Source organism: Puccinia triticina, chromosome 17A (assembly GCF_026914185.1).
Source record: "Puccinia triticina chromosome 17A, complete sequence".
Taxonomy (NCBI): domain Eukaryota; kingdom Fungi; phylum Basidiomycota; class Pucciniomycetes; order Pucciniales; family Pucciniaceae; genus Puccinia; species Puccinia triticina.
In genome coordinates this window covers 146,269-274,681 of record NC_070574.1, presented here as the reverse complement: position 1 = coordinate 274,681, position 128,413 = coordinate 146,269, and the positions used below count along the sequence as shown (strand labels likewise).

At 45.8% G+C, this 128,413-nt stretch overlaps 8 protein-coding genes across 8 annotated transcripts; 4 read left to right on the top strand and 4 right to left on the bottom strand.

Moving 5' to 3' along the window:
* Window positions 1-3,675: 3,675 nt before the first annotated feature.
* PtA15_17A23 (uncharacterized protein) lies at window positions 3,676-4,470 on the top strand (the record flags this gene model as incomplete). The annotated part of the gene is made up of 1 exon (XM_053164335.1): window positions 3,676-4,470. The coding sequence occupies one exon, from the start codon at window positions 3,676-3,678 to the stop codon at window positions 4,468-4,470; it is 795 nt and encodes a 264-aa protein (XP_053028097.1).
* A 10,035-nt stretch (window positions 4,471-14,505) lies between these two features.
* Window positions 14,506-14,768, top strand: PtA15_17A22 (uncharacterized protein; the record flags this gene model as incomplete). Its single annotated transcript, XM_053164324.1, has 2 exons — window positions 14,506-14,648; window positions 14,732-14,768. 2 exons carry the CDS (start codon window positions 14,506-14,508, stop codon window positions 14,766-14,768), a joined length of 180 nt encoding a protein of 59 aa, XP_053028096.1.
* Window positions 14,769-23,759: 8,991 nt separating this feature from the next.
* PtA15_17A21 (uncharacterized protein) lies at window positions 23,760-24,161 on the bottom strand (the record flags this gene model as incomplete). Its single annotated transcript, XM_053164313.1, has 1 exon — window positions 23,760-24,161. One exon carries the CDS (start codon window positions 24,159-24,161, stop codon window positions 23,760-23,762), a length of 402 nt encoding a protein of 133 aa, XP_053028095.1.
* A 183-nt stretch (window positions 24,162-24,344) lies between these two features.
* On the bottom strand, window positions 24,345-24,843 carry PtA15_17A20 (uncharacterized protein; the record flags this gene model as incomplete). Its single annotated transcript, XM_053164302.1, has 2 exons — window positions 24,345-24,399; window positions 24,482-24,843. 2 exons carry the CDS (start codon window positions 24,841-24,843, stop codon window positions 24,345-24,347), a joined length of 417 nt encoding a protein of 138 aa, XP_053028094.1.
* Window positions 24,844-27,356: 2,513 nt separating this feature from the next.
* On the top strand, window positions 27,357-29,978 carry PtA15_17A19 (uncharacterized protein; the record flags this gene model as incomplete). Its single annotated transcript, XM_053164290.1, has 6 exons — window positions 27,357-28,522; window positions 28,590-28,672; window positions 28,728-29,044; window positions 29,107-29,335; window positions 29,405-29,458; window positions 29,530-29,978. The coding sequence occupies 6 exons, from the start codon at window positions 27,357-27,359 to the stop codon at window positions 29,976-29,978; spliced, it is 2,298 nt and encodes a 765-aa protein (XP_053028093.1).
* A 3,772-nt stretch (window positions 29,979-33,750) lies between these two features.
* On the bottom strand, window positions 33,751-34,386 carry PtA15_17A18 (uncharacterized protein; the record flags this gene model as incomplete). Its single annotated transcript, XM_053164279.1, has 1 exon — window positions 33,751-34,386. One exon carries the CDS (start codon window positions 34,384-34,386, stop codon window positions 33,751-33,753), a length of 636 nt encoding a protein of 211 aa, XP_053028092.1.
* Window positions 34,387-36,208: 1,822 nt separating this feature from the next.
* PtA15_17A17 (uncharacterized protein) lies at window positions 36,209-37,182 on the bottom strand (the record flags this gene model as incomplete). The annotated part of the gene is made up of 2 exons (XM_053164268.1): window positions 36,209-36,624; window positions 36,708-37,182. The coding sequence occupies 2 exons, from the start codon at window positions 37,180-37,182 to the stop codon at window positions 36,209-36,211; spliced, it is 891 nt and encodes a 296-aa protein (XP_053028091.1).
* A 1,103-nt stretch (window positions 37,183-38,285) lies between these two features.
* On the top strand, window positions 38,286-109,135 carry PtA15_17A16 (uncharacterized protein; the record flags this gene model as incomplete). Its single annotated transcript, XM_053164257.1, has 3 exons — window positions 38,286-38,373; window positions 107,648-107,848; window positions 107,925-109,135. 3 exons carry the CDS (start codon window positions 38,286-38,288, stop codon window positions 109,133-109,135), a joined length of 1,500 nt encoding a protein of 499 aa, XP_053028090.1.
* Window positions 109,136-128,413: the final 19,278 nt, after the last annotated feature.

Genomic DNA, 128,413 nt, shown 5'->3' with positions numbered 1-128,413 from the left:
AATAGCTGAGTCGATTAAAGTTAAGGTATGTTTGAGCTAATTGTGCAACTCATCTGGAGGAGGTGGATCAACCTCAGGCTTGTCCTAAACTTTGTCCAATGAGAGTTTCATTTCTTGAATGAGTTTGTGGCCTCAAAGAGAAATTATAAGCAGATTGAACAGGACCCTCGAATGATTGAATAGACTTTTCAGGTACCCTCACCACTTGAGTTGGTGATCTGATCCGTTTACTCCCGCGTTTCTTGCGCTTCCCCATTTTGTGCAGACCAGGTCAGGTTATGTTGAGGTTGACCAGTGAGGCTCACAGCCTAGGCAGTTGAAGCCTTATCAGACGCCTCCTAGCTCGGGGGACAGGAGCCCTCCCCCAAACTGCCAAAAAAAATTAATTCCCAGCACCGTCGCAAGATGTCTCAAAACGGTTGTTGGCACCACTGGGGAGCTGTTTCTCCAAAAGCTGGCCGGAATCATTTACATACATACCATTACAAACTTGCTGATTAAGTTTTTAGCAGTATCACATCTGAGACATTGAAGTTGAGACATTCAAAGTGAACCTACACTGCCTCATTCCTTGACCAGGCTGATTCAAAAATACATAATTTGAGTTACTGTGACCATACACCTGGTTGAAAACTTGTTTCTAAAGACTACTTAGCTGTGCATCCTTATAAGCTATTCTTCCCTCAAAAAATTAATCCATCTCAATCAATCATATACTTCACAGAATCCCCTAGCCTTCTTGACTGAAGAAAAAATATCAAAACCCATTCCACACAAAAGAACAAAATAAATACCCCATAACCTATGATGTATCTCATCCTGGCCTTTTTAGCTATGCTTGTCTCTTGCCATGCAATGCGGGACATCTGTGAACCTTTTGATACTTCCCTTCATGAGGAAACTCAGGTCCAAGATCATTACTCTCAACTGGCATCATCCTTGGGTCTCAAACCCCAGGAAAACATAATTCAAAGACCATCAATGGCCCCAATGGATCATGAAAACACTGCCTGCACTCTGGCAGATATCAGAAATACTGGCCAGCTAGACCCTGGAGCTCAAGATCAAACACACCATCATGGATCTAGCATTGTTAAGGGTTCTTCATCATTGTCAGCAGTAATGTTTAATAGGCTTCCAGAAAATAATCACAATCATCAATTTGGAAGGGCATGGCCAATTACCAAAACAGACTCTGATCCGCTTCATGACCCAGAAGCCCAACCAATATCTGAAAAAAAACTCACAGATTCAATCACTAGACCTCAAACCAAGAATAGAGACACAAAGATGGATCTGTTGGGTGATTTCTTTGACTCAGCCTATATGAGAACTGCACTTCATGAAGGATTTCAAAGACACAGAGAACCATTCTCATTAAGAGAGAAACATACACACAAGGATCTGGAATACCATTCAATGGAGAATATTGAGAGCTCAACAGTCAGTACTAAAAACAGGAAGGATCCTGATGATGGTAGTCATCTAGGCAAATTTGGAAAAGCAGGGAAGAATCCTAGAACACCACGTCCTTTGGCCATAATTGGGGCACAGAAAATGAATCATAATCTGATGTATTTGGAGCAAAAAATGATCAAAGGCAGGCCCATTGAGAACTCCAAAAATCTCAAACAAATCAAAGAAACCAAGCATGCTTCCTCAGGTGCATCACTTGATGTTAGTGAACATCTGGAATTGGGCTCTAATTCCATCCAAAAACCCACATCAAATCAAGCAAGCCACGTGACTCCCAGATTTGCCACCTCTAGTAGCCCTGCAGAAAACAATATGATAAGACAAGTTCCTCAAAAGGTGAATGAAAAAATGAGATCTTCAGGACCCAATAAACCACTGGATAATATTACATCCTCTATTCCACCCAAAAGAGCAGTTGGAAATGTTGGCCCTTACATAGGTAGAATCAGGGAGATGGGGGACAGAATATGTTCTGAACCACTCAAAGACAAATTAGATGAATCAGTCCCTCTGAAGAAAATGAAAGCCAAGCATTCAGATTTCAACACTGGGTCTAATGCTTCCTCAGGTGCATCAATTGATTTTAGTAAAAAGGAAATGGGTTCTATTTCCATCCAGAAACCTAAACCAAATCACCCAAGCCAAGTGACTCCCAGCTGTTGTACCTCTAGTAGCCCTGCAGAAAAAAATGAAAGAAAAAATTGTGATGATTGTTTGGAGGAAAGAGTGCTTAAGAGACCCAAAACCAATGTGGACCTTTCACAAGTTTCTCAAAAGATGATTGAAAAAATGCAATCTTTGGGATCAAATAAACCACTGAATAATATAGCATCCTCAGTTCCACCCAGAGGAGCAGTTGGAAACAATGGCCCCTACATAGGTAGAATCAGGAAGATGGGGGATGCAATAGGCTCTGACCCACTCAAAGAAAAATTAGCTCAACCAGTCCCTCTGAAGAAAATGAAACTCAAGCATTCTGATTTCAACACTGGGTCTATCTCTCAGCTGAATATGAGACCTATTGATAAGGGGATTGTATCCAATTCAATGAAAATAAAAATAAAAATCCATGAGTCCGCAAAAGCTGGCTCACATTCTACAGTACAAACCAATTCAGCTAGAATTGGTTATGTGACAAAATGTATGAAGCAATCAGGAACCAAGGTGTTATCTGGAGAAGATGAAAGCTCAGTAAGAAGGCCAAGGTATGTGGAACAACCTCATTTGTCCCAGGCAATCAAACTGGTAAATAAAATAGGGCACTCCAATCAAGACACTCCAAGTGACCCAACCTCTTCTCAAAACAGCAGAAAAAAGTCCGAAGATCTGCTTGTTCAGAGCCTGGACAAGGCTCACAAGAAACCCCAAGAGCGGGCAAAAGCCATTGCATGTTCAGTTCTCCGCAATAAAACAGACAGATTTCACCTTACAAGCACAATTGCCAATTCAAAGATGGAAATCTTGTATTTCAACAAGAATAGCCTTGTTGCTGAAGATCCTCATAAGCATGTTCAGGATACATTTCAGAAGCTTCTTTCTTCAATAAAATTGGGAAAAACAGGAAGCATCATGTTACATGCGAAGAATTTTGAAATGATTTATAAAGATTTACACTCAGCTACCCATAAATTCATGGTTTTGGAGGACCTTGCAAAGAGTGGACTGAGGAGCAGGAAGAATTTTATTCATGCAATGTGTGTAAACAAATTTGATGGTTTCTTGAAGAACAAACAAATGTGGTTCAAATTCTGGGAGAGACAGACTGATGGCAAAATCCAATTTGGAAGAGAAATGAAAAATGAAATATTCTCATCTGGTGGAAGTGCAGAGGAGATATTTCCTTTGTTCTTATTACATGTGCAGATGATTGATCAAATAATGAATCCTTGTGAATCCATCAGAGAAAAGATTGAGGATGCTCCCCATATGATAAAGCAGGCAATAGAAATCTTTAAAGCGTCTGCACCAGTCATATTGAAAACAGGAGATTGCAAAAATACTTGGAGAGATGTATTTCCCTGTAGGATTTGGAGCCTATTGAAGGACTGGATGAAGAGCTCGTGCACAGAGGAAGTGCAGAGAATTGCTTTCAATGAACAACAAGAGTTAAAAGGAATTTTCAAGACGTTTTTTAACATTGTTTTTATCTCATCATTTGACCAGTTGAACAATCACCTGTGGTTTACTTGCAAATTTCAGATGGAAAGAATGTATTTCAATCAAGACACTCTTTTCATCAAAGACCCAAATGAGAAAATCCAAAAAGCAGTCAATGATTTACTGAGAGGAATCAAAATCAATCAAAGCACAGGAAGCATCACTTTGAATGCTGAGACTGCCCCCAAAAGGTTTTCTGAGTTGAAAGAAGCTTTCCTGTCTGAATCTGAATACCATCAAGCTGCATTGGATGGTAATGACATGAAAACTAACAAAAAAGTAAGGATGGACACCAATTTTGCTCAGAAGTTTCATGCCAAATCTGTGAATGAGTTTTTAGAAGTCAAGAATCTGTGGTTAAACTTCTGGGAAAAGCAGCACAACATCAAACTGGTTGATCTGAACTTTGCAATTGAACTGCTGGCAAACAATGAGTTCCCGTTGGATCTTCTTGAAATGACCTATCCATTGTTTCTCTTTTACATTCACATGTTTTTCATTGTCATTGGACCACCAATCAGATCATTGGCTAATGATCAGCGCAACAATGACAGAAATATTGCAGAACTGTTGAAAAAGGCAAAGAGAATCTTTGAGGAATTTGCGACTTCTGGCTCTTTAAGAAAATATGCACAGAGGAATGCAACCCGGCAGGTCCCCTCTGTGGCATGGTACTGCTTAGAAAATTGGATGAAGGAGTCTGGCAATGAACAATTGATGAAGATTGCTTTTGGAGGAAAGAAAAATCTGAGAACCCCTTTCAAAATCTTTTTCAATACAATCTTTAGAGCCTCAATCTCGCAGTTGAACACCCACCTGACTATGTTTGAAGTTTAAATCTTAATCACTGTTTTTAATTTTCACCAAAGCTTCAATACAATCACATCATTAGCTTTCACCAGTTCTTTCATCTCAATGTCACAGCCTGTCTGATCTAGCAGAAGAGGATAAGGATTCAATTGTAATACTGATCCTAATCCCTTTTTTGTAATTTTGACTATAGATATGATCACATAATCAGCTTTAATCATTTCCGTCATCTAAATAGCATAACCTTTCTGATCTGAAGTATAAGCATCCAATTTTAATACCTATGCTAAAATTTACCTTCAAGATTCAGATAAAAATCCCCAGAGCCTCCATCTCCTCCTATCAGCTAGTACTTTTGCATAGAGAGTAATCTGGGCAAATTTTATGGCAATCATTAGTACTAGTCTATTTGAGACTGATCAGCTGTTAAAACTTGGCCTCTTCTACAAAAATGTGTAAGAAGGAACAATCCAGATAGGTGTGCATTGTGGTAGTTTGTTGTTGGTGGGGTTGCATAACAGTTTATGTCTTTAAGTTTCATAAAACCCGTGATTTATGGAAACTTAGATCATGGGTTTGGCCTGTGCCATTCTCCCAGAAAGACTTGGGGTCACCCCACAGAGTGGAGGACTTTCCAAATCTAAAGCAATCCCTCCGAGGAGGTCGCGCGCAGCGCAACCTCCGCAGGAGGGATTTGCCCGCAAGCGGTGAATGTTGGCACAGGAGGAACTTGATTTTTTGCCAAATTCCCAAAATGTTCAGTAATCTGCCAGTCCCTCCCTCAACTTAGCAAATTCCTCCCTTTTTTTTGACCAAATGAAAGATCTCCATGTTGCGGAGAGAACCACATTTTTAAACAATTTATTATCCAATTTCTTCAACCTGTAATTGGAGCAGTAAATCATCCAACTCCCTTCTTAGTTGGAGGGTTGAGTAAATCTATAAAGTGCCCTTGGATAAGCTTGAATCCTTTTTTTACCTTCAAGGTTAGATAGATTGGTGACACATCATGTTCAGTTTTCTTAGCTAATCTTGCTTTGTACATTGACCTCATTCAACTGTCAGTGAGCGTGTGAGTTTATGATCTCTCAGGTTTCCAGTGCATTCCTTGATCATTTTTGCCTTTGAAGCACCCGGACAAGTAAGAATGTAGGGCTGAAGGAATGTGGAAAGGATAGGAATGAAGCCATGCTTCTTAGGTATCATTTGATCCAACACACCATGCAGGAAACCTCTGAGGGGGGGGGTTTAAAACTGATTCAAAAATAAAGACCTGGCATTGAGGCAGATTTTCTGTTCCTGCCACCCCAGCTTTCACCGCTTAGGTGTAAGTCCCTCCTGTGGAGGGCCCTTTGGGCCCCCCTCTGAGGGACTTTGATAAGTTTGAGGACTTCCCGTCAATCTGGGAACTCTGATTTTTCCAGATTTCACAGGGAAATCTGGGCTTGATTGTCCCAACTCCTAGATCTGCCTAGATTTCCCTGCAAAACCTGGGAAAATCTGAGTTTCCAGATCCGCAGGAAGTCCTCCAGTCATAGCCCACTTTGCCCTTATTGTGGTATGTACATAAAACCACGCACAAGTCCCGCTGACCAACCTCAACCCCCTTTGCCCTTCAAGCCCCCATTGCCATAGGCGGCTCAGATGGCGCATAATGTTGGAGTTGCGGGGGAAAATTAAACCATGTCTCCAGCCTCCTTATTTCGGACTGGAAAAATATTCCTTGCAAGTGATGGCCTCTTCTTTCAGCCCCACAATGCGCCAAAACCTAGCTCTATGTACAGGATAGCGGAGTCAATTAAATTTAAGGTATGTTTGAGCTAATTGTGCAACTCATCTGGAGGAGGTGGATCAACCTCAGGCTTGTCCTAAGCTTTGTCCAATGAGAGTTTCATTTCTTAAATGAGTTTGTAGCCTCAAAGAGAAATTATACGCAGATTGAACAGGACCCTTGAATGATTGAATAGAATTTTCAGGTACCCTCACCACTTGAGTCGGCAATCTGATCCGTTTACTCCCGCGTTTCTTGCGCTTCCCCATTTCGTGCAGACCAGGTCAGGATATGTCGAGGTTGACCAGTGAGGCTCACAGCCTAGGCAGTTGAAGCCTTATCAGACGCCTCCTAGCTTGGGGGACAGGAGCACTCCCCCAAACTGCCAAAAAAAGTTAATTCCCAGTACCGTCACACAATGTCTCAAGACAGTCTTTGGCACCACTGGGGAGCTGTTTCTCCAAAAGCTGGCCGGCATCATTTACATACATACCGTTACAAACTGGCTGATTAAGTTTTTAGCAGTATCACATCTGAGACATTGAAGTTGAGAAATTCAAAGTGAACCTGCACTGCCTCATTCCTTGACCACTGATTCAAAAACACATAATTTGAGTTACTGTGACCATACACCTGGTTGAAAACTTGTTTCTAAAGACTACTTAGCTGTGCATCCTTATAAGCTATTCTTCCCTCAAAAAATTAATCCATCTCAATCAATCATATACTTCACAGAATCCCCTAGCCTTCTTGACTGAAGAAAAAATATCAAAACCCATTCCACACAAAAGAACAAAATAAATACCCCATAACCTATGATGTATCTCATCCTGGCCTTTTTAGCTATGCTTGTCTCTTGCCATGCAATGCGGGACATCTGTGAACCTTTTGATACTTCCCTTCATGAGGAAACTCAGGTCCAAGATCATTACTCTCAACTGGCATCATCCTTGGGTCTCAAACCCCAGGAAAACATAATTCAAAGACCATCAATGGCCCCAATGGATCATGAAAACACTGCCTGCACTCTGGCAGATATCAGAAATACTGGCCAGCTAGACCCTGGAGCTCAAGATCAAACACACCATCATGGATCTAGCATTGTTAAGGGTTCTTCATCATTGTCAGCAGTAATGTTTAATAGGCTTCCAGAAAATAATCACAATCATCAATTTGGAAGGGCATGGCCAATTACCAAAACAGACTCTGATCCGCTTCATGACCCAGAAGCCCAACCAATATCTGAAAAAAAACTCACAGATTCAATCACTAGACCTCAAACCAAGAATAGAGACACAAAGATGGATCTGTTGGGTGATTTCTTTGACTCAGCCTATATGAGAACTGCACTTCATGAAGGATTTCAAAGACACAGAGAACCATTCTCATTAAGAGAGAAACATACACACAAGGATCTGGAATACCATTCAATGGAGAATATTGGGAGCTCAACAGTCAGTACTAAAAACAGGAAGGATCCTGATGATGGTAGTCATCTAGGCAAATTTGGAAAAGCAGGGAAGAATCCTAGAACACCACGTCCTTTGGCCATAATTGGGGCACAGAAAATGAATCATAATCTGATTTTGCTGGAGCAAAAAATTACCAAAGGCAGGCCCATTGAGAACTCCAACACTCTCAAACAAATCAAAGAAACCAAGCATACTTCCTCAGGCGTATCAATTAATTTTACTCAAAATCTGGAAATGGGTTCTATTCCCATCCAGAAATGTACATCAAATCACCCAAACGTGACTCCCAGATGTGGTGCCTCTAGTATCCCTACAGAAAACAGTAAGATAAGAAACAAGTCTGATGGTCATTCTAAGGAAAGAGTGCTTAAGAGACCCAAAACCAATGTGGACCTATCACAATTCTCTCAAAAGATGAATGAAAAAATGAGATCTCTAGGATCAAACAAACCACTGAACAAAATAGAATAATCAGCTCCTCCCAACCGGAGAGGTAAATCAAATGAACCAAGACAATTTAATCCAAGCTGTGATACCTCCGGTAGCCCTGTGGAAAGAAATGATATAAGAAATAAATGTGATAATTATTTTGAGGAACAGTTGATTAAGAGGCCCAAAACCAATGTAGACCCAACACAAGTTTCTCAAAAGATTGTTGAAAATGTGAGATTTTTAGGATCAAACAAACCACTGAATCATATAGGATTCCCAGCTCCTGCCATCCAAAAAAGTAGATCAAATCACCTGGGACAAGTTAATTCCAGCTGTGGTACCTCTAGTAGGCCTTCAGAAAGAAATAATAGAAGAAAAAATTGTGATGATCATTTTGAGAAAAGAGTGAGTAAGAGACCCAAAACCAATGTGGACCTTTCACAAGTTTCTCAAAAGATGATTCAACAAATGCAATATCTGGGATCAAATAAGCTACTGAATAATATAGCATCCTCAGCTCCACCCAGAGGATCAGTTGGAAAGGATGGTACTTGCATAGGTAGAACCAGGAAGATGGGGGATGGAATAGGCTCTGACCCACTCAAAGAAAAGTTAGATCAATCAGTCCCTCTGAAGAAAATGAAACTCAAGCATTCTTATGACAGCACTGGGTCTAGTTCTCAACACAACATGAGACCTATTGATAAGGTGATTATATCCACTCCAATAAACAGAAAAGAGACAAGCCATGAGTCCACAAAAGCTAGCTCACATTCTACATTGCAAACCAATCCAGATAGAATTGGTTATGTAAAAAAATTTATGAAGCAATTAGGAACTAATGTTTTATCTGGAGAAGGTGAGAGCTCAGTGGGTAGGCCAAGGTATGTGGAACAACAAATGAAACCTCATTCATCCCAGGAAATCAAACTGAAGGTAAATAAGGTTGAGGAATCCAATCAAGACACTCCAAGTGACTCAATCTCTTCTAAAAACAGCATTAAAAAGTCGGAAGAGCAGCTTGTTGAGAGCCTGGAAAAGGCTCCCATGACAGCCCAAGAGCGGGCAAAAGCAATTTCATGTTCAGTTATCCGCAATAAAACACACATATTTCATCTTAAAAGCACAATTGCCAATTCTAAGATGGAAATATTGTATTTCAACAAGGATAGCCTTGTTGCTGAAGATCCATATAAGCGTGTTCAGGATAAATTTCAGAAGCTTCTTTCTTCAATACAATTGGGAAAAATGGGAAGCATCATGTTAAATGCCAAAAATTTTGAAATGATTTTTAAAAATTTACACTCAGCTACTCATACATTCATGGTTTTGGAGGACCTTACAACAAGTGGATTGAGCAGCAGACCAAAGTTCTTCCATAGAATGTGTTTAAATAAATTTGAGACACTCTTAAAGAACAAAAAAATGTGGTTCAAATTCTGGGAAAACAAATTACAAAATCCAATTTGAAAGAGAAATGAAAAATGAAATATTCTCATCTGGTGGAAGTGCAGATGAGGTATTTCCTTTGTTCTTATTCCATGTGCAAATGATTGATCACATATCAAATCCTTTTCAATCCATCAGAGAAAAGATTGAGGATGCTCCACGTCTAATGAAGCAGGCAATAGAAAGCTTTAAAGTGTCTGCACCAGTCATACTGAAACAGGGATATTGCAAAACTACCCGTAGAGATTCATTTCCCTCTAGGCTTTGGAGCCTATTGAAGAATTGGATGAAGAGCTCATGCACAAAGGAAGTGCAGAGGATTGCTTTTAATGAGGTACAAGATTTCAAAGGAATTTTCAAGGCATTTTTCAACCTTGTTTTGATCTCATCATTTGACCAGTTGAACAATCACCTATGGTTTACTTGCAAATTTCAGATGGAAAGAATGTATTTCAATCAGGACACTTTGTTCATCAAAGACCCAAATCAGAAAACACAAAAAGCAGTCAATGCTATACTTAGAGATATCAAAATCAATCCTAGTACAGGAAGTATTGCTTTGACTGCTGAAACTGCCCCCAAAAAGTTTGCTGAATTGAAAAAAAGCATTCCTTGGTGAATCTGAATATCATGAAGCTGCATTGGATGGTAATGTTATAAAAGATAACAAAAAAAGAAGGATTGACTCCAATTTTTCTCAGAAGTTTCATGCCAAATCTGTTGATGAGTTTTTAGAAGTCAAGAATCTGTGGTTGAACTTCTGGGAAAAGCAGCACAACATCAAACTGGTTGATCTCAACTTTGCAATTGAACTGCTGGCAAACAAAGAGTTCCCATTGGATCTTCTGGAAATGACCTATCCATTGTTTCTCTTTTACATTCAAATTTTTTTCATTGTCATTGGACCACCAATCAGATCATTGGCTAATGATCAGCGCAACAATGACAAAAATATTGCAGAAATGTTGAAAAAGGCGAAGAGAATTTTTGAGGAATTTGCGACTTCTGGCTCTTTAAGAAAATATGCACAGAGGAATGCAACCCGGCAGGTCCCCTCTGTGGCATGGTACTGCTTAGAACATTGGATGAAGGAGTCTTGAAATGAGCAATTGATGGAGATTGCTTTGGTAGCAAATGACAAGCTGACAACCTCTTTCAAAATCTTTTTCAATACAATCTTTAGAGCCTCAATCTCACAGCTGAACACCCACTTGAATATGTTTGAAGTTTAAATCTCAATCCCTGTTTCTTAATTTCCACTACGGCTTGAAAATGATCATATCATTAGCTTTCATCTGAATGTTACAGACTGTCTGATTAACAGAGTAGGATAAGGATACAATTGTAATACTGATCCTACTCCCTGTTTTGTAATTTCCACTACAGCTGTAATATGCTCAAATCATCAGCTCTCATCAGTTCTTTCATCACAATATCATAGTCTGACTGATCTCAAGGATAAGGATACAATTATAATACTTATCCTGATCCCCAGTTTTAATTTCCACTATAGATATAATCACATCATGAGATTTCATCAGTTCTGTGATCTAAATAGTTCTAAAGCAGAAGTGTCCAATTTTGTAATGCTTATCCTAAAATTTACCTTCAAGATTCAGGAAACCTCAAGTACCAGAGCTATCCTCTGCACTGATCAGACCCAGTAGCTGGTACCTTGATGGGGGAAAATTCACCTGTAAAAAGCTCACCAAGAATCTTGAACTTACATACTTTTCCCCCGCTCTAAAAATTTCCTTGTTATTCATGCAATCATTTACCACTGGACCAGTTATGTACAAATGCAGGGCTTTTTATATTTATCAACTCTGGGTTAAGTGAGGGTAATATCAATGGTGGGCTGCTACCCTATGCTAAACAGCCATCTAGCAGAAGCACAGCGGCTCTTGCCACAGCCCTCATTTCCTGTAGTGCTAGCAGGCTTTCTGGCGCCACTATTATACGCTACAGTTACAACCTGAAAAGCGCTGTAACACAGCATAGCATCTGATTAGGGGTATCAAAATTAGGAACTGATCAATAAGAAGAAAAAAAATTTTATCACCAGTGGATCTCAAAATGAGGTAGGTGAAGGACCAACACATTTTCAAAATGGTGTTTTTTTTTTTCAAACCTGCCAATTACACAATGGTGGATTTGGTCATATTTGATACCCCCTATGATTTCTGGGCAAACAGTTGGTGTTAGTTCAATACCACTAAGAGCTGACACAAAATTCACCAGGAAAAATGCACTGTCACCAGACTACAGGTGACATCAGCCTAATTCCAATGAGCTACCCACCAGCTGCACAGATGGCCGCATGGACATCCCCCTGTAGGAAACAAAGGGGTCATTGTAGCCTGGTTGTGGTAGCACCAGAGCAGGAACAAAGTGACAGTCATTGTTTCTTGATGTCACCTGATGTCTGGTGAAAATTTATTTTTCCTGGTGATTGGTGTAATGTCAATGACCTGACAGTCCACTACCACTACAGTTAGCGTAGTTGTCCCATTATTAAAATTGAAATGGACATGTAGTTCTTATGATTTTATGTAGAAAGTAGTTTGAAAATCAATTTTGAACACCACAAATAAAATTTAATCAAACAAAACCAAGTGGAACTGGGAGTTTTGACAGAAACCACCCCAAAGTCATCCAGTCCAAAAAAAAAGCTTATCAAGTTGTTTTTCTTCTTTTCATGTTTGAGGCCCTGTTTGGCGCCAGTATAATCAGCAATATATCCCACTTTCTTAAATCCACAGAATTCTAGACCTGCAGATCTAAGTTTTGGGGTGTTTTTTTCTCACAAAATGGGGCAAAAATGCCCCATTCTTCTCACTAGGCACATTGAATATCCCCAAAGGCCCAAAGGCCCTATGGATGACCCTCCAGCTGTGCCGGAGCAACAAGCAAAAGAGGGCCGGTTGGTAAACTAGCCAGGGAGGGCCTAACCAAGCAGTTAGGGGGCTCCCAGGGAGGGGGCGGACAAAACCAAATCCCCTGCGGATCAATGAATCCCAAATCCCCTTCCTTATATATTTACCCACAGGCACCATCTAACTGCACCGCCCGCTTACCCAGACCACGGCCACGCCACCCTCCTCCTATCGTAACTGCCCCGGTGGCGCCCCTATCCTTGATGCACCAGCAGTCGTCGCCACGGGGCACAATGACTGGCCTGAGTCAGGCCAGTCATTGCAGCACTACACATGCAAATGACCGGTCTGAGGGGCCTTGGTATCCATCCCTAAGACCGGTCATCGCAGCTCATCGAGTGGACTGAGACCCGATGACTGGCACAAGCCAGTCAGTGAGTGGGTACACAACCCTACCTGCCGGCACACACCGGCCATTGAGAGGGTAAACAACCCACTCAATGACCGGCACACGCCAGTCATCGAGTGGACTGAGACCCAATGACTGGCACAAGCCAGTCATTGAGTGGGTCTCAATCCACTTGATGACCAGCACACGCCGGTTATAGAGTGGGTACACAACCCTCTCAATGCCGGCACACACCAGTCATCGAGTGGGTACACAACCCACTCGATGACCGGCACACGCCAGTCATCGAGTGGACTGAGACCCAATGACTGGCACAAGCCAGTCATCAAGTATGTACAAAACCCTCTCAATGCCGGCACACACCGGCCATCAAGAGGGTAAACAACCCACTCAATGACCGGCACACGCCAGTCATTGAGTGGACTGAGACCCAATGACTGGCACAATGTGTACCCAGCAATGACCGGCATTGGTCTTCCAGCCATCCCTCAGGCCATTCATCGCAGCACTACACATGCGAATGACCGGTCTGAGGGGCCTCGGTCTTCCATCCATCCCTAAGACCGGTCATCGCAGCGCTATACATGCGGATGACCGGCCTTCCTCAGGCCGGTTATTGCAAGACTACACGTGCAGATGATCCGCCTTGGTCGTCCCTCAATCCCTCAGGCTGGTCATCCGCACGTGTAGTGCTGTGATGACCGGCCTGCGGAAGGCCGGTCATCCGCATGTATAGCGCTGCAATGACCGGTCTTAGGGATGGATGGAAGACCAAGGCCCCTCAGACCGGTCATTTGCATGTGTAGTCGCACCCTGAGCTGGCTGAGCTGTGCACAGATGAGCGCTGAGTTCATAATTTGTTTCCAAATTCTGTGGTATTGATACATCTGATCATAAATACATGAATTTCTTCTTGGCTTTTTATAATTTTGCACTGTTTATTGTGTAGAAAGATCTACTATTTTAAACTTGGATAACTTCCAAATATTATACCATTAGAAATTAAGCAGCATTTTTATTGACAACATTCCAGTAACGAGTATGGAATAAAATTCTGGGTGAGGTAAGTTTTTAAAATCTAAATACCATATGAGGAGTGTTTTGCTGTGGCTGCTATTCCATGAGATGTGATTAAGACGGCTTGGATAGCAAAGGGGGTCAAACACTCCAAATTGGGGAGGTGAAATGCTTGCTTGTTTCCTCTGTTGCTGTAAGGCCAAGTTTGAAAATCTCAAGAACCATGATTTAAATGAGTGCATTCAAGTCTCCTGAATTGTGACACACCCAGTCCCTGCTTGCCCTGCTTCAGGAAGAATTTCTGTTGATTTCTGCTGAGATAGGCCAGTGGGGGGGGGGGGGGGGGGGGGGGGGGGAGGAATATCAGTGGATGGAGACCCAAATATTGAAGGGCTAATGAGGTGACTTGGGGAGCGTTTTGGCAGGAAAGGAGGATGGATTGGTGCCCTGCAGCGGCGGAGCCGCCTTGGCCTCTAGTTTCACAAATATTTCACAATTATATCAATGGAATACCGGCGGTGTTTGGCAAACCAATACAAAGAATCACCTGTAATTACAATTATCACACCTCAATTATATTGGCAGCTCACAAGTTCAGACCCAGTAGCTCACAAGGTCAACCAACAATGGACGGCCATGATCCACCCAACCCAACACCTGAAAACCACCACCTACAACCCACCCAGCCAAATGATGTCTGTCTGCCCTACCACATCCGCACCTGGCCATCTGGCCAAGTACATGGACCTCCCACAGCCCGAGAACCTTATCCAGGCTGAGTCAGTCTGGATTGACCAAAACCGCGGCTTGCAAGACACCTGTTCATCATCTTCTTTTGATCTGTTGATGGCCGTCACTCCAGACAATCAATCGACTGTCGCAGAAGATGGTGGTGCTGAGGGAGAGAGATTAAGGCTGTGACCCAAACACATGCCCCGACCCTGAACCCCGGGGTTCAGGGCTCCGGATGGCCTTCTGGAATGCCCCAAACCCTGGGGCATGGTGGTGTTTTTTGAGAGAGGGGGCAAGGGCGCAAAAACAGCCCTTGAGTGAGTTTTTTTTTTTGGTTTCTTGGTTGCTTGTGTTTGTGTACCATTCCAAATGGCCATCAGCTAATTACAGGTGTTGTTTTGGGCAATAAAATTGAGAGAAAATATGAAAATAAATTGAGAAATTAATAGAAAAACTACTACAAGGGCCCATTGAAAGCCATATATCAGTCTTTAATGCACAAGAGCTGCTCAATGCTTCTTGGTGCTAAGGCAGATTGCTGCCAAGAAACAATTTGTTGGCCTTTGGAAAACACATGCTTGGAGTAAGTGCTTGTTGCTGGAATAGCAAGGAATTTTTGTGCCATTGATGACAACTTGGGGTAAGACTTTTGTTGTGTGGAACAATATTCAAGCGGTTATGTGAATTTTACAACCCATATGGGTTGTAAAGCCGGAGAGTTGTAAAAACCCACAGTAGTGGGGGGGATATGTAATTTTACAAACCATCATGCATTTTTGGAGGGATGTAAAAAAAGGGGCAGGCTAAATCCACACCAAAAAATTACTTCATCCACTCCAAAAATGGAGTGAACATTCCAACTTTCATTGGAGTGAACCATAGTCTACTCCAAATTTTGTTGGAGTGAACAAAATTACACTCCAAAAAAGCCTGTTTTTTGGAGTGTCACCATGATGCACTCCAAAAATTTTGGGGTAAACCAAATTCCACTCCAAAAATATTTTTTCCAAGCATTTTTTTTTTTTTTTTTTTTTTTTTGGGAGTGCACAGATGTTCATTCCAAATTTATTGGAGTGGATTAAGGTTTCTCAAATTTATAAAAATGCAATTTTAAATCTGTACAATTGAAACTTGCATGTAACTTTGACAAATGTATATTCCAAGTTCTTGGGGTGGAGTACCAGGAAAACTTTAGGGCAGTAGTAGGCAGGGGACATGACCAACCAAATTTAATCCCCTTTAATTTATTTCTGGTTCAGTTTTTAGTCATTGTAGAAACTGAAAACATTTTACATACATAATTTTTGATGTATTTTAAATACACATATGATGCTGACATAAGTTTTCATCCAAGTTTATTAAAGCCTCTGAATCACAAAACAAAAATTCAAGGGTTTCCCCTACAAATATCCAAAAATTAAAAAAAAAAAAAAATCAAGGGTTTCCCCTCTACAACTTCCAGAAAAAAAACATAAAGGGTTTTCCCTCTACAAATGCCAAAACAACAAAAAAACATAATTTTACAACAAAAAAAAATACAACTATAACCTGCAACCAGTCACCTAACATCAGCAAGCTGATGCACCGTGGCCCACTGTCCATCCCTGTCTAGCAGGGTTAAAAAACAGTGAGAGGATGACCCCCAGCGCGCCGCATTGAAGGCATTATGCAAAGGGGGGCCAACGAGTTTAGCCCCTCAAACTGCGCAAGTGCAACAGCGGAGGGGGTGAGGACAAACCGCACGCTGAAAGTACAGCGGCAGAGGATACCCTGGGGATTATCCAAACTCAAGGGCACCTCTTTTATACACGTTCCAGTTCCCCCAGCAAACTCACATTGGCTTTCTTGACTTTGCCCTGCATGCCAAGTGCATATCCTTGGCGACGATGCCACCGCCACGCCGCTGATGCATCTTTGACCCGCGCAGCAGTGACTTCATATATGTAAACTACACACCCGGACGAATTGGGGAAAGCCGCGGCGCCATGAGGGCGCCAGCTTGGCGTCACGGTGATAGGGGGCGGGGCGCCCAAGGCCAGGTGGCGTCAGGACCCACATCAGGTTGTTGTAAGCCACACTGGGCGCCTTTGGGTCGCCCGTCCCGCAGGCCAACCCGTTGTGATGGTCGGGCAGGCGTCATTCCCTTGAGCTGCGGTGGCGCTGCCGACATGGGAGGTCCACATCAGGCACCTGCACACACCGGTCACCGAGTGGATACATAACTCACTCGATGACCGGCACACACCGGTCATCAAGTGGATACATAACCCACTTGATGACCGGCACACGCCAGTCATTGAGTGGCTCTCAGCCCGCTCAATGACCGGCACACACCGGTCATTGAGTGGATATATCCCACTCTTACTGAGTCCCTATGCATTATCAACCTATAGAGGATCATAATTTGAAAATGATTCTGTCAGCCTTAGAGTCATCACAGCTGACCTAAAAGCTGCCTGTTCTACCTTTGTTACATATAAATTACTTTATATCTTTTTCATCTTAAAAGATAACCTTTTTTTGACTTCATATTCTTTTTCCTCTTGCAATTTTAACCCTAGTTACAACTTATCACTTCCTTGTAACTATACTCCTTCCCTGAGTTATTGAGTTGTGGCGCACTTGCGCAGTTGTGACGTGTCAGCGCTACCAGGCGCGCCAAACCACATGTACATATGTAAATTACATAAGCAAACTGTGAAAATTTTCGTAGTCAGGATCCCCCTTGCCTGAGGCGGATCTACTGACTTCAGCACACCAGAACCACACCCCAGAGAACCCCAGGATCACCACCAAAGAGATTACTACACTCCCAGTATACCTACCGTCACAGGCGCCTAGGATATTGACAGTAAGTAACCTCTTTCACTGAACCTTGTTTATCTCAGAGGTACAACTCTGTGTCTTGCTTGATCTTCTCTTTTCTGCTGGTTTTGTCTTCTTCTTGATCACAGGGCTGTCCCTCCAAATCTACTGGCCTTTGCCTCTATCTTGATCACAGGGCTGTCCCTTCTTATTATTTGGCCTTTGCCTCTAAATCTAGGTTCAGGGCTGTCCCTCAGGTTTCCCTTTAAGAACCTTGACTATCCAGAAGGAAGCTAAAAAATTGTGGCTGGATTAAACTTATCTAATCCAGATACCCTCCTGAGAGGAAGCTGTAGCACTTCTTAGCACAGATTAGCAGCACTCTTCTGAAGAGTAGCATTGCCAGTGGACGTGCATTCCTACTAGAATAACCTAGTAATTCTCTTCTTCTTGATCCTGCTCTGTTTTCTCTTTTCTCTTTCTCTCTCTCTCTTATAGTTGTAGTTTCTTTATCCCAAGAAATCCAACTATTGCCCCCCATTTCTTGTGTCCTGCTGTCACTATAGAGACTCAGGCTCACAGATTCTATATCTCAAAAATTATCTTATGAATCTAAAGCATTATCCACTTTTAGAAATCAATTTTGATAAAGATCACAGCTAAATAATTGATATCTTTTTGAATAAAATGTTGATTGTTCCCCTTTGGGTATATTGTCTTGTCCTTTTTTGATTTTCTGTGATCTTTAGTGTTGACTAGAGGCCAAGGCGGCTGCGCCGCTGCAGGGTCTCAAGAGAAATGGTTGTCTTGCTGCACTGGTATACAATTGGAAAAAACACTGGAAAACCAAGAATTACTTCTGGAATCTCCCAAATTGATCAAAAAAATTTCCCCATCTTGTTTGGTTTCTTATGCAAAAAGTGATACAGTTTGCGGCCATTTTCCTACTAAGCCCTTTGCACACCCCTTATATTTCATTCTCTGGTGAAACACCATTGCAAATAGTTTATCAGCTCAAATAATATGCAACATTGAAGAATTCCTGAAAGTTTTGGACTATGAGTCTGTGTGGGTGTGTAACAACAAATTTATATGTGTTAGCAGTCATTTTACTACTAATCCTGCAGCTTACCCCTTATATCTCATTTTAATTTCCCTACTAGAGGCCAAGGCGGCTGCGCCGCTGCAGGGTTTAGAACCCTGAAGACCAAGAACTATCACATCCTATTATTCCTTTTGAGTAAAAGTTGAGTTAGGGGCCCGATGGAGGTGATAGGAAGGGTAATCTTCAGTTAAATCAAGGCAAGCATTGATGATCTGGTGTTGTGCAGTTTGATTAAGACTTGGGAAATTTGCCTTGTGATTCATAAAAAGTGAAACATGCATTGTGGATTTTCATCTGAAGAAATTCAATCTAGATAGCAAGCAGATAAACCATAACACACCCATTGGTGGATCAGTCAGACTTACATTTGGTGTGGGAAGGGGCAAAGTATAGACACCTATTAATGACCATTCACTGCAAAAAAAACTTGGTCAACTGCTTGCAGTTGACATGCAGGATACTCAAGCCAAGCTACCATTGTAACTCCACCTGAATGCACAAGTGCCTTTGTTGGCACAGTCACTGTGCAAGGTGCACAGTGACTGTGCATTGACGCTTTGGTTGAGTCAAACCTTGGGTAAGGCTGGTGTAACACCACAAGCTTCCTCAGAGTTACCGCATGTCAACTGCTCACAGTTGACACAGTTTTTTTTTGCAGTGATTGCCTCTCATTTCAGTTCCTATGTGGAGAGGTTAATTAATGGGTTTTCACAGTATGCAAAAGTGATGTATGGAGGTTTTCCATACAAGAATGATCAGTCAAATGGAATTGCTGTAAATATTAAACCCCAGGCTCTAGAGGCCAAGAATAATTTGTCCCTGGTTTGAGCATCTGTGTGTCAAGTCCCCCAATCAGCGCCATCATGCAAGCCCATGTATGATATTCATAAGCAACGTCTTCTTCATGTAATTGCTGGTTTTCCTGTTCCGGAGTTGGATCAGCCTCCTGAGGGGGTACCCTCAAGCTCCTCAATTCATTGCGCTGTTGGATGTTGTTCTTGTGTGCGGCAGTTTTGACATGCTGGCGCCAGTCCTTTGTCCCTCTTGCTTGGGGACATACAATAGTATGTAACACCGTCTTTGTGGGTTCAGTCTGTTGACAAAGAGGAATATGTGAGCCTGTGTGTCAAGAACAACTGAAGTAGTGGAGAAAAGGCATACCTGGCTCATCAGTGGAGTCCATCTCAACCGCGGACTGATGATTGTGTGGTCCTGGGCGAGTGAATTTGTGAAGTGGGGTCTGAATGGGTCGTTTTGGATGAGAATCAGATCTTGGTTGGGGCAGGAAGCTTTTACGGATTCACCTCACCAAGTGCTGGGGAAGGAAGCGTTAAAGTTTCACCTTGCCTCACCTATGAAGTGAAAACAGGGGTCTCTTCAAGGTGTGTCTGGGGGTCGTTGAATGCAAGCGCCCTCCACCCGCATCCCACACCCCTCGGGGCTGCCCTCATGGCTCTTCCGACCCGGCTCAAAGGCTCAGATGGGGCCTCTCTTCGCCTACACCTCACCAGGGCGGCGGTACGGCCATGGAGGCATGTGGCCAACTCACGGGCGACCCCGGGGCCATACTCACCCCAAAGCGCCCCCCTGACCTCTGGTCCTGCCGGCGACCAGCCTCGGCGACGCCACGATGAAACCGCGGGTCGCCCCCCCTGCCGAGGCGGCGTAGGGGTGCCAGATGATGGCGTCTCTGGGGTGATGGCAACCCCATGTTGCAAATGAGGGCGCCACCAAAACTGGTGGCGCCCCAGTTCATGACAGGGGGCCGTCACGATGACTGTGGGTCTTCATGAGCCCCAGTGGCGCCTGCACTGCTGTTGCGCCGGCTAGGCGCCCCGACATTGGGCCTGCAGAAACATAAGCTGGCCAGCCGGCCGGCCAACCAAAACAGACCAAAACCCAAAAGCTTGGCTCCATCTGGGCAAATGTTGTTGGTTTAGGGCTTTCTAGGTTGGGGTGTCCGCCCTGGGGCCACCAGGCAGAATGTATTTTGCCCATTTTTTTGCGGCTCTTGAATTTTCACCTCACTTTGGTGTTTCCTCTGATTCATTGTACATACATAGTTTTTTATTATTATCCACAATAGTCTTGTCATAGATGAGCCGAGTTCTGGAATCTGATTCACAACTACTGAAGCTGACAGCTCTGGTCCAAAGCACCATGTACGAATAGAATACCCGCCGTCAAACTTGATTATTTACATTTGCTTTGAGAACATTTGTGATTGTCAATGAAAGCCGCTGTGGGGGGGTAACCATCTCGGAGCCAAATGTGGTCGCGGATGCTTGCAACCGCCACCTGTGCTCCAGGGATGCAAGATATCAGCGAGTGTCCGGCGTCATTAGGCCCGGTCTGACAGTCAGTCTGACCCGCTGAAAATTTCAACCTCACAGGGCGGGCTGATCACTATCTGATTCAGGGGTGGTCCAACGTCTTGTACACGCTACAAAATTCAAATGCAGCCGTGGACTTGGTTGTGCTGATGCGTCTGTGCAGTTCATATTGAATGTTACAGCGGCTGCGCATGGTAGCTTGACACGTTCACAGCGTGAGGAACTGTGAAATTGCTTAGTCTCAGGTAATCCAGCGTAGTTGGCCGGCCAATTGACGGAGGACACAAATTTTTCCACTTCCTGTGGGCCGCCGACAAACAAAAACAACACAGTGCAACTCTCAATTGACTTGGTCAATGTTCAGTCGGTCCCAATAGAAAAAGAAGCTGGTGCCGTTGCGATCCGCAACACCCACCTATAATGACAGCAGAAGTTGACTATGAAGGACTCCAAAATGCTATTCTGGGAGTCAACATGATGGAATCTCCAAGCATGTGGTCATGTATCCTGTTGAGAGTATCAAGGTTGGCATTTGTTGAAGCTTGCATGACGGTATCTGCCCCACTATGTAGCAAATGACATGCGCGAGGCGAGCGGAGTGAGTTAAAGGGGGCAATGGCGCGGCATGTAGCAACCATACTGTGTGGCAAACATTTGTAGTAGGGGCAACCCGCTGCCTTGGTGCATACATAGTGACTGGTACAGCCAGGGCCCAGCACTCAACCCTCCATGCTACAACATACAGCATGGAGGGCGACGCAACCGCCACGCCGCTGCCTCGCGACTGACCACACAGTCCTTCTATACATAGATACCCAAAAGCTCAAGGTGCATGAGTTGTTTGGGGTATATAAACCTGGGGTTTTGAATTTTTTAACCCCAGGACGTTCTCTGCCGCTGCACTTCCAGCTGGCAGCTTGTCCTCAACCCCTCTGCTGTTGCGCTTGCGCAGTTTGAGGGTTAATTCTTGATGACCCCCCTTTGCAATTGCCTTAAATGCGGCGCGCTGGGGGTTATCTGCCCAATACTTGCAACCTCTCTAGAAGAGGATAGGTATTGGGTCTGGTGTTGTTTTTTGGCTGTATTTTTTTCTTCTTGTTATTATTTTGTAGGGGAAACCCTTGATCTTTTTTTTGGTGATTGTCTGTCTTTAATAAACTTAGATTAAGTCCTTAGACTTCTGGAAAATTTATCAAAAAAAATATTCAATTAGCCAGATTGTTCCTATTGAGGCTGCCCGGCCCCCCTATATCTCATGTTTGGTGTTTACCCCATTGCTATAAATTTAATGGCGCACATAAAATACACCATAGAAACAGTTCTGAAATATTTAGACTCTTTAAATGTGTAACAAAAAAGTTGTACAGGTAGCAGTCATTTTTCTACTAAGCACACCACGTACCTGCCACGTACCTATTTTTTTCTCTCAAAAATTTCAAAGGAAGCTTCAAATGCAGATTCAAATGTTCCATCAATTTTTTGGAACCCTGGTACATGTAACAAAAAAGATATTCCCTTAGTACACACTTGGGAAAAGGGGGTATGCAAAAAATTAATTAAATCATTTGAAGTTGCTTTTTTGGAATTTTGAATGCATCATAATTCTCTTCAGGATTTTAGAACAATTTTAAGCCTATTTGCGCCGCGTAGAAATGAGTAGACAAAAAACGGGTACACACGCGGAAAAGGGGGTACGCAAAAACCGGGTACGTTTATTAACCCCCTAAAGATATAAGAACAGCTCTTTTGGAAATTTTGAGCCAATTTTTGGAAGGATAAGGGTCTGAAAAATGAGGATATTTTAGATGCAATGTGCTATCATGTAGTGAAATTTCCTCATTTTGCATACCCTTATTTTTGCACAAAGTGGCTCAAAATTATCAAAGTAGCTGTTCTTCTATATTTCATTCCTCAATAAATGATTTGGAATTTTTGGGCTATGGGAACCTTGTTTTATAGGCCCCCACATCCTACCTTTGGTCTGGTTTTTTATGATTTTTTTTATCATGGAAGAATGCTTCAAAAAACTCCCAAAAAATTCAGAGAGGCCAATTAAAAGGCGTTCTATTGATTGGTCAAAAAAAAACTTGAAAACGTTGTGTATTTCATCCGCAGTGCGCGAAGTGTTTGGGACTGCGCGCACTGTGCAGTGCGTGAAGAGTTTTTTGCAGTGTGCGAAGTGAGTCCGTATGCACAAACATAGATTGCTTTGGAAACTAAATCTAACTTCATCACAAGAGAGAGAGAGAGAGAACAAAGGAATACAAAGTAAAGAAAAAGGAATAAATCTGACCCAACAGTCCTTTCGCAGGGAATGGACAATTAGTCTGAGCGCCAAGGTCCTGTTTGACGCCCATCGCTATATCAGAGATATCCAGTGCTGAGTTGCGCTGAGGGAGATGTGTTGACATGTGATTATCGCACGATTTAGCGGTGAATTTGGGGGATATGTATATCGTATAACAATGGCCCTCTAAACAGGGCCTGACGAGCTAAACCAGGCGAGTGTCAAGAGCGGGACTGGTTTCCGGCTGCAGGAGGACCAAATTTGGAGGCAGCCATGGCTTTGAACATGGACATTGTCTGATCCTCTTTTGACTTCATTGCCTATCACCCACTTCCCGTTAGTCAATCCTGGATAATTTCTTCAAGAGAAGAGAAAAGTAGTTTAAAGCACAAGGAGGAAAAGAGTGATGAGCTTACTGCTACTTTCTCCGCCATCACTAGCTGTTTCTCTATCTTCATGTTCCCGTTCTTTCCCGTTCTTCTCTCCTTGGCTCGGTCTCTAGCCCTGATGCTGATTAATTTTTAAAAAAACCATTCAGATTCAAATCAGACCAGAAATAGACTAAGGTGGATTGGGATGAGAGGGAAGGGCTCACGCCTCCTGGAAAGAATTGCTGGAGCCGAACAAGTTACGATCGTCGAGTTCGGGGCCGCCTTTGGCGCTGATACTCGCTCTGAGCGTCTCTTTTCTCCTTCCGTTTCTCGAGTAATCTGTCTTTGCCCGAGGCCCGATTAGCGACCTCTTCTTCCTTCTCCTCGGCCCGCTTTCTCTTCGCCTCGTTCTTGCGAGCGATAGTTTCCTGGGTCTTGGAGTCATGCTCTTGGTCTGGCTTGTAGTGGTATTCGGCAAGGGTCGAGGAGGAAGAGGATGGGAGAAGGTTTGGAGGAGGTAGACTGGGTCCGATGATCGTCTTGGGTGGTCCAGTACCCGCGGGTAAGGAAGGCCCAATATTGGCTTCCTGTAGTGCCATTTGAGCCTTTTCTCGGTCAAGTGTTGTCGCACCCTTGAACGTCCACGAATGGGAAGACATCGCAGCCGATGACGTGGTCCTCCAATGTGCAGGCGCTTTTGGTCAACGGTGCTCGTGTCGAATCATCATCATCATTTCATCACATCATTGTCCAATCGTTCTCGGTAATTGTCATCGTGCAGAGCGCCAATCAGGTATTTTTGTTTTGTTTTGTTTTGTTTGGGCGGGTGTGGGGGTATATGGTCATTGAGCGCTTTGATCAGTCAGACTGCTATCTTGGCCACAGCTTGACCAGTAACTGCGAACGCGCTCGAGGTCAGCTAGTATAACGCCGGATGGAAAATAGAGACGTGCAAAAGAAGAAGCAAGGAGACACTGACTTGAGATCAAGACACATATCGCCGCGGTTGACCGCCCGCGAGAAGGCGGACGAGAAGCGAAGGTGGCTGTCCGCGCTCAGCATGGTCTCAGTCTTGTCCCTCGGTCGAACACGATGAATGGTGCGAGTCAGGTCTTCGGATCGGGTTCGCTTGGCGGTAAGTGTGTCCAAGCTCCTCGGGGGAGAAAAGAAGATCCCGCCTCGACGAGGTGGGGTGGAAAACGGAGCGGCAAAGGGGTCCGGTTGCGTCGTCTCCGTCCGAAACCGACCGTTGTTTTCTTCTGGATCACCTTCTTCTTCTTGGGTATCTCTGATCATGGTATCGTCCACCTTGACCGCAAGGCTGTTCGAAGTTGACGGCATTAATGGTGTTGAAGAGGAGGTTATTGAGGGCGAAGCAAGGAGCAGGCTCTCGGGATTGCTGAGCATTCGTTTGTGCACTCCTCTGTCCCTTTCGCCGGCGAGAGAGGGCGAGTAGTCGTCGGTACGAGAGCCCTCGCGCCACAGATGTAGCTAATGCCTTGCGGGTCAAAATGATGTACAGCGGTGGCGTGGCGGAGGCTTTGTTGTCAAGGATACATGCGGGGGGATCCAAGGAGAAGGCTTGAGGCGAGCTTGGCACTGCTGGTTGATGTTGTGTTACCGGGAGCGCAGCGGGAGGTGGGTGGAGTCCATAGAGACCGCCTAGCCAACCCCTGTACACGCCAAGCCGCCGAACACTTAAGATGAGGCAATTTATCTTGACACATGCTTCAGCCCGAAGGCAGGCGCTTACAGGGCGGTATAGGAGGTCGAGCTCCAAGCATGCTCCTTGGGAACTTCCCTCAAGGAGCTCTCTTCCTCAGACTCGTCCATTCCTCCCCAGCCAAGCCGCCTCGGAAGCTCATCCTCTCCTTCCTTGCCAGTGTCTCTCCTAACCTGGCCTCTTTCTCCATCCCCGACAAGAATCTTTCTTTCTTTGCCAGCGCTCCTACTGACATGGCCCCTTTCAGCAGCCCCAGCAGAGACCGTTCCTTTTCTCCAAACATTTGGCACCTTCCTTCACCGGCTCTTGATCCTATCCCTAATTCATCTCCAAATTCCCGCTGGATTCTACGATCTTTCTGCCAATCCCAAGTAGTGTATAGTTACCCATCCAGTCATAAGCAACCACACACCATCCTACATAATACTTGAATGCTACGCTCTCCCTCCATGTCTCGACAAGGAACGGTCGCCTCGGCGCCGCGACCAGAACAGAGTACAAGTTAAATTATCCCATGGCTAAGATCCAACCAAGATCCAACGAACCCAAAACCTCCAAGTCCCAACAAGGAACGGTCGCCTCGGCGCCGTGACCAAACAGGGCATAAGTTAGAATCATCTCACAGCTGAGATCGAACCAAGATCCAACAGCCCAATGTTCTCCCTCCACGTCTCAACAAGGAACGGTCGCCTTGGCACCGCGACCAAAACAGAGTACGAGTTAAATTATCCCCTGAGCATAAGTTAACTCATCTTATAGCTGAGTCCAATGGCACCAAAGACCTCTAACTCCCAACAAGGAACGGTTGCTTTGGCTCCGCGACCAAAACAGAGCTTAAGTCAAATCACCTCAGAGTTGAGAATAGATCCAACCAAGATCCATCAGCCCAAGCCTCTATATGAGTATAGACAAGGAATGGTCGCCTCGGCGCCAAGACCAAGGTTGAGCACAAGTTAGAATCCACACATTGCTGAGAACCAACCAGGATCTAACAGCCCAAATCTATCAGTCTCGACAAGAGATTATTGCTTTGGTAACACAACCAAACACAGTACATGTTTAAATCATCCCATTGCCAGGATCCAACCAAGATCCAATGGCCTAAACCTTTAAGTCCCAACAAGGAACGTTCGCTTTGGCCCCGTGACCAAACAGAGCGCAAACCAAATGTTCCAAGTCTTGCCACAGAACCTCAGTGTCCCCAAATTCAAATCAACATAGCCTTGAGGTTGTTAGCCAAAGGCCCAATGGACGGCAACCCAGACTCCATAGCCTAAACGGTGGCAAAGGCACCATGAAATTTGAAATTCTCCTGGTTTCATTCCAACTTCTATGTAGACAGAATTGTCTTTTGAAGGCACCTCCATATCTCTCTCTTCAGTTCATATCCCTTGCACCCCCCTCATTTTTTTTTTTTTTTTTTTTCCCTCGCTCTCTTAAGGTAACTGGAATTCTCATAATTTATCCTCTTCTCATATCCCCACTCCGTCCTCACCCTGAAGACCCTTCTTGCCCTCTTCCTGATCTCCACCCGAGACAACACGATTTCAACTACTCAGTAGCCAGGCTCAGAAAAATTCAGAGGCTACTGAGTAGCTGAAATGCGGCTTCACGCAACCTCACTCAGACGCGCGCTACCTCACCCCCTCACTTGTGCACTTGTAAGACTTTAATATAATAACACTTCCGAGACCCTTACAAGCTCGGCAGAACCTCAAGTCCGGTAAACCTTTCTTTTTGGACTTTGACATATATGAGCATGTAACTACATACACATATGAGTAACAACCTACCGGTGCCAGCTGCAAAATATCAGAGATCAACCCCCGAGCCCCGTACCCGGAGCGGGAGCCCTGAGAGCTCTTGCCCACCCGTGATAAATCTTTCTCAGAGCAACACTGCTCCAACTCTAGCAATCGAACTTCAACTGACCAAATACACGCACTGATTCAACAGCATCAAAACTTTTGATTCTCAACCTCTCTCAAATCATCACTTGGCAAGCAGCTGTTGGGTTTGGATCACAATTTTCCTTATTTAGAACCCGTTCCTATTAAAGAAGAGTCAGCTAACTACTTCTTCTATTTCTTGATATTTTCTGTTTGTCAAGGCTTATTTATCATCAGAAACCATGAACAACATGTACGGCTACCCTACTTCGAATGGGCTGGAGCGGACCTCTCCGCATGATGGATATTTGAACCCCCGCAACAACTTCACTCCTCCAACCACGCGGTTCTCTGATATTCAACCAATTGATGATGGTTTGCAGCTCAACAGAAGCCTGTTATTCGATGGTAGCCAGCGGCTCAATACCGGATTGAATTTGAATGACGGCTTACAGCTTGGTGGCAGTCAGCAATACGCTGGTGTTCAACAGTTTGGCAGTGGTCAACAATTTAGCGGTCGAGGTCAACACTTCAGCGGCGGCGGTCAACAATTTGGTGGTGGCAGCGGCGGTCAACAGTTCAGTGGTGGTGGACAACAGTTTGATGATGGACAACAATTTTTCAGTGGTGGCGGACAACAATTCAGCGGCGGCGGACAACAATTCAGCGGCGGCGGACAACAATTCAGCGGCGGCGGACAACAATTCAGCGGCGGCGGACAACAATTCAGCGGCGGCGGACAACAATTCAGCGGCGGCGGACAACAATTCAGCGGCGGCGGACAACAATTCAGCGGCCAACAATTCAGCAGCGGCGGACAACAATTCAGCGGCGGCGGTCAACACTTCAGCGGCGCCGGTCAACAATCCAGTGTTGGTGGCCAAGAATTTGGCCATGGTGGTCAGCAATCTCATTCCAGCCATGGAGGCCAGCAGAACGACTCCGATGTGATGAATCCTGCCCCACAAACCTCGGCTCTTCTGCCCCCTCACTTTCCCGCCTCCACCATTGCAACCGGTCCCCGAAAGCGCAAGAGAACTAACCGCTCCACTGTCTCAGCTGCTGTCCCTGAAAGTACTCCCCCTGTGCCCACACCATCAGCACCAATTGTTAACACAAACGCAGCCAACTCAACCACGCCAGCTACCACTGTAACCCAGTCTCAATCAATCAATCGATTCCTTGCAGACGTTAATCAACAAGTCGAAGACCGAGAGCCAGAGGAGGAAGTCGACTATAGTCAAAAGACAGCAGATGAACTTCAAGGGATTTCAAAGGATAAGTCCAAGAAACACATGACAAATTCAGATGTTGAAGTGTTTCTGGAGTTTTACCTTACCCAACAGAAAGACTTAGCTCTCCTAGCTATTGAACGGCGAGTCTCTGTTGAGATGGTCGAGAAGCTCTTGTTAGTCTATCTTTTTTCCATTGACAATTCATAAGTAAATTGACTTGTTATTATCTGATTCTTCCAGGGGAAGAAAACAATCCCTTCGAGCTGCAACCATCTGGAATAACTTCATGAAGACACCCATTGCACGAGCAATATTCAAAGAAAGTGAGAGGAGGCCCTATTAATCTTCAATTGAAACAGGCTAACTTGTATGATTCAGGCGGCAAGGGTGTTAAGGACAAAGAAGCGATGGGGAAGCTTTCTGCGATGTGGGACGCAATGACACTTGATGAGAAGAGGGCCTTTGCAACCGATCCAACAGTCGGACCAGATCAAGATGCGGCATCGGAATCCAATCCAACTGGGGCGGCCGTTGTTGATACTACAACAACTGGCAACAATCCTCAAGAAACCACTACGACAGATTTGGTTCCTACACCTCGAGTTCCGACTGTTGGCGGCTTACGGGTCTGCTCAAAGTCCTTGAAGGCAGCTCACTCACGTGTTGATAAGTGGATGACCGAGTGGCAGGCCAAAGTAAGTGCCGCCTCATTTAATCAGATGTTCTTCTACCCTCCACTGACATTATATGAACATAGGCGGTCCATGTGGCCAAGAGCTCTCACTGTGAATTTGTCCTGATAGGCATATCCAACCACCTCTCGGCACACAACTTCCAATTTACTCGCAGTACACCTGGAGCTGCGCCATTTTCCAAACAGATCGAGCATGCAGATGGACTGCAAAGCTACCAGAATCGACTTCAAGCATTTCTTTCTGGGTTCCGAATCAACAACATTCCAGCCCTTGTAAACAAGGCAAAGATTCGTAAGCTTATCAGCTGGTCACCCCCATCGATTTCTATTCTAACTGATGTGGTCAATTTTCACACTTTAGCACTTGCTCGTGAAGCTGCTACCAACCTGCGAACTCGTCTTGGATCTTTTGTTGGTAAGCCAATTCAGATAAATTCAAGCGACAAACCCTTGGTTATCTCATGTAACTGATATTCCCATACCTAGCTGAAGAAACCAATGGCTTGAAACAGTCTTGGAGCTGGGGTGACTGTGACAGTCAACTTGGTGCAATCGGTTTCAAGCTTGTCTTTCTTCCTGGTGCCAAGTCCAACCCAATATGGCTCAAGACTCTGAGCCGCGAACTCAAAGGTCCTATGATCACACTGATTAATCACGACCTCGATCAGAACCTCATTCGTGTAGTGGCCGATCAAGATGCATTGCTTGGCGTGGTTCCTCGTTGCAAGAAGAATCTTCCAAAGAAGCAACCACCTCGCACCACTGATGATACCAACAGCGAACTGGGAGCCCCGACCACCTCCGCCAACTCCACAACCAACCAATCCAAACGTAAGCGATTAACAACTTCAGGGTCACGCCATCGCGCTCGAACCCCGCTCACTGCGGCTGAGAAGGCCTTGGATGATTCAGACGATGAAGGCGAAGACAAATGAATGAATTCTACAAGCTCTGTGCTCTGAGTTTTTTTGCTGTTCACTTGCGGCTTGACCGAGATTGCCTCCCTGCTCTCATTGTGTCATTTGCTTGTTGCCTTGTTGATCGCAGAACCATTACCAATTGATATACAATACATAAGTCCCTAAGTATGACATGCCACTCGATTTGATACATGTACTTCCCTTATGAGCTTCGGGGGATCCGGGGCCCCGAGATGTGAAAGCCAACACCGAGTTCCATTAGCCCTAACTTCCTACATTGCCCTAACCACCGGCAAAAAGACCTACATGGCATTCGCTGCAAGACCTAGCGCGGTCCGCAGCAGGCCGCACATGGTCCGTACCCGGTGAAACCATGGGGGACCACTCTCATCGAGTCAGCCACATCCCAACGCATCCTACCACCACCCCCTGCCATACGGATACCGCCCCAGCTCTTCCTCTGACCATCAACATCCACCCGATCGGTGGCTTGGTCGCTCCATCTCCATCTCATTGCACTGGCTTCTTTGGACAGGCAAGTCCCTGTTCACTCCCTTCTCCTCCCCTCCCCAGCTAGGTGTACGACTCTGCAACCCTCCTCCCCTCCCCAGCTAGGTGTACGACCCTGCAACCACAATTCACACTCGGCTCTCCCAAAGCCCATTTATTGCATGTACTCCTCTGACCTTCTTCTTGACCATCAGTATGTACTCGATTGATTCCTCGTTCGCTCCATCTCCATCTCCATCTCGTCGCGCTGGATTCCTTTGGATATGGTCAGAAACCCAGGCAGGTCCCTTTTACGGCTGTCTAATCCTCGGAGTGTACTTGCTTCAGTATTAGCTTCATCGCGGTGTGACTTTCACCCAACTGATATTCCTTTTTTACATCATGTTTTACGCATTAATTCTAGTGATCACCAGAGTTTCTAGATCTGCAGGTCACCGCTCTCGCTTGCTTCCTCTCATTTACATTATCAGTGCTAATGAGGCACCAATTCTGCGTCAGCCCCGAACAAAATGACTGCCTCCTGGTTGACTGAATTTTGGTGTATGTTAGTCTATGTGTTGCGTCGATATCTTGTGTAGAGATACTACTGTTAAATGTAATATATAGTCATCTGTACTGCGCTGTGTTTGGCTTCTGCAACCAGTTTTTTGTGTTTTAAATCGTCTCAGAGGCCTTGAATTGGCAAAATGCATGAAAGTGTTGTTATGCTTTTGATTTGAAGGGAATCCAAATGATTGAAACATACCTACCTACGAATGATTGAAATCATCACTATTTACCTAACTTAACACAAGTCCCCCCTGGTGGGAGCGCTGTGGCTGGCGGCGAAGCCGCCCCTCCCGCAGGGAGGGACTTGTGCATTATCCCAAATTTTACGCGGGAGCAGAAAGTTCATTTGGCTGAGAGGTTTTTAAAAATTTTATAGCTCCTCCCCCAGCCTCTCCACCAATATGCCCTATCTGTACCCTATGCTACTTTTCTTTCTCTACATTTTGGTCTACTCAGATTTTTTCTATCTCAATCTGTTGACCTTTTCAAAAGATCAAAAATGCACAAGTCTTCCAAATGAGGCTCCACTTGTTTGGGACTCCAGGAGTTGTTTTTCTGGCTACAAGATAGATAAGTGGCTCAAATTCCTTGCAAGAACAGAACCTACAGCTCTGTGTATTCAGTTTTTCTATATTGGTTGGGATGTTTAGTGTAGCAGATCCTTTCTGCTCCTGCTTAAATCAAGACATAACTCATAAGCCTCTCCTGCGGAGAGCCCTCCGGGCGGGGTTCCCCGGACCCTCCGTTCAAGAGGCTTAGTTAAGCTAGACTATTTACAAAAGATCAAAACATCCTAATCTAATGGTGACTGACAGAGCTGTTTGACGCAGCATCAAGCTGTGTCCTGACCTGTGGAAAATAGAGCATGAGAGCTTTAACAGTGAAGTACTTTCTATCTATGAGATAAACAGATCAATGGAACACTACAGGAATGTTTTTAAAAGAAATGAGGAATGTCTTTAAAAGAAATGATTACCACAAGTCTTGGTTGGGAAACATTTAGGATTAGGACATACTTCATGAATCTGGCCCATGTTTTGTTTGAAGCCATTGTTATTTTTCTAAATAAGTATCCAAACCACAGGGCCAATGTAAATAGTTATTTTAATTTAAATGTATTCCAACTACTCTCACCCTCTAGTTGATGGTGTCAGTTTCAAATTGGAAGTATTAGCATTGAATTTTCCTGCATGGGGTTGATTGATCTTGTAACAGCTATTGGTGCAAGAGCATTATAATATTCACAACATTTTTGGTAAATATTCCTGTGTACTATTTTAGAAATGTTGCTCTAATTTGAGTGTTTGGGTGTACATATTTTCTTCACCTTGGAGTTTTATGATTTTATGATTTTGTGAAACTCAAATTTGAACACCCTAATGGCTCAAGAGCATTAAGCTATGTAGTTGAATGATTTCAATTTTCAAAGCATGGAATATTTTTGAGAATTTGATTACACAATATTATATGCTTTGGAATCCTTCAAATATATTAATGCTCTTGTGCCCTAATATAGATTTTACCCATTGCTGAAGATTATGGCACTCTATCTAATGTTACACTGTTATACATATGGTGGATTGATATTGACATAGCTATTGAGGTTCATGCAATGTTCCAAGAGAACCTAGGTAGGTAAGTGATACCACAACATTAAAATCATCATTTGAAAGTTTTATGATTTTATGATTTTATGTAAAGAAAAACTTATGATTTCCACTTTTAACACCTTAATTGATAGCTGTCACCAGAACCAAAATTCAGGCAAAGTGCACACCATTACAAGAAAAACTCCGGAAACTTCCAGCAGTTGAAATGCAGAAGCTCAAAGGAAGCTTGAGATACTCAAGCCTTTCTCAAAGATTATTTCAACCAAGCTTCAATGCACAGTCACTGTGCACATTGCACAGTCACTGTGCACATTGCACAGTGACTGTGCATGAAAGGGTATGATGTGATCATCAGAAGTTACAATCCTGGTGCGGGTTGTGACAATATCAACTAACCTTATGGATACTGCTAATTCAAACTAACCAGCCTTATGGATACTGCTAATTTAAACTGGCTGATGATATGTGCCTACCAAAGGCTATACTTGATAGGAGCAGCACTTACCCAACAGCAATAAATCATGAGAACTTTCAACATTAGGCAAAAAGACATCATGAAACTTGGGAAGCCATATCATGTTTGGCACCCTTCAACTGGAATTTTATTTGACAGATGTAGAATCTTAGTGTTTCTTGGAGTGCAGGCAGTTTTAACTGCAAGCATTGACACATTTTGCGCATATCAGATTATGTGAAACATTAGAAAAATAAAAGACAAAATTGCCCTAAAACAGGTGCTTTTTGTAGGGCAGCTGCGTAGCCATTCCCCGTAGCCTTTCACCGTTGCCTACAGCAATCTGTGCAAAGTTTGCACATCATGGATTGGTCTCTTTCTTAGTGCCAGTCATTATATGCATCTCTGTTTTGAGTTTAACTTGGATTACAATGGAGTTGAGGAAAAAAGATAAATGGAGTTGAGGAAAAAAGATAAATGGAGTTGAGGAAAAAAGATAAATCCAAAATCTGAAGGAGTTTTCTGTTACTCCGTATACTATAAGTTTACTGAAACTACCGTAAATTTTACAGCGTAGTTCAATAACACAAGATAGTCTGCCAGGAAGAGTGAAAGGTGTCTTTCTGATCGGCCCTGAGCTTAAGGAAGCGGCGGTAAGACATGATCATCTTAAATGAATACTGTCGGCAAAAGCTGCATTTAGGTCTTCCTCCTCAAGAGCTCGCTCAAATTCTTCCTCGTCACCAATTACATTCTCCGTACCATCATCTTCATCTGCTTGTTCTTCCTGGTTATTCGTGGTTGCTGCGTTTGCACTGGCATCAAGAAAGTAACGCATGGTCACTTGATCCATTTGGCGCCAAGATTCACCCAACGTGTTATCAAAATCACCCTCGATCATCGACAGACAGCCACTTTGTTCGAGGAAAGCTATTCGGGTGACTTGGTTGCTCCAGTCGTCCATGAGCTGATCATCGTTCTCGTATGGACCTGTCTGTTGTATAATCTTGGTCATATCTTTCTCCCAAACCAACTGAAGGGATGTGATTTCGAGAAATGCAGTGTATAGTATTCCTTTGATAAAAGATAGCTGGTCTTCGTTGACAAGAGAATTCAGTATTGGATCGGCAAGTATAGGCTCGATCCTCTCGGTCGCCCAATCTGTATCGTGCTGGAGCCCGACAATGAGAGGAAGGATTCTGTTGTGCTCGTTTATAGCCCATCGGACCGATCTTCGTACCTCTCTACCGATTCGGCGGACTTCTTCCTCCGCTCTAGTGAGCCTAGCTATGTCTCTCATTCCAGCTTGAGTGCTGGAATCAATTGCCCATGGCTCGTTGTGATTTGTTAGAATCCCATCGTTCCAAAAAGGATCATCAGGCAGCATTTGTAAAAGGGAATCGTAATCGGGTGCACTGGGTGTGGGTCGATGGGGGAATGCCCTGGTGTAAGAGATGCGGGCCCGGTTATACTTGTCTAGAACGGCTTTTAGGGCAACCGCTCGTTTCCGTAGTGATTTGACCAGGCGCTCTTTGCCTCGGGTACCTTTGATTTGGTCACTTTATCAGCTCATGGAAGAAAGGCAGGACCAGAGAGACCGTGATCACCTCACCTAACTTTGAAGCACGCCCCATGCGCACCCGATCAAGCGGCCTTTTTTCTTTGAGAAGGGCCAAGTGCTTCCGTCGGAGTTCGGTCTTAGCGTACAACATCTTTAAAAATGCTTTTTGGTGCTCTTCAGAAATCCCTTCCAAGATTTCCGATGAGCCAAGCTTTTCCCGCTGCTCCTGGATCTGATCCATCATGTTGCGGATTGAACAAAGTCGCGAGATAGCATCTTCGGGCGATCGGGGAATATCTGACCTATTTGAGTGCATCAGTACAAGATAGATGGGTATGAACATGGTCTTATCTTTACCAGGCTGTCCTGAGCTCATCCTCTAAGGAGAGCAGTTTTCCAAGCTCTATAGCTTGGTCCGCCTCGTCATCTTTGTGATTTCAATAGTGGTCCCGCTCCTTGGTCCACTGCTCCTCAAGAAATATTTGTGTGTAGTTTTCTCCAGTGTACTGATTGTGAGACTGGTACAGGTGATTGAGACGAGATTCACAGTCTAGAATACATTCAAGCGCCTGCTCAAGATGACGGAAAGACCAGCTCACTGGTTTGAAGAAAATTTCAACAAAACATGAAAAACACATGTAGGTAGTGTAACAATTGGCTGTCTCACTGGAATTTATCTTGAGCTTGCCTCCATAGTATTTGCAAAGGAGGGAGATTGATTGCAGTCTGTGAATTCGGGTGGCACTGCGAAGGGGCCCTACCAGATTGGACAACTGCGACCAGAGACGTTCCATGCCCTCGCCATCTGAGAGCCCCCAGCCAAGGTTGTAGCGAGGGTTGTATTCGAGTTGGCACGACCACTGGTGGACATAAGCATGAAAAACTGATGTTCCAAACTTCACCCGCCGAATGTTGCTGCCTAAGAGGTTGCGCTGAGAAATAAAAAGTAAGCAAAAAGGAAGAATGCAGTAATGTTGGTTGGAGGCACGACTAACCTTGCGAACATGGGCATCCAAATGACATCCAATGTCATAAAGGACCCCAAAGCTCTTTTGCGGAAATGCTTTGACCAGGTTGTCGATAATGCTCACCGGATAGTAAAGCCTATCATATTTACATGGTAGATAGTTAGTACTAGCTAAAAATATACAACATAAGAATGATACTACTCACTTTTCACCACTTTGCTCAATGTTGTTGAGCTTTAGGGGAATATCGTGCCGACAGCAGCTGCCAAATAGCCCAGTATCGTCACACTTATCCCAAGAGCACGCATTGCGAACATCATTGGCTGCTTTGTGAGCATCTGAACAAGATGTCTAGATGATTGGGAATTTGCATTCAGTAGCTTCTGAAAATCCAGGAGGTGACAAGAACATACCTCCAATCCTTGTGCATTGTTGGCAGTTGTTTCTTCATTCTGTTGGTGACCATCAATCTGAGAGGGGGGGATGAAATTGGAAGGATAATCAGCCTCCATGGGCACATCCTTACTCGCATACCTATGATGCCGGTGCTGGAAGTTCCCGTCCATCGCTATGATGGCGTAGACCTCATCATTCTAGCCTTTCTCGTCAGCAGCCTCTGGTCCAAAGCATGATGGACACGTTGCTGCCCATCTGTCCTGGGTTGTAAGACCTAACGTCTTGCCGAGTATTTCGGTTCGAAGGATCTGAATTCGGTTATAAATGTCAAGGGCTTGTGAAAAAGGGAGTCGTAGTTGGCGAGAGGTCCCCCGGCGGCCACGAGCTTTCAATTTCTGCTGAGAGCGCTTGTCTTGATGGAACGATAATCCAACAATGAACGAAGTGTACGGCAGACTAGATTCATACCAGAGGCTTTGGTAGAGCTGGAGCGTTGGGATCGCAAAAGCTGTACGGGGTGTTGTAGGCGAGGCTGCAATGTAACCGTAGTGGAGCAGGCGTATCGGGTCTGGGATGCATTTGCAAAAGGTAAAGCTTTGACCCGACAATCGGTCTAAGTACGAGTTAAATTTTGTCAACAAACTGTCATATCTCTAGCTACCAGGGATTGAATATTATTTCCTTATAATAACTGACCATGCGTGTGAATCAAATCAAGCTCTCGGGTAGTTACCAGCTGTGGGGCGCATGTACATTCGGTTAGGGGGAGGAGGTACATTTGAGAGGTGGTCCAGTTTCGGGTGTGATGTTGACATGTGAAATACGCCGCGGTCATGGAGTTCTCGAGCTGCTTCCATGCTGTCACTAACTGATCGCGACGCCGAGCATAATCAGAAACATAACTAGAAGGTTGAGCGGGGCGCATGGTTTGGTCGGCATGATTTTCTTGTTCCCCAGCTTCGTAGATATTGAGATTTTCATCAGCCCATTCGTCTTGGGGAGCAGGAGCTGCTATGCTTGTTGGCGGGGGTGGCGGGGCTTGGTTTCTTCTATTAGAGATGCGCTCTACCATACGAATCGAGCTCGCAAGAGTACCTGGAGAGGCTGACCGTCGCTGTCGGGTACCAGGTCCTCGAGCAATAACGAAGCCAGCACGCCGCCTACTGACCATGATTCCAAGGCAATCGTGTTCTGGATTCTAATTCAAATGATGACGCAAACCAAAAAGAACTCAGTTTCTTAATATTCAACTGGAGACTGGAAATTTGCAGAGAACTCAACATATGTGTTCAGTCGTTACCAGGGATGGTCATGAATGATGGAGGAAAGTCCGTTTGATTGATTTGAGCGAGGTCGGTTTTGTATAACGTTGAGTGTATAGGCCGGCCGGCAAGCATGAGATCCCCGGCGCGAGACGGGGGTTTGCACCGAGAAGGCTCACAACGGGAGAGGCACCTTTGCCGACGGCCGGCTGCAAGCATGCATGGACTTGAGATTTTACTGAAATATATGATTACATATTTCTGTAAGTAGCCTTGTGTAAATATTTACATACACACAGTCTTGCGGTCGACTCCTATGGAAGGTAGTGCGACTTGGCCATCGCACAGGGGTGAGGTAGCGCGCGTCTGAGTGAGGTTGCGTGAAGCCGCATTTCAGCTACTCAGTAGCCTCTGTATTTTTCTGAGCCTGGCTACTGAGTAGTTGAAATCGTGTTGTCTCGGGTGCTGATCTCCACCACATCCCTTCTCTAATCCAACACACAGTGTTTGGTCATGTGCGCACTGCAGGACATTTGTATCTCCGTACATAGTTGCAGCATCGGAAAATGCCCAAATACTTACTTCCCAATTACACAACACACCAAAGGAAAGATGTGCCAACAGTGTACCCTCCAAGTGTGCGAACCAGGTCAATTTATCATCAGAGTATCCCTTATACCGGTGGTCACCCAGATCGCTAGTTACCATAACCCTCAATTGCAAATACCATAGATAACACTCAGTTTACCCAAGATTTATGAATAGTACTCTTGTAAAACCAAAAGTGAATCCAGTGCAATGACATGAACAAATTCAGAGCCAAACACAAAAAGAGACACTTTACTTCTCTGAAGGAACCTGGCCCTGGTAAGGTAAAACCTGAGGTACCCAGAGGAAAGATTGTCCCAAAAGAGCAGTCAATAACAAGCAATAACACCATTTGAGGCTCAAGTAGATGGGCCAATATCTCTCGCAATCAAATGCCACACACATATACAAGACAAAGCACCAAATGGAATCACATCCATCCAAAAGCAACACATACCAAAATTGGGGGATGGGTGTTATCGCCGATAGGCCCAATTTTGGCCCCGTGCAAGGTAAGATGCACGTGTTGCAAATTCATTCCCATCAATTTTGACGGGCATCCCTAGGAAACAAAGAACAAACACCTGGTTGCGAGACCACTCCTGCACTAGACATGTCTTCCAAAGAGAAATGACATATGTACTAGACCATCTTGGAAGCCCTCAGTCCAACGCCAATATGTACCGAATACGTGCTCTCCCACCGTGGAGGGCTCACTGGTCTCTAGCCAAATCTACTCGACTCGTCCATCCTCCGACGGTGACCTCCAGACTTCCATCCACCTACAGAGTCGTCGCAATCAGTTTCTAACCCCCCTACTTGGCTTGACCGCACCAGTCCTTGGGCCGTTCAACTTCCTATCCGTCTCTGACCCTTTTTGACCTCGCACACTCGCTTCAAAGGCCTGGATTGAATGATCATAATCTCGGGCTAAGAAAGGTACCCCCAATACTTGCAGTCGTAGACTTCAAAGGGCAACCCCCCCTCACGAACAAACAGACTTAAGTAGGCACTGCTATTAAGCTGCTACATCAGCCCTACATCTCCCAAATCGCACAGTGGAGAACAAAGGGGAAAGGCTTTGAGATCTCATCCTGGAGCCTCATGGATTTCACCAGCGCGCTGTTTGACGAGGTCTCCTTTGGAGCAGCACATTGACAACATGAAATCATCTGCTTCCCATTCTTGATGCAGCAATGAGAGATTGGCGCTGTTAGGCATGAAGCTTGAACAAGACTTGTACCCTCGACAAGATCTGTTTAAACTATTATGGTGATGAGGGCTGCTTAAGTACGACGACAGTAGGTGGGGAGAAGTGTTATCGCATAACAGCCTTCCTCCAAGTCCGACCAAGAGCCCATCCAGACTCCGCTCAAGTGTGTCAAGTGATCCGGTGTGGGTCGCCAACATTTGGTTCCGAGACTCACCCGAACTTCTGCCCTCCTGGTAACCGCCAAGGCCATGTAGAATAAAATAACCGTTAAAATCTGGTTCATACAGAAACTCAAATGCTGCAGCTAGCCTACTGGCGGGTAGAACATCATTCTGAGGAAAGCCAACCACCCGAGGCCCTTGACCCTATGACCAACGAGTTGAGCCTGAGGACTTCCTAATATCCAAAGCTGCAGAAATGCAAGGCAGCTCAGAATTGCTGTTTGCATATGTGAGACACAATGTAGCATAGAAGGCACACCCAGGCGTCTACAAAAGATCGTCGATCACTTTGGGATCGACACTCTTGATGCGAAAGAATTGGACCTAAGGAGTCTTTCGAAACACTGCTTCTCAGCCCCGAGACGCGGGCGGGAACTAACAGATTACCAATCCCCAGTGATCGGAAGCGAAGGCCTGGCAACTGCCAATAGAAGAGACAGCAGGGTCCTTCTACCTCTGACCTGTCTCAAAGATCATCTGCTGATCCGTTGCCCTACTCATCTCATATTTCAATCAGAACAGACCGTGCCGAGAAATCATCACGCCAGCTATGTCCCAAGAAGACTAATAACTCAGCTCTAGGTGATGAATATGTAGTACACCAGCTAGATGCTAGCGTAGGCGTTAGACGCTTCGAACCAAACCACCTGGAGACACCCCCAGTTGTGTTTCACAACCACTCAGATCCTAGGCCCGCGTCGGCGGGGAACGATCTGTGAAACAATCTCAAGACCAAGAGATATCACTTCTTGACTCAGCCATGGTAAACCAACCAACAAGCGTCTACCAAACATGTATGCTGGCTCAGACGTTGGACCAAAGTGATACCGAGGAGAATACTCTAGAGAGACAAGGGGGCCCTCTCCCTCCCCCAAGGACTCCCATAAATCCCATTCCCTTAGGCTCGGGAGAGCGGCAGGATGGGCTCTGGCGCCCGGCTCCGACCTGCCCTGGTCGGAGTTATGGGTCTAGCGCCTTTGCCCTCACACCCTTGGGTGTCTGTCTGCTCCGGGAGGATCCGCTCCGCTGTCCTCTCCTCCCTCGGGAGCTTCTCGCAGACATGTCTTCCCTCCCGGAAGACTCTGTGCTAGGGAAGCTTAAAGAGAGACAAGTACAGTGGATCGGAGTTCTCAACCGCCCACCCGCCCTACTTAATAGTTTTAAAAGAGGACTAGAAACTCACGTTCACACGTGGGGTCTAGCGCCTTTGCCCTCACACCCTCGGGTGTCTGTCTGCTCCGGGAGGATCCGCTCCGCTGTCCTCTCCTCCCTCGGGAGCTTCTCGCAGACATGTCTTCCCTCCCGGAAGACTCTGTGCTAGGGAAGCTTAAAGAGAGACAAGTACAGTGGATCGGAGATTAAACCTCCCCCCGACCCGCACACGAGAGTCTTGGGAAACCACTCTCTGGTTTTCGGGGCTCTCAAAATGTGAGCAGCCAGTTGAGTGAGCCAATAAGCTAAACAGGCTAATGTGCATAGCGACATGCTAGCCACAACTGTGCCCTGCGTTCCACGCCTTCCTATGAGCTAGGCGACATCAAGCACGGTAAAACAGTACCCTGCGCTCCGCAGCTCTTGAGGGCGACAGCGGTTGTCCGTACCCCTCAGAGTCTTCAGCGAGACCTCCCCGCGGCGTCTAGGTTAGAATGGATGGTGTATAAAAGGGGGGGTGCTCTTGTGTTCGGATAATCCCCCAAGCGTCCTCTGCCACTGTACCTCCAGTGTGCGGCTCGTCCTCACCCCCTCCGCTGTTGCACTTGCGCAGTTTGAGGGGCTAAACTCGTTGGCCCCCCTTTGCATAATGCCTTAAATGTGGCGCGCTGGGGGTCATCCTCTCACTGTTTTTTAACCCTGCTAGACAGGGATGGACAGTGGGCCACGGTGCATCAGCTTGCTGATGTTAGGTGGCTGGTTGCAGGTTGTTGTAAAATTGTGTTTTTTTGTTGATTTTGGCATTTGTAGAGGGAAAACCCTTCATGTCTTTTGCTGGAAGTTGTAGAGGGGAATCCTTGCATTTTTTTTGTGATTTTTGGAGATTTGTAGGGGAAACCCTTGAAGTTTTGTTTTGTGATTCAGAGGCTTTAATAAACTTGGATTATAAAATAAACAAAAAATCATAAATTTTTCAATAAGTTACAATACTTTAACAATGTGTTTCAAGCTGCATTTGCAAAAGCCAGCCTGTAACTGCTGTTTTCAGGGGTACTAGCGTCCAAGGCGGCTTCGCCGCCGCACTTTCAAGGGGCCAGCAGCACCCTTGTACCCCCCCTCCCCGACCCCACCGACAAATCACCCTGCCAGACTGCGCCCCACACCGGCTACCAAGAACCCGTCCATTGCATGCCAATGGCCCAGCGGGCAAATCCGCCCGACGCACGCATCATGATAACGACACAACACCGCATGAACTGCCCGAGGCCGAGCCAAATATCCCCCGCCCCCACTGCATCACCAGGACACACCGGGCACCACCCCCGTTCAAGCCTTGTGCATCCATTCAGCTCATTTGAACACCCCTCGTCATGCAGCCGCCCCGGTACAACCCCTCACAATTGCTGACACCCGCCCCCACACCCAGACCGCCCCGCAGAATAGCTCGACAAAGTGAGCATCCCACTAACATTACCTGAACAACCGCGCGGGTGATCTTCTCACCGTCCACCTCCCCCAGGCCATGAAATCCACTGCCCAACACACCCCGCAAGCCGACAAATGCCCGACGCTCTGGTTGCCGCCAATCCATCAAATGGTAATTTGCCACGCTTATGGCGACTTACCAGGCACAATGCGAAACCCCATCCAATGGCGCCTCCGCGATTACTTTGCTCGCTGCGGCGTATTCTGTTGCAATCAAGCCGATCTCAGGGTTTTGAATTCTGCCATCGGATCCATGCACGTTGGCCCCACGTCGATGGCCAGCGCGGCACCACTCGCTCCAATTGCCGGTTACGAATTCCAAGACAGGCTTCCCCGATACCGGGTACACGCGCAAGAGCTCCCCGACCTTATCATCCAACTCACTCAGGACAGCCCTCTCAGGTTAACAAAAGACGTCACCGTTTTAGGCACCGGGGGGAAGCTGGTAGTTTACGTAAAGGGCACGCGTCTGTTATTTTCCGGTCTCGACGACAATTGACTTCAAGGCTACGTTATTGTCAATGCCGAAGTTGGGGGAGAAATTAAAATCCCAAAAACCATGCTATACTGTGCAGATGCCCGTCACCTGTCTCACGCCTATCTTCAATACCAATATCCAGTAGTCGTTGCCTACGCAAGTATGATGACATGGGAGGGAAAGGAAGACTTGCATGTATCTGCGACCATGCCCATCAACGCCGACAGGTCAGCACCTGCCCCACAAACATTGATTGGAACCCAATGTTGACAATACTCCTGCGTATATCCAAAACCCAACCACAGCGACGGCTTCGCCGGCCGCCGGCCATAATTACTGATTCCAAGCCAATGGAGAACCGGCGGCAAGTCGTCACCAATTAACACCCCGAAACAGTAACCCATTGTCCTTCCTCCCTCGCCTTTGCCAAGTAATTCTTTGTTTGTACCCATAGCATTTAGAAATGTAGCGCCACAGTAACTATAGGCCAACAGGACTGTTTCCTACACAGTATGATGAATACCCACTGCCAATAAATGCAACTTGGTGGCAACGAATCCCCCTGGTGTTAATTGGGTCTTCACATTCCGTGGATCAGCTGTCATAAGTCCGCGTAGAGCTACTTAAACCAAGTCCATACTTCGGATTCCCACCCCCTAATTACCAACTTGACGCGAGAAACACATGCTATCGCTTGGAACCAGTATTGTAGAAGTTTGTTAACTCCTGCAGAAGACTTCCCACAGTATCTTAGCCCCAACGAGTAATTACATGATAAAAACAAATCAATCACCCATCAGAAGGTTCAAATCATACAGTTGTAGTAACGACATTGTCATGTGACATAGTAACACCAATAATAACGGTCCATTAGGACCTAAAGAAGATCCCATCACCACGCTTCCACTATACACAAGACTCAATGTTGAGAGCGAAATGATGCCCAACCCGTCATGCAGTCACCTACAAAAAAACCAAAGTCGGCACAAACTCTCTCCAAAGCTAATTGTCATTCTATCTCACCTCAACTCTAATCTCGTCCTTATCAATTCCGCCGCCAACGACAAAGCCATAAAACTCAACGCGCGAACCAGGAATATAACTGCCGTTCAACAACACCGGCATCTTGCTTGCTTTGACAATGAGCCTTACAACGACGCCGAAAGGATTCTCCTATTGGACAAAAATGTCAGTCATCCCCTTATTGCAAACATTTTGACTACTCACGCCAACAATGTGTTGAAGTACTACTTCAAAATGAACAATTTCCCGGGTCCTCGGATCCCAAACTTCTTCAATGCGACTAATTGACCCGCAACCACGAAGGGTTAAAGGCCTCAGTCGGAAAGCCAGTTTTATCTGGCTTGACCTCGTTGCCATTAAAGGATTGAACAGCCACTCCGTGGTACCGTCAAAGTTTGACTCGATCCTCCCGCCTATGGTATACCATTCATCCAGTGCCAAGGTATTGCCAAAGTCACACAAGCACGGGGCGGTTAACACAAACATGTCAATATCAATTTGATCTTGACCTTCCGGAGGTCCTTTATCTGCCCGACGACGTAATTTGGGCCTTATGAGAAATGAATGAAAAGGTTCTCCTGACGGCCCTCTCCAGGTGGACTTCACAAGACAATTTTAGTTACGTAGCAAAACCAATACCACTGGGGACGTACCTTTTTGCCTAACTTTACGCCTATTTTGAACTTCAAAATATCCGCGCACAGCTCCTCAATCACCCGGACTCGCCGTTCGTCGTTGACGTTATCGCAAACCATGTTCATAGAGTTGAAAATTGATGGAAGATTGTATACTATTAGAACAACCCAATAGTCGGTCAGCTTATCGTCTATTTATACATGCGCTTGTGGCAATTTTATAGTCTGCCGCACAGTCAAGGACAACCGCAGATCCAGTCAAACAAACTGATGGTCACTCTTGCCTCACCAGCATGGCATTAACAACTCAGCAAGGCAGGATGGTTTGTGACTAATCCAAGCAAAACCATCGCCCGTACAGGGCGAAATCCAGAGGTGTTCACAGTCCCGATTGGCGTACATTTCATATACTCGACGACAGCTTCGCCACGGCGTTGTCAACGGATACCAGTGGTTATTATTTGACGCGGTTGCTGCATTTTTAACGCCCAACCCGGCATGAGCAGCAACCCGACGACAATTGAGCAGCAGGACTATGGGTTCAGGTTGACGAAAGAGGTTTACCAATATTCAGATGTCAAAACCGTTTACACGGTAATCATCAGGTATACATATAATGAAGTCCACAAAGCTCATTTGTCACGTAAAACGTTACCTAGAACCAAGCAATTTACTGTAAAACAGAGAAATTAAGATCCTGGAAATTTCCCTCGTGACTGTGGCAACAAATCACTTTTCATCAAAAAGTCGTACATCATCATTAGACACAGCCATCTTCTTCCTTGTGGCTGGGAACCAAGAAGGCTTAAGCATCCTGGCAGTATTAAGGTTAATTTCTTGAGTGAAGCCGCTCCCACCCAATCTAACAAAGTAGCGTTATTATCGGGCCTCAATTGTTGCCAAGAAAAAGCAATTAACATAAAAATTTAAAGACGCTCGTCGCCAGATGGTTACCGCTTCATTACAGTTATAAAGACGACTAAAGTATTGACATATCCGTGATCTGATTGTCCACCAGTCGAGAGATTTTCAACTGTGACCAACGTCACACCTGATGTTCGGCTCCGTTCGAGTTGCCGCCGTGAATGCGGCCCGAGGTGACCTATGTTGCAGTGTTAACAATGCACAATACCCGTGAAGAATATGGATTCACCTTGATCAACATCTCACCAGTTACTGGGCTCAATGCGTCCAATTCCCCTACAAACAACGCGCGGCACGGCGATTGGAAAATAGAGACACTGCTCTCGTCAACCAAGTAGCGGGCCAGGAAAGAGTCGAAGGGAGCAACCTGCAAATCAATGACAAGTCAATTCAACGGCAGATGTCCCGCTTAAGGTATGTAAGATTTGCCTTGTGTTGCACCGTTATTTTGCTGATCACGCCCTCATCAACATAGATTGATCAGTACACTCTCACCCCGCAAATAGTGCCATTGCCGTCGATAACAACAGGTGAGTGCAAGCTGTATTGGTCTTCCATTTGATTGCGCGAACGTGCCGCGACCTCGTAGTAAAATTTAGGAAGCCCGGGTCCACCAACTGCCCTTCCCCCAGCTTGATAAGTCGTGCTGACGACCAATTGAACTCCAGCAGATTGGTAAGGAAGCAAATTCAACGTATACGTTGACGTCAACATGGAAGATCTACCGCTGGTCCAACGGGTACATATGGTGGCGCTATTGTCGACGTCAGTTCCTGGGTGACTGACAGGCTGGAGCAGTAGTCAGTAAAAGGTGCATCGTGAGAAAGAGCCTGCTTACGTTGATGATCGGGAAGAAGTCTCCGACAAAATTCACGCAGTCCGTTTTTGGGAAGTCGTCATAAACCACCACAACCTGATTGCTTGAATACGCAAGTTCCATTGAAATTCTTTAGTGAAGAGTTGCGTGTATCAGTTTAAATAGTAGTCTCCAAGTCGATATGGTTGGTGAGATGAACAACTCAAACACCGGTCAACCGGAGGATGAACAATTCTATCTACCGACTTAGCCAATTCCTGAATTCATCGCCTGCCCGCCAATGTAAAAATTGGGCCCACACACTGCAACGCAATCAGTTAACGCACAGGGCATCCATTGCTAAGGTCCGAGCGTGCGCAACTGCAATTGATGAAACCAACCCAGTAGAAGTAGTTACAAGCTTACTGTTCAACACGCCGATTTAGCGGATCGTGTACCATTTCACAGAAGACGACTGGGGTGAAGGAGCCTCCAGAAGGCTATAATACACAATTAGTCACGCAGAAACCGGTCACAAAGCATTCAGTGGAGCCCAACACATTGAGTGCGCAAGGTAGCCTCCCTCGGGGCCGACATCGTGGTTGAACACCCAGGGATTGTGAGAGAGGCATGATCCGTGTAGCGGTATCATCACAACCCGCGCGCCGCAGTTTATTATTTGCTCACGAGAGAACGAATAGGAAAATTTCGGTGCCCTGCTTCTATTGACATGGCCAAGGCGCCGAAGGATTCTAGGCCTACAGCAATTAATTTTCAATCGGGTCAAGCTGCGGTTTTCAAAGTTCAACGTAACCGCAGGCCTTTCCTATAGTTCCCCAGCAAATGTTTTCAGAAACATGTCGGCAGGCAGTGTTGCCTAGCTAATTTCCAGCCATTGGATAACTTGCAAGTTATTCTAATACGCCAAGAAGCAATGGTGGCTCCAGCACAAGTGTTACAGGAAGCAAACTGGATATTATAAAGCTGAGTTGAACATGCCGAAATAGTTACACACTGAGCTGCGCCCTTAAGTCATGCCGCAGGGCAATGATATTCAAGGAAACGACAAAGAAAATCGCAGCTCAACAAATGAAGATGATTACTACGTCATTTTTCCCAATCATCAAACTCTGTTGTTGAAACATCGATGTAATTTATTGGTTTGATCGGTGGTAAATAAGCGGAATTATCAACACACAACATTAATGGTTCACTTCCTGTCAAGGTCATTGCACTTGCGCGTTGAAGATCTCGAATCATAGTATGTCCAACAGTTCTCCAAAAGTAGGACTCTACAACCAAACAAACCCTAATTTCAATGTTATGCCACTGAATGGGAGCGACTGGAAAGTCTTACAGTTGGAACAAGGATCACATTTTTACACCAAGGTTAGACGCTGGGGAATCAGGATTGTTTGTGCCTTTGGTGGGTACCAAACAAAAAATTAGCGAACATGGTGCGGGCCAGGTTTAGTCAAGGTAAACTAACAGATTACGTACTTTTTAGGCCTTCTGGTGTTAAGCTTGAAGATAGATTTGTGCACAACGTTGATAATCCCTTCTCGGCCCAATGGCCGAGCAACCAGGAGGTCATCCACGTTCAACACCCTTGACAGCGCAACGTAGAGCTGACCATGGGCAAAAACGTCTGTTTGCAAGAAGACGCCCACACGGCGCAAAGTTTGACCTTGGCTTTTGTTTACCGACATAGCAAACGCCGGCCTGATGGGGAATTGATAGCGGAAAAAAGATTGACCGGACCGTGGGGTTGCTTTGTTGTGCAACTTGATGCGAGGAAGCGTGACACCGTCACCTTGGTGTGAACCAGACATGAGAACTCCAGCAATGAAGTTATTGCTTACTTCCGTGACAAGAACTCTTGAACCGTTACACAAACCGCTGTTGATGCGGAGGTTTCGAGTGATAACAACAGGCATACCGACCTTAACTCTGATTTCATGCTCAGGCAGGCCGGCAGGGGAAAGCTTGTTGAGAAACTCCTCCGGGAGACTGTTGAAGCCATCGGGATCCGGTGAATCAATAGACCGCAAGATTGACTCATCTCCTGGCAAATCTCTCAATATCGTCTCGTTCAGTTCCTTCACATCGCGGTTCAGGGGAGCAATTATGCACCGTTCGTTGAAGTATTCGAGTCAAGCTTCCAATGGGGAGTTACTGATACTCGATAGCTCGCTGTATACGAAGTTGATGAGCCCTCGGGTCCCAAGTTGACCTTTCTCACAAAAAATGGTTGGTATGTACTTCAGTTTGACAATTGCAAAGTCGTCCTTTTGATGTTTGCCTTCACCCAAGTTCAGCAGTGCCTTTGCAAATAGTTTATTCTGAGCACCCAAGCTTCCGGAGAGTGCGGTCGCAAGTCGCATATTCTGAGTAAGCCGTAACTCTTCAATTGTTTTCCACAACTTGCACGACTTGATGGTCGATTTGTGTGATTTAGGGAATTCATCGAACTTGACAACCGGCAATATTTGGCGAAAATCACCCGCAAATACAACTGTCTTTCCGCCGAATGGATCCGTAGACCGACACAAAGTTCGCAACTTCCTGTCGACCGCCTCAATGCAATTTTTGTGGATAGTCACCACTTCATCCCAAATGATAAACTTCGAGTTGATCAATGCCCTTCCCAAGATCGTATCTCCTTGAATATCGATTTCCGTGTCTTTAGTAACGTCAATTGGTCATTTGAAAGCGGAATGTGCTGTTTGACCACCTCTCAACAGGAGGGCCGCGACGCCAGACGATGCAACAATAGTTCGATCAAACCCTTCACATTCGCAATAATATATCAGCGCGTTTAAAAGAAAAGTCTTCCCGGTACCTCCCGGACCGTCAGGATAGAACATCCGCCCTTTATTTGTACGGATAGACGATCTGACTTGGTGATATATAGCGCGTTGCTCTGAGTTGAACGCGTTTTCGTTGGCAAGTAGTGATGATCTCACGTTTACTCCATCATCTCTTTGAAGCCGCTCGGCTTTCATCTCGGCTAGAATTGCTTGGTCTTCATTTTCGACTTTCAGGCCGCATTGTTCCAGGTTACTGTTCATGCTCTCCATGATACCTTCTAAACGAAACAAGCTCAAGACCCGGCGTTCCTCAGGCCTCAGTTGTCTACTATCCCTTTTTGCCATATCTAGCCAAACAGCGTCATCTGTAAATTCTTCAAAATGATCCTCAAAGAGTTTGGCCGGATCAGATGGAGGTGAATGTACACATATGATGGCAAACATCTGTGTTAATTGATATCCCGATCGAACTCTTGCTGCCTCTGTGAGCGCACTATCATATAAAATATCATCAACAAGTAAACCAAGATCGTTGCAAGCTTGACGGTACGTTTTTCGCCTACGACCTTCAACCGTCCTAAGACTCCTGAAGGAGGTTGCCCCCTTCACATGTAAGAGGAGAACCCGTAAGTAGAACTTTTCTCCAGCCAGATAGGATACTGCGTGAATCCGTCCCACGGCATCAGTTTTTGATTTCCGCGGGATCCACTTGCGTTTTGCCTTGTCCCACCAGAAATATGTCGGAATATTGGCGTAGAGAAGAGATCGCGCAGGCCGGTTGTTAGCGCCCATAGCGTTTTCGCGGTTCAATTTCATGTAGCCAGTAAGCGTTGTCTGGCTCGCCCTCCCAGAGTTTATTTGACCTTCCGCTTCACCACTCGACTTGAAATAGACTAATTGTTCATTTTTATCGTGAATCCGAAGACGCGTTACTGCTGGCGAGCGGTCTGACAAGGCAAACTTCAACAGTCTCCAAGAAGCTACAACCAGAGTATCAGCGTCAATCCACACAAAATTTCACCTATTCAACTCACCTTCTGGTGGACTTATGTACCTCGCATCAATAAAAGCTTTAGTTTCATCTTCTACCTCGACGGCCATGTAAGCTCTGTTGTGCCCTTTTGTTATGTACTTGTATAAGTACTTTATAGCAGATGTGTTCACAGGTATCTCCACGTTGATATGACACTCAAACATGAGAGTCAGGAACTTATTATATGGAACAACCGAGCCACTGTTGAATGAATTTGAAAACTTAGTTATCTTGGGACCGTCCTTGCGTCGCTTGTAAGCTGGATAAGCACCGTCGAGAGTTACCGTACGAGGGGTGAAAGGTTTGGGAAAGCCGAGTTTGCAACCGTTACCGGCCCAGCAACCTCTTCCTTTGCATGGGCCGTGTAACATGAACTGAGATACAAGTGCGTAGAGGCTAGGTTCTTCGTTGGGGTCGGGAATTTCGGCGGTCACAAGCAAGTCAACGTGTCTATCTCTTTCGTCTAGGGTCAACATCATGTGAAGATGGGGCAGACCCCTTTTCTGAAACTCTATTGTATAGATCAACGCTACAACTCTACCCAAACATCGGTTATTTACCAGCTCGGCAATGAGCGCCTTCGCTTTCAAGTTGAAAACGCGTGCGACAATTGTAGGATGGTCGAATGCTTTGTCATTCTTCGGGATACAAGCCAGTATTTCCGGCCAATTCGGATTGGCTGTCATTGTGATAAAGAGCGAAGGGGGGCCGAACTTATTACAAATGCCCATCGCGTCGTAGTAAAGCTCTGTCATATTTCGCGGCCCATCAATGAATGTTGATGGGAAGATGACCCGCCTGCCTCCGGCGCTTTGGTTATTCTCGAGCGACTCAACGAGTTTCTTGTACTGTGCCGCTTTCATCCTTTCCTGGTTGGATGATATGTACTGGAGTCTTTGCCGCTCAACACATACGTACATATTGACGATGAGCTCTTGGAGAAGTGATTGACCGGCCAGGATCGGCAAGAATCGTCCGACCCGTTCGAATAACCGGTAGGCGTACCACTCAAGAGAGCCAACTTTCCTGCCTTTGACTGAGTTACAAGTCAGTCGGGTAATGATAGTTAGGCAGGAAAAAGACTCACCCCTCTTTGTCCAAGCTTGATAGAGGCAATCCCACTGTTGTTCACCGCGTGGAAAGAACAATGGGTGTTGGAGGGGCAAGTACGACAAATGCATATCTGAGATCATCTGCAGAATTCCATTTTTCCTATGCAGTAGAATCTGTCGTTCCTGGATGATGTCTCCCTCGCCTTCGACGACCGCCGCAATCTCGTTTACTGTAGGTTCATTATACCTTTTTGGATTGCTCCCTGGTAGCGGGACACCTTGGAGTTTGAACGTTTGTGCTGGATTTTCAGAAAGTACCTGCCGTGCTGTCTTGAAGAACTGGGCGTACGGGTTGACCTTATAGAGTACATTGAGGATAGTAGCGACCGTCTTGGGCATCATTTCGGCTCCCCTGCCGGTATTACCTGCTTTCCCCTGAGCTTTCGCAATACGCAGTTCCGACTCATTGGTGCCGCCGTCACCCACAACGTATATTTGAGCGTATCCAGGGTTGTTGACTTCAATAGGTTCTATGCTCGAAATCATGTGAGCTAGCCCGCCGTGCATCCTGAAAACAGTAACACTCTTCGGGCCTTGGACTGAGTGATCGACTTTGGCTCGCAGTGAGGTGAAAGAGACCGCGTTGTTATACATTCGAATCAAACGCTGGAAATTTACAGCAGCTATATCGTGGTGTCAGTGACTTGTAACACATAATCAACTCAATGCAACTCACTCGGATGGCTTGCTTGAAAGAGTTTTCAAAGTTCAGTGGGGTAATGCTTGGCGGTTTCGTCAAAAGCCAGAAGCGTGACCTTGTCCTTCTGACAGCAGGTTGAGAAGGAGATGTCTGACTTTCCTCTATCAATCACAGACGCTTCCTCTGTCCAGTGGAGAGCACCGCAAGATACACACGCACAATCACATTTTCCTAGTGTATGGGGGAGGGTGAATTCAATTGCTGATTTGAGAGCTTTTTTGCAATTCTCGGCGACGGAACGGACTGCCTTCCGCGGGATTCCAACCATGGCCGTGGAGTCTGGCTAATAATTTTGGTTTTGTTTGAGCGTCTGGTTGAGTTTGAGAGTTTCCAACCACTTGTCTGATTAGCTGACGGAGATAATGCATTGACTAAGGTAAGGTGAGAAGCTTGACTAACTCGTATAGAATTGAAGTGGTGGTCTGTGGTTTAAACAATGCGCATAACGGTCACTTGATACTCAAGTTGGCTTCGTTCGGGTTGACTACCGCTTGATGGTGCTCCGTCAACATTAGTTATTTTTCTAACAGCTCTGGAGGGTTGCGGGCGGATCAAACTCGCAATACCGATGAAGCTTCAGCAGTTATGTTGAGGATGAGGGTGGCTGATGATCTATCTACTTGGCTTGACGACCCTAAACCAAGGCCATGTTCAACTGGAGGTCAATAAAGCGGAGTCGCGGTTGTAGTCTCAAAGAAGCAACGTCAGGAAAATCAATCAGCCCGCGGTTCGCGAGATGCACAACGTTTCACGCGATACATCACATGAATTTAAGGATCAGGGCGAACAATCATCTGCCGGCTTGCAATTATGAAGATGCCTCCTGCATTCAATGATGGATGAATTGTATGGATGACCGAGAAATGATAGCAAGCTCTATGACTATATTTTCTCCACAACTGTAGCACCAAGCAAGGTAAAACTAATTGCTTCCCACTGAACGGCGATGTTGTCGCGCAGTTGTAATTATAACGGTATTCGGAACCACACAGTGACACAACAATAGTGATATATCTGAGGCTCAACGTCTTAAAAGTGCATTGATTTTCTAGTAATCTAGGGATGAATATTATGCAATAGGTGGCAGGGAATCATCGCATCAGTGGGCATGCTGAGAAGCGTTGAAATATTCAAATGATCATATTGTCGATCTCGACGGGCAGTGAGAAGATATGGGACAATTTTTTACAGAGGGAGAGTACGCGCCTAGGCGGCGCGGTTCGGGCGGGAAGATTCAAGTGGAAGCGTGCAGTTACAGTTTAAATGATCATGTCGTAGTCCTGAGCGGGTTGTAATAAGCTATAAAACAATTTTTACAAAGGGGTACTACGACGGGCCTAAGTGGCGAGATTCTCGTGGGAAGTCTGACGAACACAGAAGCATCAAGCACAATGCGATAAAATTTGTAGGCCTGACTAATGGAAAATATTGTGCAATATTTGACCTTTGGTTAGAAAAGCTCAGAGGACCCGCGCCTGTGCGTTTGGGGATGATATTGGGCGTTGTTGAGGGAAAGGTAAGAGCGAGTAGTAGCGCATGTTTATAAGTCTTTGAGGCGACGCGCCGCATCTTTGATGATTGCTTTCCTAGGTCGGCCTCGACCTTTCTTAGCGGGGGGAGGTGCTTCGTCGGGAGACTAATCGGAGTCACTCGGTTCGCTCTCTGATTGGCTCTCGTCGTCGGTCTCTTCGGGATTGGATTCTTTTGCTTTGCGCTTTCCTTTTGCCTTACTGGACAACGGCGAAGGAGACAAAAATGCGAGTTTGTCTTTGGCAATCTTAGGATTTGGTATGTTGCAAGATGTCTTGTTGGGGGAAAATTTAACACTGGAGCGGAACAATGAGTAGGCGTCATAAGTAATTGAGAGGGAGGGCTTACATGGTCCTATGGTCACCTGGTGTCTTGGTGGCGCCGATGGAGGTGGCGGAATTCTGTTTTCCAATGTGGTGACCGCTTGTAACGCTGACGTCAACTACCTGTGGGTGGGTTTGTGTCAACAAGACAAGTATGTAATGCAAAAAGGGACAGGTGAGGCAGTCCGTACCTGGACTAATGCCATATTGGTTTCCATTTTGAACCCAACAAGCAAGCCGCAGATTTTGACCTCACGTCCAACAACGTACAACACATGTGTCTTGATGTAATTCTTGGAGCTGGGAATTATATACTTGACGGAAAAAGACTTGTGACATCGCTCCTGATTGAGTCGGGAGGAAAGGTCAGATTATGTTGATTCAATAAGTCGCGGCGGCTCTTACTTTTGACGACCAGTCGTGGTGTAAAACGGTGACCTCGAGGTGAGTAGGATGGTCGGTATTATTTGATGTAACTTCATTCCGGTGTGGAACTACTCAAAGGGGAGAATAGAGCTTGGAAGGGAAATGGATAGCAACAATAGTACTAATGTAAGCTATGCAAGGGTGCTGTTGAGGCTGCCTTCCTGACTAATGCTGAGGGGATGAGAGTAACACTAAGAAAAAGAAGAAAAGGTGTGGCTGATTTCTGCTTGATCTTAGGAGCTAGTACTATGAGCTTAACTACTGACTACTGAGGGTAAGAGAGTTGGAGGAGTGATGAGAGTGGGGAATGCAATGGCAAGGTTCAATAGCAATGGGTTCAGGAGCAACTGCACTGATATCAATGGGTGATGAGTAATTTCTAACTTATAATTTCTGTATATAGAATTCTGCATAAGGTACAAGTGAGGGGGGGAAAGACAGTTCTTATATGAAGGAAGGATGAGCACAGACAATGAAGAGTTCTGGCTATGGGAAGAAAGGTTGTACAAATAGGGAAAAGTGATGTGAACATAGTAACAACTTGTAATGATGAGCACTCCTGGAAAGGGTAAGCACAAATCCAAATGATGTAATGTATACAATAGCCATAGTACATAATGAGAAATGTATGTAAAGGGTTTAGTATGTGAAAGTAATTATGTAAAAGGAATGTACTGTAATGATTCAAGTAAGTTACTAATGAATTGAGTATTGTAACTAATGAAGACTGTAGGTTGTCTGTAAGTCTTATATCCTCTATAACTACTGAACCATTGAAGATAAGGGGGTACTATGTAGGAGTGACTATATGTGAAATTTGATGTAGAACCTGAATATGTAATAATAATGAGGTATTTGTGAAGGGTGAAGGGGAGATGGGCTATGTAATGATGAATATATGTAAAAAGAAGCAATAAAATACTACTTATGGTTTGGAATGGAGCACCACATCCTCCCCCAACTTATTGTCTGTCCCCAGGCAATGCACCAAAGAGAAGAGTGATCCAGAAAGAGTTGAAGAATGTTGAGTCCAAGAGTCCAAAGTCCAGTGTTTCTCCAGAAGGTGAAGTCCAAAGTCCTGAGTAGTAGTCCAAATCCAGAGTCCAGTGTCCAAAGCCAATAGAATCCAAGTATAATCCAAGTCCAGTATATCTGAGTCCAAGGTATCCAAGTCCAATCTCAAGTCCAATAGTCCTATGTATCCAGAGTATCCATAGTCCAGTATCCAATCCAAAGAGTCCAGTATCCAAAAGAAGGTCCAATTATCAATGAGGGGTGAATGTTTAAGAAGATCTAACTCTGCTGAAGGCAATATCCTTGAGACAGACACATATTAGACTAAATTCCACTCTGAAGAATACAATAATTTTCCTGCCTAACTGAGGCCAATGGAAGAATGCAATGATTGATGATGAATGATGGGGTTGATAATTGTAGTTTCTGAAGGTTGTGAATGATTTGGGGTTGAATGGCTGAATTTCTGAGTATCTGAGTATATAATGTAGAGTTCTGTGAAGAGAATTTGAAGTCCAGGGAAGCTGATAAGCTGTCCAAAAGAATATTCTTGCTCTAATTGGGTGGTTTCTGAGCTGCAATGTGTTGGAAGAAATTGATTATAATGGTGAATGAATGAAAGGTTGGTTTGTTGGCTGAAGAATTCCTAGAATACAGAGTGAAGATGATGATGGAGGAATGATTGATTGTTCAGGAATGAATCAATGATGATTTTTCAGAAAGAATGATTTTTAGGATGATGATGATGATGGCGGAATTGAATGAATGACTCGATGGATCCATGGCTGGGGAATGAATGTTTCTTGGTTTCTGTTTGTCAGCCTACGTGATGCCAAGGATATTATCCTTCTAGCTACACGTGGTGCAAAGCAAAAGATTAGAGTTATAAAACTCTAAGACAAGGTTATAAGGGTTAATTCCAACGTAATTGTTGGGAATTATGGCGTAAGAATAAGGCAATTTGGGCCAATTTGGGCCAATTTGACGTAATAAAATGAATATAATTAATTTTAAAGAGGGGCCTGATAAATCAGGGGTGTTTAATCCCTCTAGAATGAAGAACTGGGGCCTGTAAACAGGGGTGTTTTAAATCCCAGAAAGAAATAGCGGAGAATCTCAAGAGAAGGGGCTTAAACTTACTAGTATAAGACCCTAGGGGCACTTGAGGTTCTTCAGGCGTGAATTTGGGCAGTTGGAGGCGCTCAGAAGTGGTAATATTGAGGGCAGGGTGGTTACTGGACAGCTTCAGGGCGGAAATTGGGGCTAAAAATCACGAAAGTAGGTATTTTACCTAGCAAATCACAGGCTAATGAGGCTGTTGAAGGCGGGTAAAATTCTAATAGGTAATGTAAAGCTGGGGAATCTCCTTTTGGGCGGAGAAAGGGCCCTTTATATAGCCTAGGCAGGCCTCCAGGGGCGCCCAGGGGACATGGGGACACTTGTGGGCGCATTCTGAGGCAATTTGGTTGCGCTAGAAGGCGCTGTGGGTCGTGGAACCTTGGGGCTTGGATACAAGGGTTGCCAAGGACCTTTTACAGAGGTTCTGCGTGATTTCACACGTGCCTTACACGTCATGGGGGCTGGTTTGGGGGTTCTGTGACGCTCATTTCCGTGAAAATGTGCCACAGAAGGTACTAGAACTGGCTTCTGTGTACTAGTACACGTGTAAGCAGTGCTTTATACATGTTCTGGAGGCGCTTATTGATTGCTCCAGTTCATTTGACCCCTTCTACATATTTACTACAGTTGTAATTTACGTGTAGTGAGGCTTGGGAGAAGCTGGGGCGCTTTCTAGTGTCTCCTGTGCACGCTGCAAGAGCTCTTTTCAGTCTAGAATGTTTTTATATTGAATGACGTGGTAATTACATCTTGTTTGGTGATTAATTACATGTGTACAAGCCTTATAACACATGTAATATTGTTATTGGGGCGTATTCTGGCCCATTCTTACTTATTGGTAACCTGAGCGCTTTGGTTGCGGGCTAGTTTATGCATTATGCATATATTTACACTAGGAGCGCGGGCTTGAGCTCTAGGCAACAAAGCACGCGGGCTTGGGTGCGCCACGCAACAAATAAAGCTATCTTTTGAACTGTACACAACACCTCAGTTACGTCACTAAAAATGGTTGTAAATATATGTACTTATATATATATGTGCATACAAGTGCATCCACGCGGGGCGTGATGCACTTGCGTAAACTTTGAAGTTAGTTTACACAAGGAAGGGATAATAATTAAGGGTACATGTAAGTGAGGTACCCTAGGTTATTTTACCCGTAGAATCAGAATCTTTCATAATATTTTACTTATTAATTACACAAAGCTAAGTAATTAATTATTTATAAGTGTTTTTAATGTTTTTTGCGTAGTTTTACATATGTAAGACTAATAATGTCTCTTTCATATGTAAAACTACTTTTCATATTTTATTTGTATATTTTTATGTCACGGTGGCTCTGCCATAGTAGCCAGCTGACATTCCCTACCCCTAAGATGAGTCTCTGCTCAGAAAAAGAAAGGTCTAGAAGAAGTTTTGGCCATCTCAGGTTGATCTCTTACTTGCTCTGTAGTTTCTCAGGTGAATAGGTCCATCTGGTATATTACTTTCTGGTAGCCATTCATCTCTATCCGCGGATAAGTTTTTATATCTGACCAAGTAGAGTCTGGTGTCTTTACCTTGTATTCTTTCTTTCTTGTCCTTCAAGATTTTATGTACTCTTAACTGTCCTGAGGGTGGAGTTTCTTCTATTGGGACAGGTTGCGGGGGGGGCAATTCTTCTTCCGGCCTGACTTTGTAAGGTTTGATCAGGCTCACAGGAAAGACAGGATGTTTCCTAGATAGTTCTTCACTAAGAATGACTTCCACTGCGTTTTTACCATGCAATTGCTTAATGGTGAATGGTCCTATGAATGGAGGCTTAAGTTTTCTGCTACCACCTAAATTATTAAAATTCACCGTGGATAATAGAACTTTTTCTCCAATCTTGAACTCCGGTTCCTTATGGCTTTTATCCCATCTTCCTTTGTTATATTCAACAGCATCATCTACACACTTCCTGGCATGTTGGTGAGTTGAGTCCAGCATCTTTTTGAAGTCAAGAGCGGTAGGGTGCAGATGAGGTAATTTGTCATTAAGATTGTCTTTGGGCATACGTGGGATCCATCCTCTTTCTAGTACATATGGAGCTACTTTAGTAGAGGAGTGTTTGCTACTATTGTATGCAATTTCAAGGGCTGGTAATAGGCTTACCCAGTCGTGAGTGTATCCATCATGATTTTTAAATTCAAAACCAAAGGAGCAGAATCTGCGCAACATATCCTCCAGAGTCTGGATCATTCTCTCTGCTAATCCATCCGTCTGGGGGTGATAAGCTGTAGAGAATACCAGTTTAGTGCCTAGCATGTCGTGAAGGTTCCTCCAAAATTCTGAAGTGAATTTAGGATCTCTGTCACTAATGATAATCTTTGGAATTCCTACGTCAGCCATGATTCTATTCCAAAATAGCATAGCTACTTCCATAGCTGTGTCATCTTTGTGATTAGGGATGAATCTGGCCCTCTTGGAAAACCTGTCTACAACAACCAGGACTGAGTTGTAAGAATAGGGTCCTCCTGGGGGCAGGCCTGTAACAAAATCCATATTGACTATTTCCCATTTCTCTGTGGGTTCTGCAATTTTCTGGAGTAATCCAAATCTTTTACCAGTCTGTTTGTTTCCTTTCTGGCACGCATCACAAGATTGGATATAATCATGTACTTGTTCTTTCCAGTCAATCCACCACGCAGTTTGTTTGATTCTTTCCACTGTTCTCTCTTCAGAGAAGTGGCCAGAGTTCACATTATCATGGCATTCCTTCAGGATGTCTTTGATTTGATCTTTATTACTTAGTACCAAAACACTAGAGTGTTTATGTCTGAAGTAAAGAAGTCCATCTAGCAACGTGAATTTTCCCAGTTTATAGTGTTGGGCTAAGTTATCTGGTAAGCTAGCAATCAGTTCTGGTGGGCTATTGTCATTTCTCAAGATTTCAACCAATTGGAGGAGTTCACTGTTCTCGTCATAGCTTTTCTGGACCAAGTCATAGAAAGCATTATCTAAGTCACAGGCATGTATCCCTAAGATTGGAAAAATGTCTTCATCCTCAGGGTCATATGCTGGATTATCTGGGTTATTTGGCAAAGCCCATCTACTTAGACCATCTGCATTCTTATGTTTGGCTCCTGCTTTATGGATTATAGTCATATGTCCTCTGTACTGTTGTATTGCAATTTGCCATCTAAGCATATGTCTATTAGGAGTTTTCATATTCATGAGGGTCCTTACAGCGGTACAATCAGTGACTACTACGAAGTTAGAGCCCTCCAAGTAGTAATGAAGTTTTTCTAAGGCCCACACCAGTGCTAGGCATTCCATTTGACTGGCGCCATATCTCTTTTCTGAGTTTTTTATTTGTCTTGATATAAACAGAACAGGTTTTTCAACAGGTTTATCATCTATGACAAATTCTTGGTGTAATGCGGCACCCAGACCATCCAAGCAAGCATCAATGTACAATATAAAGGGTTTATTGTAGTCTGGTTGGGACAGTACGGGGGCAGATGTGACAAGCCTTTTAAGCTCTTCATAATCTTGCACTCTGTCATATGTCATCTCAAAGATGGTGTCATTATTACATAGTGCATAAAGACTTTTACTTACATGGGCAAAGCTTGGTACATGTTGGCGGTAATAGCTGCAGAAACCTAGAAATGACATCATTTCTAATTTATTCTGTGGCATAGAGTTAAGTAAGACAGAAGCTACTCTGTTCTGATCAATGGCTAAGGATAGTCCGGAAACTACACGTCCCAAGGCTTTAAGTTCCCCATATCCAAAGTTACACTTTTTTAATGGACATCTTTAAACCTGCTTCTATGGCCTTGGACAGCACTAGGTTAATTTTCTCCAAATGAGTTTCCCAATCATCAGAGTAAATTATAATGTCATCTATGTACACCATCATCCAACTTTGTCTGATGAAGGATCCAAATACAGAGTCCATCATCCTCTGGAAATGTGAGGGCGCATTTTTGATACCAAAGGGCATTCTTAGGTATTCAAAGATTCCTAGGTGGCAGATAATCCTGAGGTATTTTCTGCTTTCTGGGTCTATAGGGATCTGGTGGAAACCTTTAAGCACATCCATAGTGGTGATGTACTTAGCTTTGGACAGGTTGTGCAAGGAGTGATCTATGCGGGGAATGGGATAATAGTCAGGTCTAGTGTAATTATTAAGAGCACGGAAGTCTCCAACCATTCTAGATTTCTCATTATGCCACGCAATTATTACAGGTGTTGTAACTTCAACTTGCTCATTATGTCCTACTTTCCTTAAGACACCTAATTCCTGGAGCTCTTTGATGTGAGTTTCAAGAGCTTCTCTGGACTTGGGGCTTGAAGGATAGGGAGGCCTCCGTAGCTGAGGCGGATAAGGTTTGCTCACCGTGAGTTCTAGTTTCATGTCATGACCTTTAATATTACCAATGGGTTCTTCAGTAGTACAAAAGGCTTCTTTGTGCTTGAAACAAGATTTCAGAACATCAAGTTTTTGATCTTCCGTCAGGATTTCACTAACAGCAGCTTGGGACAAGTACTCTTCTTTAAAAGAGTGTAGTTCCTCTTGATACTTTACGTTATTAGTATTAAGCTGGTCCAGGAGCTTAATATTAATATTGCAAATCTGGAACTTTCTTTTCCAGTCTCCACCTATGGTGTAGAATCTGTCTTTACTTTGAAATATGTCTATTCCATACATGCAGAATGTATCATTACCCAAGATCAAGTAATTACACACAGCATCTTGTAAAACAACAAACTCCACATTTAGTCTAAGGGAGCCCTTGGAGTGCGGGAAGATTAGTGGCATAACTACTACTCCTACTGGTTTCATAGCAGAATTGCAGCTGCTGAACTTGGCTTTTGGCATGGGGAGCAAGTGATTTCCCCATTCTGGATAACAATCATCCAAGAAGGTACTACTGACACAGGAGCAGAAGGCGCCTATATCTAGCAGAGCTCTCAACTCTGAGTCACGGAACAAGACCGTGGTATAGCTGGTTTTACCCATAGTATAACTCATCCCTGCTTCAGGTTTGTTGGTAAGTAATTTGGCGTCAGAAACATGGCCAACTTTCATAGAAGAGTCCCATTTTTGAGGTAAATTGGAGTCTCCATGAATGGAATTAATGGACAATTCATCACCAATATCAGCTTGGATTACGTGTATCCTAGGCTGGTCTTCGTCTGCAGGTTCAGTAGTAACAACCTCAAATTGAGATTGAGTATCTTCTTCACTGTCACAGTCCTCTTCTACTTCCACATTGTTAATCCTTTTGCGTGGATTAGGACATTCAGGTTTTTTGTGGCCCTTTTCCCCGCAATTGTAGCATTCAGGGATTGCAGTCCTCTTCACAGGGGGATCTCCTGTAGGAGGCTTGGGTGTTTCAGATTTGGGGAGATCTCTTTTTTCCGGAACACCATTTCTCACGTACTTTTTGTTAAGACCATTCAGTACTACAGTTTCATGCAATATACCTATAAATTTGGCTAGGTCTACATTCATATCACTGAGTCTGCATCTCATTAAGCTTTCAATTTGTCCTCTACATTGATTAAGTAGTCTATCATTAACTTCTTCTTTAGATGGGTTGTTGTACATGCAATCTATCCTCTTTTTCTGGCGCAAGCACCATTCTGTGGCAGCTTCTTTGGTTGGGTCAAAGTAGTCTGTTTCAAAAGCTTGGCGCTTTTCAGTTCTCCAGATTCTGGTTCCCCATTCCTCTTTGATAAGCTCTTTCCATGCCTTCCAGCTTTGTTCACCTACCTCTTCTCCTTTGGTGATAAACCAATCTGCCGCCACACCCTCAAAGAGTCTAGGCATCCTGGAAATAACAGCTTCCTCATCTGCGCGGTAGGATCTTAACATATGATCAATGGTCCTGATAAAGTTCATATGATCATACTCTCCTTTGCCGTCAAACTTGGGCCAATCTTTGATTGGAGGCATTAACTTATTTATCTCAACCATGTCAAGGGTTCTGTAAGGAGTGTTCTGGCGTGGATTATTATTCTGGGGAGGAACAGAGTTACGCATAAAGGGGTTGTTATGTCTGGGAACCTCTGCTTGAGGAGTGTAGTGTGGTTCACACTGTTGTTTTCTCTCTTGATAAGCTTGGCTGCCATATGAGGCATTTTTGCCACGCTCCTGGGCCACTGGGGGAGGAGACTGATTATCACTAAGATAATTATTGGCACCCTTCAGATGTGGAGGAATGTCTCTCTGAGTACCATCGCTGCATCTCAACTCAGGTACGGGAGCGTAATTTTCCGCAATATGGGGAATATTACAAGGGGTTTGGACTTTGATGTCAGATGTTGATTTCAAATTCTTGATTTCCGCAGAAAGCGTAGAAATCTGAGACGTAAAATTCTCAGTGAGAGCCTGAATTTTCCCATCCATGTTAGCATTGAGCTGTAAGATTAATTCCTTAATCTCAAAGTTCTCTGCTTTTTGTTTGGCAAAGTGTTCCTTTTCCAATCTGGTCACTATCTGATCAGCGGTAGAATTGAGCACGGCAGCAGAATTCCTGGAGTACTGTAAGATCTCAGACACATCATACTTAGTGTCATGGGTGGTATTTTTGAGGCTCTCACAATCTTTTCCAATCTCAACAATAAGCTCACAATGCTTATTTGGCAACTCAAGGGGCAGTGGCCTCTCCAGTTTTTGGAGGACAGATAAAGTTCTCGAGTTAACAGCTTCTTTAATTTCTTTTAAGCTGTTATCAATACTATTTACAATAGATTTTAAATTGGTTTCGCTATTATGATCTAAAGTGGAAAGGTTGACGTTGATAGCGTCGAGGGAGTCAAAAAGAGAAGTGAGTATACCAAGATCTAATCGATGTTCTTGTAGAGATTCGCTGCGATTTGAAGGAGGTCGGTCGTTCTCTTCCACCGAGCCGGGTCGTCGAAGTTGATCGAACTCGAGCTCGAACTGCGATTCTTGCCGCCTTCTATCTTCTTGAATTTCATCACCGTCTTCTTCGGCGGGGCTGGGAAGTGGAAGTTTTTCGCTTCCCAGGGGTTCCAGCCCTTGACGAGGGCCTCGATTTCGTGGTTCTCCATGAGTTTCTGGAGGGCCTTCTGGGATTCTTGAGCCGTAGTGAGCAAAGCTCGCAGCCCGGCTGTCGCTCCGTTGTTCGCGATTGCTAGGTACTGCTTCCAAGTACTCACGTGCTCTCTGGCCCGGAGTTCGATCTGCTCCTCCTTCGAAAGGGTCTTGATTTCGGGAGTGATAGGGCGTGTACGGGTAGGAACCGATAAGCTGGGGGAAAGCTCGTCGATCTCGTCGATCTCCATAGCGGACTCGTTCGGCTCGGTCGGACGAGGGCCGTCCTTGGATTGAGGAGGGGTGTCGGATGGAGCCGGGGTGGAAGCCGGGGTAGCGGGCGATCGTGGTCACCTGCATATTCTTGACCCGATCTTGTAGCTCCTTTGCCGCCGCGAGCTCGCGTTGGAGGCGGGAGTGGGCCTCGTAGTTCGGGACGAGTTGACCTAGTTTTGTTGTTGACCATTGTCAGCTACTGTACTTGGTTTGAGGAGAGGTTTGGTTTTTTTTGAAAGGGAAGGTTGGAACTTACTAGTGGTAGTCTTGTCAGCGGTTGAAGCTGTCGGGGCGGGAGTCGGGTTATCGACAGTAGTCTCGGCGGCTATGCTAGCAGACACTGTAGGGTAGATGAGATTAGATGGTGAGATCAGCTTCGAGTAAATAAGTTGATCGGGAGAATTGAGAGCTGTAGAAAAAAGGAACTTACTTTTGGCGCGGTATTCGGCGTCGTAGAAAGCTTTCTTTTTAGCTTTGGCTTCTCGGCGGTAGCGTTGGATCTTGAGGAGGGTATCGAGATCCTCTTCTTCGCGAATATGGGCGTGGTAGGCGGCGAGGATGATTTGTTCCTCGGGGGTGAGCTGTTCCCACGGGGTGGGTTGGTAGTCGCGGAGTGCGGCTTCTTTGCGCAGGCGCAGCAATTTCAGGTAATACTGAATTAATTCGGCGTTTTCCTGTAAATTCACTGGAAAAAAACATGCTACAAAAGTCAGAAATTAGACTTAAAATTTTGTTTATATATTTTTGTAATTTTAGTTGAATTTTTGACGAAGAAAATGACTAACTTGGATGAATTTTTAGGGTTTTTGGTTTGGTTTTGGCGCAGAAGGTAGAAAAAAAGGTGATTTTTTGTCAGTTTTAATGTTTTTAAAGGCGTAAAAAATTCAGAGAGTAGTGAAAATATTTTTAGGTATTTTTTAGAGTATATTTTGGAAATTTTTGACGTAAAAAATTTAAGATTTATAAGGGCTCTTTCTTTCAAATGAATTTGAAGGAAATTTCCCGGCCAGACCCCCAATTGTCAGCCTACGTGATGCCAAGGATATTATCCTTCTAGCTACACGTGGTGCAAAGCAAAAGATTAGAGTTATAAAACTCTAAGACAAGGTTATAAGGGTTAATTCCAACGTAATTGTTGGGAATTATGGCGTAAGAATAAGGCAATTTGGGCCAATTTGGGCCAATTTGACGTAATAAAATGAATATAATTAATTTTAAAGAGGGGCCTGATAAATCAGGGGTGTTTAATCCCTCTAGAATGAAGAACTGGGGCCTGTAAACAGGGGTGTTTTAAATCCCAGAAAGAAATAGCGGAGAATCTCAAGAGAAGGGGCTTAAACTTACTAGTATAAGACCCTAGGGGCACTTGAGGTTCTTCAGGCGTGAAGTTGGGCAGTTGGAGGCGCTCAGAAGTGGTAATCTTGAGGGCAGGGTGGTTACTGGACAGCTTCAGGGCGGAAATTGGGGCTAAAAATCACGAAAGTAGGTATTTTACCTAGCAAATCACAGGCTAATGAGGCTGTTGAAGGCGGGTAAAATTCTAATAGGTAATGTAAAGCTGGGGAATCTCCTTTTGGGCGGAGAAAGGGCCCTTTATATAGCCTAGGCAGGCCTCCAGGGGCGCCCAGGGGACATGGGGACACTTGTGGGCGCATTCTGAGGCAATTTGGTTGCGCTAGAAGGCGCTGTGGGTCGTGGAACCTTGGGGCTTGGATACAAGGGTTGCCAAGGACCTTTTACAGAGGTTCTGCGTGATTTCACACGTGCCTTACACGTCATGGGGGCTGGTTTGGGGGTTCTGTGACGCTCATTTCCGTGAAAATGTGCCACAGAAGGTACTAGAACTGGCTTCTGTGTACTAGTACACGTGTAAGCAGTGCTTTATACATGTTCTGGAGGCGCTTATTGATTGCTCCAGTTCATTTGACCCCTTCTACATATTTACTACAGTTGTAATTTACGTGTAGTGAGGCTTGGGAGAAGCTGGGGCGCTTTCTAGTGTCTCCTGTGCACGCTGCAAGAGCTCTTTTCAGTCTAGAATGTTTTTATATTGAATGACGTGGTAATTACATCTTGTTTGGTGATTAATTACATGTGTACAAGCCTTATAACACATGTAATATTGTTATTGGGGCGTATTCTGGCCCATTCTTACTTATTGGTAACCTGAGCGCTTTGGTTGCGGGCTAGTTTATGCATTATGCATATATTTACACTAGGAGCGCGGGCTTGAGCTCTAGGCAACAAAGCACGCGGGCTTGGGTGCGCCACGCAACAAATAAAGCTATCTTTTGAACTGTACACAACACCTCAGTTACGTCACTAAAAATGGTTGTAAATATATGTACTTATATATATATGTGCATACAAGTGCATCCACGCGGGGCGTGATGCACTTGCGTAAACTTTGAAGTTAGTTTACACAAGGAAGGGATAATAATTAAGGGTACATGTAAGTGAGGTACCCTAGGTTATTTTACCCGTAGAATCAGAATCTTTCATAATATTTTAATTATTAATTACACAAAGCTAAGTAATTAATTATTTATAAGTGTTTTTAATGTTTTTTGCGTAGTTTTACATATGTAAGAGTAATAATGTCTCTTTCATATGTAAAACTACTTTTCATATTTTATTTGTATATTTTTATGTCACGGTGGCTCTGCCATAGTAGCCAGCTGACACTGTTCAGTACTGGGCACTTTGGAATTCACCATTTCGATGAAAAAAAAAGCCTTAATTTTGTCCAGATGGGGAATGGAACATGTGTCCATGCGCGTGTAATGTCGAAAGAGGGGTCCTGTTGTCTGAGCGGGGGCTCCAAGCGGGGGGCGCGCATGCGGAACGCCAAAAAAAAAAGAAAGGAAATGGTTGACCTGTATCTTCGGAACGGCTCGATGAATTTTCTTGAAACCGAGCTCATTCGAAAGGGCCGATTCCGTAGATTAAAATGGTATATACTACTTATTTAGTTTTGATTGTGTAGGGTAGGTTAAGGATCCAAGCGAGATCCGCAGGTGCGCGTAGTAATAACACCGCGTAAATAGAAGGCAATATGTTTTTGGGTATAACTTGGCTTTCCGTCGATGAAAAGTTCTGATTCTGAGTTAATTAGAAAGGCAATAAGGAGGAGATGAAACAACAACCAATCATTATGAAAGATTAATTTGGCCGATGGGCAGCCGTGAACGCTGAATGAAAACCGTAAATGAGGCCGCGTAAATCCTAACAAAGCTTCGAGCGCTTATAATTCCAAAACCGCTCAATAGAATCGGCTAAAACCAAGTTCAAACGAAAGCCAAGATCGGAAGGATGAATCTGGAAAGGTGTAAGATGAATTTTGAGGCCAGCCGAATCGTTATTGAAACGCTCCAAAGTTTCATTACGATTTCCGCGGTTTCCGCCGCAAAGAAGTTGAAATCCAACGGATACATAATGAAATGAACCAAAGGTACCGCCGAGGGACTGTCCAAATGGACTCCTGAGGCTGGCCAATCGTCTGAAGAGGGTGTTAGATGAAATGATCGCGGTATTTACGCGCCAAGAGATATTGGAAAAGGTAGATTAAACTGGGTCGAACACCAGAGTCAAAAATAAAAGAAATGAAAGAATAACCGCGCCAACCGATTCTGAAAGGTGAATGCGTCCATAGTGACGTCATGAAGTGAGGAAGGAATAGTTTCTATAAGGTCTAGGTCATTGGTCAACGGAAAGTTCCCGTTATTGCTGTTTATTATCCGTAATGTTTTCCTCCAGCGCCACTTCCACGCCCTCGTCACCAAAAGAGAACCTTGATAACTCATTAGATTATTCGTCAAACACATCCATAACTTCATCTCAACTTGACGAAGAGGCCGCTATTAGGCCTTCCTACAAAATCCCATTCTCCATTCGCAGAGTGCACTCGTTTGTTGACAACGTTCACGCGTACAACGCCGGTATGAGAGACTCTTTTAAGCCCAAAGAAGTCGATGCCTTGCGCCACTATATCCAACAAGGACTCCTCGCCTTCGCTCGTGAGGACCTTGACGACCCGGTTGCCGCACAAAACGCACGCCTTAAATTGTATAGCCGGTTCCACAACGCTTTTACACATGTATGTCGAATGGATTCTGTATGTATATGAATAAGAATTTGAAAAAAAGAAGATTGATTATAATACTGATATTTTTTCCTGTTTCTATAGATGGATACCCATTCAATCATAGATGCCATGATAGAGGAAACTGAGGAAAGGAATGCCCTGGAGTTATTAAGGGTGAGGGACCAAGTGGAAGAAGAGGAAGATGGTTGGAGAGTAGAAGCAGAATTGGAGAGGATAAGAGCTGAGGGTAAGTTCTTTTTTTTTTTTTTTTTTCTTTATTTAGAATTTTACTAATGCTATGCTTTAATTTTCTTTTATGTATTTTAATTTTTATTTTCAGATAAGGAGAAGGGAAAAGAGAAAAAGAAAGATGGAGAAGAAGGAGAAATGGAAGAAGATGATGTAGTGATAAAAGAAGAAGAGGTGAGCTTGACTTTTAGTTATTTTTATTTGAGTGTATTTGAAGCTGATTTATATTGATTTGTTTCTGATTTTATAGATTTGATTTTTATTTTGCTTTTATGTTTTTGTGTAAGAAGATGAGAAAAGAGAAAGATAAAAGAGAAAAGAGATGAATTGATTATTCCTTATTTATTGTTTTTACCTGGAGTGGTATTTCTTGACATGAGTTGCAGCAAACCTTCTGGCCAGTTCTGTGCCATCCAATTCCTCCAAGATGTAAGATCCTCCTGGGTTTTGAGCTTTGATTCTGTAAGGGCCATTCCATTTATTTTCAAAGAGCTTGCCAAATTGAGAGTCCAAAGATTTATTATACACTACTACTAATTGACCTTCCTTTAGTGGCTGCCTTGATGTTTTCTTTTTGTTCCAATAGTCCACAGAGTTCTTCCTGGAATCCATAAGCTGCTGGTGTGCTTGCTGCAAGATGGTATCCCTGTTTTCAAGCTGCTGAGTCCTAGCCAATAAAAGATCCTGAGTTGATTCTACCTTTGACCAATCCACTCCAAAGAAGGTTTCCAATTCTAGATCAATGGGTAAGATGGGGGGCTGTCCAAGAACTAGCTCATAAGGTGAGTAACCAGTTGATCTCTTGGTGGAAATTCTGTCTGCAAATAAAACTAAAGGTAAATAATTCCTCCACTTCTTGCCTTCTTTTCCACAGAGCTTGACCAAGGTATCCTTAATTGCCTGATGTCCTCTTTCTACCATACCATTTGCTTCAGGATAATAAGGGGTGGTGACTTTGATTTTGATTCCAGATTCCAGAAGGGATTTTTGAAATTGTTGTCCAAATTCAGAGCCTCCATCCACTGTGACTGACCAAGGGGCTCCATATCTGTAGATCCAGTTGTCCAAGAACCACTGAGAGATTTTCTTTGCCTGAATCTTTTCTAGTCCAACTGCCTCTACCCATCCAGAAAGGTCATCTCTTGCAATTACCAGGTACTTCCATTTGCCAGCTTTGATGTGAACTGTATCCAAACTGACTCTTCCAAAGATGGTTGCTGCTCCTGTAGGTTTCTTGGGTTCCATTGGCAATTTTGAACTCCTCTTCTGGCAAGCTTCACAAGACTGGACCCACTTGGTAACACCTCTCTTGAGACCTGGCCACCAAAATCTGAGTTTAATCCTTCTGTAGGTTTCAGCAATACCTCTGTGGCCTAAGGATTCATGAAGGGAATTGAGGATGGATTTCTGAGCTGAAGGAGAGGTGACTACTATCTGGGAGAATGGTTTGTTGATCCTGTGCAAGACTTCATTGGAAAGGAAGAAGTTGGCTGATTTGTGCAAAATTTGCTTGAATTCCAGGCTGCTGCATCCTGGAGGTTTGTTCATGGTTGAAAGGTATTCCTGGAGGTGCTTCCAAATTCCTTGCTGCAAGTTACTTACCCTCTCCCCTAACTTAGCTGATGTCCCCAGAAGCAGGCCAAAAGAAGAATGTTTAGTTCCAAATCCAGGGTGAGGTTTGATCCAGGTTTCATCTTCATCAAAGCTAGGACAATCATCTTCATCAGAATCAGGGGGTCTTCTTGAAAGTCCATCAGGTAAGGTGAAAGTTTTTCCAGGAGTGTGAACAAGGTCATAGGAGAATAACTGAATAAATCCAATCCATCTGTTCATAGGGACATTGGGAAGTGAAGGGTTGTTGATCATTCCAATAAGGCACTGGGCATCCACTCTGAGTTGAAAATGTTGGCCCCACAGTTTGGTTTGAAGTTTCTTGAGGATCTTGGCAACACCACAGAGTTCTAATTTGGATTGTGAGTACTTTGATTCCCTGGGTGAAAAGACTACTGACTCATATAACACAGGCCTATCCAATCCATCAGAATCCTGTTGAGTAAGAACAGCACCTGCAGCAATAACACTGGAGTCCACTGAGAGTTTGATTAAGCCAGCATCAGGTCCATAGTTCAATTTATTTAGGGTGATATCAGTTCCAACAATCCTTTTAAGGTCCTCAAAGGCATCCTGGCAATCTTCAGTCCAATCCCAAGAGGAGTCCTTCCTGGTGAGTCTTCTGAGTGGAGCAGTGAGGGTTGAGTAATTTTTAATGAACATTCTAACATATACACAGATACCTAGGAATCCTCTGACATCTGAAGGAGTGGTGGGAGTTGGCCAGGTTTAAATTTTGTTGAGCTTCTTGATGGATATCCTTCTGCCTTCCTTACAAACCACATGGCCTATCAGATCCAGAGCAGGTACACAGCAAGCAAATTTCTTCCCAGAGATGGTGAGTCCAGCTTCTTCAATCCTGAAAAGAATCCTTTCCAGAGTAATGGCATATTCATAGATAAATCTTCTGATCTGGGGGTTGTCCTTTAGAGTTTCTTCATTGTAGTCAGAGGTTGGTCCTTTTATACCTCCATCATCCACAAAGATTCCCATATGTTGAGGTAGTTCATCCTGGAGTATCCACATCATTTGGGCCTGGTAAACTGCAACTGAATTGGTGGCTCCTTGGGGTAATCTGGTCAGTTGAAATCTTCCAAGGGGTGTTTCAAAGGTGGTCAGAGGTCTGGATTCTGGAGCTAATTCTCTTTCATCATATCCTCCCATAATATCACCTAGTCCATAGCAAGCCCTTCCAGTGAATGATTCAATGAGTTCCTCTGTCTTTGGTGGTAGTCCAGCGTCCTTAATGGTGACTTTGTTGAGTTTCTGAAGGTCATGTACAATTCTGAGCTTACCATCCTGCTTCTTTACACAAAATATAGGGCTGGAATAACTGGAAAAGGATTGTTCATAGAGGCCAGTGCTGAGTCTTTCCCTTACCAATTCTATAACCTGGTCTTTGATGGGTGCAGGGATTGGAATTGGTTTCTGTTGCCAAGGTTCATGGGGAATGACTGGAATAATATAAGGCTGTCCATAGGTGTGTTTAAGAAGGCCTCTTTCTGTTTCCACAAAAGCCAAAGCACCTTGTCTAATCACAATTACCCATACAAGCAGGAGATATTCTTGAGGAGAGAGCCATCCAGGAGGTCCAAAGTTGATGAGGTCCAGCCTTTCTTGAGTAATCTTAGAGGTAGGAGTGAATGGTGGAGGAAAAGGGCTCAAAGGAGTGAGGTAAGGATCTCTGGAGAGTGGTGGCCTTGATAATGGGGGATTGAGAGATAATGGCATTGGTTGGTTTACTGGTTTTATTTTTTTTAAAGTTGATTTATATTTTGCTGAATGAGTGTCTACAGTTTGTTGCTTTTGGTTGTTTTCCAGGGTTGCAGTTGTAAGGGAAGGGAACTGAAAACCTGGTCTCAATCTAAAAAATTTACCAGTCCAGAATTGGAAGGTATGCTGGTTTCCCACTTCTGATTACTGGGGAGTATGATTGGAACCAAAAAAGTCTGACCAGCTGAATCCATGATTGAAAGTGCTTCTCCTCTGGCTCCATTGTAGTTGATGTTAGCTGAGACATCCATCAAGAAAGGCTTTCCAATAATCATCTGAACTGGTCCTTTGGCTACCCAGAAATGAACTGTCCTGACTACTTTCCCAATGGTTACCTCCACATCTTCAGCAATTCCAGGTATATCAGTAAGGTGGCCTCCAATTCCTTTGAGCTTCATAGATTTAGCAGTGAGTACCAATCCAAGTTTATGTGCAAGAGTTTCAGGAATAATGTTGACCATAGAGCCAGTATCCAAGAGTGCTTGATGTTTCTCTCCTCCAATAGTGATGGTGATGTATCCAAGGGGGCAGGATTAGTGAGTAGTGGGTTGCTCCTGTGCTGGTTCTTCTTCATCCTCCATGTCTGTGAATTTTGCTGATTTGACACCATCCAATGGGACCCTTCTGTTGGTTATCTTCTTCCTGATACAGTCAGTAACTCCTGGTGATATAGCAAAGATTTCTCCAAAGGCCAACTCCATCTTTCCTGCAGTCAACATCCTACTAGCCACTTCCTCTTCAATTCATGGGTACTCCTTGGCCAAAGTCTTTTCCAAATAGGTTTTCTTAACTGGTTTGTCCTTAGGTGCAGTGGTTGAATCCTTGTCCTTATCCTGGAATCTGACTTGAGGGGAGCCTTTTGAAGTAGGGGATTTGGAAGCACTAGGAGTGGGGGGCTGTGTCATGTGAAGTAAGTCCTCTGTATCCATGTCCATTAGGTCCTGTTTTTCCTTTCTGATCCTTTTGTCTGACTTGGCTGATTCCTCTTCATCCTGATCCTTAGAGTTGTTTCTGGTCCTCTTTCCAAGGTCTGCTTCATAACTATGGGTTTGATAATAGACTGGGTCCTCCTCTAGTTGGTCAAAAGAAGATGTGAGCTTAGTTTTAGAGTACTCTTCCACTGGGGTTCTGATTGGTCTGCTTGGAATCCATGGAATAACTGATTTGTCTGGAAGTTTGTAATCTCTTCCATCCTTGATGACAGCACCACTAGACATGTCCTGGGCAAGTTGAGAGCAGCTGTTGGTTCCATGGGTTTCCTGATGACAATAATAGCATTTGAATGGCCAGGTCCTAGCAGGTTTGTCCATGTGGGGAGGTAGTCCTTTGCCAGCAGTGAGAGGTGCAAGTTGTTTGGTAAGGAGTTCCACTTGTTTGTCCAGAGAAGTAGAAGCAGTAGGGGCAGCTCCCTGAGTAGCAGGTGTGGGTTTGGAGGTCCTAGGTGAGTTGTCCAAAGTGAATTTCTCTTCTGCCCTCCATTCAGTCCTTCTGTTGACCACTGATCTTGAGTAAACTTCCTGGTGAATGTAGGTAAGAAGAGTTTCAGTGTCTGGCAAGATATCACCTCTGTCCTTTGAGGCTAGCATTTGATTGTCCTTCATCAAGCTCCTAGTAACCCTTTGATCCAGATCCTTGTGAAGAGTTTCCAAAAGAAGGTGTCTGAATTTCTCCAGGCTGGTACTGTACCCCATTCTTACCAAGTAGTGAGTGATGGTTTCAAACTTGTTTCTGAATGTGTTGAAGGTTTCCAAGGTGCTGATTCCTCCATCCTGGGCAGATTTGTAGACTAGTTTCCTGAGATCCTCCCTGGTATATCTGACCAATGGCTGAGAAGTTCCAAACCTGGTGAGTAGCTGTTTCTTCAGGGTTTCCCAATCCAAGTTTTCATGGCCTGACATGTCTTCCACTTCATCCTTAAGGTCCAACCCTTTGATAAAAGCAATGATTTGTCCAGCCAGTTCCTTAGAGTTAGCACCATCATCTCTTCCAGCACTTTCATACCTTCTAATGAATTTCTCCACAGGCATGTTGGTTCCATCAAAGAAGAGCTCTTTGTCCATGGGTTTGATCTTTACTCCTCTGCTGACAGGATCCTGATACCTAGGCATAGCTGGTTCCTTATTTAAAAAGTGAGTGTTGGACCTGGTGGAGTGTGTTGAGTCGTCCCTTTGGCACTGGAAACTGGGAAAGCGGGGTGGTGGTGCATCTGAATCTTCTGAATCTTCTGAAGGCTGATTGGTATCTCTATATCCTGTGTATCTAGGGATACTGGAAGTCTGAGGTCCAGGTGGAGGTCTGTAAGAACTGGAGTTGACTTGTGGAGTAGAAGAACCCTGGGGATCTGGAGCATTGGAAGAAGCCTGTGGACCTGGAGCATTGGAAGAAGCCTGTGGACCTGGACCAGTAGAAGAAGGTTGGTAACCTGGACCAGTGGGAGGAACCTGAGTCTGACCAGCATTGGAAGTGGTGGATTCCTGAACTGCAGCATTACTGGAAGGATCCACTGGAGAGTAAAGACTGGGAGCAACATTGGTGTTGGGAGATCCTTGGGCAGACATGATTGAAGCAGATAAGTTGAATCTAAATCTGAAGGGTGTTGAAGGTTGATAATGGAGATGCTGATAGTGTTACTGTTGGTTGAAGTTGATTCTAAAAGCAGGGAGTTGATTTATAAAGAAAGGAGTATGAGGAGTGTAGGTGAAGTAGTATGTAGCTGATGGTAAGAGTGTTACTAGAGCTGAAGATATCTGAAGTATAGAAAGGCCACTGTTGGGACACCACTTGTGGAACTACTCAAAGGGGAGAATAGAGCTTGGAAGGGAAATGGATAGCAACAATAGTACTAATGTAAGCTATGCAAGGGTGCTGATGAGGCTGCCTTCCTGACTAATGCTGAGGGGATGAGAGTAACACTAAGAAAAAGAAGAAAAGGTGTGGCTGATTTCTGCTTGATCTTAGGAGCTAGTACTATGAGCTTAACTACTGACTACTGAGGGTAAGAGAGTTGGAGGAGTGATGAGAGTGGGGAATGCAATGGCAAGGTTCAATAGCAATGGGTTCAGGAGCAACTGCACTGATATCAATGGGTGATGAGTAATTTCTAACTTATAATTTCTGTATATAGAATTCTGCATAAGGTACAAGTGAGGGGGGGAAAGACAGTTCTTATATGAAGGAAGGATGAGCACAGACAATGAAGAGTTCTGGCTATGGGAAGAAAGGTTGTACAAATAGGGAAAAGTGATGTGAACATAGTAACAACTTGTAATGATGAGCACTCCTGGAAAGGGTAAGCACAAATCCAAATGATGTAATGTATACAATAGCCATAGTACATAATGAGAAATGTATGTAAAGGGTTTAGTATGTGAAAGTAATTATGTAAAAGGAATGTACTGTAATGATTCAAGTAAGTTACTAATGAATTGAGTATTGTAACTAATGAAGACTGTAGGTTGTCTGTAAGTCTTATATCCTCTATAACTACTGAACCATTGAAGATAAGGGGGTACTATGTAGGAGTGACTATATGTGAAATTTGATGTAGAACCTGAATATGTAATAATAATGAGGTATTTGTGAAGGGTGAAGGGGAGATGGGCTATGTAATGATGAATATATGTAAAAAGAAGCAATAAAATACTACTTATGGTTTGGAATGGAGCACCACACCGGTGGGTTACCATACCGAGCCCAACAATATTTGCCTTGTTGGTCAAGTCGATGGAAGAATCGGAAGTCAAACAAATCCGGGTTGTGGAAGCTTGGTTGTAAGTAAAAACCGGTGTCGTCCCATTGTTTGGAGCGATCAGTTTGCCAGCTAGTTGATATATGGTTGCAGGCTCAAGGACGTTAGTCAGAGCCGTATTGGTCGTCAGATTAACTTCAAAATCTTGAGGGTTGGAGTTGTCAACGCCAGAGCATGAAAAAAAGCTCTCCGTATTAATATTTCCGTACTGGTTGGCGCGGACGACTTCTGGGACGGATTTAATATAAAAATGTCAATGTTGTGAAATTGAGGAAACATAATTCAAAAGCTTACGTGGTTCAACGGTTCAATCAAGCTCACCATGTGGACTGGATGGTTGGGTGATCTGATACCAGCCATTATTTCTTAGTTGAGTGGAGTTGAATTGGATTGCTGGTCGACAAATCAAATAGTTGAGGGATGTTGTAATTGTTGGGTCGTGTGAATAAGAAGGGGAACTTATCAAGGGTTGATCCTGGAGAACGTTGGTTCTGATGTAGTAATGGGGATGAGTGGGACCTGGAGAACGCTGATTCTGATGTAGTAATGGGGATGAGTGGGATGGAGGCTTGATGGGGGCGAATCGAGGTTGGCTTTATAGTCTGCGGGTTCACACTCACGTGTCAGCGGGTCTTGCGGCGTTAGCCTGCAAAATCATAATCGTGTGCTCAACTTTTTTTGGCCTTGCCCAGTCGGTTGTATTAGTGGCAGTGCAACTGATATTCCTTTATGTTGTTGACTCCCTGGCCTAATGTCGTTGTTGCTACAACAAGATACGCTTTTTATCCAGTCAAGTTTTAACTCGTGATTCCACCAGCTCGGCCTGGTGAAAGTTATGTTGCCTTGGCGAGCTCAACCCATTCAGGCGGGCTAATTTTCATAGTTGATCCGTTAGAGTGTTGTCTTTACTGAATTGAAGTATCATATTGTGAGATTACCAATCTGGCCTGGTTGATTGTATAGAGCGTGGGCAACCAGGGCTGAGTTTAATTGACAGCCAGGGCAGCTTGAGGGTCAAATTTGGTGAAATGGCGAGGCCCGCGGTAAACATGAAAAACTGTGGGGAACAAAAAATTACCGATTTGGAAGCGTTATGGTTAAGGGTCAGGGCTGCGCTACAAGTTCCTACTGAGGAACTGAATTGGCAATCGGGGCATGTCCACACATGGGGGGAGGATATGGAATTGTGTACTCTTGACTCAAAATTGTGTACAATGGAGATTCAACTCCAGCGCAACATGTTATGCGAAGGGACAACTTCTAGGTAAGCTGTATGGTTTCAGTGGGCTTGGCTTTGTTGGTAGTATTGCTGTGTAGCCAGGGTAGTAACAAGCCACTTGCGACCTGTTGGCATTGCCTCAAGTGGCGGGTGATGTATTGACTTGTGAGTGGGAGCTCAGGACTATATAAGAAGTAGTGCCTTGTTGGTGTTTGATTTGGGGCACCCCCCGTTGCACTTGCGCGGGTTGGTGTCCTCACAGACGCGACTTTTGCCCCACGCACTTGCGCCAGGCTGAGCGGGTTAACGCCGGTCTCTTTTCACCTGTGGCATGTCACAGGCTGGGAGTTTGTTAAATCTAATACACAACTTGTACATACTTTAGTCGGTGTCTATGATTTTTGTTGAGACTCTTGTGAATTGTTGAGCTGTTGTTAGATGTTGTACACTTTTTTTTTATCAAATTGCTTATGTAAAGGGGAAACCCTTGCAATTTTTTTTGGTGAATCTGTGGTTTTAATAAACTTAGATTCATTTATCCCTCAAGGCTACCTTTAGCTTACTATTTTTTTGATATTTTATGATATGCTACAGTTATGTGTAAATTTAACAGCCCACCGTTGTAGCACATAATTACCTCGTGCCAAGGGCTGTCATGGCCTTGCTTGGCAAGATCACACACCCACTACAGAGTGCTTTTTTGAGCTCAAATCTGCTCATGATGATTCATGGGTTTGGCTCAGGAGTTAAGCAGTGCAGCTTTGAAACATGCAGGGAGAAAATTGGCCAAATAGTTCCCAAACTTGGCTGGAAAAATCAATTTTTTTGTAATTTGGAATGAGCAAAAGGTACATCCAAAAAGAGGGACCATCAAAAATTGATCAAATGGTTAATTAATCAACACTAAAGATCACAGAAAATCAAAAAAGGACAAGACAAGGATATACCCAAAGGGGAACAATCAAGATTTTATGCAGAAAGATATCAATTATTTAGCTGTGATCTTTATCAAAATCCCACTTTCTTAAATCCACAGAATTCTAGATCTGTAGATCTAAGTTTTGGGGTGTTTTTTTTCTCACAAAAAGGGGCAAAACTTGCCCCTTAATCTCACTTGGCACGTTGAATATCCCCGAAGACCCGAAGGCCCTATGGATGACCCTCCAGCTGTGCCGGAGCAACAAGCAAAAGTGGGCCGGTTGGTAAGCTGTCCAGGGAGGGCCTAGCCAAGCAGCTAGGGGGCTCCCAGGGAGGAGGCGGACAAAACCAAATCCCCTGCGGATCAATGGTCCCACTTCCCTCCCCTTATATACCCACCAGCACCACCGCACCACACCTCTCGCCACACCACGCCCCGCCAACCCGTAACTGCCACGGGGACGCTACTGATACCACGCCCGCCCATTTCCCTGGTGAAACACCACCCAAGACCGCCCCACGCCACGCCTTGCTCGGTGCCCGGCGCGAGCGCCAAGCCCTACCTCCGCCCGGGCTCGTCCACTCCCTTCGCCGGACACACCTGGCGCGAGTTCTTCCGGCACAAGCCTGCCCAGTTTCCGGCAGGGGGGTATGAGCAGATGTCGCGACTGGTCTGCGGGAGGAGGGGCAGTCTCCCTGCAGAAATCAGCAGGCGCGTATGGCGGGGGGACGGTGTATGGCTCGGCGTATGGCGGGAGCGCGACGCTGGACTGCCAGCCGCTGGTCTATCCGCCCAGCCACTCGTCCTTCAACCCCTACCACAGCTTCGCCAGTCTGGTGGAACCGACCCCTGCGTACCCGCTGCTGGCCGAGCAGCAGCCCGCCCTGGGCGAGTTTCGGAGCTTCTCAATGCCGCCGGCCAAGCAGCAAGCCTACCAGCATGCGACCAACTTCGCGCCCTCCGCCGCGGGTGCCAGCCAAGCGGCCAGCCAGCAGCAGTACACCGAGACGGACGGCTATGGCCAGCCGGCCTGGCAGACTGGCCTCCACGCGTCCGCTTCCAAGCCCAGCGTGCTCTTCCCCGCTTCTTCCGACACCAACGGCGCGGGCCCGCTCGGCTGGCCCAGCAGCACCAGATGGAAGCCCAGTTAGCAAACAAAGCGCTACTGCTTGCCCCCCGCCAAGCTCGCCCGGGAGCCCTCCGGCGTCCGTCGCCGCAAGACCATGTGCAGGGTTGGCCAGGCCCGCTGCGCCGCCAAGCCCCAAGCAATCGTCTCAAATAATAACGCAGAAATACTCTCAGGCTGTATGGTCTTGCAAGACTTACTATTTTCCAAGTGATAAAGATACTTTGATATGGTCTCTGACATTTTGTGTTGATCTGTCTCTGAAGTTTTGTGTGGATTTCTGTAATCCAAAACATGAATTCAATTGAGATGAGAAGTGTGGTTTAAATTATCTTAACAGAATCATACTTTGCAATTAATGAAAGTTCAGAAATCCAGTATTGTTGGCTGAGGCAACACTCTTGACATAAAAATTGAAAGTGTGATTTTGGAGGCTGCAATTGTTTGGGATGAATCCTTGAACTGAAGGCATGTAATTTTCTCAGGGTACCAGCCTTTTGTTGAGGAAACTGTTTGGGGTAGGTTTTCATGTGAAGTTGTTTCCCCTGCAGCGGCGTAGCCGCCTTGGCCTCTAGTTGATTTCTAAAAGTGGATAATGCTTTAGATTCATAAGATAATTTCTGAGATATAGAATCATTTTCAAGTTATGATCCTCTATAGGTTGAGAATGCATAGGGACTCAGTAAGAGTGGGATAAATCCACTTGATGGCCGGTGTGTGCCGGTCATTGAGCAGGCTGAGACCCACTCAATGACTGGCGTGTGCCGGTCATCGAGTGGGTTATGTATCCGCTCGATGACCGGTGTGTGCCGGTCATTGAGTGGGTTATGTATCCGCTCGATGAACGGTGTGTGCCAGTCATCAAGTGGGTTATGTATCCGCTTGATGACCGGTGTGTGCCGGTCATTGAGTGGGTTATGTATCCACTTGATGACCGGTGTGTGCCGGTCATTGAGTGGGTTATGTATCCGCTTGATGACCGGTGTGTGCGGGTCATCAAGCAGGCTGCCGGGTCCGTTTCTGATACTCCTTGCTGCTGAGCTTGACCTTCTTGTCCATCTCAGCCATCATGTCTTCCAGGCCTGTCACCAACGCTCATTCGGCCGCGCCTTTGTCGACGAACTCTTGCCAGTTGGCGCCGCGCCTCGGGGCTCTGTCTGGGTGGCCTTGTTGGACAGAGGGGCGTGCTGAAGGCGTGGCGTGGGGCGTTCTTGGTTGGTGTTTTGCCAGGTCAATGGGCGCGGGGCAGGCATGGTAGCAGGAGTTTCCCCGTGGCAGTTACGGGTTGGCAAGGCGTGGTGTGGCGAGAGGTGTGGTGTGGTGGTGCTGGTGGGTATATAAGGGGAGGGAAGTGGGACCATTGATCTGCAGGGGATTCGGTTTCGTCCGCCCCCTCCCTGGGAGCCCCCTAACTGCTTGGTTAGGCCCTCTCTGGACAGCTTACCAACTGGCCCACTTTTGCTCGTTGCTCCGGCACAGCTGGAGGGTCATCCATAGGGCCTTTGGGTCTTTGGGGATATTCAACGTGCCAAGTGAGATTAAGGGGCAAGTTTTGCCCCATTTTGTGAGAAAAAAACACCCCAAAACTTAGATCTACAGATCCAGAATTCTGTGGATTTAAGAAAGTGGGATTTATGATTTTTTATTTATTTTATAACAGGGAAATTAAAATGAGATATAAGGAGTAACCTGCAGGATTAGCAGTAAAATGACTGCTAACACATATAAATTTGTTGTTACACACCCACACAGACTCATAGTCCAAAAATTTCAGGAATTCTTCAATGTTGCATATTATTTGAGCTGATAAACTATTTGCAATGGTGTTTCACCAGAGAATGAAATATAACGGGTGTGCAAAGGGCTGAGTAGGAAAATGGCTGCAAACTGTATCAATTTTTGCATAAGAAACCAAACAAGATGGGGAATTTTTGTTGATCAATTTTGGAGATTCCAGAAGTAATTCTTGGTTTTCCGGTGTAGGACTCTTGTGGGACACTAAATGTTTATTTGGTGAAAATATCCTCTGAGGGGGAAATAAATTGCTAATAGGTTGAAAGGCTATTACAACTTACGGGTGGTTTGAAAGACCTGCCCCTCTAATGGTACTATGCAAATAACTAAGAGTCTTGTAATCAATATTTATAAAGATGTGGCTGATTCCAAGATAGATCTTACTTTTGTATAGTAATCTCTATCAGACCTAGATTCCTCAAATCACTATTCTTGCAGATCTGTTACAACTTCTGATGCTGGAGGGATAATGTAATCCAGTGGGATCAATTATGTAAAATACAATTGTTGTTGATGTTGGGTTGTTGATGAGAAGGTTGGTAATGATCTCTTCCTTAAGCAATCTCTTGATAAGGCACTTTAATCAATACTAGAGCTCCTGGTTGCTACTACACTACTACTACTTGTTATAATTGTTGTTGATGAAGTTGGTAATAATCTCTTCCTTAACAATCTCTTGATAAGGCACTTTAATTACTACTAGAGCTCCTGACTACTACTACTACTACTGACTCAAACTTAACACTACCACTACCACTACCACTACCACTAAAATACCACTAAACTACCACTGTAACTAAACTAACCAATGTGACCAAACCTCTGTAGGCTGATTGCAACACTAACTAACTACCGTAACTAACTAACCACTGTGACCAAACCTCTGTAGGCTGATGGGGAAAAGATCTGATGAGGGGGGGAAAGAGGCCTCCTTATATATTGAAGGGTGAGGGATTTTTGCTCCAGGGAAGCTCCCCATGAGGGATTATTGCTGCAGGGGATCTCAACTACACAGCCTCTCATGCATTTACTGCGCTGCATGTACAAACAACGAGGGGTTTATGCTGCAGGAGACACTCAACTACACAGCATCTGCATGCGTGTGCTGCACTGCCTTACCAACAATGAGGGATTTATGCTGCAGGAGACGCCTCCTGTACATCTTATCTACCTGCATATGATGTGCTTCATGTACAAACAATGAGAGATTTATGCTGCAGGAGACACTTCCTGTACAGCTTATCTACCTGCATATGCTGTGCTACATGTACAAACAATGAGGGATTTATGCTGCGGGAGACACTTCCTGTACAGCTTATCTACCTGCATATGCTGTACTATGCGTACAAACAATGAGGGATATATGCTGCATGAGGCGCTTGAGCTACACAGCACTTTCATGCATGTACTGCGCTGCATGATGTCATGTGTTGCTATGCAACCAAGCCATCTTCCATCCTCTTCCACACACTCTGCATCCACTGTCCAACCTGTTCCATTCCCAATGTTGAGGGTCAAGGCCTCTCCTCCCATCTTGCTCCTTCTTCCCTACTTCCCCCGCACTGTATTACACACTCCCTCTACTATAATACCTCTGCAATGGGCTTTTGGCATTGTCACGCATATGGAACACCACATCCCCCCCCAACTTAATGCTGTCCACAGCATTCGTGACAAATGCCAAAAGAACCTGCTCAACTATTCACTGAAAAGAATCCTCAAATGGTCGTGATTTCCGTTTGTCCCAATCCAATACGCCATGTTCCGTTTTCGTGCGTCCAACAGATGTTGTCCTAGTATACCCAAGTGCCAGTTGAAATAAAGAACTCCCAAATTACTGATTCATCTCCCCTCCCTACAAAATAGGTCCAATTCCAAGTGCCCAATGTCAACCTTCACCACTCAATCTCCACTGTAATCCCAGGTGTCATTCTCTGATGCCCATCCACGATCCAATGTGAGACGAAAAAAAAACATTCCAAATTCAATCCCTCTTCTTCTTCATTCTAATGACATTGTTGCAAGGAAAAAGCCAGTTTATTCTGCAAAAGGTTGTTGAACATTAGTGTTCAATAAGGTCTAGACTCCTTTGTCCTTTCCGCATGATACCCACCCAATCTGATTCTTCAGATAGTCCAATCCTGATGCCTGCAATTGATGAACCCCGCTAATCCGCAAATTCCTATCTCGTCCCGTTATTTGGCCTTACATTTCCAACGTCCATTCCACGACCTCCTCATCGCCTGTTCGTATTGTCCTGTTCCAAATATGAATTCGTCCGTTCTCCTATCCCTTTAATCTCCTAATGACTGACTAATGCTGTGCTAAATTGCTTGTAATTTGTGTTAAATTGGCCCACCCTATTCCCTCAGCTAAACAAAGGAAACTGTTTGCCTACCAAATGCTTTCCAATATTCTAGATCATTATTGTAAAAGGAACCATATAATCCCACCAATCAGTAATATATATCCTACTGTACTGTCACAACACCTTATGAGTATGCATGTTTCCGCTAATACCGTCCATCCTTGTGATATTCCAATCCGCTCCGAGTCCATATTCACACGCCAAAAGATCCTCAATGCCCTATATCATCACACCAGTCTCAAATTTCTGCCCCATAGGATTACAGATTCATCTATCCTCCCTACTAGCTAGTCCCAGTCCCAGGCCCGTAATGCCCTCTGCATATCCACGCCTTATTCCGCTTCCTCTATATCCGCATCCGTCCAAAAGAAAAGGCTAGCCACCTGCCAGGTTGATTGGGGAAACAAACAAACATTCTTTATCTTCTACGTTTCCGGAATAATTTCATCCTTCACCCGTTGATCAATAACACTACTCATTCTCCAAAACTAATCTTCTAGTATCCAATCTCCTAACGTCCACATTATGAATCCCGCTCGTCCTATGTCACACTGTTGGTCCTGTTGTCCCAATATATTACTTTAATAATCCTTCCACGTTGTCCACTTCTTCTGAGAGTTTCTTCCTATCCCAAAGTTGTCCTTCTTGTTGTACTCCAAGCATGGCTTCAAAGGTTGTGTCTCTTGATGTCTGATGTTGCCTTCCTTACTAGAATTCAAATCTGAAGTTTTGAAGTTTTCCAAGACCTGTCCGCTACGCTGTAACTCTTCTTTAGGTTTGAATATGTAATTCCCTAATCTGCCGTACTTTATACTGAGGAGCTAAAGAATGTGTAAACATAGCAGTTTTTATCTCTTGCTGAGGAGACAAAAGCAGTTTCATCTCTTGCTGAGGAGAGCTAGGCAGTTTTAACTCTTGCCAAGGAGGCCTAGGCAGTTTTACCTCTTGCCAAGGAGGCCTAGGCAGTTTTACCTCTTGCCAAGGAGGCCTAGGCAGTTTTACCTCTTGCCAAGGAGGCAGTAGATAAATGTTGAAATCCATGCTCCACTATTGCCTGTCCAAATTGGTGATGTCCTACTACCTATTCCTTGCGCGCCATCGCGCGTCGCTTCCATTCTGTCTTGAATCTTGATTATGTAGCAATCTAAACTCGCCCCGTTGCGCCCGGTCCGCTCCCCGAAGTTAAGTCCGATGGTTACCGGACTTTGCCGGACTTGAAAAAGACGGCTCAGCCCGCCTGGTTCCATCTTACCTGTCGATTGCCTCCCTTCCCTCGTTGGCTTCATTCGCTGCTGGTAAGTTCTTTGTTCCTTGTTTCTAAATTTCTATCTGCTTTTATATTAGCTGCTCATCGTTCTCCTTTCCTTACAGACCACACTTGCGACTCATTTTTACTAGTTCCAATCAGCGGATCAATTGCTACTGCTCGTTTGTAATATGCTCCTCTGCTCGAATAAGGTAAACCTTTACTTGCATGCTTTAATCCATGCCAGATCCGAATCGTTCCAAAAGATATGAAGCTGGGTCGAACCAATTAACAAACAGACTGTCTATCATGTTTACTGCGCTTGCTGACACCTGCCGTTGCTGAAATGAATCTTTTTTTTTTTTTTTATTCTTACTAGCTGCACTGCTTATGCAAAGCCTCGCCATCCTACCGTCGCCGATATTCTGACCGATTCAATATGCAGCTGTCAAACCCGATTGTCGTACGTATACCTCCATCTTCCTTGCCACTCGCTTCCGGCCATTGTACCCGCCAATGTCCGCCTTGTTGTCATCGCCAGTTACTACATATCCATCCTCTCGTCGTCACTACAACTGCTTGTCTCCTACTGCCCATCTGTTGTACTATATGGCCTTCGCTTCGCTGATCCCCTGGCCAATCCTGTCTGTAACCGTCAAGCCCAATCATTCTATTTATCGCTCCGTCGTCCTCGCCACTTGCCCTAAGACATTCTACTCGTCGGTCTCCCTCCTATCGTCCCTGCTAGCTTGTTGTATCTCTGTTCATCGGTTCTCCGCCTCGTCCAGCTAAAAAAAAATATCCCTTTGCCTACAATCTGCCTAACTAAGCTCTCTGATGTTCTTGCTGTCCTTTGCTATGTTTTGAACCAGCCTTTTCTACATCCAAGAATTTCATAAATCCAAAGGCAAGAACCCACCTGAAAGAGAACTCATACTGCCTTCTTGAAACTAGGCAAGTCATGAACTCATCACCTGGGCTTGACCCAGGTGCAATTGATTAAGCCAAGTGAGTTGTGAGCTGCAAAATACTGAATAAGTCTACCTCTGATATAAGATTCTGGAAGACCTACACTACAATCTGGATACTAACTTGCAATAATGTACTAAAAAAGAGAAAATGAGATCAGCCTTGCTTCATTATAACACTATAATAACCTAGAGAAAAATATATCTTCATGTACAATATTTCATGTTGTCCTTAAGGGTAGGTGTTATGCTGCAATTGCAGAATTAACACCTCATTTCCCAAGGCAATACTCTATATACACCAGCACCTGCTTCTCTTGATGTGTGTTTTCCAAAAAATCCTATCCCTGCTGTCAAAAATACTATCCTTACCTTCCCAAATTCTTGTTCACGTCCTTTGTCCTTGTTCAAATTCCTATCCTCTCCCCCCTCTTTATTAGCCAAAAGATCCTATCCTTGCTGTTCGAAATCCTATCCTTGCCGTTTGAAATCCTATCCTTGTTGTCCGTGATCCAATGCCTGTTGGCCAAAATCCTATCCTTGTCCTGCAAAAGCCTTTCCTTGTCGTCCAAAATCCTAGCCTCTTCGTCCAAAATCCTCTCCTCGTCGTCCAAAATCCTATCCTTGTTTTTCAAACTCCTATCCTTGTCGTCCAAAATCCTAGCCTCTTTGTTCAAAATCCTGTCAACTTCGTCCCGTCTATGATCCACGCCGCCACTATTTTCCACGGTTGGTTGAAGTTACTGATGATCTGCTTAAATTGATTGATGACTTGATGATCTTGCTGAAGGAAATGGGCCACTGTTGGGACACCAGATGTAGGACTCTTGTGGGACACTAAATGTTTATTTGGTGAAAATATCCTCTGAGGGGGAAATAAATTGCTAATAGGTTGAAAGGCTATTACAACTTACGGGTGGTTTGAAAGACCTGCCCCTCTAATGGTACTATGCAAATAACTAAGAGTCTTGTAATCAATATTTATAAAGATGTGGCTGATTCCAAGATAGATCTTACTTTTGTATAGTAATCTCTATCAGACCTAGATTCCTCAAATCACTATTCTTGCAGATCTGTTACAACTTCTGATGCTGGAGGGATAATGTAATCCAGTGGGATCAATTATGTAAAATACAATTGTTGTTGATGTTGGGTTGTTGATGAGAAGGTTGGTAATGATCTCTTCCTTAAGCAATCTCTTGATAAGGCACTTTAATCAATACTAGAGCTCCTGGTTGCTACTACACTACTACTACTTGTTATAATTGTTGTTGATGAAGTTGGTAATAATCTCTTCCTTAACAATCTCTTGATAAGGCACTTTAAATACTACTAGAGCTCCTGACTACTACTACTACTACTGACTCAAACTTAACACTACCACTACCACTACCACTACCACTAAAATACCACTAAACTACCACTGTAACTAAACTAACCACTGTGACCAAACCTCTGTAGGCTGATTGCAACACTAACTAACTACCGTAACTAACTAACCACTGTGACCAAACCTCTGTAGGCTGATGGGGAAAAGATCTGATGAGGGGGGGAAAGAGGCCTCCTTATATATTGAAGGGTGAGGGATTTTTGCTCCAGGGAAGCTCCCCATGAGGGATTATTGCTGCAGGGGATCTCAACTACACAGCCTCTCATGCATTTACTGCGCTGCATGTACAAACAACGAGGGGTTTATGCTGCAGGAGACACTCAACTACACAGCATCTGCATGCGTGTGCTGCACTGCCTTACAAACAATGAGGGATTTATGCTGCAGGAGACGCCTCCTGTACATCTTATCTACCTGCATATGATGTGCTTCATGTACAAACAATGAGAGATTTATGCTGCAGGAGACACTTCCTGTACAGCTTATCTGCCTGCATATGCTGTGCTACATGTACAAACAATGAGGGATTTATGCTGCGGGAGACACTTCCTGTACAGCTTATCTACCTGCATATGCTGTACTATGCGTACAAACAATGAGGGATATATGCTGCATGAGGCGCTTGAGCTACACAGCACTTTCATGCATGTACTGCGCTGCATGATGTCATGTGTTGCTATGCAACCAAGCCATCTTCCATCCTCTTCCACACACTCTGCATCCACTGTCCAACCTGTTCCATTCCCAATGTTGAGGGTCAAGGCCTCTCCTCCCATCTTGCTCCTTCTTCCCTACTTCCCCCGCACTGTATTACACACTCCCTCTACTATAATACCTCTGCAATGGGCTTTTGGCATTGTCACGCATATGGAACACCACACCGGTGGTTTTTCCAATTGTATACCAGTGCAGCAAGACAACCATTTCTCTTGAGACCCTGCAGCGGCGCAGCCGCCTTGGCCTCTAGTTCCTCTTTAAGAGCCCTGACTTATTTTACTGCAATACTGTTGAAAACCAATCCAATAAATTTGGAGTGAAAATCTGTGCACTCCAAAAAAATGAATCATTTTACCTTGGAGAAATTATTTTTGGAGTGGAATTGGGTTTACTCCAAAATTTTTGGAGTGCATTATGGGTACACTCCAAAAAACAGGCTTTTTTGGAGTGTAATTTTGTTCACTCCAACAAAATTTGGAGTAGACTATGGTTCACTCCAATGAAAGTTGGAGTGGACTAATGTTCACTCCATTTTTGGAGTGGATGAAGTAATTTTTTGGTGTGGATTTAGCCTGCCCCTAAAAAAATGTATTGCAAAATATAGTATGTAAATTTAGTTCAAATAAACTTTCACAGGAAATGTTTACTCGATTAAACATTAGCCTTCTTTACTTGACTAGAAGTATACTATTATTTATTAATGGCCTCCAAACCATGTCTTGCATTTCTCACACGTGAGTGATGTGTAAGTACATAGAGCGCCTTGAATGTATAAATTTACAAACTATAGCTTTGCAATGCATTATGTCATGTGAAATTACGTTTGCAAATAAGCTTTTGACTTAGTGTGAGATACAATTTTGCACTACAACCTCCGGAGATTTTCAACCCATGAGAACCTAAACTTGAAGAACACAACCCCAACAACAACACAAATCAACAAACAACATCAGCATCCCAAAAACCTTAATCAGCAAGAATAGAACAATGCAGGCACCTCATCCTCGACGACTCCTCCCTTCAACCCCTGTCAGCCGCCATCCAAAATTCCCACCCACCCATCGGAAATCCCGCCCACCATGTCAGAACAACCTCCCACAAACCCAAGTAGCCCAAAAACAACTAGCACAACAAATCCGAAATCGATTGGCGCTGGACTCTTTGTCCCACCTTCCAGCCCTGTTCAATCAAGCCCGCTCAGCTCCCCCCCTCCCTTTTCCCCCAATCCAATCAGCTCCACGGAAGTGATTAATACGCTCATCCCTCCGATCAGCCCAAATTCTGCCAAATCCCCCCTGCCAGCAAGTCCTCCACACCCAAAACCCCCTCGCTTGTTGCATTCCAATTCCGCCCAGCCAAAAATGAAGGATTTGGCATCCCAAGCGGTTGTTTCTGCCCCGAAGAAAATCCCAAGGCCTAATAAAACTGTCTTAAAGCTCAAGCTATCCCCTTTCGCCAACAAAATCCCCTTGAAATCATCCAACAAGTACAAATTGGCGGCCAAGTCCAAGAAGTCCGGGCGGAAGGAAGATTCAGATGATTACAGCGCCCCAACATCTGACTCAACTCTGTCAGATGATGCTGATGATGAAAGCGCAGATGCTGTCAATAAATATGATTCCGATGAAGATGAAGATGCCGGTCCAAGCCCTCCAAAGTCTAAGCTAGGTCAACAGCAGGTAGTTGAAAGTACTGACCAGTCGTCCAGCCTCTCTGATGACGCCAATTGCTCCAATTCCAACTCCAAAAATGGCTCCGACGCCAACAACCACAATGGCTCAGACAATAACAATACTGGACCTAACCCAAAGCGCGAAGCAAAAGAAAAAGAAAAAGAGTGGTTTCTTCCCAAATTGGATGAGCAGTTCAAAACCTACATCAATCATGGATGTGCCCTTGACAAGGAAGGCTACCCCATCTACCCAAACGGACGGACTACCTTTCTACACTTGCCTGGAGATAAAGTGACAAATTTTGGGACTGTTGGATACTCCAAGACGTGCTCTGTCAATTATCGCCAGAATCGGACTTGGAAAGTCACCCGGTACTTCTGTCTAGGCGCTCTTGTGTGCAACAATCCATTGTGCAATTGGGCAGGCCCACCCCCAACCGGAAAAGCTGGTCAAGAGAAGTTTGCAAGAAAGAAGTAAGTCTGGTTTGTAAATTAATTTTACAAACTATATTGCTTGCAAATGAATTTTACAAACCACATTAGTTTGCGAATTAATTTTACAAACCATATGTTCATCCAATACTGACAATTTCCTTATCCCTTTCCATTCATTTTTTTCACAGGAAACACAAATGCAGAGGCCTGGCAAACAAGTGCAAGGGGACCGTTTGCCATCTGAAGTGCCCTGACACGGTTGCAACTCAATTTGATCATCACCTCCAAACTCAATGGGGGCTGCTCAGACACAAAGGGACTCACCCTCATCCTTGGCCGGAGGCTAAAAAGCCAGATCGGATTGCCAAAGAAGAGTTTAAGGTCGAGATTAAAAAGAATCCAACAGCAGGTGCCCTGAAGCTTAAGGTATGTCAACCCAGTGTAAATTGATCTCCAATTCAAAAGCGCTGATATAATTTGTACTATCATTATCTTTGTTCTGCAGATTGGGAAGGGGACTGATCCTTCCGCTGGATTCAACAGTGTTGTATCAATTCATTTGGCTTACATCAACTGGGATCAATTGGCTTATTACCGCCGAACAATACTTGCGGAGTTAGGATTAGCCCCTGACAAACTTAAAGGAGGCGTGGGGGATCAATTTCTTTTGCACATGTTTGGATGGGCCTTGTAAGTAATTTCATTACTCATTTTTTTGTTAATTTGTTTTTCTAATCTGATAGACTACTTCTACAGGCGGGGTCTGTGGATAATATCATTGTCATTCATGCCATCATCCAAACACTTTACGTTCCAAACAAAATGGATGTTGGATTGTTTATTTTCTTGAGATCAGAAAAATCAGGTGTACAACGGAGGTCTTCTGTCTGACCTAACTTACCGGTATTTCAAGAACGGATACCTGCTAACCACATTGATGTTTTGCGACAAAATCCAACAATGGATTCCAATCCAACTCACGTGGATGCAAGGATTAAGTGAGGAGTATTACAAGATCCACTTTGCCACATTGTTCCGTCAATTCTTGGCCGCTTCAATCACACCCTCCGAACAAGATGTACTGGTACAACAAGTGGTTGACTTCTCCACTGCACAAATTGAAGGATTTGTGTTGGCATACCTTGAGGTTTTTTCGTCAGGGGACTCGCAGTGAGGTTTGAAAGATGTTGAAGGGTTTCCGGGAGCATTTCCAACAATCAATTACACGGGTCAAGCAGAACCGGGCTCTCATTACGGTCAACCAAGAGGTGAGTTTGTCTGAGCTTTAATCTTTATGTGATTTGTAAAAGTACTTTTACAAACCATTATGTTTTGCAAAAGTACTTTTACAACACTTGCAAAATTTCCGCAAAAGGTTTACAACCCATCACCCACCAGCTGAAACATTCATTCATCTTACTATTAGGAGCCTTTCCGAAAGGCATGTATGTCCCTCCTGGAGCCTGCCGAGCCAAAGGGAAAAACTCACGAACAGAAGGTCAACTACATTTGACGACGTTATCCAAAGGTCCGAAAATGGCTTGATTGGTGGACACTGGTAGGGATGCTAATTGGGCAGGTTTGACCATGGGCCACCTACCGGCCACTTTTGCACCAATTAAGATTTCAGGACAGAGACCAGTTAAGTAAAGCCCCAGGTGGTCAGAGGATTGGCCTCACCAAGGGGCCCGCTCAAATTATGTCTCAACAGCCTTGCCAGGGTGAAGCCAGGCAGCCCAATTGTCATTCCTAGTGGACAGTCTCAGATGTTGAGGCCCTGTTGTTTCCCTCGCGGGAACCACGGCTTGAGGACACTCCCAAAGGGTTTCCTGACACTACAAATGGCCAGGAGAGCTTGCATCGGACTTACTATTGTCTTAGGTAAGCTCCTCATTTTTACAAATCATTTTTCATTTTTGCAATACATATTCTTACACCACTTTTCCTCCTGTAGTGAAGGAAGACAATTCTTGATGGTTGGAATGATTGACCTCTACACCTTTGTCGACATGCTGGAAAAAGACTGGAACGCACTGATGAACAGGGTTCCAATCAAGTACGGTGTAAGACTCAAAAGTGGTAATGAAACCCTTTTGCTGAATGGTGAAGGGTATGATGGAGTTGCAAGCTCTGCCCTTCTGTTATCAGTCAACAAGACCCACCAAGCTCAGCTTGGCAAGTTTTATTAAGTGATAGGTCTGGTCTGTTCCAGATGAAATCTGTTTGACTGGCAACGTGTAAGTGTTTCAATTACTTTGTTATAAGGGTTGAATGGTTGTTATAAGGGTTGATTTATTGTTATAAGGGTTTTAGGATTTGAGTGTGGATGAGTGTTGGGTGACTTGTGAGTTCTCGGTGAGAAACTGGGGAGCAGACCACTGGGGGTGGAGAGAGCTCCTTTCATAGACAAAAGTGGAGCCCCAAAGGGGCTTGTGGGTTAGGGTTTCAGCTAATCTAGACAACAGGGTGAGGGATTTTAGCTGGTGGGAGTAGATACAAATGATGTCATAACCCCTCAGGGGCGCATGGATGGTGTCAGAATATACAAAAGAACCTTCTAATGCATGCATGAGGTGACAGTAGACTGCATGAGCTGTCATACAGGGGGAATTAGTGTATACACAAAGTCTGAGGATGCAGAAACAGTGTAAATGATGTCATACTATGTATATAAAGGGGTGTATGTAGTTAATATGTAATGAGTGTAGCCTGACAGGGAGATGTATGTTTTTATCCTGTGATGTGTATATGTGTACTACTGTGAAACTTGGGTTGAAGCAGGTGACAGCTGGGTTACTGGGGCTGGCCATGTGATAGGTGTCCATGAGGTGTAACTTCCACACTAGAGGGGGTCCAGGGGTGCTTCCAGTGGTGACTAGGGGTGAAATTGGCCGTAGAATCCATTTCTGGGGTCCATTTGATGGTATCTTGAGGCCTATTATGAGTAATTAGGTGGCGTAGAAAAAACCTTTTATTTTTCCACTTTTCCATCTACCACAACGGTGACGGCTTCAAAGAGGTTGGTACGACCTTGGGACTCGGCAGCAAGAAGCACAAGCGAGGAAATGGCAAATTTTTCAACAATGGACGGCCGCCAGACACTACCAAGGAACTTGCTGATGAGAAGAAAGTCGGATGGCCGCCAAAATCTCAAAATTTCAACAAGAATCTGTGGGCTGCCTATCCATCCTACCGCCGCGCCAAGTCAGACAAGCCCAAGCTAGCCAATTGCTGCTGGCTAGCTGCCGGATTGGAATCTCTTTATGATCTCTTCAGCCCCTTATGGCTCCGTTATGGTGCTTCTACCTGTGCGCGGTAGACAGCGGGTTGAGGGGAAAGTGCTTCAGCTGCCCTCGTCGTAGGTCCGGATCTGGTGAGCGCTAAGAATTGAAATAATGGATAGCGGTATGGGAGAGGATTTTGTGTGAGAAGGAAAGAACGAGGGAGTTTGGATTCCCTCGGAGAGTGTGGTTGTTAAGCTCTTTAAGTGTTCTCTTAACAGATTCAGGAAGTATATCGTTGGATTCGAAAGCTTTGGAAATGAAATAACTCTGAAGTCTCAGGATGGATCTTCACGATCCGGATCAATAAGCTCAAAATGTGATGATATCTTTTCGTCGGGAGCAGAATACCATGCGGATCCTTCCTCCCAGTTCGGCTGAACTTGGATTCCAGATCCGCGACAGGCTGCGCGACAGGCCCTCGTGCCCGCCGCGCGCATGCAACTTGTGATGATATGAAAGAAGAAATGAAACCAAAGAACAAAACAAACAAAACAAGGCTACTAAATAAACCAACCCACCACCTACACTCCTCTCCAACGCGCGCATGAATGAAAAGAAACAAAAGAAAGTAAACATAGCAACAAAACATAAGAAAGAAAGAAGATAAGAAGAAAAAAAAAAGACAGCAAGAATTAAGTAGGGAAGGGAAACAAGGAGATAACATGAAAGCAACCCAGCAGAAATAAAAACCACAACCAGTATCCGCCGTCTTGATCCTGAAATGCAGAAAGCCAGATCCTGAGAGGGCTTGAGGTCTTGAGTTTAGCCTTCTCGAGGGCCTCCACCATTTTTTTCACCACACCGTGGTATCAGTGGAAAAGGGAGTGATATTTTCACTCACATAGCTCACCATTTTGCTTGTCGATCAACTGGCAAATTACACGGCAGTAATACCATCCGATCAACTCTTACTTGTGGGCAAAACAGCATCTTTGATGTAGTGCGGGATAAGTTCCCTGGCGAATTCATACCGGGTGCATTTGCTTCATGCAATTGATTCTTGGAGGTATCATTGGATCCCAAACTGCACAAGAAGGCCGAATACAAGCAGCTATTTTCAGTAAAAGAACAGCAATCCTTCACTTGTGAACTTCACCCTGATAGACTACAATCCCACCCTGATCGAGCCATCCAAACGCTTCACTCTATAGCCGTCAAGCCATTAATATTCCATGAAAACAGTATCCCTTACTCCAATGTGGCCAAGCTTACCAATACATGTCAGACCTCTGGGCTGATATCTTTTTCTGGCCTTGTCTGTAAGCAATGCCCCAAAACTGAAGTCACGCCAAAACAAAAGCCAAAGAAAAAACAAAAGTTCGACTCGGCAGAAATTTCTATTGCGAGGGACTATGGCTTATTGCAATTGTTGTGTCACTACATAATAGACCAATCAAAGCTGGTGTTTGACAAGGATACACCTCCCCCGCTCCATCTCAATTTCCACATCAAATTTGCAGGCGCATCAAGCAAGGCTGAGGCTGAAGGGGAAGAATTCCAGGCAACGGCAAATTGGCCTTTCAAGATAGAAGTAGGAGGCATGACGTACACATTGATATCTCGAGGATACTGGGCCCATCACCATTACTGGTGTAAGGTGCTTTGAAGCGCAAACATCTCTGCGGATAAGGGCAGTTTGACTGCAGTGTGGCTACATAACAATGCTGAAAGAAACGGCTTTGCTCAACAGATCAACCGCGTTCCCAGCTCAATCGCCGGTGCCAACCCACATACAAGCTGGGTCTTTTATTCTTGTGTATGGACGCCTTCTGAGGAGGAATACGTTGATCAGGCAATCAAGAAGATATTCAAAGACAATCCTGACGCAAGTGGCGACATCCCGTTCAAGGAACTCAAATCAATATTGAACGTATCCCACACATCAACATCCATTGCGCATCAGGGCCCGACAGAAGAATCAAATTCCACGGCAAAGAAGCAAGTAAAAACAACAAAAGGAAACAGAAAGCTGCGCAAAACAACAGCTGAAGACAAAGACAGCGAAGGCGAGTCAGACATTGCAAAGATTGATGAAGGAGAAGATCCTGTCCTAGAGGAAGAAAAATCCTTTTTGTCCGTGGGTCAAACAGACGCTTTTGATCAATCAATTGATCAATCAGGAGCAAATAGTAAAAATCAACCTCTGGAGGACAATGCCACTCAAACTCAAGATGAGAAGAGCCTGAAAGACAAGAAATCAACGGCTCCATTGCCTCTGATTCGCCTGAAGGCCATCCCACCCGCTGAGCCAAATCCTCAACCAGCCAGGCGACGGTCTGGCAGGATCAAAAGGTGATTTATGTATTTTTTTCTTATCTTTTTTGGTGATTTGTGTCTTTTTTTCTATTTTTTGTGTGTTCTATTTTTTCTCCCTCCTTTTTCTTGTTATACTTTGATTTCAATGTGGCACTTGGCCAGAAATACACGTGATCTGTCTTAGTTGATCTCTTGGCTGTTTTTTGATGAGGGTTGCAAAATATGATTTGTAAATTTAAATTTTAATGGGCCATGTTGAGGTTTTGCAGCTCTTTTTTTGCAACCCATAATGAGTTGTACCTGGATGGTATGCAAAATTGCTAGAAATATGCCTTATATGGCTTTTTGCACATTATAATTCTTGCAACACATATGGTGCGTAAAATATGTCTTGCAAAATTAAATTTTAGGCTATCTTTATATCATTTTGCAAGCTTAATTTCGCGAACCTTCTACTTTACATGCCATTTTTTTGCGGGTGAGTTGTAAAATTCTACTTGTAGGTGTATTTTGTGGAATTTTGCAGGCCATATGATTTGAAAGACATATGGTTTGCAAAATATGGTTTGTAAAATTATAGCAACCCATATTCAAGGATCTTGATGCCTTTGGTTTTGGGATCCTCTTTCAAATATTGAGCAATCTCCGCTTGAATACCGTGTAATGCCACAGTTGATTGGCATCGCAAAGTACCAAAGAAGCTTTTCTTCTTTGTTGAAGCCAAAGTGGTAGCTTCAGGTTGAGGATTTGGAGGAGTTGAAGAAGGGAGCTTTTTCCCGAAATTGGCAGCAATCACACAGAAAGTTTGTTTGATTTGATCAACGGAGGTGCTGTAATGCGCCATGATGAACTATTTGTGAAATTTCGAGAAACCAAGCTTGAATGTTGGGTCCAAGATCATTGCACAAATATAAACTGGCTTTTCTAAAGCACTGCAGAGATATTGATTGATCTTCTCTATCATCTTGGTTTCTGGGATAACAAGTTGGGCTTGATTGTAAAGACTGTTGTGTGTCTCATGAAGGTGAACCACAAGAGTTATGTACACTGGGAGAGCTGAGTTTAGAGTTGGATATTTCAAAGCGCTGAGCACATTTGTGGCAACTTTCAGTGTTTCAAGCAGTTCCATAACACCTTTTGCTTGATCCCACTCAGCATTGGTTAATCCAAATTTTGAAGCCTTGTGACTGTCTTCGCAAAAGCGGCGGCATGATTTTTGAAGGAGAATCACTGGCTCAAAAATCTTGTAGGTTGAGTTCCAACGTGTTGAAACATTGATATCGAGACTCTTGATGCCCCTTTCTTCAATCTTGGGTTGTGCAAAGCTGACCTTAAGGAATCGCTTGCAACGTTGAGGAGAGGACCGTACATAAGTGCACAACCTGTGAACTCGCTTGAGAATGGTTTTTGCATTGATGTCGGCACCATCGGGTTCCAAAGTAACAAAGTTGATTGCCATTCAAGGGTTGGGTGGAGCTGGTGGATCAGATGATCCCATATCAACTGTTGAAAGATGATCCCATATTGACTGTTGAAAGTTCCTTTCCATCTTCTTTGTCTTCATCCTCCATTTTTCCAAGAACAGAAATCCTGGCCTTCGCCGCAAGATTGATCACATGTGTGATACACCCAAGAAGGTTGGTCAAAGATTCAATGTGTGGTATTTTGAGAGTCAGATTGGATTAGAGATGTCACTGGGTACCCGTCGGCGGGTACCCGGCACCCGTGGGCGGGTACCCGCCTTCAGTGACGGGTACCCGCCCACGGGTGCCAGGTGCGGGTGCGGGTATCCTGAATCCTGGGTTTTTAAGGCGGGTACCCGGGTACCCACACAGGTGCCCGCCCCAAATGTCCCCTCGATGACCGGACAGAGGGGACTGTAGCCCAATCACCAGTCTGTCGGTCAAGAGGGCTGTCCAGTCCTCGAGGGGACTGCAGCTTGATTACCGGTCGGTCCGGTCATTGAGGGGACACAGCCCTCTCAATGACCGGTCTGTCCGGTCATCAAGACTGCAGCCCTCTCGGTGACCGGTCTGTCCGGTCATTGAGGGGACACAGCCCTCTCGATGACCGGTCTGTCCGGTCATCAAGACTGCAGCCCTCTCGGTGACCGGTCTGTCCGGTCATCAAGTGGACTGCAGCCCTCTTGATGACCGGTCTGTCCGGTCATCAAGGAGACTGCAGCCCTCTTGATGACCGGACAGACCGGTCATCAAGGGGACAGAGCCCTCTCGATGACCGGTCTGTCCGGTCACCAAGGGGACAAAGCCCTCTTGATGACCGGTCTGTCTGGTGACGGTCATCGAGAGGGATGGCTGCAGGTACCCGCGGGTACCTGCCTTTCGCACCCGGGTACCCGTCAACGAGTGCCGGGTGCGGGTGCGGGTGTCCAGAATCCTGGAAATTTGAGGCAGGTACCCGGGTACCCGTTGGGTACCCGGGTGCGAAGTGACATCTCTAGATTGGATGCCATTTTGTTGTTTGTGGTGGCATTGTTGGTGGTAATTGTGTGGAGTTTTCCAATGCAGTTGTAAGTGTTGAGGAATTTGTGAAAGAGGTTTGCAAACATTTGACCAGTATGAATTCCTGGAAGGACAGATTGGACTTGAGAAAAATCAATACTTGATGAATTCCTTGCTAATGTCAAACACCATTCTGTAACTTACCTTGAACATGCAGGACTGCTAATGTCAATTCCATCAATTGAAAATCTTCATTGATCAAATGGGCCGTTACCGCCATGAAGGCCATACAGTTGGGTGCAGTCCAAGCGTCCCGGGTGAAGCAGATTGAGCCCTGTTTCTTCAGATATTTGGCCTTGATTGTTTCCTGAGATTGAAGATGCACCCAATCAAGTTGGGTGGTGATTCTAGATCTGGACAACTTGATAAATAGTGGCATAGCATCCTCATTGAAAAGATGCATAAGATTGCAGAACAACTTTTGTTCAACAACCAAAAAAGAAAGGTCACATTCAGCCAAGAAGTAGACCATTGCGTTCTTAAACAATTCACTGTTGAGTTGAACCTAAAGCATATCATATTTATTAACACTAGATACTGAATTATCATTAAGGATAAGAATCAGAAACAACATACCTTTGGCTTGCATTTTCCCTTCTTGACCCAACTTCCAATGTCCATATGGGAAGACTTCTGGGTCTTCTTCAGAAGATTTGGATCAGCAATGTGGTGGATTGACAAAAGGTGTCCGTGGAGGTTTTTTTACTTCAACTCTTGTCTCTCTTCAATGAGGCCCCCGCAGATTTTCCCAGTTTTTTCAATGACTTGACAGATGACCTTGTTGTGGTAGACAGAAAGGTTCCACTACATCAAAAATAAAATAAAATAATTCTTTGTTTTCTTTTCTTACATAATATTCATCAGGAATCACGGAATATGACACAAGGACAGGACTCTACAGGACTAGATGCTACACTTGCAGGCTACATATACATCACAGGCTACATATATATCCAACCTCCTATTACAATCTCACATTTACATACACAACCCAGCTGCTGGACAGCTACACATACTCATTTACACTGCATAGTATTTAAATACATTCTAAATTAGTGGATTTTCACAACTGACAGCTGCAGGTGACATCATAGAAGTACCACACTAAATCCTTCATGTTCTGACCAATCATAGTCACTCATTCAGATGTTTGTACCTTCTACATGTCATGTACATTTCCGACCAACCACATTCACTCATTCAGTTTCCCTGCAGCTAAAATGCCTCATACAGGGCTTCCTTGTAGCTAAATTCCCTCACATTTGTCTATATAAGGAGCTCTCTCCCCCCCTCAGTTGTCTTTTCCTCAGTTCAGTACCCACCTATCACATACCCCACAACATTACATACCATCCAAACCCTTTACACATTATAACAACCCTTACCAACTCAATAACAACTGAACTCACTCTAATATTCTCATATCTCTCACCACAGTTCATGACTCACCAATTACAGTCACCCCAACATTTACATTTACAATCTTACATATACTCAACAACCTACATACATAACAAACCTTACATTAACAATAACAACAATTTATTCAGTGTCATCAACAAGCTCATCTTGAACCAACCAACCCTATCACTTCATTAAAACTTTCCAAGCTTACCTTGGTGGGTCTTGTTATCTGATAGTATAGAAGGGCAGAGTTTGCACCTCCATCATCCCCTTCTCCATTCAGCAAAAGGTTCTCAGGAACACTTTTGAGTCTTACATTGTTTACGGTGTGGAACTCCTACCGTGCCAGGCGGTAGGCAGAGCGTTGAGGGGATGGGTGCTGTTGAGGCTGCCCTTGCAGTGGTCCGGCAAATGAGATGAGGATCAGAAAGTGATAGCGTTGGGGGGGGATTTTTGAGAGACGACGGGGATGGAATACTGTCGGCGGTGGTTGGTTTGTTGAGGATCAGATGACAATAAGGGATCAGGATCAGGGATAAAGGATCAAGAATAGTGCTGGAGATACTGCCAGCGGATCAGAAAAGGGTGATGGAATTTCTCTTGGATCAGAGCAAGTCCCATGCCCTCCCATCCTCCAAGTTCGAACTCAAACTTGGACTCTGGGGAGTGACATGTCACAGGACATGTCATCACATCCCTAACTACAAACATCAAGCAAGAAAAGAGGAAAAAGAAGAAACACCACAACACTAAAACAAGAAACAAACCATAATAAGAAAGGAAGAAACCAAGGAAAGGAACAGAAAGAGCAAAGAAGAACAACAAACAACACAAACAACCAAAACAAAACCCACATGTCTCATGTGTTAGGACCAAGAAACATGAAAAGAGCATAAGGAAAAATCTGGGAGGGATTGAGAATCTTGAGGAAGTGGGAAAGCATGAGAAGGGATCTTGAGGTCAACGTCTTGCTGGTGAGATTGGGGATCTTGCTGACTTGAAGATTCTGATGATCTGGAGGGCCTGTACTGGTTTGAACACCACAACGGCACTATTTGATTCAATGAAGTGGTTCCAAACCCAGCTTCTGTTAAGATTACAGGTTTATCTCTTCCATCTTTATTTTTCCTTGTCGCGTGTGCTACATACATATCACTCTCATTTCACTCAGATGTCACAGCTTGTAGCTAGTTCACCTGAGACAGCGGGTGTGGAAGGACTTTTCCCTCATCCTTCCACATCATCCTCACTCACCGGCGTCTTGTGCCCGCTGTCTCTAGGTATAGTCTTCATTCTCATTTTCTTGTCTTTTCTCTTTTCTCTTTGTTCTTTCTCCTTTCTTTGTGTCTGACGTGAATATAATCCTTCCACATCATCCTCACTCACCTGCGTCTCGTGCCCGCTGTCTCTAGACCCTGTCTCACTCATCAGCTTCTCTTCAAAGTCTGAGTACTGGTGGGAGCTTCACCATTACTGTCAGAGATGTCAATAAAATCTTTGCTGTCTTCATCAATTTTGATAACTTTGCGCCGGCCAGATGGTTGGGAAGATGCCAACTTGGAAGTCAGGGTGTAAATGGGTTGGGCCAACCCAAAACCGACCCAAGACCCATTGGGTTTTGGGTTGGGTTCGGGCACATTCTTGAAGAAAATGACATGACCCAAACCCGACCCAACCCAACTTGTAAAATTGTTGGGTTGGGTTTGGGCAGCCTATTTCCTAATTGGGTCAGCCTGCGACCCAACTATGACGCCTCTGACAGTCAAGTTGGGGGCTTTTGGCGCCTATGAGGTCAGGTCGACCCAAGACCCAAACCAACCCAACCCGGACCCAACCCAAAATAGCATGACATTGGGTTGGGTTTGGGCAGCATATTTTAAAATCTGCCCCGACCCAACCCGACCCGCACTAAATGTTGGGTCGGGTTTGGGCACTGTTTTTCAACCCAAACCCAACCCGTTTACACCCTGACTTGGAAGCTTGTGAGGTTGGATCAGGAGGGCTGGAGGGCTTGGGCACCTTGCGCTTCTGCTTCATACTGAGGAGATCGTTGCTGGCCAAGTGGTGAATCTGTCTGAAGGCCAGCTGGGCCCTTTGGTCATCTCTCCTTATAAAAATGGCTGTATGCCTTGGGGCTCGGGGCATGCCTCGGGGCATACGGGGTTCAGGGTGCGGGCTGAGCCCTCATGCCCCGACCCAAACCCCGGGTCACAGGCTTAAGAGAGATAGAACCATACTTGTTACTGATTGATTGGCTAAGGGAGAGAGAAACACCAATACCTGAGTGATTGGCTGAGGCAGAGAGAAACAACAATTACCTGATCAATTGGCCGACTCAAGAGCTTGAAGGCTTGCTTGACCTTAGAGATCAGCAGCCGGTCGAGCCTGAAGCTGTGCAATGGAGAGGAGTGTCTGAGGTTGATCCTGAGGGCATCAAGCCCGTGCTGGATGGAGGCAAGAAGTGGAAGACCAACCAATGCGGGAGTTCTTCTTGTTTGTGATGGGTTTGAGGCAATGGAGGCAGATGGCCTGGCGGTGTTTATTAGGGGGTTTCAAAGTTGGCCAGATGCAACTTGCATGCACTTTTGCAAGTCGGTGTTCAAGTTCATTCTTGAACACCAAGTTGCAAAAGTGCATGCAAGCCACACTGTACTACACCCCCTAAGCCTGCTTGGATGTTTTTTTTGAAATTTGGTGTTCAATAAAAGCCTGGACCACCAACTTTCAAAAGTGCATGCAAGTTGTGCATGGCCAACTTTGAATCCCTCTATTATTACGCCTGTACTGACAAACGCTGAGCAATATAATTTTCAGTTGAAATAATTGACATGTCACAAATTATATTGCTAGTAATTATTTCACCAATTATACCGGCGCCAAACAGGGCCTGAATGTTCATTGCTTTTTTCAGATTTACATTTATGGTCCTCAAAGTTGGAATTCATTAAAACCAGATAATTGTGTGGATACGACTTTTTTTTTGGGGGGCAGCAGTTCCCCATGGAAGCTCAGACCAAAAGAAAGTCAAGTATCTACGCAATAATCTGTTTGAAGGCACAAATGCAGGGGAGACAATAATTTGGGTAAAGCCAATCAATAAACCCCAGAAGCCTTGGGGTACCCTGTTCCCTGAGGCCTCCTTTTATGTATTTCAAAAATGCGCACAGCAAGACGGTGTGACATTGCTTGCACACAAAGATGACACTGGTGGGTCAAGACTTTTCACGGACATTTTCCTTTTGCACCTATCATTTTTCTACCTGCACAATTGGCGAACTGTGAATCTACCAATTCTGCTATTTAAAAAGTCTTTGCTGGTCCCAATGCTTGGTTCACCTTCCTCAATAATCACAACAATTTTCAATTGCTTTTGACTTGTTCTTGCACCTACCCAAATCGGCTAATCCCTCTTTGCACCTACTATTCCAACTTCCAAAAATGTTAATCCAATTTCTTTAGGGTCAGCCTAAATGCACTCCAAACTTTTACTTCATGCACTCCACATTTTTGGCTTTGGGGGGCCAGCACTCCAAAAAAGTTGGAGTGCCTTGATTTTGTACTCCCAAAACATGGAGTCCCCAGATGGGCACTCCATGTTTCTTGGAGTACACAACTGGGTACTCCAAAATTGACCAAAATAGGGGAGTGCAGCTAGATGCACTCCAAAAAAAATGGAGTGCAAGCCCAAGCACTCCACCTTTTCAGTGAAGGATTTTGGCTTTGCACTCCAGCTAGCAAATACCAAATGGAGTGCATTGGGGTGCACTCCAAGTCACCTTTTTTTTGGAGTGCCCACAGCAATCACACCTCTTGATGACCGGTCTGGACCGGTCCATTGAGGGGACTCACACAACCGGTCATCCAGAGGACTCATACCTCTCGATGACCGGCGCGGACCGGTCATCAGTCACACCTCTCGATGACCGGTGTGTACCGGTCAACGAGGGGAGGTGCTACTATCGATGGCCGGTCTTTCCCGGTCATCGAGGGGACTCCCACCTCTCAATGACCGGCGCGGACCAGTCATCAGTCACACCTCCCAATGACCGGCACAGACCGGTCATCGAGAGGACTCACAGCTCTCAATGACCGGTCACCACCGGTCATCGAGAGGACTCACACCTCTCGATGATCGGTCAGACCGGTCATTGAGGGGACTCACACCTCTTGATGACCGGTCATCTCCGGTCATCGAGGTGAGTCACATTTCTTGATGACCGGTCAGACCAGTCATCCAGGGTAATAACACCTCTCGATGACCGGTGTGTACCAGTCATCGAGGGGAGGTGCTACTCTTGATGACCGGTTGGTCTGACCGGTCATTGAGAGGAGATGTTACTCCCCTCGATGACCGGCACAGACCGGTCATTGAGAGATGTGACTCACCTCGATGACCGGTCATTGAGAGGTGTGAGTCCCCTCAATGACCGGTCTGACCGGTCATCGAGTGGTGTGAGTGGTGTGAGCCCTCTCAATGACCAACCGGTCATCAGGAGCATCAAGAGGTGTGAGTCCCTTTGATGACCGGTCTGTGCCGGTCACTGAGGGGAGCAGCACCTCCTCTTGATGACCGGTCAGACCAACCGGTCATTGAGAGTAGCGCCTCCCCTCGATGACTGGTACACACCTGTCATCCAGAGGAGGTGTTATTCCCCTCAATGACCGGTCTGACCGGTCATCAAGGGATGTGACTCACCTCAATGACCGGTCATCACCGGTCATTGAGAGGTGTTATTACCCTTGATGACCGGTCTGACCGGTCATTGAGAGATGTGACTCACCTCAATGACCGGTGATTACCGGTCATTGAGAGGAGGTGTTATTAGCCTCGATGACCGGTGTGACCGATTATTGAGGTGTGAGTCCCCTCGATGACCGGTCTGTGCCGGTCATCGGGAGGTGTGACCGGTCCGCGCGGGTGATAGAGAGGTGTGAGTCCCCTCGGTGACCGGCACAGACCGGTCATCGAGAGGAGATGTTACTCCCCTTGATGACCGGCACAGACCGGTCATTGAGAGGAGATGTTACTCCCCTTGATGACCGGCACAGACCGGTCATCAAGAGGTGTGATTTCTGTGATTTCCCTCAATGACCGGCGGTCCGGTACAGACTGGTCATTGAGAGGAGATGTTAATCCGCTCAATGCCGGTCTGTACCGGTCATGGATATCAGGAGGATCAAGTGGGGTGTGTTTGTACATAGCCCAGTTGAAGTTGTAGGCACTCCAGCTCTGGCTGGAGTGCACAGTATTGCACTCCCCTTTTGAGGAGGAGAAATATCAGGAATGGAGTGCTGGGGGAATGCACTCCAATCTGATGGAGTGAGACTCATGGGCACTCATTACATTTCCTGGCCACTGGAGTTCTTTGTGGTGCACTCCAAAGAGTCTTGAGTCCCCGGTTCTGCACTCCAATTGACTTGGAGTACTCTAGTCTGTACTCCAACAATCATTGGATTGCACACTCCATACACTCACTTTTGGAGTGCTTTTGGGATTTTTTTGGAGTGCATTTAGGCTGACCCTTTCTTTATCCGCCTTGTCCTCAGTTCCATCATCCCGGATCTCATGATGTCAATCTGCCTCACTCACCTGATCCCATTGCCACCATACTCCTCACCTCCTTTATCCGGCGCGGTATTGTTCCCTTTTCCAGCACACAGTCAGTCCCTATACCATAAATCCTGTTGTTGTTCCTTATGCATGGGAAATCACTCTTCCTTGGCACATTCCCCATCTTTGGCAAAACTCTTGGACGTTTTTGCGTGTGGGCAGGTCGCAACTACTACCTAAACAACGGCGGGAAGATTAAAGTCCTCATTGTTGCGCATATCCGGCCTCAAGGCCTGGCACATCTACCACTCCGCGACGTTCCCAACTTTGAACAAAGGCCAAATTGAACTGATTGTTAAGTTTTTGGCACGGGTCGACACCACGTTGACCAAAAGGGCAACAAAACCTCCTGTCATGTTGTGGCAGCTTATTGCCATAGCAAACATCTGTTTTGGGAGTAGCAATTTCGACCGCGCCGTGGCAGATTTGGCTTTAGTAGCTTTCTGGGGCTTGGCCCGCCTGGGCGAGCTGACATACGCAAAACGACACGGCCAGCTCTCCTGGGCAACCTGTCTACTTACGACCAACGTCACCTTTTTGGTAGTCGACGCCGCAGGAGAAGTAGCAACCCTCACTTTGCGTTTGGCAAAAACGGCCAAGCCAGAGACGCTGCAACTCATCTTCCTTACAAAACAGGCTGGCATATTATGCCCTGTGGACGCGCTGAAGAGACGTCTGGCGGAATCGGTTCCGCGAAAACTTTCCTGTTTGGCTACCAACAAGGCCGACTTCGCCTCCACCTCACTAGATGCAAAGTCCGGTTGGAGATGGAGTAAAAGACTTGTTTTGGGCGCCTTCTTTTCATTCCTGTAGCATTTTTTCCGGAGTTTGGAGGTTCACGCGCGGGTGAGGCTCCCTCAAAAACCCTGAGTGGTGGGTGAATGAACTTAGTCAGTCCCTCTTCTGAGGGGCGGGCAGGGGCCCCTCGCGCGAAGCGCGAGCCTCCGAAGGAGGGACTTGGGACCAAGCGCGAAATTTGGTGTGAGTCCTGAGTACAGCTTTCACCCATTTGGCTGGTGTGAAAGTTTGGCACCACTTTTCTATAGCATCCTGGTGGCCAAATGGGCCGCCCAGGTGCCAAATTGAAGGTCTGCATCTGGCCTTCAAGACTACGTAGGCCACATGTTGATGCCTTGAATGGCCTTAAAGCTACAAGGAATGTAAAGTCATGGAATCATGATTCCAGGATTCATCTTACATCCATACTATTGGATAAGTACATGAAAGTTTCAATTACTTCTCATACATGAATATGCTTATTGTTTGAATTGAAAAATGAACTACATTTGGTATGCAGGCCACACATAAAATGTGTACAGGAGTTGAAAAAAACACGCTCTGCTCGCTAGGACAAGCTTGGCATGGTTTTTGCAAGCATGTCCAGCAGCTCTACAAGGGGCTTGATGGATGGTGGATGGCTGGCTGGCTGCTCATGAAGCTAGGCTTCAAGGCCGTGCCACTCATGAGCCTATCCTGGCAGTGGTTGATGTGTAATAAAGGATTTAATGACATTTGGGGGTTGGCCAAGCCTTAGGTGCCTCAGGATTCAAGCCAAAGCTCAACGCTTGGGAGAAAGCCTCTCTGTGAGACAGAGACCCTGCGGGGCCCTCCTCCAGAGAGGCTTTGTTAAGCTTGGTGGGTGAACGCCTGAACCCCAATCCTTTCCTTTGTTGCACTAGGTATGTTGGTGGTGCCACCAAATTCTGACAATAGGGACAGGCCTGTGCAATGGGACTTGACTGCTGGTTACCAGTGTTCAACCACATGTTTTAAAATGTCATGTAATGATGGGCCTAACTTCAGGGATTGAATTTGCTCTGCCAAAATTCACTATCATCCATGAATCAGATGAGGCGTTTGCCACCAAGTTTTCACAATATCAGTTCCCGGTGGCCCCAGCTTTTGCAATGAACTTCAACAAGGCTCAGGGTCTAAACCTGGGGCGTGTTGGAGTGTTCTTGCCAAGGCCAGTTATATTTTGCTTTATCAAGAGCACAAAGCCTTCAAGGGTATGGTGGGCTTAGTTGAAGACAAAGCCAACTTATATTTATGTAACCTCAAATTTCATTAATTTGGAACTGTTCAAAGATGCAGTTGAGTAGAATAGTTTGGTATGTGACAATGGCCCTAGCGTGAACAGGTGTGGGGCCATTTCATTATCCGTGGTAGTTTTTCTTTACTATGGCCCTGTTTGGCTGCCGTGTTATATGTCATAAATGGTTGAATTTATGACGCCGCAACCCAAAGTTTGCCCCCCATTGCCACCAAAACTTTGAAACCCCCGGGGGTCACACGTCATAAATCCAACCATTTATGATGTATAACACGGCAGCCAAACGGGGCCTATATATTTGTCCTCTTGTTTTATATTGTTTTTCTGTGAGATTTAGCTATATGCATTTGCATTGCTGTGCTGTGGAAGAGTGTGGCTTGGGTTTGGCCCGCGGCGGAGCCGCGAGTTCCCTAGTGCATGCATAAATGTGTAAATCATAAATTCATAAAAATTCTTTGGCTGGGAAAGCCAAAGATTACTTAAGCAGATTGGTGAGATCCCCTGCAAACAAAGTTTTATGAATTTATGATTTATGCATTTATACATGCATGAAATTCAACTTTGAGGACCATAATTGCAAGAGAAAGAGCTTAGGGAATGAAATGAGAATTGAAAACTAAGCGGTATCTTGAAGTGATTGAGCAGCCTGTTTGAAGTTATGCATGGACAATTGGAAATGAATGTCCCAAGTGATAAACCAACTACTGTAATAATTCCTGCCTTCGAGGTCATTGGTGTCAGGCAGAAATGGGAGGTAATAAAGCAGTATGAGACGCATAGGAGTTTCTAAATACGTTTTTAGTTTGCTTGCCAATTTAATCAACTCTACGCCAGTCGCAGCCCCAGGAGATTGATCAACTATATATATCTGCACGATGAATCTAATAAGATCTACATTAATGTCTCCCATTGAATCCGCTAGAGATTGGATTTACTCCGAGCTCATCTTGGTAAACACTGGGAGCCGTTTTGAATTCATCCCGCGTTTAGAGATCTTCACAAAGAAAATCTTGCATAGCTTGATGATCGGTATCAATAATCTAGCTAGATGGATGGCGGGTTCGTGATCAAGTTGTTTTCCCATCATCATGGGCCGTTGGCCGTCGTTCGTCGAGTTGGACTGTGGATTGGCCATGGCGGCCATTTCTTCGATAACAGACTGCATCGGACGTAACTGGAGCCGCCAAAATTCTTGGGCAATATCGAGCTCAGATCCTTTTACGTACATGATAGCGGAGTTGATTAAATGTAAGGTACGTTGGAGGTAATTGCCCAGCTCATCTGGAGGAGGTGGATCATCCCCAGACTTGTCCTCAGGTTTTTCCGATGATAGTTTTATTTCTTGAATGAGTTCGTAGCCCCGAAGAGAAATTATACGCAGATTGAACAAGAGCCCCGATTGATTGAATAGACATTTCAGGTACCCAAGCCTGTAGGATTTGAAGACTCCTAGGTGATTATCGTCGGCTCGATGTGGGGAAGAAATTGATCCGGGAAAGATAGTAGTGATGTTAGATTGAATATGATCAATCGTAGGTTCGAGTTCTGCTTGGATCTCCAAGATCAGCTGGAGAGTTGGCCCGGGATCATTGATTAGGCTGAATCGGTTGAGTGATTGTGCCAGAGAAGTAATTTGGCGAAGGAGGAGCGGTAGAAGGTGGAATTGGAGCTGATCTAAAAGAACTGGTTTGAATTCGGCTTCATTGTCAAGAGAAAGAGACGAGAGAGATTCTTGAAGCGATTCGGCGGGACTTTCATTGGGTCGAAGAGAGTATTTGCTATGCAGCCGTCTAAATCCCTGGACCACAAGATCTGCGGCGAGCCCATTAGAATATTAAACCGCGTTAGTTGAGATTTCATAAATGCGGAGCTTGATGATTTTTGATGAGACTCGATCGTACCTCCTTGGTGCCAATGCTGCTGATATTCCGCTTGCTCGCCGCTTGAGTCGGCGATCTGAGTCAGTTTACTCCCGCGTTTCTTGCGCTTCGCCATGTCGTGCGGACTAGGTCAGGCTATGTCGAGGTTGACAAGCCTCCGAGTTCGGGGGATCCGAGCACTACCCCGACTGGCGGTGGACCACCCGTTCCCAGCAGCTCTATGGCCTCTGGGTCCAGCTCCTGGGGTGCCACTCGGGCCACGGACGATCCGTAGGCTGGCGCGTCTCGGCACAACAAATCACGATGGAACAGGATGAGAACAGTCTCCAAAGAATGCGAAGGTCGAGGGAGATTTGTCAGTCCAGATAGCTTATCATTGATTTCTCGAGCAAGCATGACTCATCACTGAACCTTCAGCACTCCTCAAACAGCCTCCTTCAGCACTGTTGTGGAGGAGCTAACTCACAAGCACAGCTTGGACCCCGATCACCTTACGCCAGGCGAGAAAGATTCAAGCCTAACCATCGAGGACATGAGCGGAAAACTGGAAATAATGGAAAATCTACAATCGAACCTTCTCCCCTTATTCAAAGGCCAGCTCACCCCGCTTCTGAACTCACTTGACTTAATCGATCCCAAGAAGAATCCAGAACCAGAAATCAACCCGACTGCAAAACTCTTGTCAAATCTGGATGAGACCTTGAAGAGCATTGTATCTTCCGTTGTCTCGCTCACTCTCAAATCACCTCTACCGGACGAAAAATATGATCATGGCTTGGAGAACTTGAAGGTCTTTCGATGCTCTCATCTAAAAAGGAGTATTCGGCTTTTGGTTGGAGTGGCTATTTATGATAAGTTATTCCGGCACCTTTCGAGCTTTATCCAGCACTGCTCTAGGGTATATCTTGCGAACGAGGATTCCAGGCTTTCGGACGAGGGGTCCAATTTGAGAAGAGAACTCGAAGAGACCGTCCTTGTTTCCCACGGTGTGATCAGATGGATAATCGGGCTGTGCCAGGAATCCGACTGGGCTATGGTCCTAGGAGCTTGGCGCGTGGCATCTTACTATTTCGATCAACTGCTAGTGTCGGTATTGGCTAGCCAAACCCGTTTTATGATCCACTCGACATCAGAAGCGGATCCGAACGAAAATCCAAACCTGGACGAAAGAAACGTTCTATCAGAACTGATGGCTGAAATATTAAAGTCAACTGTACCACTTGTCAAACTGGGAAGAATCCTGATCGTGAAAACCTCAGAAACAATCCGGAGGAAAAGCTTATCGGCATTGCGACGCACAGAGCTTAATTCGGAGACAATGAATCAGTTGGAAGAGACCCCTCAATTAATTCTTAAGCCTCTCAAGAACCTCTCCAACATCTTACAACGGTCACCTCAAAGATTCTCTGTCGACGATCAAAATGCCATTCGAAATTCAGTCCGCAAGCTCCCTGCAGATATGGAATCCACTCTACGCGCTCTAGATTCTCTCCTTATTCCCTTTCTACCCCAATCTGAAGATGAAACACCCGCATGTCACTTAAAGTCTTTTTTTCCAACCTTCGAACAATCCTGGAATAGGGCCAGCGATAATTTGATGCATGTTATCTCATCCTTTGAGGTTCAAGGTATGGCCACTTGAGTTAGAGTAGATGCAATTTGAGAGCTAAGCAATTCATTAATCAATCTGTGTTTTTGATTACGCAGAGCTTTAATTTTTATCAATGGAGTTTCCAACATGACTCAGCTTGCCACTTCTCGAGCTTAACTGAGCCTCTTCTGGTGAGCAAGAGTGTGAGAATCAGCCCAGTCTCATCAGAGAGGCTCATGGATTATTGCTTGAAGTTTGCCTGAGGAGGACTTTGTTTAAATTTCCTACCCCTTTTTAATACTTTCACCTCTGGCACCCGTGTCATTCCTCTCAGCCTTTTGTTGTTCTGTACGGTATCTTATATTGTCTCACTCACTCTCAAATCACTTCTGCCAGATCAAAGCTTAGAGGAATTGAACTTAAGGTCTTTTGATCCTCTCATCTACAACAGAATGTCAAGTGTTTGGGAGGGACTATATTCTATGGCATTTTATTCCGGAACCTTTTCAATTTAATCCAGCCGCCAGAAACACATGGTCCAAGAAGGCAGGCTTGTGATCACAACTGATTTATGTGATCAACTCCTACAGTTGATGATAACTAGTCCAGCCAGCTTTATCCAATCAAGATCAGAAGTTGATCCAAACAACAACAGAAAATTACTACCAGAAATGATAACAAAGGCCCCATTTGTTAGTGATATATATAGCATAATATTAAAAACACTGCATCAAGCAGCATTGGAGCTGAAACCAAAGCTGCATCATGTCACTTGCCATCAAGTGACTCCTTTTTTTGCCTGGATAGGGGCTTGATTAATTGACTCCAACTCCCAAAAGTAGCAAGAGTAAGGAGGACCAGATTTTGATGTCTGCCTCCAGTTTCCAGGACCAAGAATTGTTACAGGGATTTGTAGGAGTTGGAAATCAAATTCCAAAAACAAAAGTGGGAGTTGGAGCTCCAATTTTGCAAAAAATTATTGGATTTGAAGGAAATAGCTCAAAGGGTGGTGATGTGCATTGGCCGCTAGACTTGATAGTATGTTGTAAGACAGATTAGGCCAACTTGAGCTGGGCAATTTCAAGCCCCTATTCAAGTTTTGCTCAGACGCGCCCTTTGATTGCATGAAATCGGCTCAATTTATTTTGTAAACTTGTGTAGTTGGGCATCGCAAAGTTGAAGGATGAATTCAACGTTGATCTCAATCATTACTCTTGAACTGCAATTAAAAGTTTCATGGCTCTGTTATTTGTAGGTTTTATGTTGTTTTTTTTTACTCCAAGGGTGTAACCTCAACAACAAACTGGTACAAATCGGGATAAAAGCATGAAGAAAAATTATACTAACACCAACCATAAATTTGAGATGAAGGTTGAGTAGTAGTTGAAAATGTTGTGTTTAATTGGCAAAGCTGTGGCAAATTGATCCTGTTATCATGGTAAATAGATCAAGCCAATGGGACCGCGAGGCATGTTGAAAAATTTTCACAGGGGTGAGCAGCCGACACAAAATGAGTATGAGACTCCAATCATAATTTTTTGAGGCGCTTCACAGCATCCTTTCAAATTGCTTTGCAAGGTCAGCCCCGTGCGGCCTTAGGGGCAACGTCATTTTCATCTTTGGCCGGTTTGGATTGGATGTCATCTTTGATCTCTGGTTCTTCTTTGGAGAGGTCATCAGGTGAAGGGGCGCTGCGAGATTGGGGGATAAGCGGTACTGTGAAGGCCCGCCTACTAATCTCTTTGCTATATGGCTATGAAACTATCTAAGAAGATAGTTTGCCGGATACTAGACTAGTAGAACCAGGATCTTTATGATTTATAGTTTTTGGTCAAGTTGATAAGGTAATCTGTTGATCGTTTGTTTGCATCATGAGAATGAATTACTCAGATAAGATTTTATGATGATGAGAAATTATAACAAAGAATATCCCAATAGGGAGAGAGAGGAAAGAAGGAAGGAAAGACAAGAGCCGAAGAGAGAGACATAAAGACAAATTCCGCTTGACTCTGATGATAACATCATAAAAAACAGATACGTCATAGTCTCACGTAGATTGAATCTAAATGATCAGTCCTGCCAAGCTGATCTGCATGATTCACAATCCGCAAAGCCGGAATATTAATCAACCGTATAACTCAGTAAGCCATAAATCGTCAGCGCAAGTTGTTACAGGTACCCACGTGTGCGCTGCTGGCCAATAGGTGTTCCAAGGGGTGGAGTTACCACAGCCATGTTGACGTGTAAGATGTATAACAGGAACCGTCTGTTTGGTGTACAATCATAATGGTTGGAGAGGCTGAAACCATCAGTGCAAAATGGGCGGGTTCAAAGGCGGATTACCTGAATGGAAACACTGCGGTGTAGTCATAGTGACAATACAGTTGCGCAAGGCATCCTACCGTACAGCTTCGCCCGCAACAAGACATTTCAAACACGGGCCGGATCTACAACTCTGCATATGAGCATTATGTCATGTAAATGACATTTTTGAGCTCTTTGGAGGTTGTAGATTCCAGTTCTATGAGGGCTAAGGTTTCTGACCAGCCAATTTTTTTTTTTTTTTTTGGGGGGGGGGGCTCACATTACAGACACTGGCCCAAATACATACTGTAAAGCCATATTTATGGGCTTACATATACTAAAGCCATATGTATGTATGTGTTACACCTGTAATACCATATATTAGACCATTGGAGGACCTCTGATCCCGGTGATGACCGGTCAGCTGGTCATCGCAGAGGCAAGGATACAACCTCTTGATGACTGGCTGACCAGTCATCAAGAGGGTTTATCCTCTTTGATGGCCAGCTGAGTGGTCATCAACAGGGATACAACCCCTCCCAATGGCCGTCTGTGACCGGTCATTGACAGGGATATAACCCCTCTCAATGGCCGGCTGACCGGTCATCGACGGAGATACAACCCCTCTCAATGGCCAGCTGACCGGTCATTAATACCGGGAAAAATTAAAAACTCAGACCCTGGAATTCCGGACGGGGGTCCCCCGGGGGTATTTCTTGTACGGTAGGATGCCTTGCGCAACTTTAGTGTGAAATGGTAACAGGCAGTTGGCTAGGGTGAAACAAAGGGGGAGTAAGTATTGACCTCAACAGTGCAGACAAAACGGAAACTGACCCAAAGATGAAACAGAAGGGAGGCGCATAGTTACAGGAGATTAAGTGGCAGGTCAAGTCAAAGAAATACCTGGTTGCTTGACGCGGCGAGTTGGAATGGGGATATAAGAAGCCACTGGGTTGAGGAAATCTTGCGGCTGGGGAACTCCCCCTGTTGCATTTGCGCAGGTTGGAGTTTGTCCCTCATTAAAATATTATACCGCCAGGAATTTTGCACTTGCAAACTATTTCGGCTTTTCATACATTTAAACTATTTTGATCACCTAAATATGCCCAGAGGAGCGCCGCAGTTGCGGCCTTGGACTGACTTTACCTTCACCGGTCGCATGATTTTCAAGAAAGTCTATAAAATATTTGCCCTCCTCCATCCCCTTGCACTTGCAACAGGCGAGGTGGTTAATTCAGGCAACTTTTGCATCATGATTCATGATCTGGGGGGCCAGTCCGAGTGCATTAATGGTTGGGGACTTAAAATTAAAAATTTTGCAGCATCTAGCCAACGTGCTTTTGCCAATAAAATTGAAGGGTGGGGGGGGAAGCAAGAAAAATATCTTGTTTGGGTTTTTGAGGAAAGGTGTAGGGGAAACACTTGATCTTAATTTCCACAAAAGTGTGGATTTAAGATACTTAGATAATCCTCCCTTGTGAGCCCCCCTCCTAGGGTGTCACACAAGAGTCACAAGATACTGAGCGGGACCCGTATAGTCCCGGCTCCTCCCCCGCCTACCTAGCCTGGCAGAGATTATTCTCTCCATGCTAGGTATGTCTCCTTTCACTTCTTCTCTCTTTTCCTCTCATAAGTTGTTGTTACTGAGAGAGATTATTCTCTCCATGCTAGTCCTTCTTTGCAATACAGTGTCTTGGGCCCTGAAAACTCTAGAGATAGCCTCTCAGCGCCCCTATTAGTTCCTTTAGTGAAGAGTCCCATCTGGACTCTTACATCCCTCCCCCAATGTATTTGTATAGAGAAAAGAAAGCAAACTAAAAAGATCCTCTGCCTGCCTCCCACGCACCCCATCCGTCAACTCCATTCCCATGTGCATGCTTGCACTTTGCTGAGCACTACACAAACGCATGCAAGCAAGCCATCTGCCAAGCTCCACTCCCACACCAAAAATCTGTTGCCATTTCCCACCATCAAAAATCTTTCTCTGCAACATCCGCACCCCTGTCTAATGCCCAGGGCTGGGATCCCACACGCCGCCTTGTCCCCAGCTCTGTTGTGGTGATTTATATTGGCAAGTGTAGTAGAATGTCCACTTGGCAATAGCGTGGGTGGGAATGCACAAGCAGCTGAGCTCAGAGTGAATTCTGGAGACATAAGCACTGAGGATGATGTCAGAAAAGCACAACAGGAAAGCTTACGGAAAGTACGGATTGCATGATATGCGGATTACGGACCGTGGAGTTCAGATTGGGTGGCGGACTGGAGTCAGGGGCAGGGCTGGCCTGCAGAAGACCAAACATGGGGATTGATAGCAGCAGCACGTCAGCGGGTGAGCCAGGGCAGCTGAAGCTGGGGCAGAGGCGCCGGTGAGAGACCAACTGATGTGGGAGGTCAAGCATTGGAGAGGAGTGGAGCCTGGGAAAAACATGTCAGGCAGAGATGATGGAATAGTGTGGGAAAGTGTTAAATTGTGGGATTGGGTGGGAAGGAAGGGGGTGGAGGCTCACGGTTTCATACTTACAACTTCCGGACATACTAGAGTATTAGAAGAGTTTTATGTGACCCTTATATTGCTTATTTGTTTGATTGATATTGCAAACTTGTGCTTGCAGAGTGCGCAGCTTCATCACTTGCAGATTATTACGCTATAGATCAGGCTCATTGTGGAGCACTGAAGGCTAGCAGAAAGTAGCAGTGCAGAGCCAAGACATCAATAATCACTTATCCCAGACATATAAATTGTTGAAGAACAACCTTTATTCTCACACTGCCTGCTGTCATAGCCAGCATTGGCTACCCCAGCTTCCCCTAGTCCTGCGCTGCTGCTAGACAGTCTGTGTTGGCCTGCCTGGTTCATGTCCAGCTCCTTTGTTGAGCTCTGTGCACCACAATGCCTCTGTCATTAGCCATGCGCTCTGCTCCACTTCACAGAAGTTCCACATAGGCCATCTCCAGATATCTTCCAACAAGTCAGGGATGACCTGGTTGATTTTCGTTGGTGTCTACTTCTCCATGGTTAGAGGCAGAGTGTCCATGGACAGAGTTGGGCCTGCCCTCTCATGTTGGAGTGTTCATTGCTTTTCTTTCAGGGGGGATAACATTACAAAGTGAAGAGTTCAGGAAGCAAAGCTAAGGGGTGTCATGAAGTGATTGAGCAGCTTGTTTGAAGTTGTGTATGGACAATTGGAAATGAGTGTCCCAAGTAACAAACCAACTACTGTAATAAGTCCTGTCTTGAAGGCCATTGTTGTCAGGGATCATTGGGAGATAATGAAGCTGCATAAGACATTTAAGAGTTTCAAAATAAGTTTTGAGTTGGGTTGCTAATTTAACAAACTCTTCGCCAGCCGCAGCCCCAGGAGTTTGATCAGCTTCATGTAACTGATAGAAGAATTTGATGAGATCGCAATTGATATCTCCTATCGAATTGGCTAGAGATTCGATCTGCTCCGAGCTCATCTTGGTAAACAATGGGGGCCGTTTTGAATTCATCCCGCGTTTGGAGATCTTCACGAAGAAAATCTTGCATAGCTTGAAGATTGGTATGAATAGTCTAGCTAGATGGATGATTGGTTTGTGTTGGAGCATCTTCATCATGACCTGAGGGCAGTCGTCCTTCAAGTCAGGCGGGGGAGGATTGGTGATGGTGGCGATTTCCCAGATTACAGAGTACTGCATAGGAAGCAACTGGGATGGCCAGAATTCTTGGGCGATTTCGAGCTCAGATCCTCTGATCGATAGGATGGCCGAGTTGATTAAATCTAAGGCATGTTTGAGGCAATTGGCCAGCTGACGTGGAGGGCAATAATCCCCAGACTTGTCTTCTTTTGTCTCCGATGAGAGTTTCATTTCTTGGATAAGTTCAGAGCCCCGGAGAGAAATTACACGCAAATCGGACGGGACCCCCGAGTCATCGAATAGACTTTTCAGGCGGCGAAGCCTGTATGACTTTAAGCTTTCTAGGTGATGATCGTCGGCTGAATGTGGTGAAGATGTTGATTCTGGAAAGACTGCAGTGATGTGAGATTGGACTTGATCCATGGTGCATTCGAGTTCTGATTGGATCTCCAAGATCAGCTGGAGGTTTGGCCCGGGGTCATTCCTTAGAGCGGATCGGTTGAGTGATAGGGAGAGTGCAGTGATTTGGCGATGCAGGAGCGGCAGAAGGGTTGATTACAGCTGATCCACAAGGCCTTGCTTGAACTTGGCTTCATCTTCAAGAGAAAGAGTCGAGCAAGCTTTTTGAAGCGATTGGGCAGGAGTTTCATTAAGTTGAAGAGGGTATTTATTGTTCCGCAGACGTCTAAATCCCTCGACCACAAGATCTGCAAGGAGCCCATTGGAATATTGAACCGAGTTAGTTGAGGAATGCCGAGCTTACATCGGACTCAATCATGCGTACCTCCTTGGAGCCGATGCTGACAGTTGCTCTCGACGCGAGAGTCGGCCATCTGATTCCGTTTAGGGATCACCGCGTTTCCTGCGCTTTGCGATTGCGTGGAGACAATGGGTCAGGCTCTGTCGATGTTTCTAGGCGAGACTCACCGGGGGTGTTCAGGCCTTGAAATAGTCGAAGGCCTTCGAGCTCGCAGGGCCCCGCCGCTCGTTCCTAAAAAAGGTCTGATGTCGGACAATCTGTATGCATGGTATGGTTTACCAAACCCACGCAAGAAAGCAAGTCCTTGTCAAGTTGTACGACCCAAACGAACTAAAGAAAGGATATATTATGAAAAACACAACAAATGTACTCGTAATACAGCACTCGAAAAAGAACCCAAGAAAAAAAAACCATAGTCTTAAATATGAAAGTATGTATACGGGGGAGTGAAAGCGGAGAATGATGATCATGGTACATAGAAGTACACACCGAGCCCACCCAAAAACGAGACGAGGAACCAAAAGAACCATAAAGCAAAAAGAGGAAATAAGGGTATATAAACAACACGTCGGCCAATAAAAATGAAGCGTTACAAGCACGTCTACGAAAAGCGAGGAAAAAAGGACAATAAAATAGAAGGGGATAGAGAGGAACAGAGGGCGCAGGAAGCAGCGCCGAGAGAGGAGGAGGACAAGGTCAGCGGAGACATCCGGGGTCGTCGAGCAAGATATCTCCATCCACATCCGTCCCCCTCTCGGCGTCGGGGGCGTCCTGCGAATCATGAGGCCCAGAAGGGCCTGGGGCCGAGGCGGGGGAAGGGGCGAGAAGGGCGGCGAGAGTGGCGAAGTGTGCAGCGAGAGAAGCGCCGATGGAGGCGAGAGAGCTGAGGTGAGACGGCAGGAGGCGGAGGTCGGCCTGTGTGCCCTCGACGACGGCGGCAACGGAAGAGGAGGCGGAGGGCAGGCCGTGGCGCAGATGCTTGAGGTGGGCGAGTCGGGCGAGAGACACGATGATATCGTCGCGCAACGCGAGCAGGGAAGCGGTGTAGACCGAGCTAGACGACGCGGCGGTGCCGAGGATGTCGAGTGTGAAGGCTGCGACGGACGGGCCGGGAGTCGGGGCGCGTAGGCCGGACGTCGTCGCGGAGGAACGGGCATGGTAGATGTACGAGGAGCTGAGCGCATGGACGATGGTGGCGTTGATTGAGCGCTGGGTGCTCGTGGAGAGAGAGTGTGGACGGAGGGTGGACTCGTGCTCGACCCAGATCGGCGCCGGCCCGCCCACCAGTCTCGTGCCCCCTCCTCCCCCTCCCTCCCCAGACGACGGGTCCGGGCCCTCCTCGCCGGCCTCCGTGCCGACCTCGCCCATCTCCAGGTCCGACCCTACGCCCCCCTCCGCCCCTCCTCCTCCTCCTTCCCCCGTCGCAGGGCTACTGGCCATACTCTCCGACGGCACCCGCCGCAGAACCGGAACTTCGCCCAGCAGCACCGACGCTAATGTCACATGGAACGCGACCTCCGACGCCGGGAGAGTTTGGGACAAGAGTTCGCACCAAGCTGGATCATTCTTCCCCAAAGTCAGCTTTCACAGACAACAACTTGAGAAGGGGAGGAACTTTTTGTTCTCACCTTCGTATTCCGGGGGCTGGATCCGGCCCAGTTTGGTGATCACGACTCTCCATTCGACATCAGTACTGAGGATGATGCTACGCACGACGTCCCAGACGGCCTGGACGACTTGGATCTCCAGACGGCGCTCCACGTCGAGCTCGGAGCCCAAGGGGGTATTATCGTTGGGTGGGGGGAACTTCAAGCGGAGCTGGTGCTGTTGGCCGAGCTCATCGACGGAGCTGACGAGCACCCAAGCGCGCCCGGGCCCGACGAGGTAGGCAGTGTGGAGGATCCGGTGGCGCGCGGCGACGTCGATGCCGCTGGGCGGCCAGCGGATGTTGAGCTGGGATGGGAGCTGGGTGCCGGCGAGGAAGAAGGCGTGGCCGGAGAGCAGCTTGCGGTCCGAGGGAAGCCTGCTCCGGCGGCGCCGTCCCTCCTTCGCCCCGTCGGTTGTCTCTGGGTTCCCCTTCCGGCCGCCCGTGTCGCTGCTCGAGTCGCCGTCCTCCGAGGCCGGCGGAGAACGGCCGGATGCGGGACGTGGGCCGAAGCTTAGCCCGGGCGCCCTGAACTGATGCACGAAGATCTTCATCGAGTCGTACAGTCGCAGCCCGAAGCTGACCAGACTCGCCGGCCGGTCGTCCAAGAGCTGGTGGCGGGAGACCAGCAGCCGGGTCACCGGCCGGCCGTCCAAGCCCACGATCTCACGCTCGCCCACGCCCAGACTCTTCATCTCTTCCAGCCTGTCAACGACGATCAGACAGGTGTGCCGACACGTCTTGTCTCCATCCATCGCGCCGATCATCCCTTCGATCTCCTTCTTCAACTCCCCCGATCGATACTTGCTTTCATGGATCTTCCCGATCGTCAGCTCGCCCAACCTACACGACTACGATGCAAAAGAACATCATTCAACAGGCGTCTACAAGGGGAAATGAAAGCAGGACTAACCTTATAAGTGTGAGCCAATTCGAGCAACCAATGATGTACAGAACTCAGATGAAAGGCACGGGACTCCGCTTGCCCGAGTTGCGAAGGACAGACATTCTCAACCTGAGCGTGTTGATCGGAACGGTTCGGCGAGAGTGGAGTGGGGAAGATGACGGAGAGGACGGTGTCGCGGTGTCCGGCGACGGGCTCGAAGCCGAGCTTGATCCAGAACTTGAAGAGCTGGGAGAGGAGGGAGAACGCGATCTTGTGCTTGCCCTCGTTGATTTTGAGGACGACGGCGGGGGGCGACGCGGGCGATCTCTGGACCAGATACGGCCGCTGGTGGTCTGCTTCAGCGCCCTTCACTTTCGTCTTCTGCTTGTTGCTTTTCTTCTCCGCTCCTCCTTCTTTCTGGTGATGATCAGCGGACCGATTTTCTTGGATCTCGTGTTCATCGTCCACGCGCGCCCTGTAGCACTCGACCCCACGGATGACCGGCAGCGATGCGACATCGAGTACGACTCTCTTGTGCGTCCCCAGCCCCTCATCCCTACCCGCGGCTGTTTTTGACGAGGAGGGCAGGATGGTGTGCAGCAGGACTTCCAAGTGGGGGTCGTGTTCGAGCTGGGATGCCAGCTGCGAGACCCAATGCTTCATCTTCTTCTTCACCGAGGGCGGGATGTCTTGCGGCCTAGGCGTGCGATCATCGGCGCGACCATCGGCGCGACCATTGGGCTCGAAGAACGTCGCACGATAGTGGCACTCCAAGACGTCTTTGAGATTGGATTCGGTGAGCTCGATCTTAGCAGCGACGCTGTCACAGAACTGGCGCTCGAGAGCGACCATGCGCTCGTCATCGGAGGGCCAAGAAGAAGTAGAAGCGGACTCGGAGCCGGATCGGCCGTCGATGTCGCGGCCGAAGTCGGGCCCGTCGGGCTCCTCTTCGTCGTCCTCTGAAAAGGACGACCCATCGGAGCTTTCGTTGGACGAGCCGATGGGCACCCACGAGCGCGGCGTGGCGGGCGACTCGGCGTATCCGCTGGTAGCTCCCTGCGTCGTGTTCGCGGCAATGCTGGAGGTCGTCAGGGCCTCGCCCCTTCCGAAAGGGTGGTCATTCGTCCGGATAATGCTGCTGCTGGTGGTGGTGATGTTGAACAAAGTCCGTGCAACTTTCGCACGCGGGTCGATCGCGCGGGTGAGTTTCTTGGAAACCTGGACCAGCAGCGGACCCCGAGCGACTCTCAAGATCTCCTGGTGGTCGCCGAGATCGAGCATCTCCTCGAGCTCGTCTTCCGATGGGCCAGTGAACGAGCGGGGCGAGGCGGGGAGGGCGAACTTCCCGCCGCGCCGGGTGTAGTGGTCGTCAACGACGGTATGCGAGTGGCTGAAGCGCACGGACTCGTACCCGACCGGCTCAACCACCCGATACAGGGGGGCCGAATCGGACGCCGCCGAGATCAGCGAGAGGGACCGTAATGCGTGCTCAGAGACTGCCAGCGGGTCGACTGGAGCAGCGTCGGCGCTCGTCAGATGGGCGTTCGGATTCGACGGACGGGTGTTGGTGTTGTGTGCAGCGTCGGGCGTAAAGCCGTTGAGATGACCGGGAGTGAGCCCGGAGATCGAGAGCGAACCAGGAGTGGGCTGCTCAAACAAATTGGTATTACATGAGACTGTCGAGGCTGTTGAACCAGTTCCAGGTGCGTGTTGAGCACTCACGAACTGGGAACTGATTGGAGCCGGGATCGGGTTTGTTGATTGCTGGGTGGCGCTGTTGGTGTCTTTGACGACGGTGGATCTTGGAAAGGCTTGGGACTGCGAGAAGAGGGGGTCGGGTAAATTGGCAGCGGAGCCATAGACATCCATCTCGCTCGCGTGATGATTTGGCGCAAGCCGATCTTCCAGGGTGCTAGTGTTTGCGGGGCCGGCAAGGCCACCATCGAGGGGGGTAGATAGAAGGGGGGCGGAAGAGGAGAGCAAGCTACTAGAACGGTCGTCGGAGTCGTCACGGAGCCGTTTCTTGGACGGCCGATGATTGATTCGATGCGGGGGGACGGGCGAAGCGCGAGCAGTGGAGCAGGAGGAGGAGTGCCTTAGGAACCTAGGCGACGGGTATCCGTTTGCTCTGCCCCGATTAGCGGGCCCGAGTCCGGCGCGCCCGGCGGTGATCGAGGGCGGAGACTCAGTCTTCTGGGGCGTCTTCTCCTTGCCCGCCGGTCCCGTTGCCGCTGCGGCTGCTCGTCGTTGAAGCTCGCGTTCTTGGGCGACCCAGTCGATGTACACACCCGCGTCTTCGGCCAGTTGGTCGATGGGCTCGTAGGTGGAGAGCATGAGCGCGGTGGCCAGACTTGCCCGGGGGAGACATGGGCCAGATGCCCGGGTCTCCGGAGGGGCGGGTGCAGGCTGGGCGGGCTCTGAAGGGGACATGGCGGGTTCTTCGGCGGTGGCCATCCAGCTCTCCAGGTCGAGCAAACAGTGGTCGGCGGGCCAGACCAGCTCGATCTCTGGGCTGCTCTCCCCGGTTTCTGGACCAGCTGCGCCGGAGGTGATCTTGCAGACCACCCAGCTCTCGCAGCCTCGTGGGGCTGGGTGGTCGGGGTGGGGGTCCATGAAGGGCGCAGCGGCCCGCCAGGTCTGCTTGAGCTTCTCGATCCGCTTCAGCTCGGCGCGACAGATGCGCTTCTGTTGGGAGATCCAGGACGGGTTGGGGGGAGTAGGATTTCTCGGAAAGGAGGGCGAGTGAGCGGCGGGAGCTTGGGTGAATCTAGCGAGAGAATGGTGGTTGAAGCGGCCGAGGATGCGGACGAAGCGGGCCCGGAGGGTGGGGAAAGGGGCGAGGATGAGGGGGAAGCCGGGCGGGAGATTGTTTTGGGGGAGGGGCGGCATGGGGGCGAGGCGTATGGGGGTGAAACTGGGCTGACACATGGCGCTGCGCGCGCTGAGCCAGCACTTCAAGTCGACGACGAGGGCGGGGGCGGCGGTGAGGATGGCGCCGATGAGTCGGGGCGGATGGGGATGGCTGAGGTTCCGGTAGAGGAACTCGAGGGAGTCTTCGCGCGGGACCGAGAGCAGTCGGTCCCGGCCCCATCGGAGCCAGCGGGCGGGGGATGCGCCGGCGAAGGGCGTCGAGTCGGGCGAGCGCACGGCGAGGCTGATCACGTGTTGGCTCAGCGCCTGCAGGAGGTGGGTGTACGCTGGTATCGTGCTCGTTTGGCTCGAATCATCCGCGAGAAAATCATTCCCCGTCCGGCTCTTCGCCGGGTGTGAGAGATGGGGCAGGAGCGGCTTTGAAGTGGTAGTTGGTGATCGGGTGAAGAGGTTCGGGAAGAGCTGTGAATATGATAGAACGCCGTATGAGATGACTATTTGTTGTTTTGATTTTGATTTTCGTTTTTTGATTGGTTGATTTTGATTTCGTTTTTTTGATTGTTTTTTGATGTTTTGATTTTGATTTCGTGTTTGTTTTTGATTTTCGTTTTTTGATTTTGATTTTCGTTTTTTGATGTTTAAATTTCGGGTTTATTTGCGTGTTTGATTTTGATTTGCGTTTTTTTGAATTTGATTTTCGTTTTTTGATGTTTAGATTTTGATTTCGTGTTTATTTGCGTGTTTGTTTTTGATTTTTGATGTTTGGATGTTTCGTTTTCCGTGTTGAGATGCAGATTTTGATTTCATGTTTGATTTCGTGTTTTTGTGTATGTATGTGTGTGTGAAAATGGAAATGTAAGTCAGCAAGATATACCCAAAAAAAAACGACGAAAGAGAGGGACTGACCAGAACGGCAAGCCACGATAGGCCCGGCGACGGTCCCATGCTGATAATCGAGATAGGTTTTAAGCGCAGGGTCGATGAGAGGGGGCGGGGGGACGAAGTTGCGTTTGGACGCGAGCCGGCCCGGGATCTCGTATATCCAGAGGAGCGCGGATTGCGGCTGTTGGTGGTGGTGTTCGTCGTCGAAGACGAAGTGGAGTTTGAGGGCGTGGAGTTGTTTGGCGAGCGAGGCACGATCGGGAGGGCCGTCCTGGTCATCGTGCGGTCGCAGGCGTATCTTCGCCCAGCGGATCTTCCACTCCTCCTCCTCCTCCTCCTGGGGCGGGGCGGGGCCGGGGAGGAGTATCTCGTCGGCAGGCTCGTCGATCGCCAGGAGATCTCGAGCACAGCGCGGGGGATCCTCTGCGGGCGGGGCGGAGTGGAGGAGGGCGACTTTCCATTTGGAGGGTGCGCAGCCGCGCCAGGGGGCGAGGTCGAAGGCTGCGGGGGGGACGAAGGCGGCTGAGTGTGGGCCGGCAAGGCCGAGGAGGTGGTCGTCGGGGGCGAGCGAGCTCTGGAGGGTGGAGGTGGAGGGCGAGTGGAGGTGTCTGGATGAGGATGCTGGGGCTGTTGTTGGTGGGGGTGGGGGCGGGGGCGGGTTGGTGTTGATGGGCTTGGAGAATGAGGGCGAGGTGGCTGCTGTTGGGGAGTGGTGGTGGATGGGTGTGAGAGGGATGGTCGGGGTGCGCTCGGCGGTGGGTGGCTTGGGCAGGCTGGGATGGTGGGGCAGGCTGAGGTTTGTTCTGAAGGATGGCTGGCGGTAGTTCCTGCGGTTTGAGTCTCTGTGGTTGTTGAACCTGTGATGATGTTGCTGCTGCTGCTGCTGCTGCTGATGGTGGTTTCGTTGGTTGTTGGAGTTGATGCTGTTGCTGTTGGGTGGGATGATGGGCAGTGGGAATGAGTTTGGTGGTGGCGGGGGTGGTGGGATGAGTGGGAGTGGGCTGATGGGCTGGTGTTGCTGGTGTTGCTGGTGCTGCTGGTGCTGGTGCTGCTGCTGCTGCTGTGTTCTGAGGAAGGCTGCGGGGCTCTTCTGCAGCTGGCGATGGTGGATGAGTGGCTGTGGATAGGTGTTTTGCTGGTATAGATGGTGGTGGTGGTGATGGTGTTGGTGGCTGAGTTGTTGTCGATGGTAGTTCTGCTGCTGCTGGAATAGGAATTGCTGGTGGTGCTGATGTTGCTGCTGCTGATGGTGCTGCTGCTGTTGCTGGTGCTGGTGAAGCTGTTGTTGCTGCTGGTAGAAGTGTTGCTGTTGCTGTTGCTGGTAGAATCGGTTGTTGTTGTTGTTGCTGCTGCTGTTGCTGCTGTTGCTGTTGTTGAAGTGGTTGTTGTTCTGGTTGGGTGAGCTGGGTGACATCGTGGTTGGTGATGGGAAGTTCCGAAGTGCGGAATGTCGGGCGGCGATCGGGAAGTCGATCACCAGCCCAGCCCCCCGGGGAGACCCGGAATATGACGCAGAGCTAGCCTCCTCCTGAGCAACCAAAGAGCAGCAACTAATCACAACAACCCTGACTCAAGCCTCAGGGGGGGACTGATTACTGGAATGGCCGCGTTCACATACACTTCAGAGAGTTCACTCGCAGTCAAATCACTCCCCAAAGCAAAATACATATGTCCCGCACCCGCGATCCTCCCCCGGGCCTCCGGTCGGCACCAGGAACTGCTAATTATGGAACTGGCAGTTTCAGCTATCGGGACAAGTCAGCCAGCTTCCTGAAACTTCAACCGTGCAGAATATATTGGCCAGGCACCGACACAGTTGTGGGCTGTACATATGAAAGAACCACTCGCGACGTGTATCAGAAAGCTCATGGGTTATAACTTCCAGAGGCTTGCCGGGCCAGCAGCGGAAGATGCTGTTGTGGGAGGTCGTGGGCTTCCGTACCAAAACCATCTCACACCCCAAAATGTTTCACTCCGCTAACAAGACACTCGTCCACAACCATCCAGCCAGCTCAGTTGAACCCCTTAATCTCAACTGAGACCATATCATGATCATCTTCAACAAAATTTTACTTTACATCGCTCTCCACACGCTAGCGGCCAGTCAACTGACACTATCCGCTCCTGCGGAAAGATCCAGTAAGATATCTGCTCACATCTCCTGGGCTTTCCTCATTCTGTACTCCAACTGACCTGCTCTCCTCTCCAACTTCGACAAGTTCTTACACAACATGTTGTAAGTCCTGAACACCCAGCCGGCGAATTGATCAACGGACATGTGACGGGGGAGACATGCCATCACGAAGCCGGTCGGCTTAGCCTAGACGAGGCGCAGCAGGGCACTGATCGTGGGGGCTCGAAGCGCAAACGTAAATAATATTCATGTTCTGTTTTCCCTTTCGGAAGATTAACCATCCACTGATCAACTGTTTTCGTCCCGAGTAGTTGGTAGTATCGTCCTAGAATCGGACAAACGCCAAAAATCAGTGCTCGTGAAGCCGGAAGCCTTGAGGATGCCGAACGTGATTCTTTGGGAACTTACGCAGAAATACAAAAATTATGACGGCGGGGATGAAATGGGCATGGTAGAAAAAATGGTCAAAATTTGCAATAACGAAGAGGATAAGACTTCCATACCAGAAGACCACTTTGAATATGCTCGGATCGTATATGCGCAACCGTTTCTGAGCGAGCGTCCACTGGCCTCTGAAGCCCCGGAATTCATTGACGAAATTGACTCGGCACTCAACCAGTTGAATGAAAATCTGCGTCGGTTACGAATTCATCCATCTGAAAAATCACCTCGAATCCGGGCTTCCGAGCAGGACGACCCCCGCCTCAACTAAGAACAACCGCTCAACTACAGAGAAAACAAAATTTCCGAACAGATGGAACAAGAAGCCATCAATTCTCAATCATCATTTCGTCCACCCCTCCATATTGTTAACCATGACCAAGTTCTTACTTGATTCTTTGATTGGTATCAAATTGGCTTTCTTGTAGCTCTTTTGCTTGTAGGGTTTTGATATAAAATGGAGAATTGAACAAAGCAGCTCCCATTTTTTGGGGAAACAACTCCCATATGTCGCCGCAACCAAATTTGGGAGTTGTTCTCCCAAAAACGTTTTCGATTTGGGAGTTGTCCATACCGGTATTTTTTATTATTTTTTTCCCCAAGGAATGGGAGTCGTCCGCCCAAAAGGCCCTTTGGGAGGGCCTCTTTGGGAGTTATCTGTGGGCACCGCAGCCAACTCCTGTATGAAATTGTTATGTGACGTGGAACCCGCCTATAACAACATATTTCCACAGATAAGTGCCATATGAATATTGCAGCAACAAGTAACCGCATGTAAAATTTACAACCATATAAAATTGTTATGCAATGTGTACACCACTGGTGCAATTGGACAGATTCTCACAACACCCTGACATTTATGTCGCCAAGATGTCAGTGCAACACACTGTGACACCAGGGTGATGTTAGGAGATGGTTGGCATTGGCTTGATGCCCGGGTTGATGTTGGTTAGACGTGAATGTTGCCGTGTTGCCCCAACAGAAATGCCACCAGGATGTTGCTCCCCTGCGACATCCTGGTAATATCTGAGAAGCACCCCCGCGACACCCGCATTGCACGGGCGTTGAGTCTGCAGGTGCGCTGGCGCACAGAGCAACATGTGATATATGTTGCCGCAGACAGTGCCATGTAACGTACAGTAGCCAATGTACAACGCGCACCCAGCCTACAAAAACTAACTTTTGTGGCGTGCACAAATAATATGTGCTTACAGAAAAATTTGTGCATGTCAGATTTTGTGGGCCAACTTTTTGTGTGCTGTCATCCAGTTTTTGTGTGCTAATTTTTTGTCATTGTGTTTTTCATGTGCTAATTTTTTGGGAGTTGGAATGTAATTCCGCCGCATGAACTGGGAGTCAGACATGTAATTTGTCCAAAAATTACAAAAAATAAAAAAGATCATACCTCCTCACTGGGGATACTCAAAGCCCACAAAAACTTTACAGCAGGAAGAAACCCCTCTCAAGAGCAGATGGTCCTGATGGTGAGCTGCACGGCATTAGCACACCCAAAAAAGGAGTGTGCTAATGTGGGTCAAATTTGGCAGATTTCCTGCCAAGTTACATGATGTGCGGACATGAGACATGACACATAGACATGATACATGATGCACAGATATTATACATGATGTGCAGGCATGATACATGATGCATGATGCATGATGCATGCATTAGTCAAAACTTATAATTTTCAAATGTAAACACGTGTAAATATACCTTATATCCCTTTCACAAGGATGTTAAGTGGTTTTCTCATAAATTTCAGTGCTGAAAATGGTATCATTCTAACTACAAATATAAGAAATACTCAGTATATGCAATCCTTCTAAAATAGCCACTTATATATACAAAAGTAGTATAAAAAGAGATTTACAATAATTTTCTTTACACTTCAATCTAGTATTCACTTCTAAGAATTATTTAACATCTTTGAGAAGTATTCTAGACTAAAAATCACTTACATACAGAAAAGCCAAGACACATATGTAACTACAATTTCATCACATAGTTATAAAACTTCTTAGATTGGAGAATGGGGAGCTGCGGGACCAGGGACTTCTCACAGGGACGAGGGAACTGGGGTTTGAGCCACACTCTGGACAAGCAGACTTAGCAGAACTGTTGGAGTAGGACTTTGGCGGGACTCACGGATGGACTGAATAGTGCGGACCGGCACCAGGTGAACTGGGGGAGCAGAAGCGGATGACGTTGGGGCGCAAGCGCAAGGTAGAGACTGGGGTTGGAGGCTAGTCAGAGGGTGCCAGAGAACAAGCGTTGGAGATGTGCTAGGCTGCGAAGTGATGCATGCGGATTTATATGAGTCCAGGAGAGGAAGGATGCAGACGACGTTATCTGGGAGTGGAGTTATGCGAGTGGAGGGAGTGGAGGAATAGGAACCTTTTGAGGGGCTTTTCTCTCACTTCTTCATCTATTTATGATTCTACAATCTTACTATCAGATCTTATGGTATTATTGTATTTAGAGACTTACTTGCAGAGCTTTTGTGTATTGCTACAACACGGAGAGTTTTTACCAACCAAAATCATTCTTATTTACTTGCAGAGTTTTGCTACACATGAAAGGAACGGCTAAGGCTTACGTGGACTAGGCAGATAATATCAGGCTCATTGCAGAGTGCTGAAGAGGTCTGTATGTTGCAGAAACCCAATGCTGATAACCATTCAAACCCAGAGTTTTCTTAGAAAGGAGGCATAACACCTATTCTTATTAGGTGTCACACTTATCTCAACAACGGACATGAAGCATGATTCATCACATATGTCAAAGGGTACACGGACATGTAAAAGGGTACAAAGACATGTAAAAGGGTACAAAGACATAGGGGAATGTGAGAAGGTGTATCAACACATAAAAGAGATATTTAAACATGATGAAAGGGGTATGATGTATGCATGAAAGGGATTTGTATGCATGAAAGGGGTATGTGCAGTAAGGGGTATTTGCACATGAAAGGGATATGTAAGCCTTAATGATGAAAGGGATATTGAAAAGGATGTAAAAAACTCAAAAGGGACATGTATGAAGGATTTTCAACCGGAGGCAAAGCGAGGCGGAGCGGAAAGGGGAAAAGTCGGCTTAGCCAAGAACAGACAAAGTCTGAAAATAGGACCAGATAACTCACTTGAAGGGGCTTAAGTGCCTTTGTAGATAAGACAGAGTGCAGGCTCAAGTGCGCACAAGGGATCAAGATGGTCATGACTGATGGTTTCTTATCTTCTAGTCTAAGGTTTTTTAAATAGACTAGATACAATGTGTTTGACTTGTGGGCGCGAGTTAGAGAGACACATTATGAATAAAAAAAAACACATGCATAGCGGACAGATTTTTGAGAAGGAAGTGATAGGATTGTGACATAAGGGAAAGAAGGGAGAGGGGAACAACTGAAATTCCAACAATGTAAACATGGAAGGGTCATGAACGCATGATGAAAGGGGTATGTACACAGTGTGAAAGTGATACATGCACATGAAAAAGGGATAACACACACAAGAAAGGGTTATGTGCACATAAAGGGGCATGGACACATTATGAAAGGGGTGAATGCATACAAAAGGGATATGCGCACATGAAAGGGGTATGTGCCCATGAAAGGGTTATGTGCACATGAAAGGGGGATTTTCACATGAAAGGGTAATTTGCACAGGTATCAACTCAGTATTTTGGAGCCTGTGCTCAGTTTTTTGGAACTTACACTCACTCTTGCATAAATTATGCAATGTGCATGTAATCAACCAGTGCTTGATTCTTGCATGAGGCACAGCTTGCCT